Source organism: Anopheles moucheti, chromosome 2, assembly GCF_943734755.1.
Source record: "Anopheles moucheti chromosome 2, idAnoMoucSN_F20_07, whole genome shotgun sequence".
In the NCBI taxonomy this organism is placed as follows: domain Eukaryota; kingdom Metazoa; phylum Arthropoda; class Insecta; order Diptera; family Culicidae; genus Anopheles; species Anopheles moucheti.
The window spans coordinates 90,681,791-90,822,503 of record NC_069140.1 but is presented as its reverse complement, the minus strand read 5'-3'; the positions used below and the strand labels follow the sequence as shown (position 1 = coordinate 90,822,503).

Here is a 140,713-nt window from a genome sequence, read left to right as displayed (position 1 = left end):
CATCGGAAGAAAAAGGTACGGTAACACATACCTCCCGGGATAAGCAGTTTGATGCATTATTTATTTAATTTGTTCTTCTTCGCAGCAAATGATAATGGAGACAGCAGGGAGCGAAGAAAACAAGAATGATAAACAGTGAGTGAATGAATGTGTTGGATGACAACGCTATTCATATTTTCCTAAACAGAAGCTCGGCGGAAATGTTGATACTATCAACCCGACACTTTACAGCGGAGATTACAACGCGATGTGTTGACTATTGTTTGTAAAAACTGTCGTACGATTATGATTTGTTTAATTTCCGTGATGGTCTGTAAAGGTAGTTACCACTCAAAAGTAAATTAACATTCGTCGAGAGTTTAGCATGCCATTGTGTTTGTTGGTTTATTTGTTTTACCAAGACTTCTGCTTACGGTTGGTGTGCGTAACGTGTAACAGAGTGGATGATTTTTAATAGTAAATTACGTGTTACAAAACGTTATCAAACAGGGAACTGCAGGAATATTGATAAATGCAGTCAAAATTCATTTCGTAACAAGTAATTCGTACCCGAGATATTTATTTGATTAGTGTGATCAGCAACTTTATTAATGTTCCTCTTATCTTTTACAGAGAAATATGATGGTCCGATCCTTTGGTTCCATTAAAGCACTTGTATGTTCTTCTGGAGGCATCAGAATCGTTGAACGACGGAGATATTCATTATTGCAGAAAAAATATTCTACATCCTTCGAATATGTTGCTCTGGTACAGGTAGTACAGGTTCTTGTGCTACCTGAATGTCGGGGGGACTACCAGACTCTAAAATAAGCTGCTACGGGACTCTCCAGAGCTACTGGGGAGCTTGAGCGCAGAACCCCCTGCCTCAAGTATCTAGAAAGACTACGGAAAGCTACAGGACTATGAATCTGAACGGACTTTACTGGAATCGAACCACGCGACGCCCCCGGACTACGAGCCTCTGTACGGACTTTGTATCGAGCAGAAGCCTTGAAGCAACTGGATGACGCCCTGGTCACACTGGACATGGACCTCGTAACTCTGCAAGAAATCCGGTGGCTAGAGAGTGTTGTGCAGAACAGGCGTGGCTGCAACTGCTACGACATCTACCATAGCTGCCACGACCGTCACCACATTCTCGGATCGGGTTTCCTTTCGCCTTCCTTTCACACCCCCTCGATGGGCCTAACAGTTCTGCTATTCGGCCCATTTTTGGCCAATCTTTCGCAGTCTGATTGATTAAAGGTGATACTCTCTGCTAGATGTCGCTATCACAATACGGCTAACACTACTTTTCACGGATAGGTGGCGCTGTTATTGCTTAGAAGAATTAGATAAATTAAATTCGTTGATTGTTTCTCAATTTATCCCGATTTAAATTGTAATTATCCGTCAATAATTGTAATTCTTATCTGATAAAGTAAATTTTATACATTTTTTTTTTCAGCAGCATCGGCCATATGAATACGGAGCAGGAAACAAATGTGGAAACAATTAAAGGACGTTGAATTATCCATTCGTTTTCGGATATTTCAATGTTCAGATTTTTACACCGGCTCATCTCATATCGTAAAAGGTAAGTTAATAATTGTGATTCGTTTATTTTAATAATTCTATTTCCATAAACTATCAATAATATACCGCGTTTGAGGTTTGAATTCTTCCCACTGTGCAAACGTACAGAAATAATTTGTTATCGAGTGCAACCTTGATATCTTTTAATTTAAATTCAATTATCTTGTTTTGGCATTCAGTATGTATAAGTTGCTTTTATTCAGTTGAAATACAATCTAATTCATAAAAGTAACATTCTTTTAAACACAATTTTCCCACTTGAAAAGAAAACGCATGAACAAAGCACGCACAGGCGGTAAATTGAAATACGGAAACGTTGAACTTAGCACACGGAGCCAAAATGGACGGAATATCCATAGCAACGAAAATAACAGTATATAACCGAGCAACTCGCCCGTCTGCGTTATTACAATTTTTACTTTCGAACGGAGAAGTTGTAGGTGGAAGAAAATTTAAGAAAAAAAAAGTAACGAAATTTTGCAGTGTTGTAAAACAGAAGAATTTTGCTAGAAGATTTTCCAATCCGAATTGCAAGGGAAGCTCCAACTGTTTGAAATCTAGCTAACGCCGTGAGTTTGGTACGTATTCTGAAGAGGATAATGTCGTATCCTTGCTTGGTGCTCCTTCATTCCGTAGATTATCCTTGACCTAGTTTTGTGTGCGTGTTTTTTTTATGCGTCCGTACCTTCAACATGATTTATTTTCAGCAATTAGTGTAATTTTGTGTCACGGTTCCGATCCACTGATCCAGCATCTTTTCATCCTTTTACAGTGTTTTAACGAAGCGTTCGTCTACCCCACCCCGAACCGAAAATGTGCGATCCGTGCTGTGGTCCATGCGATCCCTGCTACTCCTCCTGCTATCCTTGCGTAAGACACCACTGCTCCTCCTGCCACAAATGTGACCGCTGTACCCTATCCTGTTGCACCAAGCACCGTTATCATTTCTGTTATCTCTGCCTGCGCCATCACTATTAAGGGCTAAGGGGCATGCTTTCGTCCTTCCCATTCCCACTGTCGCGCTTTCCTCTACGCTTTCACACTTTAATCTTGGCTTGATTTTTTTTTTTCGTGATGATCATAGTAGTCTTTGTGACATCCTTCCTGCATAACCTGGCCATTGTCGCAAAGAATAGTCGCGTGCAGTTACAGCAACTCTTTCTCTTTTCCCTATTTGTGTGTTTGCAAATCCGTGTCCTTCCTGTGAAGCCACCACACACATTCGATTCTACCGGAAAGGGAACGAGACGCGGTCGTAGACGTTACTGTCTACCATCCGTAGTACTCATCAAGCGAAACGGTTAGCTGCCATGGGGTTTTTTGCGGAGGTAACTAAGTTATTGGTATCCCGCTCCAAGATTAGGACATTCTAACCTAACCTTAACTGAAGCAGCAAACAGTGAGTTTTAACCATGAATGTTTGTGTGTATGTGTGTGTGTAGTACGTGTGTTACCAATCAATACTATTTTGCAGAGCACAAACTTGGCGCCCAGTGCCGCGTGCAGCAGTACAAGGCAAACAGCCGTGTTGAAATAGTATTTGAATTTGGATCAATGCCGCCGAAACCCTCCACACTACTATCGCACGACAGCGACGTATTCTGTCGGGAGTTTGTGTGTGTGTTTTTTTTCGCCATTCCTCGTTATTTCGATGATGAGCGAAAACAATGGCAACCGGGAAGGACATTCCCATTCCAGATGGTGTAGGGTAACGGTTACACCACTACACCAGAAGAGAGAAAGAGGAGTAAAAGTTAGTGTCTATAGCTTGTTAATACTGAGCGGGGTTAGAATAGGGCGCTACCAGGAGCGTTTGCAAGGAGGGGACGTCCTCGAAACGCAGAGAAACTTTCGCACCACAGCGTGTAGCGTAGTGTAGTAGGCCATGGATATATAACTGGGGGTTTTGGCTTTTTCAAGGAATGACGTTATAAGTTCAAGAATGATTTCGAATGGCAGAAAAGTTGGTAGGAGTTATCGGGTTCCGTTGGAGAAATTATAGGTCCCTGAGAGCACATTCACGATTGAAATCCATTGCAATAGTTTGTTGTAACTCATCCGGAAGTGAGGAATGTGTCTCAATGTACGATACACCACGCGACGAGCACCTGTAAAGTATAGATCAAACATTTTTCCCCTACCAGTAACGATCATTCATTCCGGTACAGTAAAGTTAGAAAAGGTCATATGTTACAGTACAACAAGAATAGATTTTAAACATTCAAATCCAAGATTTGTTTAAGCTCATAACTGTGATCCAAATTGTAGAATCTGATGTCTGTGAAGCATGTTTTCCACAGTGAAAATCGATGTATTCGTCAGTACAGATGTGTCAGATGCTAGAGTCAGGACGAGAAATGTATATTTCCCACATGTTTTTAGGTTGTCTTAGTTGTGTTAGATCTCCAACTCCACGTACTCATACTGAGCTTACTCAGAAATCGATATATAGGCCACCGGAGAAGCAATATGTCTACGGTGTGTCCTACCACACTACAGTAAGGCAATGCCTTCCTCCCTTTAGATTACAGTTGCGTGTTATACATTCGTATTTTTTCTTCTTCCTTCATGGAAACAATATCGGAATTCTATTCTACAGTCGACCCCCCGTTCCCCCTCCTATCTGTGTTGGTGGAAGCGTCCATTGATTGTGTTCGACAGTACCGATACGGTGCACTACACGTGGAATCTGCGCCGGAAGGAACCGAATATTCCGGATATTCGGTACGAAGAAATGTACGATCGTTGCCGGCGAAGAATATTTTAACCACCCGTGCGCCGCGGTGCATAGGAGGAGTGGGGAATTGGAGGGGTATGAACAGTTTTTGCTTTTCTTAGATCCTTCATTCACCAGTAGTGATGTTCTGTTTTTTTTTATTACATCTGCATCATTATTACGTTCTTTCTTGCACATTCCCATTGCCTGCTTGATTGCTTGCATTAAACACAGGGCCCTTGCGGACCGTGTGGACCTTGCGGACCCTGTGATCCGTGTGGACCTTGTGGACCTTGCGGACCATGTGGACCATGTGGACCCTGCGGTCCGTGTGATCCCTGCGGACCATGTGGACCTTGCGGACCATGCGGACCATGTGATCCTTGCGAGCCAACCTGTCGCACCGCACACGACCTAAACTGCATGCCGCAGTGTCCCACCATCTGTCCTCCCCAACGATGTGGACCACGGTTCATTACGGTGCAACAGCCGCCCCGGCTAGTCGCCCAAAAGAAGGTGATCAACTGTTCGCGCACCGTGATCGACCGGCACGTGGTACCGCAAACCCGTGCGATCGTGGAACCGAAGCTCATTTACCAGCCAAAGACGATCTGCGAACCGTGCATCATCTACAAGCGGCGTACCGTGCCGGAGCCCAAAATAATCTACTACAAGCGCATTGTGCCCGACCCAAAGGTGGTCTGTACGCCGCGCGTTATCGTCGAACCGAAGGAGATCTGCACGACGCTCGTCTGTCAGCCGAAGCCGCAGGTTGTGCAAGTGCCTCCGGCCCGGGAGTACTGCTGCGTGCCGTCCGGCACGACGTTCTACAAAAACGGCTGCTGTCCGCCGAGTGTGGGACCGATCTGTGCTCCGAAACGGTGCTAGGAGGCGAACAGGGGAAGGAACAGCTTCTGGCTCTTGCAAATCCGTTGATGGGTAAGTATACAAAGGTGTACGAATGGTGGTATGACCGCTTGCCGTTGTAAATGTTCCAGTTCCAGCACGGAAGGAACTGTTTGAGCTACGTAAAACGCCATTCCACCCTTGTGTCTTGCCTACTCATCGTCTCTGGTTGAGATATTGCGGAGATGTTGAAGTTTAATCATGCTCTTACCCTTTCTCCCATCTGCAGTCACCTAAACCATGCAAGAGTCGCGAACTGCGTGGTGGCATCCTGATCTCAAACTGCGAGTGTCTCAAGCGCAACGGCCTGCAGCACGATTGTCCGCGTACTGAATGTCAGGTAAGAGACGTTCTTCAGCATGGCCTGCTGCGTTAAGCTGAGTTCTTACGGAGTGGCTTCGTTATTATTCTAGGCAAAACCATGCTGTCTCACCAAACCGGAAGCATCCTGCTGTCCGTCGCAATGGGCCCGACGTTATCGGTTTGTGACGATGGGTAAGAAGAGTAATCCGGTACGTCCTTCGCCGAAATGCTGCCTTCCAACGGGTGGTGGCGGTTGCAATCCCTGCCCAATCGATCCTACCTGTTGTGTCCCATGCTCTGGACCATGCGGACCCTGTGATCCCTGCGGACCCTGCGGACCATGCGGACCTTGCGGACCATGCGGACCCTGTGATCCATGTGGACCTTGCGGACCTTGTGCTCCTTGCGGACCTTGTGCTCCTTGCGGACCCTGTGGACCCTGTGGACCCTGTGGACCCTGTGGACCCTGCGGACCCTGTGGACCCTGTGATCCATGCTGTCCTCCGGTTTGCGATCCTAGTTATCCACCAGTGTGTGATCCTTCCTGCAGCGTCCCGTACTGTAAGTAGTCGGTACTACTGACATAAATCTTCAACCCCTGCTACTACTACTACTACTACAACTAAGTGGTTTGTTCGATTGATTCAACCTACACCTTCACAATCAGATCCGTTGAAGCGTATCCGGTCGGCGGTACGACAACCAACACCCAGACCAAAGATGGCCAAAACCAATTGGTACTGCCCGCCATGGCGTAAGATCTGTAATGCACCGGCACCCTGCCGTTACTCGGCACCTTGCAAAGCTCACTGCTATAATGTGGAGCGTTACTGTTACCGATGTAGATGAATTCTGAACTTCTGCTTGTTAAATTGTTCCCTCCTTACTAAAAGGTGAGATCAATCGAACACCTGCTCATTCGTCAAAGATAATCAAATAGCAACATTAGAAACTAATAATCTATTTCTATTCCTTCGCGCAGGTGACCCTTGCAGTGACGCCTGCGTGCCCTGTGGACCGTGCTAGTGTGGCAGGGCTAGAACTTGCCGATTTTTTTAGCGTGTTTAACACAATTCCCGCATCTCTGCCAAGCCTTTCGTAGTGAGTGCCAACCGACCAGACCTAATCTTAGCATCATCGTTATCCAGGCACGTCCTGTCCGTCGCACGGACCGGCGTCCTGTACTCCGTTCGAGACAAATTCTTGTTCATCTACGTTTCCCGTTTGCATGTTACGTTGTGTTGTTAGAAATTTTATAACGCGTTATAGGAGGGTAACTCTAGCACATCATGAGCATGCTTCACATAGGAGTTAAGCAGCAGCATCGTTAGCAATTGTAGTTGCATTCAGATCCATCAACTTCAAACCAACTATGAAGAACAACGCTACCGGCACAGTTAGAAGATTCAATCAAATAAAAAGCGTATAATCAATTCGGAAATCGAACCATTTCTTCCCGTTTTTATTGGTTTTTACTTCCCTCTCTCGAATTACCAGTATTTAAACGGTTGCCTACAGTTTGTAAAACATCTTAAAAAGTATTCAATCGATTGAAGAAGAGTTTCGGATTGCTACACCATCGTATTCAGCCCAACGATCGGTTGGCTTTTGCTGCGTGCCCGATCGTCCCACTTCTTTGCCGCATTGGCCACAAACCCGGGCCGTATGGGCGGCGAGTCAAACTCATCCCGGCCCGGTTCTTCCATCCGTCGCGTGCTGGTACTGCGCTGCGAACACCTGCATTCGGCACTGTGTTGCGACTCGGTCGGTGAGCTGTGGTTCGATCCAAAGTGCGTCCGAATGACGTTTAAAGGCTTGGCCGGTGGCGGTGGTCTCGTGCGATGGTGGTTCGGTGCGCTGCTCATCTGCATCGCTTCCTGGTCAAACTTGTCGGCCGGTACGTAGGTGCTCCTGCGCGACGGTGCCTGAATATCTTCGACGAACGAATCATTGTCATGGTAGCTGCTGGATGGTACGCTCATGTGCTGCTGCCGTGTCTGATGGCCATTCGGTTGGTTCGTCGCGGGGCGATTTGTCGCATAGCTCGCAGGGCCAGCATCACGATAGTTGCGTCTATCGCGGTAATCTTGCCGCGGCAGGTATTTAATCTCTTTCCCCGCAATTCTACGGCTTTCCTCCGGTGCGCGTACGTGCGCAAACACTGGAACCTGCGCCGAAGGGTACACCTTCCGCTCTACGATCGATTCATCGCTCCGGTTGAGTGGTGAGTCCGGGTATTCATGGTGCGCGTGTTCCTGGTGTGGATGCAACGGCTGATGATGTAGGTGACCGTTTTGATGATCTGCCTTGGAAACGACAAATACCGTCGGCTCCGTATCGGTGGAGACATCTTTCTTCAAGTTTGCCCTATCGGGCGCATCGGTTGCGGTCAGGGTGGATGTTTCGGTTTGCGTCATGTGGGCGGTCATGCGCGCCAACGGATCGGCCAGATCGATCACGAACAGGATCGCCACGGCGAACGACAAGCATCCGAGTATGATGGCATTATCATGGAGATCGGGATGTACCTGATCTATTGACGCAAACACCAGACCACCTGTGTGTGGGTTGGCGTGTCAAGAAAAAGAAACAGAAACTCCATTGTTTTTTTCTTCATACCTTAAACTCACCAAGTCCATGTCACCATCCACTTACCTGCCGCAAAAAACAATAGTGTCCCCAGCGATAGTACAATCTTCTCAAACAAGGTCGGACGTGATTTGGCATCGACGCATCTGGAAAGATATTACGATCAAACATATCCACACGATTAGACCAAATTCCTCCGTAGACTCGAGACGACATTCAAATGCTCCCAAACAAAATGCGCACTCTTGAAACGTGCACCGTGCGGTATGTACATTCGTCGCAAACAACAGGTAAACCATTGTTCAGTTGTGCGGACATGTGAATTATGCTAACGTTACTCCAACCTCCTAGCACCGCCATCACCACCATCGGAGGAGTCTTGCGCAAGGCGTGTTGTACTTCAACGGCAAATCTTTGACGGAAGACAGTGGAGTGCTCAGTACTTGTGTCGGATCTCTGACCTAGACGTCGCAGTTTGATGGGGGGAGCGGGTAAAAACTGTCACCACAGTGTGGTGCTGCATGGTAATGAAAAGTCAACCAAGAATAACGAGGTACGAGCTTTAAACAAAAAAGACAAGAAGGGAAAACCCTAACACCACGCATGCGCAAAAGATGAAGGTCATCGCAAGTGCCTAGAACTAGCAACCTATCAAAGACAAAGCCTACTCGTTGTTCGCCAGCTCCAGTATGGCAAAAAAGCTAGCAACTCGTGCAGGTGTAGAGATGGTTTTCTCAACAAGACACTGCTTGAGCTATGAGAATTTTTAAGCTCGTACGAGCTCTGAGTCGAAACTTTGGCTATTACTACCACGAGATCTCTCCACAGCACCACGTTGTTCCACCATCAATGTGCGCGTAGCAGGAACTGCATTCCTCTCCCATCAGCCCATAATTTCCCACATGTTCTGCATGAGTGTGTTCCGTCTCTGCTGGTAATTGTTTTCCGCGATGTCGTTTGTCTCAGTGCCCAGCTCTAGCTCTACAAAAGCCCCAAGAGGGCAAACCTCCGGGGGAGGACAATAACAACACCGCGATGGATTCTGGTCACAAAAAAGAAACAACAAACCATGGCAACCAAATGGCAATAAGCCTTAAACACTTCCGAAGTTCCCCTAGGGTGCCCTCGGTACCGCGTCTAGCGTCTGGGGTATCTAACTCCTGGCTGACCTTGTAATTAGCATTAGTGCGATGACTATCGTGTATCCCCCGTAGACGATGTTTGTAAATGCATTTCCTCCGCTGCTCCAGGTTATGTTGTGTATCAAGCTCCATTCTCTGAAAGTGCACAGGAAAAATAGTGCAATAAGAATTAAAAATATTACCTTAAACCATCAACTATATATTAATGAAACAGATGTATATCATTGGAGGATATTGCGAGTACACCTCAGGAATTCAACATTAATGTCTCAAAGTATTGATTGGGCTTAGGTGTTCGCACATTCCCAATATTCTACAAGAATTCTCATCAATATAATCGGAAATGTCTCACAGATGCTGATATGCGTCACCAACTCACAGTACCACTCACAATGAAGTTGCTCTAAAGCGTCCTCCAGGTAATTAACCAGAGCCGCGCTCATGTGACTAATAGCCACCGGCTCAATTTTATCTACACTTTTCCCAACGTTTAAAATATGCAAATCGGCCACTTGTTGTCAGGCTCAGGCTGTGGAAATGGAACAAAAAACGGAGAAGACATGCCCGCAGCAAGGGGTGATAGACAACTTACCGCGATAGCTTCTGGTTTCGCACAAACACGCGCCGTGACTCATGGTCGGTGATAATCTTCGTAATCACACACGCCACACAACCTAACTGGTGGGGAGAGAATGTGAGAAAGGCGAAAAACGAAACCCATCAGAACGAAACGCTTCAAAACACGGAACACACTCCTCACTGGAACTTACTAATTCTAGAAACTTTATCACTATTCTTGCCGCCGGTTTCACCATATTCTTCACTATTTCAATTAAACTTTGTCACCGCGTAAAATGGATGCGTTATTTGCGCCTCCGCTCGTATGCTCGTTTTGTCACTTTACGAAATCTTTTTTTTGTTTTGTTTTGCTTGCTGCTTTATCCTTTTCCGTAACCCTAGTGTCTGTTCACCCGATCGGACATTGCATGCATCGTTAGCCTTGTTCAGCCCAATTCATCACACGACCAGCTACAACACTTTCCAACACACAACATTATGTTTCTCCGGAATGGGGCGGTTTTTCCCTCCTCGTCAATGCCCCCGTCGTCGCGATGGAATTCCACACACCCAGTTGCACTTTTCCACCGATAAGCTGTGAAGGGTTCTCCTCCTTTTATCACATTCCAATCGAAATTTCTTAACCCGTTGTTGCGCAGCTCGTCGTGAACATGTTCGCCGTCTCACGCATCGTTTAAATCACTCTCCAAACTGTCTGTCAGGTGCGACGCGGGGGGGGTGGGGCACGATTGTTGATGTTTTTGATAATGGATTAAAATTTTGTTCAACCGAACCCAGACCGAGCGGAAAAATTGAGCGATCGATGCGCGAGTTAGCTGCACTGCACCGAGACTTGCACCAGACCCGTTGCGTTCGATAGTCTACCGTGGAATGGCTTTTCCGATGCGAGTTGGTGATGGTTTTTTTTCCCACCCAACACACCGTCATCCCCCACCCGAGAATTACGATGCGTGTGTGTGCGTGTGTGTGTGTGTGTAGGAGTAGTTAGTTTATGCACCCCAAAACAATGCAATGTGTGCAAGAGTTCCCTAGTGGAAATAGTAGTAAATGTCGACCTAGTCGATCACTCACGGCTACTCACGTCGGAAGACACATACCAAGCTAAGCCAGTGCCGTCTTTCGAACTGGTGTGCGTTTTGTGCCTGTTGTACACACACGCGAAGACAATGCTCTAAGATACGGCGGACCGCGAACATGGGGCCATATAATATGTTTTGTGCCTGCTATTAAAATAGTTCCTAAACATGCATACACACACACACACGTTATCTTATGCCAAACCCCCCCCCCCCCCCCCCCCAAAATAACACAACGGCCGTCCACCACACCCGGGCCCAGGCCCATTAAAGAGGGCGTTGGTTTGCTGGATCCGCAATCGGGCGTAACGGGTGCAGCGAACAGTGCGCGCGCAAAACGATGAATGAACCTCTGGGCGGACAGAGGACAGTGCTGCGACACGGAAAACATTTTCCCAAAAAAAAACACATGCCCTAATGTTTTATTGCGTGCGTCAACATTTGCTTAATACCATTGGCTTTGAGGGAGATTTCCAGTTTTTGTTTGTACCAGCTGTTGGGTCCAAGAAATTCATCTTCGGTGACACGTTTTGGAGAGACACGGGTTTCCCTTTCTTTTGCGGCAAAGTACAATGATGGTGGTTCTTATCAGTCAACTTGGAGAGTTCGTTGTTGACTAGAAGACTCCCCCTCTTTGAGGTGCATTAGAAGTCAGTACGGTGGTGTGGTGTTCGTGTTCCAGATATGCTTCAAACAAACGATAGTGAAGTGTGAGAAAGTTGCCAATTTGCTTTTAGTAACTACAAAATAGATAAAATAAAAATTACATAAATAATATTTTAATTCAGGTTAAAAAGAAATGACCAAACTTCAAGCATGTCAAAAATAGTGAAGCCTTACCACAACCATAAGTTATCTTTTCCACGCTTTTTGTCTCACAGATCCATAAAATGTGACAATTGAGTCATGGCTCATTGTTGCACACGCGTATGAATCGAGCGTTTTGTTTCAATATAAGAAAGCAAAATGTCTAAAATTCCCTGCCCAACCGTTCCGTTGTTCAACGCAACTGCTCAGTTGCACTCGGCACTCGGTAAACACGGTGGCTAATTGCCCGCTAGTAACACCTCTTTAGCCGGTGGGGCACCCAGTTTTAGCACCACAAATGATATTTATTTTGGGCCGAAAAAATGGCATTTCCTTTCCAGCAAGTAAAGAGACATGCAAATTGGATCCATAGAGGGTGGAGGCCATAAGGTACCGGTGTTTGAACTACCTTCCACCCCGGGTGATCTTGTTCGAGCGTTAGGAGGACAAAGCCACTCGGTCTCTCAGCCGCTGTGGTCAACAGCCATTCCCACAGCCTTGCCGCGATGTGGTAAAAATGGTGTCACACGTCTAATTTCGATAGGAATAGACAATAGACCGCGGCAACAATTCCGTTTTGCTGACCGCTCGCAGTAAAGTCTTGCAGTTCCAAAGGTAATTAAACTTCTCCACCATTTATTCACCTTCCGTTTCCACCTGTGGACATAATAATTTGATTGATTAATGAACCACAAATTGAAACTTCATTTACACTTTACCTCTTGATTTTTTTTCTGCTGATTATTTAACTTTTTGAATTTCGTTCCACATTTTGCTCCATGTTTTGTTCCGATTTTGCCTCAATCTCACAGTGCGAGCAAGATGACGTCGCTGGAATTGCGGCATCGTACAGAATGTCTTCCTCCTGCTGCCACGGCAGACGGAACCGCTTGGTGCGTTTCGGCAGTGCGCTCGGTTGCACCCGATAGGCACACCCTACCGCGCGGCCAATATCGTAAAACGAATAGTTGTGGTAGGAGAAATATTCCGGATTCTTGTACGTATAGTTCTTCGCTTCGTTCCCCGTTACCGGTATTGGTCCGAGTTGCTGGAAGTCCGTGCAAAAGGTTAGTTTCGACTCGACTGTTACTTTTGTTTTCATTTCATAGTTTAACTTTTTGCCTATTCTCCTATTGTTCATACTCACATGATCGTACTCCGTCTCACGGAACACCTTCGGCGACATTCCGGGCATCATTTCGTAGTCGGCCGGTTTGCTTACTTTGGGTTTGTTGCGGATGGACGCATCCAGTGGGTAGGTATCCTAAAACGACTCAACGATATTGATTTTACTTGCTATAATGCGCATTTAATCATTTGTTACGAATTACCTCAATTTTACAGTGGAATTTACGACAAAAACGTATGGAGCGAACAATTTTCAACAGTGAAGCCATTTGTGCACCGTTTGATACGACTGCTTTGATAATTTTGACATCAGAATCTGCACAACATTGGTAACATCAAGAAATAGCAGCATCCAATCAAGACTGTTATAAACATATTTCCTATTTAGTAGCGCATTTTGTAAATTTTTACATACAATTTAAACACGCGAAACGAAATTCAAAATTATTTTGTAAGAACACAGTGGCGTCATCTGTTGGCAGCAAGGCTAACTATTATATAGTGTTTCCATTTTTAGCCGCAAGATGTCGCGCTTGTCTGAAAAGAGGTGCGTAGTTACAGGGTTAGGAAATGCAACGCATGAACAAGTGCATTAAAAAGGTAAAAAAGTGCATCTTTTTACGAATTTAAGTTGAAATTAGCTATCAAAACTAAATTTAAATTGTTTTGACAACTTTTATTTACTTTACTTTATTTTTTTTTACTTTTTATAATATATATTATATTTTTTTATTCAGAGCATAAATATTTTTTTTTGCAATTAAAAAGTATGAATAGCTATCAGATTTGATGATTAATTTTATCATTTTTTAACTCAATTTTATCATCTTGTATAGCTATCAGGCCTCTTTTATTTTGTGTAAAATATATAGCCAGGCCAATTCTTTTGGGGACTCTATCTTTACAAGACTCTGTCCATAAAGATACCTATTGATGCTCGTGGTTAGACAGTAGCTAATGAACAAACGTTCGCGTTATTTTAATTTGTTCAACAGCAACATAACGAAAGCAAAGAGAGCCGTGTGCCGTATGTTATAATTCTCTTTTCCCGTGTTCCAACGTGTTCTGCTTTTGATATTCCGTTAAACGTTTCGTTTAAATTCAGCAAACAACAGAGAAAGGCCACATTTTATTTGACATACATCCCTCGTCATGCACGTCATGCAAGTGATTTGCGGTGCATCAGCAAACTCTGTAAACAATACGCGGTCAAAGATCAACATTTTCGGGCGCCCTAATCCCTGCCACCCACATAATTTGTCACCCACGTGTGGAACGCAAGGGTCAAATGCGGCAAACAACGTGCGCATCGCTTCCGGCAACCGAATTCCGTACAAACACACACACGCACAACCCAGATCGGAGAAGCCAAATCTAATAAATTATGTTTTGCCCGGGTCTGATAGGGGCGAGAAATGGGAGAAAGGGCAAAAAAAACAACACAAAGTCTGGTAAAAGAATGCAGTGTGTGCGGCATAATGCGTACGACAGTTTGTTGACAATGACCCTTCACCAGATGCGGGGAGGAGGTTTGTGAACACGACAGGATGGCAGGATGGATAACGGAGGTAAAGAACCTTTTTTTTCGTTCGGTTTCAATTTCTGGAGGTAATGCCGTGCCATGGGCATTGGTGTAATGATTTAATAATCCGCTCCAGTTACGTGCGCAACCGATCATGCATTTAGGGGATGAATTATGACACCCCCAAACCGAACCCGCCACCCACAGTTGACCCTCTCAAAAGTACACACTCCTAACGTTAACAACTCCATCGCATTCAAGTTGCTAACCGTGCGATGGGAACTAGAAAGCTAGAACAAACCCCGAAGGGGAAAAGAAACAACAACACAAATGTGATTCACTTTCAACTTAATCCACCACAACAAATAAGCAGAATCTGTAGGGGTAGTTTGTCCGGCCATGAAGTTGATGAAGTTATTAGAATTTTATTAATTTCCAAATGGGCATTTGCCGCGCCGTGGATGCCATTTTGATCGCTGAGCAAGTGCAAAACACACTTGTCCAGTAATCTGGTAGCCGGTTTGTTTTGCCGCAGAACGCAGTAATGGGAGCAATCGGAACGGACTGTCTCGCCCCGTACGCCAAGGGTACAAGGTGTCGTAAAGAAAGGGATTTGTATCGTAACTTTTGCGATCATTCCGGCGACCAATTGTCACCGGAACACGATGTCACCACTGCTGCACGCAATGTCTCGACATGACGACACGCAATACAACCACACGCATGTGTGTGTGTGCTGCCAGTGCGGCAAAGAATGTGCAATAACTTATTTTTATCTAGCTCCCGTCCCGTACATCAACAGGGCGACAAAAGCGATCGGATCGGATGTGTGCCCGGGCTCGTCCGGACGGTAGGAAACGGAAAACAATCAGCTATTAGTTAATCGGTCGAGGTGTCTTTGGGTCGGCTGGAAAGGTACGCATCGATGCCGACTCCACACCGAAACGCATTAAATTATATTTAAATTTATGCCCCCACTATTTAGTTGCGCTGACTTGCGGTCCAACGCGGACAACGCATACGCCGGGAGTCCTAATACCAGCGCTAGCAAAACCGTTTTCGGACGTGGGTTAGCTAAATCGTTTAAATTATTAACACGCCCAACCTGAGCGCCACTCATTAAACGTGACGGAAATATTATGCTGCTGCCGACCCTAGCGACGGTGTGCTTTCGGGGGATCGGGAACCGCACACGTACTGCCCGGGACATTCAAAACGAAACCGCCCAATTTCCCATATCCCACGGCAGCACTCACTGATGAGCTGATTTGATTTGCACTCCTTTTCGTCCGCTGCTGCGATAAACAATCTTTTCCACGTCGTGGACACAGATTAAATCAGTCGTTAAACTACCTACCGATGTCGGTGTCCATTTCTTCCGCTTTATGGACGCGAGACATTGGTTAACTAAAATGGGAATCGAACATAAAACCAAATTTATACTCTTCCTTTTGATGTCCCCATCTGTCTTGGACGCATGAAAAAAAGTAGAAGCCTTCATGCCTCCCTCACGGAGGAAGTTGCAAATTATCGCAAAAGCCCCCCGCCCAATAAACCACCAATGCGGACTAATTCGTAATTCTAAAGGTGGGTAACATCGGAAAGCCTCACGATAAAATTAAACCGATCGATACCGACCGGGCGGCCGAGGCGTTTCTCCGGGAGATCCATATTTTTATGTTCTAGCCTTGCCTGTCATTTCCCTATTCTTCACCACCCCAGTAGAGCGGTTTGATGGAATGTGAGCTCTGGGCGGCTTAGCAGGAGCCAGAGCTTTAAATTAATCCCCACAAAGTAAGCTCAATATCATATGCTCCATTCGATGATCTGATTACAGAGCGATAGCCCAGGGTTTTGTGCCGAGTGGCCATCGATTTTAAATTTGAATAATGTGACATGATTATTCTCGTCGGGCACAAAGAAAAAACACCCCTACTTTCGTTCCAGAACCAGACACATTGGACTTGGAATGGAATAGTGCCGCAACACTGCACTGTATCTTATCGTGCGAGCTGTATAATAGGCGTGATGTCGTGTACCGCCCAATGCCGTTAATCACAACGTGCGAGATGGCTATCTGGTCGATATTTATCGTTAACGCTTACAAAAAGGAAAAACACACATACCCAAACCCCGCGATGATACACTTTAAACACATCTAAATCCCTCCGATGAGCATTATGAGCGGGAAACTGGTAAATAAGACGCACCACCGCCACCACGGTGGCTATCTTAATCGCTAACTTCCACTATCAATCTGCCCCATTATAGTGGCATGCAAATTTTCGCGCAAATTATCATTTAAATAAATAACTATCCATTAATCGTTGTGCATTTCACGGTACGGTACGGGGCCCGATAACAAAGCAGGCGAGTGTCGTTATACGCTCCTCCTACTATCGTTTCCTAGCAACGCTCTGGATCGTTTTTTTTTTTTGCCGAACGATGTTAATCCGCAAAATTATTAGGTTAGCTGTATGAGCCCCACACACATGACGTACATTCGTTTTCGTTCGTTGTGCAGCCAACAAAATAGGCTGTCACCTCCTCGTTTGCATACGTATGCGCATAAATTTGCATAAACACATACTAGAACATGGGAATAAATAAACACACACAATAAACGGAACAAACTGTTGGGATGTCTATTAGCGCCGTAAAAAGTAAACCATAAAGATTACATAGAAGAATAAAAAAGAATTTAGAAAGGCGTATCGAACGAAACATAGCATAGAACAAATAAAACAGAACCAAAAAAAACTCATATGAAAAAAGAAAAATAAAAGATAACAAACAAACATAATGCAAAGTAACGAAAGTTGCTTTAAGAACCTATTATTTCACAAACGTCTATGTTCTTGTCTTTATTATTTGTTTTTCTTTTTGTTTTTAGCTGTTAAATGTTTACTTTTTCACTTTGCTCAATTTTTTCCTAATATATTGAAGTATTTTGCAAATAAACGCAATAAAATTTGTTTATGGATCTTTTTCTTCAACAATTTCAATGTTCTTTTTTATATTTTCAGTTTTTTGGGTTTAATCTGAATTTTATTGTTTATTTCTTAATTTTATTTACTTCCCTCCTAAAATTATGAAGCATTATGTAAATAAACTCTTTAAAATTGATTTATTAATCTATTTATTTAACATCTTTGAAGTTCTTGTCTTTATTATCGGTTTGTTTTATCTTTTTTTTAATGTTTTTTTTTACTTTACTCGATTTCTTCCTAATAGTTTGAAGCATTATGTAAATAAATGTACAAAAATTTATTTATGAATGTATTTTATTATCAACTTCTATGTGCTATTCTTTATTATATGATTTTTTCTAATTTTCATCTAATTCTTATCGTTTACTTTTATATTTGGCTCATTTCCTTTCTAATACCATTAAGCATTGTGTGAATGATGCGCATTTTCGTACAATAGTTAATGGGTTTGTAATTTATGTTTAGCTTCTCAAACAGCAAAAGCTATAAACACCGAAAATTCAAATTAATCGCTTGCACATCTTAACTACTCGCTTCTCGCCAAAACCACCGACCAGTGTGACCTGCTTCTGGCCATCTGATTGAACTTTGTTTACCCCTGTTTGGAGCTTATCTTGGCCAAAATAAAATAATAGCCCACATAAACCGTACGATCACGCTGTATATTCATCATGCGGTTTGCAAATAAATTACGTTCCAGCCTGGTAAGATCGTACCACCGCGGGCCCCAGGAATCAAGACGCTTTCCACACTCGCAAAAGGGGGAATGCTAATTTATGGCAGGAAAATAAATTACCGCACGTATTCGGTTCGACTGTTTCATCAAATGTGGAAATGCATCACCCCAACCGCACCTCAAGCGAATGGTGTTAACACCATCCAAGGGCACCGGTTAAGACCGGTCCCTAACTCGCGATGTGGCACGTGCGGGTTGTTTTCATAATTTTCCAATTCCAAACACAGCGCTTTTCCGGGGTTTTGGTTCGAGGATCTTGCTCACATTTCGTAACCCGATCCAGGTGCGCACATTAAAGGCGGCCCTTTGACGCAACCTTCGTGGGATTGTTTGTGTTTCGCGTGCCAAAAGCGTGTGCGCAATGTAAGGAAGTTTTCGAACAATTTGAAGCTGATCCTTTGTGTATGTATGTTTATTGAATACTGTCAACAATTTGAAGCCAAAACCTTAAGAGCACCAGCAATTTCCAGATGCTGATGGTGGGAATAAAGACACAACAAAGACTAGAAAGCAAAACCATTGAAAGGTGCTTCATTCCGTATCACCGAAACCCATCGAGCCCGGCCCCTTTCTCTGGCAAGGAAATTGTTTCACAATTTTTCTCACGCCACTATAACTTTTACTTCACGCACAGTTACCTACTGTCCACAACAGATGAGCTGCGGCCATTTTGCAATCGATTAGCATACATTTAATGCGCTAGCATTGAACATTTTAATCCCCGGGCTGCCAATGCCATTTGTCAACTCAATCACCCGGAATGGATCGGCCAGAACAGTGCCCGGTGACAGAAAAGCCAGAACACCACCTCAAGGAGAATTGCGGTAAGTTTGCGTGTGCGTAAGTTCGCTCGGACACATTAAAATTCATTACCACAAACGCAACCCACCGTCGATTGGATCGTTATCAAATCGGACAGCAGGGTGAAAACGGATTGTCGCTTCTTGGGCCTTCTCACGTGTCGATCGTAAAAAAACGGCTTCTATTTTCAATACGCTACACAGCGTGCACCATCTTTACGGGATCCAAGGACGCACAAAATGCACAGAATTGGTCCCGGTACGCAGCTGCACCTCCCGGACCGATGGGTTCACTCTGCCCCTAGCGTACTGCAGTTTAATCCACAGCCCAAGCGGTCGAACGAAGAGGTAGTACAATATTTCCGCCAGACTCGTAAGGCTCATGCCGGACAGGAGCGCCAGAATGCCACCGAAGTTGGCCAACTCTCCATTGAAGTTCATATACTCCACCCGCTCAATGTACTGGAATTTGTTGTCCTTGAAGTAAACATACAGCAGCATCGGTTGCATCCTGCAATAAAGAAGAGATATTACTGCCCGAGAAGGGTGTAGCTCTTCTTCAATCTAGTAGCCATACCCTTCCATTTTACGTTCCCGCTTAAACATGGAATCCAGCATGGCGTCCATGTTTAGCCAATCGTTCGAAAGCTCCACATCGTACTTGATCGTGGTACAGGCGGGCAAACAATCACACGTATCCTGCCCGGTGTACACGGTCATCTCATCCAACTCCATCAGCCGCGTCACAGCCATTTTATAGCAACGCTTCTCGTGGATACCACACACCCGCGTAGTGTTTTCCCGCGGCATGGCGAACGTCACGCAACCGCACGTTGCCAGCGTGTAGTTGGTGAGACACTCGAACTCACAGTTCTGTTCGTTGTACACCCGGAAGAAGCGCAACTTCCGTTCGTCCGCGAAAAAGCATTGACGCCTGCAAAGAGGATCGAGTGATTAGTTTTGCTGTTCAACTGCTCCACTAGCCCTTCCTTACTTTGTGTAAGGATATCGATGAAGATTCGTTTGGGTGGTGAGCAGACGGGGCCTCACAATAACCGACACGGCGTGCATCGGTGGTACACGGATGTGATGTTCACTCAGCCTCGGGAATTCATCCGGTGGGTGGATTGTAATTTTGTAGCCCTGTAAAGCACCCTGGAAGAGTAGGGAATGTCCTGCACTTATTAAGCCAAAGCCTTCTCCAAACCGTAACGCGTAACGCGTAACGTATCACACGCACCGAACAGATGTACTCGCGATTTTTCTGATGAGTCTTCATCAATACAATTGCACCACCCTTAAAACCACCGCTAGCCGTTCGTCGCGGATAGGCCAGCAAGCTCTCACCCACCGTATAGCCATTTTCCATCGTCCAGCCCGTACTACGCATCTTCGCTGCGTGCAACGTTTGGAACCGTTTGTGTTGCTTCTCCTCCGGATACACTTCCCGCTCACGGAACGCTTGATCTTCGGTGTACAGTTCCGCACTCGACAGCATGTTGAAGCTATAGCAGACCCCATTCTCCGTCACCTTCCGTGACCACAGTGCCTCGCACGGGCGAAAGTTAAAGCTCCACATGCACGTCATAAACGTCTCGTCGAACGGTATGGACATATTTACCAACTGTTCTACCACCTGCTCATTGTCCGGCGCGGATGGATCACCGCTCGCTCTCGTTCCGCCCGTACCGTAGAAATCGTTCTTGGACCGCATCACCGAGGAACAGACGTGCGTCAGCACACGCAACTTGCGCCACTCGGTTGGCGTGAGTGTCTCATTGGCACGGGCCCTCAGGTACACCTCGGTGATGTTGAACTTCTCCACGGCGATTCTCGTCTGCGGACAGATGGTGATGGCCGGGAAGGGCAGCTTCCACACGGGGATCGGCTTTGTGGAGAAGCTTACGATCATTGGTTTTTCGACCCACTTCTGGTGCCCGATCACGATGGCTGCTATGCAGGAGCTCAGCGAGACCACAACCACAACTGCCCAGCATAAGCTATCCGTAGAAGTTGGAGGGAATTTTAAAACCAGAGTCATTAATCGCCTTTGTCTAGGAAGGCGTCTACAAAGAATCTATCTATCCTAAATCTATCTCAGGTTTCGGTTCCTCGAGTGAGCATAGAGGATTTCAGACGAAATGATAAACTTTGAGCAATTTCGGAACTCTTTTTAAGTTGAAGGAGTTCCTCCGAAGAGGACTGTCCTTGCTCAGTCAGACATGGTAACGATTGACCTCAATATCTCTAGTACCCAATAAAAAACAGTTGAAATGGAGCCTTTTCTGCATTTATTTTAAGTTGAGGTGGAATAATCTTTAATCTGACTACCATTCGAATCGCTAAATCAAATTTCATTGAATTTGGACTGTTTCCTTCGAATTCGCGACTGACTGTTTTCAATTCCTGATTATCAGAAATGCGTCTGGGAGTGGTAGACCTCAACATCTTGTCGGAGATGTTCATAACAGAAAGCTTTGGACGAAACGGTTGTATTCTAAACTCTTTTCAACTTGAATTGGTACAGATAGAGATAGACGTGGAATTTTTGTACCTTTGTCAACCATTTCGAAAGTGTTCTGACATGACATTGTACTCGAAACACACGCAACTTACCGCTCCGTGACGGACACTTTCGGGTGTACTGTGTAGGACATGCCATGACACGAGCTGGACGCTAAGTACTCTCGCGCTAGGTTCTTCACAATTGTCCACCGGGGAACTTTCATCGAAAGACACGCCGCGTAAATCGACTAACTTTAACTGGGCAACGGAACATCGACACTGACTGGTGGTCCTGTATGACCATGGCCTAAATATGCTCAGCGCAGTGGAACGATGTGTTTGTGCATGTGCAAATGAAAGTGATTTTATCAGAGATTTCAAATTAAATGTCCTTTTAACACGAGACAGACTAGAGGACTATTAAATCGGTCAAAATTGGTGTATATTTTATGTCTCGTTAAATGAAGCACACTTCAGATGAGTTCCACAAGCAAACACAAGGATTATTTGTGTTATCTCTTTTGCGTGACTTTTAGCAGAACAATTTCCCATCTTTTCAGCACCTAACTATTTCTTTATTATCCCATATGTATAAGCGACACACTGTAGTAGTACCCGGCGATCATTCAATCATTTATGCAATGAATAGTGAATGATTTCGTGCGCAAAATACCTTCACGTCATGCGATGAGGAAAAAAAATCCGCTACCGGTTGAAAATTTCCACGTTTAAAGCCTGCTTGACCGGGACCAAGGAGTTTAAAATTCATCCCCCGGGGGGAAGATGAAAAACTAACACGCAATGTCTAGTGACCATAAAAATGACACCCACCAAGCGCAATAAAACACACACCACCCTCCTAAAACACCCATTAAAACAAGGAACGACCGTAAGCTAGTGATGTGAAGTTCGTTCCGAACCTAATCCTTTTGTGGAACGTTCGAACCTAGGTGCATAACAATTAATCAAGTAGGCCTTATTGCACCTACATGTTTTATTCGTCTTGCGAAAATTATAACGTTAACGTTGACTTCTGTTACGCTTGCTCAAAGCTGTAGTGGAATCTAAGCAACACACATAGCAACAAGAATATGCTCACGTGTGATCAATGTTCTTCTGCAAAATTATGAACCCTTTTTTAACCAATAATGTTGTATTCTATTATCATGAGTTACAGTTGTCCATATGCCACGATATTGTTGTGCAGACCTAGAGGATTGGATTCTGTACGGAACGAAATTTATATAAAACTGAGTAGACATTGACTGAACGATGGAAAGAATTAAGAAACGTTAACAAATTTCGTTCTTTAACAAAGACATAACTACGGTACGTTAATGATTGTAGTTGCGATCGGTTAGAATATTACATTCTTTAATACACGTTTTATTGTTTAACATTTTTAAGAAGATCACTCGATCTTGACATAACATTCATTTCTTTACTTCTTCAGTTTGTTTGTTTAAATTTATTCCTCTGTTTAATGATGTTTTCTGAGTTATGATAAAAAAATCTTGATAGTTTGCGAAGGATTCATAGTAACAAATTTACATTCAACACTGTTTATAAACCAAAAACTGTAAATTAATGATACTAATATGTTTAATAATAGTAACGAATATGTAAAAATCATATCACACAGGATTATTTAAATTTATCTTGAAAGTATGATCCACGAACCTATTAGTTTCGTTCCGTTCCTCAAGTTCCGTTCCGAAAAAATGGAACTTTCCCATCACTACCGTAATCCGCTCGGTGGGTAGGGATCCATCTTCCGTGTGGCCGCTAGTACAAACGGTGACGCCGTTAACAATTACTACGATTTAGAGTGCAATTTACAGCACACGCCAAACAGTCGGGGCGGTGCCTGGTGGTGCACGCAATGGTCAAACAGAAGCCGACCGACAAAGCGGTCTAGGATGTATCGGAGTCATCGTCAGAAATATGGCAACAGTAGCAACAGAACAAAACAGCAAGTTATGAAGCTGTTTGATGTGTGGTCATCACCGCTCGATAATTCTGCCGGTAGCGAATCATTCCCGCAAAGCGAGGACAATGGATCGTAAAACCGTGGTGTGGGCATTTCTTTCGAGCTCGCCAGCCGCACTAAGCGCAATGAGACACAAATTGCAACCACGTGTCCCATCGAAGGGTGCGCTCTTGCTTTGATAAATTTGCGCGCGCCCGAGTGCAGCGACATGGTGGAGTATATGTTGATGATTAATGTTATCTTAATGATCGCACAGCACACGGTGTGCTGGGAAAAAAAGGAAAAGGTACAATAACGAACCACAAAATCACCAAAAGTGAGCATGAAAAATGGTATGTTTTGAAATTGTTGTCGAATTAACATATCGGAATATTCGGTGCAAAAGCAACGAGCTACATCCAAACCCACGGGGAGTAGTTAATTTCGGCATGTGCGAATTTTGCATATTTCAAACCGCGCAGGCAGGCCGGTAAGGGTAAATAAAACTGTCAATTTAAATCCACTCACACTCGTCCCTAATGTTCGCACAATCTTATTTTCACCTTCCAATCTACAATTTTCGCAGGCTACATGTGAAAAAGGCAAACATTTGAACGGGGAAGGAAATAAAAAAAAACCTCCCTCCAAATGATCGTTAAACCAAGTCAAAGAATGTTGGCAATATTTAATAATCGTATGACAAATGGTTCTACAACCGCGAGGACCATAAATTACGTTTTCTTGTTCACGGGGTGAGGAAAAACATCCCATCGCATCGCTAAGCGCAGCATAGAGGAGCGGTTTCGCGCGCGACAGATTCGGTGTCGCTGATAAAGATTTTGTCCAGCACACACACGGCCAGACCTGGGACCTTTAGCGGTCAGATACGATCCAAACATTTTTATTAGGTTTTTTGAAATTTTCGGGTCGAGTCCGCTTTTGACCGAAAGGGGAAGGAGAAGTGTAAAGCGGGTGTGTTTGCCATCTCACAGTGAGAATTGTTTGGATGTCATTATTTAAGCGTCACGTGTAGCCAGAAGATTTTTTTTCTCAGTAATTCAATTCGTTTGTTTTCTTCCTTATAGATTATAAATTCATCCTATTAGAGCCACCTACACGTTTGAAAAGAGCTGAAAAAAGCTGGAAGCACCGGCTAAGGCGATATGGCTTAATTTAAACTAACGATCGACAAACTACAAATCATCCAACACCTCCAAATAGCTAACCGCTAGGCCCGCGCCCTAAACTAGACTAGAATAGGAACGAGAAAAACGGCCAGGCCCTCAGCATGTTAAAACCCCAGAGCGAAGTCCCCGACTGTCCGTCCACCGGGGTTCGGTGCCAAAGTGAAGAAAACTAAACCAATTAGGAAGCGCGTAAATCTTATCTGCTCACATGCTAGGGACAATTTTCCCTTTCCATTCTTCCTTTAAACCTGTACGACCAACCCCACCCGGTACCACCCCCCTCTTCCCCTCCTCGGGGATCGCGATGGCGCCGTTTGTCACCCAAATTTACGAGACCAACTTTTATCGATGGTGTAAATTTTGGTCGAAACGAGACAGCTAAAACCGCCCAACCGTGTCCACCAACCCGGCCGCTTACCGTCTCGGTGAGGAACGTTTTGCTTGATCTTGTGAGAAAACAACGATGACATGTAAACAGCGTTAGTCCAACTGACAACTGTATTACTTACGCACTCCTGACCTAGACCGGATTGGTAGTGATACGAACGGAATCGTTTTGCTCGCCACACGCAAAATGTGAGCGCTGTGACATGCTATCGGCATGTCCATAATTCACGCCAACATGAAATTGACCGTACGTGACGGAACTGTGCAAACTTGCGGTCACAAGCCGTCATGTCGGACGAAGTCTAATTCCGATTCAATGTGGCACAAACTTTCGGGTTAATAGTTTCTTTATTATCTCACACGCAGAAAACGAGTCACTCAGCGACAACTCAAGAAACTGTCGCGTGGCGTTCGAGCATAAAAGATCCCATTAAACCACCACAGACTATAGACATCGTAGATACTTCGGGGTTGCCCCTGCCAACGAAGGAACACATCTATCGCTAGGTCTAACGCTATCTTTAACTATTCTCCAAGATGTTGCGTATACGCGACATGCGTCGCCATTAAATTGCCCGAAAATTCTTCAAAACTTCGCTTACTTACGTCCCATAGAGACCGTACACGATTATGCTATGAACTGTGATCGAGTTTATCTTCTTCATCTCACAACACTCCGGGCGAGTCGATCGTAGCAACCCGAGCGCACAGAGTTACAGAGATAGGAAGATTGTATATAAAACTTTTAACTGGATCGTTACAATAAATTACCCCCCCAAACCGGTGGATTCTTGGTGTTGTGACGCAACGCGATAGATCACTTCTCCGGTCGCAGCAAAGCGCCAAAAGATAAACAATGTAAATATTGATGTCATCACCGATCATGGTACGCGTTCTATCTGCGTGAGCTCCCATCAACAGCGCTAACGGCTAACATTTGTAATGCTTACAATTTTTGGCATACTGCGCTTAAGCGTAAGCCAATAATCTGCTTACAAACAACGCTGGTCCCTGCTGCTGCTGCTGGAGATAAATAAATTACTCTTTTTTGTTATGCGCCCAGTCGCTCCAACCAGCGTCGCTTTCAAAATTTAATAACTCAATAAAACACAAAATTATAATAAACATTTTTCGACCAATTTACGACCTACGAGACGAACCTACGTTTACACGGTCAATCTCTTCATCAAACTTGTTCATCACATACCAGAGACTGGTCGCTTCACGGGGGGAACTATAGCGGTATGAAGCTTACCGTGCGACGTGGGTGTATCTGTTCCATTTTATTCAACCGAAAAGAAACCGAAAAACCATCCATTCAAAACGCATGATCAACCATATTTGATTACCCACACTGTTCACCCTTGGATTGATCTGCATCCATTTTCGGGAACGATATTTATTTGTTTTTTATTTTCGCGATCATTTTGAATGTGATCTTGTTGTGCCCCCGTTGCGTTTGCATGCCGTACCGTATGCAAATTCGCTAATTGCAATGATTTGGTAGAAATTTTTAAGATTATTAACGTACATAAATTTTAATATCTTCAGCAAAAAAAAGTAAATTAAATGAATGTTTTCAATCTCGCACTCACTTGGATCAATCGGCGATTAATAATGTTGCTCGATCAGGGCCTATAGCGACAGCGCATTGATTTCATTTATTATTCATTGTTTCTCTCTACCGGTACCATCAATCATGCTTCATCGGGGCAGTTTGATCACAATAAATCACGAACGAAACACACTCGTTGATGTTACAGTTTTGCTTTCGGAACTGGCGACAACCGAAGCAAACTTTCATCACCTTAAAGAAATATATTTCGCGTAGGTGATTGCGTAGCATTGTATGCAACATCTTTTTCAAGCGATTTCGATCAATTCGGAATTCTCTTGCATTAAAGGATTACCAATTTAAAATCAGAAAATTGTTTGCATCATTAAACAAGCGCAAATGCACTAATAGATCACCAACAGCAGCAGCAGCAGGGTTCACCACTCCGATTTGTTGTTGTTTGGCACTACGCACTAATCCACCGCTTTAAAAAATACAAACAATCAATCTTGTGCCCCACGCGAACGGTTTTATAGTTTTATTGAACTCATCAACGACCACCCATTAAAACTTGAAGTGCTTTAGCATTGGCTAGGTCATGGATCGATGGGTAGTAGCACCGGTTAGAACAAAAGGGGAGACCCTCCTGGGGGGGAAAAACTTTCCTAACAACAGGACGATAAACATAAATCTTTTCGGTACGGTCATAAAATTACAATTTGTGTCGCCCTCTTAACGCACCAATCAGGGCGTTCTCTTCTCACTTGTTTTGTTTTGATAGTTAATGTAGAACATAGATACATTAAAGTTGTTTCTTATAGAGAAATAGAGCATTTTAAATTAATTTATGTACAGCAATTTGCCGAGTTACGCGAATTCGAGATACGCGAAGCGCAAAATTTGGACAGTTCGTTCGAATTTGTTCAAAAATAGGTTACAGTTTAGAAAAATAAACGTTAATTTTAATAAAAATTTGCTTTCATTGTCGAAATAAATGTAGAAATATCAATTATTAATGAGCTTCATAACGTGAAATTAATAAATCGATCCCTGAATATTAAATATAAACGATATTATAAAGAGAATTCGAGCTACGCGAATTTCTCTGGCACACATTAGTCGCGAAACTATATAACTTATAGCTGCAATCAAAAGCAAATGATTGAAACGAAAAATGTACAAAAATTACAAAAATGTTGTACAAAAATCTGTTTACACACGCCCTGGTGTTATGTCATGCGGAAGGACAAAATAGGCAAAAGTAAAAATAGACTTTTGGGCGGAAAATTATTGTCACCCCACTGACATTCCATTACGAGACATTTAAACATACGCGAAAGCACACGTTTTAGTGGCCGTTAAGGATTAAACCGAGCCGGATTGTCGTTCTTTTTTTTTGGCCGTGCTTCTCAAAATATACCTAACCGTTTAAGATTAGACCCGTAGTTTCGCTCTATTTTCGCTCTACCCCAACGAAGTGATGTGAGCTTAATAAGTCATTCGGTAAAACCGTCGATTGGTCAACATTTGCGCTTCTGTCACATGTGCAGTGTACAGTTTTTTGCTGTTGTTGCGATTTGTTACGTTGGACAGAATCCTTTGGATTCATAAAAAAAGTCTGTGCTATTTCCCGGTCCGGTGGATCATTAAGCTGACTCCTCCCTTTCGCATTTCTAATTCCTGTCCCCAAAATATGCGTGTTTATCGTGCTCTCAAACACTATAACCGTCCGTCCACTAACGACCGGTCCACCGTCGGACAGTTTGCCAGGTGATTGGCTTTTGAGATGCCGACGATGTAGTGATGATCGTCGGGTAGACCACAGAACGTCGCCCTTGGAACAATTTATGGGAATTATTAACAAACAAACCAAACACATGTACGGTACGGCGATCTCCGCATTCGATCCGTGATAGAGCGAACCATTTAAAACTGCTAACACCGCATGATGGGTTTACATTTATCAACGCACGGAACAGTTGCGAGTACTGTTTAGTGTTGGTTTTAGTCACTCGGCTGCTTTTCACTACTTAAACAATGCTAATAATAATGATCACAACTCGATCAGAGATGAGCCAATAAAGGGCTGAAAAAGGTTCTCATAAATAATTCCAAATACAAAGTGATCTTTACAACCCCCCCTTTCATACGCATTACAATTTACTGCCTTCTATTTTCAGATAAACCACAACGGTTCGACTTTAGAATTCGAGACATTTTAAGCAATTTTTAAACGGTTTTTTCACGTGCGCATACTGCTACAAACTTAGTGCAGCAGAAAAGTGTGTATTCTAGGGACTGTAAGTTGCGAAATGCATTTTATCATAAACCACCCTAACTAGGTCGTTTTGCACTGTCTCAAAACGGACGCTTATCATACGAACAATCAAAAGAGGGTAAAAATGTGCAAAATCTGTACATTCTGCAAACAACAATGGCGTAGTCGTTGAGTGGTGCTTGAACTTCAAGGGCATTTATCGCATTCTTCAAGTCCACGCACGGTTTTAATCTCTTTCTATGAGTGATTCATCGTAGTTCACGCTGGATTTTATTGTCCGGATTGCAGGGTTACCACTGTTAATGATAGAGAATGTTTGTTTGTATGTCTATGTATGTCTATCATACTTATGTGTCTAATTTATGAGAAAATATGTAAATTATGCTAAGAATATTATTAATATGACATTATTATATTAATATGACATTACGTTACACCTATATAAGGTGTGCGATTTAAATGTTAAACTCTACTCAAAAAATATATTATAAAATTTAGTTTTGTGACTCATGGATTGCCCTATTTAATCTGTTACTGTTTTTCACTTATTTGTTACAATAGCATAAGGATTTTGAGTTCAGTTGAGACATTTTAATAACAAAATATAATTGTGGATGAAAGGATTTAAAGTTGAAGGGAAAATATGTAGCGAGAGATATAACTTCAACTTCCATCTTAGTTTATCGGTTTTGCCTAAAGCTTTTTTTTAAATTGTCTGAGTTGAGAACATTTAATTCAGAATCAAATACACCTAACTAAAGAATTGATAAATATTCCATTTTTACCACTAGATATTCTAGTTCAACTTGAAAAATATAAAAAAAATGGTTAGAACATAACCACTTGAACGCAAAAATCACAAATGACAAAGTCTTGACAAATAAACTTTAAATAATAAGTTAGAGTTACATAGGCACAATTTGCATGATTTAACAATTAAAAATTTGTAAATGCAATATCTAAGAAAACTTCATATGAAAAAGTGTTTACCCAAGAAGTAACCACGCGACGAACCCTGCGTGTTCATCACTCTCGGAAGATGTGTGACCCGCTTGGCATTTCTCCACTTTTCTCCACACCACCGGAAGCGACCCCCGGTACGGACGTCCGGGTACCTTCACTTACTTTCATTCATGCTCGACGCAAAACGCAAAACCAAACCCTCACCCCATCCGCCATCACGCCAGCCAGCAACAACCCCAAACCGAGCAAAAGTGCACGCGAGTTCTCCGCTGAGTAGCATCTCATCGTGTGGCCCGCATATTTGTGCTCGCGAGCTTCACTCAGCTCGGCAGCTCGGCTCAGTTGTTGGCAGGCCGAGCAACGGTACGGTTGTGAGTTTTTTCCACGCGCTATCCCCGACTCGGTGATCCTTTCGCAGTACAGAGAAGCACGGCAAGTTTCTGGTCGGTTTGGTGAACACTTGCGCGGGCAAAGTGATCGAGAGTGGAAAACAGATTCTTTCGGTAGGAAGTGGCGGCAAATTACAGCTGATTTGGAGGTTGTGCGGAAAACAATTGTGGTGCGTGCGTTTGATCAGTGAGGAACCAGGGTTTTTTTTAAACGGCGTTTTGCGTGAAGATTAGCGGAAAGAAATTGCCCATAATTCGTGCGCGTTAATTGGTTGCGTGTAGCTCATTTACATTGCGCTTGACCCCCTGGGGGGGTGGGGGAAGGTGGGCGTACCACAACACGTGTGCAGAAGAAGTGAGCAGTGAGTTTAAACTGTGGTGATTAACGTTGTGGGGCTTCGAGAAAGACCGTACACCGCACTCCACAACATTTGCTGTACACCGCTGGGAAGAAGTTGCGAAATCTCTAACTCCTCCAATAAACGGTTCTCCAATAATCATAAATCAGGCACGGCTAAGTCAGGAACCCTGTCTAGCACGGACGAACTCTTCAGGTAGCACTCGCTGGTGGTTCGCTTTTCAACAGGATTTTGGTTTCGGGCTTTGATCCAACACACCTGCAGACGCGGGACAGACCACACTGCAGTTTGGAAATCTGAGAAGCTCATTCACGCAATAAATTATGCCATTCGAGTTCCCTGTGATTCCGCACGTAGTACGGACTTTGTCTTGAATTATCGTACGCTAACGACATACATTATATACACTAATGTTTTGGCCCCGGCATAAAATCAGGTTCGGGGTTCTACCCATTCGTGGGAGCAGCTTTGTGGCGTGTTTGTGGAACTTAATGTCTGCGTGTACAAGCGTCTTGTACCGATTAGCATCTCGCTGAAGTGTTTTTTTTTTGTTTATTGCACGTGACAAGTGGTTTCGATTGGGAAAAATTAAAGCAAAAAAGTGTATCTTTGTGTCCCCTGTTCAATGTTTGACCTATTTGACATTCTGGAACGCAACAATGCATGCAATTAAGTAAGGTGATCTCAAGTGCATCCCCTACTGTTGTTCCTTTCCCATTTTTTGTGTGCTAATTTAGCCATTAAGCAATAAATACTTTAATTTGTTTGCTAATAGCCCCCCGCTATAAACGTGCTGTTTGAGCTCAGCTTCACTTCTCAAACCACATTTTGTTTGCGAAGAGCTCCTGAAACAATATTCGCTTTGAACAGGATTTCCGTGTACGGATTCTTGTGCGCACAGCTGCTGTGTGAAGGCGTCAGAACTTTTAACCAAAAACCAACAAAACTTCAAGGTTATTAGACGAACTGCGGAGATATAACAACTTCGTCTACATAATTTAAACCCTCTGAACCCCCATTCGGCATTGAGCGCGGACTGATAAGCATAGTTTCGGATGTTAATTAAAAGCAAAATTATCTTCACCGCCATCATGGCCCATTACACCACGTTGGACCAAGTCCAACGACCGAAACAGACACAATACAATACGATGATACCATAAAGCCCATAAATTGTCCGATCAGTCTTTTCCGATACTGACGTTCGAAATCGAAATGTAAACAGCGGAATGATATGGGGTGATGCTACCCAACTCCTCCTGCACGAACTATCACATTTCGATCCAGAAAACCCAACGATCGACATGCAAATATCCAACAACGAGTAGAAGAAAAAATACGTTCGACACGACGAGTTGACGATGAGATCTGTCAAATCTGCCAATTCGATTCCATCTGCCCGCTTTTTCAAAAACAAGTTTAAACATTCAACCATTGCCCAGCGCCCAGCGCGTGGCCAAGGAGTATGATTGAATTCTATGGGCAACACAAAAAAAAACGACTCGTCGGCCACACACTAAAAGCTTTCGGTGTTTATTGTTTTATTTCAAACAACCTTTGCGACAATGTTTGGATGCGTGTGTGCGTGTGTGTTTGCGAGATGGAAACTTTCTACACTGGCGTTAATAGCACCCGAATTCTAACGCTACCAGTCCTGGCTGTCCATTTGCAACAGACAAAACATACATCGACTGATCGTGGTCGATCGCGCGCCGGTGACACAGGAAGGCAGCCAAATTAGCATATTGGTTTTGGCGCCTTTTTTTTTGTTTGTCGTTTGTATGTTTTTTCTGTTTGTTTTGTTTGTTTGTTTGTTTGACTCGACAGCTAATACAACCGCGGCTCGGTAGATTTGTCGTTAAAGTAAAGGATTTAATGCAACGAAACCAGTGCGCTCGGATGCAATTGCGCTTGAGAGGTGCAAAAATGTCAAACTGACCCCGTCAAGGTTGCACAACACCAACAAATTGGATCCGACTAGCGTGGTGGGTTGCATGGAAGTAATTTTACGCTCTTAAATATTCCCCAATTGAGCACGCTTCACCACCAGTAGGGGTTCATTAGCAGCGCCGTGCGGGAAGACCGGGGAATTGAGATAAAGAACACCTAACTTCTTTATGTCTGTTCTCCTCGCGACACATGACAGTCAATTATGTAGCCATCTTTATGTTCAATGCTGCGTGAGGTTAGTGCTCTGCCGGTGGTACATAAATTAGTCCTTTTTTTTTGCACAGCACTGGACAACATACATATCCTGGTGATTATGGAACCTGCTATATGGGCTAAGTAACGTGCAACATAAATTGCACTATTAATAGTGGATCTCCAGCAGCGAGGCTGGCAAAAGCTCTAGCCTTCATTTTGCTTTCAAGATTAAATGGCAGAACTAATGTAAAATCTACAGCGGTTATAATTGGATTGGTCACACGATCGAGACGCTACCTAATCCGATTAAAAGCATCTCTCGTGTCTTGTGGGGCGCACTGTGTCCCCAACTTTTGTGCTGAAATCGTAAACATTGGATTAAGCCGCACGAAAGCACTCAAGTTATAAGGACCCAATAAGAAGCGGTAAAGTAAGACTTTAAAAACGCGTTCAGCGCCATCTTGCGGTCACTTTCACGATTTCGTTACTGGAATGTTTTAAACGATCGATCGAATATTTGACCCAAACAAAACCAAAAAACCAAAAAATCCACCTTGATGTGGTCCATCATATTTCATTCGTGATGACGGTACTCCTTTAAAACTGTCGCTCCGAACATTCCATAGGCACCCGAGACCGAAAAAATGCATCCATTATTGCCGGTCGTCGAAAAAACAGGAACGAAGAATTCGTTATTATTCTCCCCGAACATGCATCTTCCCCCGGGGCGATCGATACCTTTCATCTTCTTTCGCTTAACACATCTGCATACCTTTTTCGGTTTATGTTGGAATTTGAAGCAAAATACCGGGGTTTGGGTTATATTTAAATTAATGATCTAATTTTTCACACATTATGTGTGTGTGTAGATTAAAATATTTCTACATGACCACATGGGTAGAACTTGTAGCACTTTTTTTTGCGAAAACAACAACTGGACATCGGTGAACTTTGCCTTTATTTGTGGGCAAGCGAACGAACGCTAGGAGGTTAGGAGTTAAAATGTGTCATAAAAAAAACCGGCAGCGAAGATGCTTCACCTTTTGGCCCTTACTCTTCCGGCTTGATGCTGCGCTAACGCACAGACCTACCTTGGTACAGACCTACCTTGGTTGTCCATTCGCAACCGAGAATATATATAGTTACGATAAGCAATTTAATTAAAGCTCCATAAAATTAAATCCAACTTCAAATCAGCGTAGCTTTATGATGCTTCGTCAAACTGCTCGAACACTGTAAAGCAGGGGTCGTCACACGTCTTTGAAGCTGCGGGCCAAACGAGTTTTGAGACATGTGAAGTAGGTCAAACCATTTAAAAAAGTTTCTATAATTTTTTTAAGCTGTTTTTATCAAAATTATGATTGCAAACTGATTGCAGTGTATTTTTAATTGTTTCATCCTTTTTTTTTGTCATTCTTTTTCGTTCCCATATTACTTGGATCAAATTACTTAGAATGCTTGCGGTATGTGAAAAAATATTGATTTTCAGTCGGATTTTGAAATAATACACAAAAATCTGCCGAAGCAACTTACAGATTTACTTACACTGAATTGAATTAATGAATTAATGCCCATGAATTAATTGGTTGGGAAAAGATGACCAATTAACCAATTTTGTTTAAAAATGTAGCACAAATATTACACAATAGATGTCAACGATCAATCACATATATAAATTGTTAGTTTAGTGATGAAGAGTTTTCGTTTGTAAGGTCCTCCAAAATTTTCCATCGGGTCGGAGAAAAACTATTCGCGGACCGTACTTTGCCGACCCCTGCACTAAAGCATTTAAGAGTGAAGGAAGGAACTAAACTTTTATAGCAAACCTACACAGATAGTAATCATTTCCTATGCTATGGTACAGGTTTCGAAGCAGTCGCAATGGCCACACTTTTCTATCTCGCGATGGAAAAGAGAAGTGAAGGAAAATTCCCAAAATCTGCCATCCGTAAAATCGGATTGTGATGGCATATTTTAACGCTCCGTTATTATTTGAGCGTGGCGCCAGCCGAGCGTTACCGTCGGTGACGCCGACGTCCGCTTTGCCAATTAAATAAAGCCCAAACGGCTCCGATGATGCGATTGATGTTGGGAATGATTAAACTACCGGCAAAGTGTTGCATATATTCAGCAGCAGAACAATTACAGTGAGCTTTTCTTCCTCCGATGCCTTCCAGCATTTCGTATGCAGCAGTGTGATTGATCGATTGTAACCATTTAACATTGGACGTTAGCATGAATGCAAAATAACTTTTTTTAATATTTCACCCTCGGGCCCCAAAAAAATGTTTGGCCCAAAACAGTGCTCTATGAATGTTGGCGATCAAATAATTTAATGGTGCAGCAGAACACTGGGGGAAAGGCTGCCCAATGCACGATACCTCCTCCTCCGGTGGACGTGATCGGACAGTAAATTTGCACTCTTTTTTCGCGCAGACATTTATTACTAATAGGCTGGTGTTAACTCCACACTAACGCTATGGCCATCGTTTGTTAAAATAAAAAAGATTTAAGAAGCGATTTTGCGGCATTGCTGAACAAATTTAATTAATGGACGCGAAGTTCGTCGCCAACCGTGCCAATTAAAATGATCGTTTTCACGAAATATCGCACGCTCAAAATGGTCATTTTTAGGGAAGTCTTTAGTTCTGCGGCTTACAGCATGATGTATATTTGTAAGCGAAACCGCCTCACCTTACCTTAAACGTATCCAATATGACAAATGTCCGGTACTTTCCGGCAATGGGGGACCTTCAGCACCACCACCAGCGGTGTTGTGTTGTGTGCGGATGATTAGATTATTTCGCTATTTGTCATGCGGGAAGATACTCGTGTCCACCGCGTGAACCAAAACCCTGGCTCTACTTTCGCGTTCTGTCCCCCTGTTGATACGGCTCATTTTTCCCACGCGACTACATGATCGGTACGGTTTGTCCGTCGCGGTACCGGGGTATTGTTTTGCTGGATTCCCTGTGTGGAATGTTATAATTAGGTAAAGGCACAACCCGCCAATGCTGTTGTGTCTGAGCGAGTGGAGTGAAGTGGTTAATCCGGTGGTGCTGCCGAAAAGCTAGCCCGCAGTCCCGCGGATCGATCGACATTTACATACGGTGGGTGAGTGTGGCTTGTAAACATAATTTATCACCAGTGTTTGCGTGCGTGCGTGCGTGCGTGATGATTTGCATACCCGCGATCGCGACCACGAATCTTCACGGTTTCGGTTCATCATTCGTCATTAACGGTACCCCGGCTGTTGTTTTGAGAACCGTTTTCCCCCAGGATTAAAATAATCCTGCCAAACATTCACCACTCGGGCGATACTTAATGGAGTGGCGTTGGCTTTATACGTTCGATCGCACTAATGGCCGGCGTGGTTGAAACATAAAATGACATACCGTGGCGGTACACGGGACCCAACAACCGCACGCATCACCAACGAAACACGATCGCGCAAAACCACGAAACTCAAGCCCGGACATAAATCATGTTTGCCCGGATGACAATTAACAAACCACCGAAACGCATATAAGGGCAGGACTAGTTTACGAAAGGCAACAAACTGCGAAAGAAAGTTCCCTTTCCTCCTCCAAATCGCGACCACACGGAAACAAAGACCCACCGTGTGGGGCCACGCCGACGATAGAATGCCCAGAACGGAACTAACCGAGCATTTCCACCCCCCCACATAACGCAAAACAGATTTATCTCTTATTTCCCCCAGAATACCTCAGTGTCCCCACGTTGGTAAAGTGCATACGATAAAGGAGTGCCACATTGAAGGAGATTGAAAACGTGTTAATCGGTGAGAAGTGAAAAAACTCGGAAATAGCTCGGTCTTCCGTGCAAGTGTCGCAATTTCGCCGCATCTAATTTGCTGGGTTGGCGGCAACGAACATGTCCCCGGTCGCCACCCCACGCGCATGGTGGGGTTGGTGGTGTGACGCTGACGGTCGGATCCCATACGCTCGCCGATACGCTCCACAGCCCCATTTGTCAACCGGGCGACAAATGGTCGGCCTCCGGACGCTGGCAGCACTGCTGCTCATTCTGGCAGGTAAGTCATAATAGCCGGTAAATAACAACCGGCTCACTCAACATGTCTCACACCGAAAGATAAACATTCTACCGCCGATCCTCAACCCCATCGGTGGCTAATGTCTTGAGGATCGCTCGTCTATGCCTCGGGCGGGTCTCGAACCGACATCATTTTCCGGTTCTTTGTTACAGCTCACATATTTCTAATTTATTTTATGTTAATTTATAAAACCGACCCACCATTCCGAGAGGGGGAGGGCGTTTAATGGAAGTAATCACTTCTTAAGATGGACATAAATTACAATAATACGATCGGGGGGATCCGCACGTGACGAAGCCTTACGATATACCTGATCTTGCGTGCGGTGTATCATTTAACCGTTTCTATATTGCACGGCAGTTACGGCAGCCACTGGTCCTCCAGAAGGTGCTGGAGAAATGGATGGCTTCATTTTTTTGTTTTGTTTTTGCTATCCTCTACTCGCTTTTCCCTTTGGAGGCTTGACAAATGACTGACCATTACTTACGGTGCATTTACTGGCTGACAGGACAGGACCCCGTGCACGTATTTCTCGCCCAGCCGGGTTTTCAGTCGGCCGCGAAAGTTAGAAAGAAATTGAAATTTAATTGCATTCTGCAGGCTAGCTACAGACACCGCCTAAGCACCGTGGGGGCTGTGTCTTTGGAGTCCCATATCGACCATTCGTGATGATGGACCGCAGGGGAGTAACGGAGCACGGGTAATATGTTCACCCTGATGAACATATTGTTTTGCCAGTGTTGCCAGCAAATCACTGTCACTGCTCGGGGTGGTTTAGGTACTGCATACTAACCTCAGACATTCTAAGCCAAACCACGGGTACTGTGGGTCAGCGAGAATATTTAGCACAAGTGCCAAATCGAATGTTCATGTCACGCTTTTGCCCAACCGCTAACGAGCGCATGATTGATAATGGAGAAATTCAGGAGAAAATCGGATTGTTCTTTTGTTCACCACCCCGGGGAGGACCCAATATAGGTTTCCGGCTGTGAAATAACACCCAATATAAGGTACAAAGCGGTACAAAGTAGTAAGTGTAAACACTTTTATAGCAAGTGCGAACACTCAGCATCGATTAACACTTGTCGTTAATGTGCCATTTATCACCTGATTTAATGGTTTGCTCTTCCCTCGAGTTGTAACGAGTTAGTTCAGTACACGGTAAGAGATTTTGTCAACAGACTATTAGCTTTAGCGCCTGCTTCATCAGCCGGACGAGTGCTTTCATGGTGCAAATTGCCACCGAGATGCTAATGCTCGCACACTCAGCCGGGGACACTTCAACTTCGAAGAACCGCTAAACCGGCTGTCGATTAGTTTGGCCAAATATTTATCCAACTTCATCTCAGCCATCAGTTGAAGTTTGGCTCTTCAAAACAATACCCCGCTCGCCAAAACATTACATTCTATCGCTCCGAATACGCAGGGAATGGAAAAAAGGCCGAAAACAATGGCCCCGCAATAATACAGCGATGTAAACTTCATTAGTCCCCCCGACACAAAAAAAAACCGAAACTCGCTTCACTCAGCCGAATCATTTATAATAATTACAGCCCCCAGCAGCCACGCGAATGTCCCGAAAGTAATTAAATTATCATTTCAATGGCCTTTGGTTAAATTAAATCGTTTTATTATGCAAACGCTAACTAACGCGTATCGTTTGACCCTAGCGATCGTCCACCAACACCAGACAGGCAGGCAGGCGGTGCGCGCGCGCGGTAACCTACATCACATAATTAAATTCGATTCCGATCAGTTGCTTTGGGATGTCCCGCGTAAAGTAAAAACGGCCATCGATCGAACGGGGACGATAAAGTTTTGAGTAACCGAACCCGATATCACCGAGCGGTCGCGGTCTCGCGATTGCGATCGCGATGATGATCCTCCAGTTTTTTATGTACCAGTCCGCTCGACGATCGACATCAGAGCCTGGGCCAACCCGACGGACGCTCGCATTTAAATGAGGTGTCAATGGTGTGCCCCATTACGTTTTTGGCCGGTAGGAAGATTTCTAAAATAAGCATAAACTTCATAAAACGTGTGGTTTTGTGGTCCCACACAAAAAACGGCACTCCGGTACACGTGCATCTCGCTGTCTATCTGCGCTGGGTGAACCTTTGCCCAAGCTCAAGGTCTTCCAGCTAAGTTTTTGGTAAGGCAATCGATTGGGGATCGGATGTTAAATTTGCTTTCGTCAAAAATCTTTCAACGCTTCACCCCGCAGAAAGTGACCGAGCCGTAGGGCCATCATTTACCTCACGCTCGCAGTCGATGAGATACAGCGCGCAGTCAAGTAACGCCGCGCTAACTACTGGGGAGCGGTTCCTTTGGCTCGTCCGTCCGCTGCCGCTGGCTAATTACTCATTCCCTACAGTGTGCGTTTATTTGCGGTTTTGAAGTGGTGGGAAAAGTTATTTTTAACAAATTCTTCCTTTTGAAATATTTGCAACCTTGCGCGTGAACAACGTGTAAGACAACTTTTCCAAACAACGCAAGCAAACATCACCGAACCATCGATCGAAAGATCGTTGATCTCGATGAGTGCCAATAAGTGCATGTATGGTTTCGTGTGGATGCTTGACAAATGTTTGGACATTGTTGGACGAAAAGATGCAAAAAGGATTGCAGTTCTGCAAGATCTACCTTGTCCAACAGTCAATCAATCAGTCAACTCTTTCGTTGCGAACTTCGCAAGAGAGTTTGTCCATTAAGGTGTCTCCAGCCCTGACAGCAGCGCACCGAAAACTGGTCAAATTAAGCTCATTGAACAGACTTGACACTTGACACGCACTATCGAACGTCCGAACCGCATCCTACGACCCTTGTGTGTGGGTGGACCCGTTTAGAAGCTGTCATCCTCAAAATCACACTCCATTAACCTCACTGACCTCGACGCTGGGCAGACATGACGGAGACCAGTCGTCTACGGTGGCGTCAAGCTCAGACATCCAACCAACGCACTGTTCCAAACAGTCCCGATTCAATAAATCTCCAATATCTCGGATGCTATCGCTTGTGTGTGCTTTAACTACAACTGGTAGGCAGATAGGTTTGTCCCTTCCGTGACAACGTGGACAACGTGTTCTGGGATGCAGCGCAAACTAATTTACTACTCATCGAAGACATCGTCTAAGTCATCTCGACTCGACAGTTATAGTAATGGGTCAACTCCATTCGGCTTCCTGCTGCGTCGCAGCAAGTACTACTACCACAACTACTACCTTCTCTTTACTCATTCCACGCTCGTAGTACAACATCACCGAGATGACATGTTCCGATATGACAGTCAATTAAAATTCAGCGATTGCAACGATTTTATTTACGCCTATGATTGAATCATAATTTCGCCCGTCATTACCCCAATTCCCTACACCCGTTTCACCCGCACAACTCGTTGCAGAACGGACACACGCAACACATGTGATGATGAAACGGGCTTGCTGCGCGGCATCCGCAACAACAAGTGGCGCTACGATACGGTCTGTAGAATTCGCACGCGACACACACAGGACAAAACGAAATAAAAGTGGCCGCTCGAAACGGTCCGACGCCACCTTGAGCAGTGATCTTGTGTCGCAAATTTTGCTGCCCGCCGACAGAATGGCTTGTTTATGTGCATTCGGCCATGGTTGGTTAGTTTCCGTGTGATCATCATGGGGTGGATTTTTATTGCATGCGAGCAGTATGCCTTGTTTTAGGTGTGGAAGCCCCGAAAAAAAAGCGAACAGGACATTAAACAACAACTTAGCTTAAAATATGGCGAATTAAAAAGCTATACCACTGGCGAAAGATGGAACGTATCAAATTACTCACACTATAAACATCGATTCCATTTGATAACTGCAGCATTCTTCGAAGCCGGAGCCTGTGCTCCGGACAACTCGGCATAATATGCATATATACATGCAGTAACTACTCAGTTCAACCCGCAACAAGGTTTCAATAGCAAATATCCATTACCATTCCATTTGAAGTAATCGCCACCATCGTTAGTGTGCAATGGTGTCTCGTCAATCATACTCTGGCCCCGGGGTCCCAAGTACACCCATTTAGCCGCTTGTCAACCCACTGCCCATAAAGACATTGTTCCACGGGCACGATCTAATCAACTATTAAGCATATCAAGATGTCATCATAGCATCGAACGATAGATCACGGTCAGCCAGGCAACCACATGCAACTGCCTCTCATGGGGCCCCTGCTAAAACAATTGCAAAACCGGACACAAAACGATTTTCCCACTGAAAACAAACAGGACCTAGTTTAATTAGTACGTGTCGTTTGCTACTGTCGCGGGTCGAGGAAATTAGATTCACTTAAGTGACCGCCATCAATCACCATCACTGGGAGGGGGGTTGATCGTAGCTGCCCGTTGCACTGCTTGGATTGTTCTAATGACAGCAGTTCGAGGCCACTGTTTCGCCTCCCCAGCGAAGTCTTCGAGGAAGCAGTACGAATTGACGCATCAATGTCTAGCCGGGTCAGAAAGGAAACACAATTGTCCCCGGGAAGGAAATTGAAAAGCACAGAGATGGATGACTTTTAAATGCAGCGTTATTAGAGCGAGCTGGGGAGTTAAACAAAAATCAACAGTACTGAAGAATGTTATCAACTTCTATTTTTTTTCGGGGAGAAATATTGACTAGACGAGAATTATTGGACAGCCGTAACTAGATCCGGTTGAACCTATTTCGGATTCATAAATCTGAAAGAATCTTCTGAATAAATGAGTACAGGCAGTCCCCGAGATACGCGGATTCGGAGATACGCGATTTTTGGAAATTTGACAGCTGAGCTAGTTTATAGCACAAAATTTAAGCAAAATGGTGAAAAATTGGTCGAAATTATCTTTTATGGCACAGAAAACATTTGTTTTTAGCTTATTTTAATGTAACCTTTCTAAAATTCGTTTGATCCGTTGCATAAATCAAATGCAGAGAAGGAAGTCGACTCTGTGACTTTGAGGTATAAACAAAATTACACCAGGATTCGACTTAGCGGTCCGCCTATAATAGCGTATCTCGGGGACTGCCTGTATATCTGAATTTCTATTCCAAATATTCATAAATACAGATTCATAAATCTCTAAGACTCACATGAAAAATTCTTCTTAAAAGATTCGAAGAAGGAAATGTTTCCAAACTAACGTGAATTGTAGCAAAGATTAAGATATCAATAGCTGATTTGGAGCAACTCATGAATAAGTAGAAAAAACACCAATCGACGTCTGGCCGAATATTTTAGTACACTTTTTAGTACACAATCCATAGTACCACTATTCCGCATTCCATATTCGTTGCGTCTTACGTCAATCGCAGGGCTAACGAAGCGTTAAAATGGATCGTTTAAGTACCAGCTGTGAAACCTACCAGTAGAGCAGTAAAAACCTAACTTTCGCTCATGCAAACCAAATAAACTATTCCGCCTTGTTCAATGCTGCCTGCCTCCGTCATTCCGTCTTCTTTGAGGGCCCGAGAACTGCCAATCAAATTGGAAAACTGTTCCTCTGTTGCGCCTCAGCTAGCTCATGTGTAACGAGGAGGGAGTCCCGCCAACTTTTTCGCTGGATAAGTATAAACAAACACGGCTTACCCCCACGCGCTAGTTGGGCGATGTTTGTTTAGCAAAAATTTCTTCCCCAGCAAATTCTTGCGCCGAATAGAGATGGTGGGTGTAGGGCGGGTGCTTTGGTAGAGAAAGGGGAACAACCACTTATCGCTGGTTGCTGTAATTATGAGTGATGTTTAAGCAAACGTAGACATGGTGGTGATAAGGGATGGAAATTTGATTAGTTTATCTATTAGCTCAACTTAGATAACGTTACAACTTGTATAATGCAAGCGCAAAAACTACACGTGTGAGACACACTTGCCTGCTGAGATGTCGGCAGCAAATGTTCGTATCGATCGTGCGCGCTAGATGCATTATGATCGCATCCGGTGACAGTATGGTGTCGAATTTATTGAGCAATTTGATCGATCCGGTCCATCGATCAACCAATTCGATCGACCCTCGTGTGTTCGACGTCGATGCGAACCGAACCGAATGTAACCATAGTAACCGCAACTTCAACGAGAGCAGACACATCTGCATCCCAGAGACTCTGCAGCCAATTTGCTTGCCGATTGGCGTTCTCCGCTTTGTCCGCGTATGCGGAACGCAGCAAACCATTCCAAGGTCGGGTGGCAAAGCGGTACACAAATATTTATCCCTTATGCTTGATTTGCAATAAAACAAAATGGCTATCATATGCTTAAATCAAAAACAGCACCTCATCATCATGCAATCCTTTGGGCAGCTATTAAATAAATAAATATTTAACTTCTTTGCTGTGGGAAGAGCATTTTCTTGATCCATTCGGAAAGGTTTTTTTTTCTTCTTTGCACACACACACACGGAACGTTTATTTATAGAGCAAAAAAGAAACAGGTATATACATATAAATACATTCATTAATGCCCTTCTGTCCAAATATTACCCACCAGAACAAAAAAGGCAACGGGGCGACACAATCTTGTGCTGTAAATTCCTTTTTATGACATGAGGCATTTGCACAACAAAACGTGCAAAAAACCCGGGCACCACATTAATCACACTTTTTTACGGTAAACTCGCGGCACCCAGTTCCTCGCCGGAAATCAACGTTTCACACAAATGATTGCAAATTAATCATTTTACGAAACCGACCAAAATTAAAAGCACTCACCCGGACGACCTCCCTTCTTCGGTGCAATTTTTCGGTTGATGCATGCAATAAACGCCACGATGATGGTGAATAATAAAGTTGTCCCGAGCAAAGGAAGGCAGACTGGGGGGGTGGGCAGTGATTTATACTGCTTACCATATCCAATTCCGCGTCCACGCTAAACACGACAAGATCGGGGCAGATTGCAATCCATTTCCATTATTTTTGTTTTGGCCGTTTTATCCCCCACCCCAATGGGGATGACATTTGACTAAAGCATCAACTAATAATTTCACCCTGTGCTGTGTGTTCACATTTTCGAAATCTCCAATCAACATCAGGCGTATCAATCACAAGCGAAATGGTTTGCGTGCGCAACAGCGTTTGCTGCTGATGCGTGGAAGTGTGAACATTTAGAACTTCCGCGTGTCGATAGAACCAGCTCTTCCTTTTAGTCATCGCTTCTTTTTTTTACTTACTTATTTCATCTCACGCGTTAAACCATCCAAAAAACTCGCGAAATGAATTCATCCATCGGTTGAATTAATGTCCTTTTCGTCAGGCGCAAACGTTGCGTGACGTTGATCCACCATCTTTGTGTGATTTGTCTGCTTTGCGTTCTCTGCTTCGAAACCACGGCGCTCATCAGGGTGATTTTATCTACTGTTCGCTTTTCGCAAAACTGCACATCGGGCGATGTGTGCGATTTCAAGATTAACACCAACCAAATCGTCAAAACATACCATCCATCACATTCGCTAACTGGTGGGGCCGCCCGGGCACTGCAAAGCAAGGTTTTTCGCCTGTGGGAAACATTTGTTTTTGGCCTAGTTTGTTTTGTTTTGTGTGCGGGTTTATTTTTTTTGTTTCGATACCATGTGGCCCCTCGGTTTTGGGGGTTGTTTTCGTCACCCAGTTGTCATATCATACGCGACACACCAATTAATTCGCTGCGCTTCTGCTAAAAATACTAATCGCTAATGGTTTTTTTTGCTGGTGAAAGTTTTATTTACTGCAGCGCCAGGTCAGAATTTGACCGATCGCTTAGCGTCAGGCGAAAAGCGATCACGATCACCCATCTCCAGTGCGTTACACACAAGCCGCATGCAGAATCAGAGCCGTGTGTACGACGTGCTGTACGAAAAACCACCTTCCAAATCAAATATTCCCATAAACAATCGTAAATTTCGCATAAAACGGAGGACACTCGCACGGAGAACTCGCGGCGTCCGCTGAACGAACCGCTTTATGGAATGCTTTTAGACCCAGGGAGCGAGAGAGAAACCGGCACAAAAACCTCATAAAACGGCACAAATTGAAGGTAAAACAAATTCGAACAGCATTTCACAATAAAATGCTCCATAAATCAACTACTTTCATGGTTCTTCAAAACTCATAAATAAATAGACATTGCGCGCCTCCATTGTGTGCGCCTGTGAGCAGATCAAACAAAATGCCACACAAAACAAAGAATGTTGGCCTGTTGGTGGTTTTTGTTCGCAATTTTTGCCGTGGAAAATGAAGAAAAATTAGTTTTTAATCTTAAAATACAACAGCCTCACCGACCGGCCGGCCGGACGGTGGACGTCCCGCCGGAATGTTTTGATTTGCAACTATTGGCTGCCTAATAGATTTATGGTTTTTCCAAGTCGTTAGAATATTCAAATTTCAGTGTGCGGATGCCCTTTTTTCTGTTTTCTTAAGCCTGCGAGAAGAGAGAAGAGAGAGAGAAGCGTTAAACTGTGGACTGCTTTAAAGTTACACTGCGCTAAAGGCTAAGCAGCGCGTCCCGAAAGGTAGAACAAAACTAATTCAACACACCCGCTGGGGCTGCAACTTCGGGGTGCAAAAGAAACACACCGATATATGGTGCTATTGGTAGCACAACCTATTAAAACCCAACACCGGAATGATCCCGAAACAAACCGATTTGTGCAGCAAAAAACTCACCCCGCTACGTGAAAAACGGCACATAAATCATAAGACGAAGGCCAAGGGTTTCCTCCTTGGTCGGCGCGGGAACCGTCCCCGACTGGCGGACCAGCTAAAATCAATATTGAACGACAGAGAGAGGTGAGAATGCGGGCAGTGGAGTAGCCACACAGAGCAATAAAACTGGTGCCGGCTCAGTTAACTTCCAACGAATGCCACCGCGACGACGACCACCGCATCGACTTAATGTCGTCGAGTGGTCATAATATCCTTGCGTCCTGTTTTAATGGGGTGTGAAAAGCGTACTTCAACTCGCTGTAAAACTGACAAACTGTATCACCTCTCGAGAGTAGGGGGACTTTCGATCAACTCACCATAGAAGAAGTTATCTTGACCTCCAATTGGCTCTAGAGCATGGCTTGCTGCGATGCCCTTTTGAAACGCTTTGGAAAGTGGAAAAGTGCACTTCAGACGGGCAATTGCGGGCTGTCAAACAGCAAACCTCCGTCCCTCTGGGGCATTGGAAATGCAATCAGCAGTGGGTCACAGACAGTTCAAGCCACCTTCTATTTGATTGAACCCTACTTGTCTGACCCCCGCTGCAGGCCCACACGCAGCGCGCAGTTTTCCATTCGCGGATACAATCTGTCGTGTCATTGGGCATATCCGTGCCCATCACATCCAGCGTCCGCCCTCAATTAGGGTGCGCAAATTGTACGCTGCACAAAGGATCCCAATTACCCCCCGAGCGTTTGACCTGTGTGTACCCTTTGATGACAGGGCGAAACGTCAGGGCCTACTTGCAGCATGTGCAACGCACTGCAAATCGTTTTTTTTTCTCTCTCGCTTCTATCCTTTGGAGGTCAAATAGTAAAAAAGCCAGGACGATACATTAAACCATATTGTGTTGCAGATGTGCTGGGGGACCGTTTTGTACCGTCTAATGAACGTCTTGACAGGTTGCCAAAAACAGTTTGACGCTCTAGTTGACGAGCAGACGGTAAGTTCCCGTAAGTCACTCACGCTTGCTGCCCCCGGGGCGTAATGTATTCAATTCGGCAAGACGTACGCACACTGTCTTTGTGCCCGCAAAATAGCAATTTACAAAACGCATCAGTTGGAGTCCGTTGCACAAAACTCTTTCGTCGAACCAAAACCCTACCACCAGACGTTGAACTTTTGGCAAATCGACGAACTCAGCGCCAATTAGTGCCGACTGCTACCAGATGATTACAGACTGTTCGACGAACTCGACACTTGCCATTTTATCACTGCTCCGTACTACCGTGACTCAGAGTCCGATCCAAATGGGACCGACGCCGTTTGGGAAAGAATTAATTAGTGACGACAGCTCGTGTACTTTTCGGTATTGCAGTTCGGCCGGCTGGGAAATTAGAAATTGCTTGCCAATAAAAGAAGACAGCTCCACAGTTGCTAAGGCACACATCATTATCCCGATGGTAACATCTCAGAATTACATCCATGGTTGTAGAGTGGCAGCTGTACAGTATCTCCCCCCCGCCGTCAGTAGAGCCGATAAGCACCGCAAATAAAACAATGCATCTTGAACACGCGTTAGTTACTGCATAGTTTAAATTCCAGTAAAGGGGGATTGAGTGAAGATAAACAACGCATTTGGAATGCACACGCCGCCAATCGGAATGTGCAACCGACGACGACGACCTTCCGCTTCAACTTCAAAACTTTTGATTGTTGACGTCAGGAAGCGGTGGCAGTGGGTTAGAATATCTGAACCGGAATTCGCATACGCTAAAAGTAGGGCGGTGGTGACCTAAAAATAGTGCAAACTCTGTTAGAGGTTCCATACTAACTCGTCACACAATCTGGATATTAAGGGATCTGGATCATATTATAATACAGAGAGAGATACTTGCGCATCTATTATTGTCTTCTTTCTTTTTGATTAATTACTCTTTCTCTCTCTCTTTGATCTGTGCTTCTTTCACACTGCTGAGAGAGAGTTTTGAATACTCACCACCATAACGCGGAGTTCTTATCAATAGTTATCAGTGCATTGAGAGAGTAGTAGTTCCCCACACTTGGTTCAGGTCAAGGTTAGAACCCAGGACCGAACAAGTCTGGTGGGTCACACGTTACCGAATCCACCACCTGACCAGCTCAAGCTGATCGTGATCGTTAGCAACAAAGTACGAACCAAGGCAACCGAATCATTTGTAATCTGTTGCTTAATAATTATAAACTACCTTCCTCGTTCCGAGTGCAAAAAACCGGTCCACGACGAATCGGTCAATGTGCTACATTTGCAAGCGCATTATTCACGATCTTCCTGTTTTTTTGCGGGACGTTTTTTGATCGCTCCTCTTTTCAAGATATTCTCCTGCTTCGTTGCGAGCACCATGAAATGGACTTTAAATATCCACTTCGTGTGTTGTTAAAACTCTTAAAAGCTCATCGAACATTACCATCATATACCCCTTATTCGCATCATTAGATGTCTCCAACCCCCCCGGGTAATGATTGTTGGCCGGAGATTCTGTGTTCTAACGACCCAACACAACAGTAGCGTAAACAAACGAGTAGGAATAAAAATAATAAAACACTAACGCCACCATCATCGATCGAGCTTTTATTAAACTGCGATCGGCTTAATTAACTAAAAGCGGCAAGGCGTGCAAGAACTGCATCCGCTGCATGATATGCACTTCTTTCTGCATCTCCTTCGGCTCGTTTTCGTTTCGATCGTGCCCGTCAGATCGGAAGCGTTTATCTTTCTCCCGCACGCGAAGAAAAACGGACGCACTCTCGGGCGCACAGTTCGGCAGGTTGTTTTAGGAGCGTTATGAAGAATTAAACACCTCATGCATATAAATGGACCGACTGTGATCCTCTAACGCAGATAATCATAGTTTGATTTATGGAGGTGTGACAACCGGCGCGAAAGCGATGGCGCGATCGGAGAGGTCGAAAGATTAATGTCAACGATAATTATTCACATTTGTTGACAGCTTCTTAGCCTGATTGCTACCTTATCTACAAGAAGCATCAACCCGGCAGAGTACAGGGCCCGGTGTCCAGGCCGGCTAGTAGTAGTAAGCTGTTTGTTGCTGTACAAGAGTGTCACCCTTTCAATTACCACACGATTACAACGAATCCATTTGAATAAATGTATTGCCCGGGTCTCTGTCGTATTATTTATGTCACCCATGTACATTGTAGCATCGTTGTCCGCTTTTTCGATGCGAGTGATTCGAGAGTAGGAATTTTTGTCTTTTCAACCGCTACAAATCGCCGCTCCATGCTTTGTGTTTGTCGCGTTATGGTTCGAGCTTCATGGACCATGTTTCGTTTAATTATAATTATGATTCAAACCGCGGATCACCTCAAACTCACCGACACGAACGCATTATGACAAGCCCGGGTTCATGTTTTTTCGCTAATGATCACATATGTAGCGATCGCTGGCGGGTCATTATTCAAGATTTTTGCCTCACACACCACTCCCACCCTTTGCAAAAAAAGGGAGGAACCAACTGATGCATTTTTTATTTTTCCGGGGACAGCTTTACGGCGATCACACGATCACGGTTGCTCTCTCCCGCGGAAGAAACGAACGAAATGACAAACGGCGAATTTACAAATCATAAATAATTAACCGTATAAGCTAATAGCTCACCCCATAACGCCATAAATAAGCATAAGAACGGTGTGGAAAAATTTGCCCTCGCCAAAATCAAAAGGGGGATTGAATTAATTGCGCTGCTACTGCCAATGTTTCTCTCGAACAGCTCAGACCAGGCTTTCGAGATTCGAGTTCCGAGTGAATGTGTGTTTCGGTGTTATAAATTTATTTTGATAGTATTTTGCCACTTTTTATACATATTTTCTTCCTCTTCCCTTGCTTTTCTCATTTCCATGCTATAGTTTTGCCGACCGCTAAGTGCCACCCGAGAAGTTACGGTGTACCCGGCAACGAACAAACCGCATCGATTGCAGCCAATGGAACAGCTAACAGGTTTGCTCTTCGAGTGTTGCATTGCATCTTTTGCACACCGTGTGTATGTGTTTGTCGTTAGTCGATCTGTTTTTTTCTGCTGCTGCTGCAACTGTGTCCGTGTGCATGCATGTGCCTCTTATCAAACGCTTTTAATCACGCCTGCCGACCTTCGAAGGTTTGGCATGAAGTTAGAACTACGGAACCGGGGGAAACCAACCTATAGCGAAGTTAATGCAGCAGGATCACTGATGCAGGTGTCTCTGGACAGCTCCCTCTCTGTCTCTCACACCGAAGAAAAGTCCACCGGAGGCATAAAAACCGCATAACTAGTATATTTTCTTCTGATTTATAGCAGGCAAGTGGCCGCAGAGCTGCAACAACATTTCCAGGGGGAACGCATTCGGGGTTTTGGTCGACGTCTCCAATGTTTGCCCACCTCAAAAAATTTGAGGAAAAAAAAACGTTGCGAAAACCTTCGGGAGATTTTTAATGAGGTGTCCCATATTGAACAACACCGTCATGGATGATGGTGAGCACTAATGGGCAGACACTCAACAGGCTCAACAGCCACACAGCATGGCGCGATACCGCAAAACATGAGCATTTGGTGTCCCCACAGGAGGTCCATCATCTCCGCTCCCTCCAAAGAGTCCCTCTCCCTGTTTATTGAGATGGATAGAGCAACTGAGATGAGTTTCAGAAAATGGAACAGAGATCGTTTAGAATATTTATACCACACACGTACCTAAACGTTCTCCCGATCGCGTTTATTTTATTGCCCCATGTTTTCCCTGAAGATCTCTACTGGATTTAGACCATCGACTGGCTTGCTGTCACTAGCTTTAACAAATACTTTGAATGATCGCGCGATCTGGACCACTGTTTCTCGCCCTGTTATGAGCGACATATTCGAAAGATTTCTTAATTAATAAAAGACAGCGAGATGAAAAGTCACCCCATGGGGCTCAACAAAAAAAAAAACCCGCAGAAAAAACAGTGAAGTCTTTCTGCAAGCTGGCTTTTGGGGGGCTCGCCGTCTGCCAATGAATGCCTTGGTGATAATAACCTGCTGAGCGGAACCTGGCGGATCCTGCGATGGTGCACAGCGTCAAACAGATTGCTGCCACGCCAATTTGCATCTTGCTAATAGGATTAAAGACTCACTCTCGCGCAGGTAGCGTGAAACGGACGGTCACGGCGTACAAAAGCCACAAAAAGCACACCCTTTTTATCCGACCTATGCGCTATTTGATCAGCGGGGGCCTTAATGAGCCTGCTTAATGCAATTTAGCTATGCTCGTTTAGGCTGCGAATGAGCTGCAAAGCTGAAGACTCCCTCCCAGTGCATGCCGCTACAAAGTTACTGGAGCAACGAACGGACGGTGCTTCTAGCCGCTCTTGCCTAACCCAAACACTGGTGATGGAGTGAAAGCATTTAAAATAACATTTTTCATAGTCCTCCCGGGGACCGTTTGGGATGCAAAAGGGGATGCGAAAAATTTGCCAAAAGCTCCATGAATGCTTAACGAGCTCGTGTATAGCGAATCTAGTTCGAAAACCTCACAAACCATAATTTTGCGGTACCAAAAACGAACGTAATAAAAACCCAACGAGGAGGAATAATTTATTGGTCCCCATTTTTATCGCCATACCGATCGGGTGCATATTTTAACTGCGCAGATATAGGACTGTCGGTTTGATTTAGTGCGGGAAAAATACATTCCTTACGAGCGCCATTATTAAATAATAATTTTTTAAATTATTTAATTATTCCAACGAAAAGAAAAAAAAACAGTGCCAATTTCACAACCCTTTTGATGGACCTGAGGGTAGTCGTCTTTCCCCCACAGCGGGAAGCAGAGATAGTTCTGTGCGTTAATGAAGCTATTTAGTCGTTAACATATTTCTCGTCTATCTCCACACGCAACGCAGGTAGTATTAGCGTTGCAATTAAATAGAATGTTTTACTACCGCAACAAATCCACATTAGGTCGGCAGCGATCGACTCCCGTCGTGCAACATTCACCTTCCGATAACCCAATAAAACCGGAGCAATAAAAACAACAAACCAACCCAATGCAAACATCCTGCCATCGGAGCGAAGACTCCCGGCACCAGCAATCTTCCCACCGAGCGCGCAGATCAATCTCAATACCTTCAAGGTGCCGGGGATCTCAATATGATTGGCTGGGGCTCCATCACCATCACCAAGCAGTTTGCAACTGCGCAAAGTGCGCAACTGTACCGAGTATGTAAATTCTTATTAATTCACTTACCCGCGAGACCCTGGGAGGGAGGGAGAGCGGTGTCCAGTTCAGCAGAGCCTAGAGCGCCACCGCTTCGCCGGTGTTGTGTGTGCGTCGACGTCTCGACGCGTGTTCGCGGTGTGCGCGACAAGTATGACTACGCGGCAAGCAAGCTGTGGTGGTGGAGAACACAGGAGAAGAAAAATTAATTAATTGACATTGCTATTGACCATTGGATTTATCTAGCATTTATACAGTTTCATTTGTAACTGCCGCGCAGGGTTGCCCTGATCGTTTTGGTGCGCGCTTAGGTCTTAGGTTCCTAAGTCTGCTGCCGAGTTAAGCCTTCCGGATTGTACCACTGAGCAAGCTGGAAGGCTGCTGAACAAATGGCGTACCGTGGGCAACAGCACAGTGGTGTGAATTACTGCCTCAATCAGAGCTACTAATTCGGTACGGTATTGCATGCCTGCACCATACATCAGGTGATTGTAATGTGTTGTAACGATATGGCCCCACGAACAAACGAGTATCAAGTGTTGCCAAGAATAGCTGGAATACCCTAAACCGGTAGCTAAATAATCGTTACGCTGCCCAACATAATAGCTAGTAAAACATCTTTATCTGCCAACCTATCATGGATTAGTTTTCCCAACCCTTAAAAAAGCCTGAACCCACGAGACAGCTTTAATGGAACCCAGTAGCAAAAGGGGAAATCAAAAAGGCCTACTTTTCCCCTTTCCGATGCACGCACATGGTAATGTGTCGCGCAGGCTTTTTGCAAACATTCTTGCGATAAAACCTATAGAGTAGCATGCGATTTACGGCAAGATAAATGGGCCGCTTTCAATTTACGCAAAAACCCAACCGGGGGCGCCAGGCCATAGACGAGAGTACAAAACCAGCGGGAACTCGATTAGATTAGAAGATGATGTGTCAATTAGCGTCACTAGTTTACATGTCGAGTCAACGAAAATCATTTTACCTCCTCCACCGGTACCGTAAAACTTTCCACAACGAATCGATCAAACGATCGAGCGCTTTCTGTGCCATTTTTATTTTGGAGCGGATGCTTTAAGGCGCACACTTAAGCGCGTGGTACGCGATAGAGCGTGTAAAGACGCAAACATACTTTTGCCATTTCCCGATCGCGAATACAACCGCCGTAATTGGATGTCACGCGATAGCGCTTCGGAAAAAAACCATTGACAACGAAACCATCGACTTAATATACGGTACAATCCGGTAGACGGACTATGCAAAAAAAACAATCTACATCTCCACACAAATCTATCTAAGCTAAGCCTCGTCTCAGGCCACGCACACTTGAACCGCAACATTCACATTTGCATAGTCATCAATCCTAGGATTGATCTCTAAATAAACCAATTTATCTGGCACGATGACAAATAATCCACCCACATCCTTCAGCTGATGCGTTTCGTGTTGCACCGGGGGTGCTTCAAGCAGATCACCTTCCATATGTCTCCATACTGCGTGCTAATTCCCCACAGTAAACAAACATTTAGTCTTCGCCAACGTCAATCCGTCCGTCAGCTTGTGCACGGTGGAATGATTGATGAAGAATTCACGCCATCCCGTGCACACACGATGCACACGCTTCACGCAGCAACCACAAACTGGTGGAAAAGATGGAAAAAAACAGAAAGAGATCCACTGTAATGATCGCGTACGTCGGGGCTATGGTTTATTCCCATTACGGAACGGATCCCGGCACGGTAGAACCTGACCCAATATCTTACCGAGTGTTTGGACCTCCAACGAAGATTTTCCTCGTCTCGTCTCTGATAAGCGACTGGAAAAAATAAACAAACAAACCAGATTATGGACTCTCCTCCCCCCCCAAATTGCCCAGAAGCTGCGTAAGGTGCCTGGGTGCCCGGGTTTGGTTTGGCCGATTATTAACCGATCAACTTCCCCGACGATGATGAGTCTCAATTATCCGCGTTTCTGCTTTTTTGTTTTCCCCAACCACATTAGCTTGTACAAGCGCCATTCCGATTCGTCATAAAGAGCACCTGCCTCCCCACCTGATTCACCAAACAAATTGAAATTCATGTCTGGATGGGGTATAATTACTATCATTTGAAATAAATTATTTGTTCAACCCAACGGTCTGGCCAACAATGTACGATTGCCGGAGCGGATGTTGGTGGCGAGGGGTTTGGCACGTACCGGGTATAAAGCATTGCTAATATCATAATTGAAACCAATGAAGAATGATATTTAACGTCTGATCATCGTAAAACCGGGGGTGGAGGGTGGAAAACCGATAATGATCGGGGGTCAGATGGTGCGGGCGTTTGCAATCACCTCTCTCACTCTTGATTTCGTTGCCAATCCCGTGTGGTTCCCCCGGCCACTTGAACTGTATTTTTCATACACAATTAAAACTCTTGAGCAATGGGCCTGAGATGGTTTGTTTTAAATGGACCACACGGTGTTAACAATAATCGGTGCGCCGATATCAGAAGTTACCCGTTTGTAAATGTGCTCAAAACCCTCCGTTATATTCCGCAACGGTGAAGAATCTGCATCCTCAATCGAAGCGTTTAGTCGTACGCTTAGATCGGTTGAGTTATGAGTTGCATGAGGCGCGTACACGATCGCCGGATACATAAATACTCGCCCAGGCATGGGGAGATTAGATAAGTGAATGTGAACACGGTAACACGATGCTCATTAATCCGCCCGGGGGAAGGTTTCGGGGTGGGAAGCCGTACAGGAGTACCGTGAGTACAAAATGCGGAAAAAAAGGTAACGCGGACACTGCAACATGATCACACACCGAAGGGTCTGCGTATGTGCTCCGCAATCGGTATATAAAGTTTTGCATAAGCAAACATTGCAAGCGGGGTTAGCTGTGTACTTCCAGATGAAGAGTCCTTTAAACGTTCCACTCTTCCAACTGATCGACAACACAACAAAAACACACCACATTTCGACAACCCCGTACACCGTACATTCACACACAGACACACGAGTGCCGTACAAGTATCTTGCTCGATTTTCACTTCCAACAGAACCGCCAACACGTACAAACGCATTGCTCCGCAAACAAACGGTGCGCTACCGTGGAAGGGACCGTCGCCGCTAGCAACGTCAGCAACGACAGGTAGGGGGGTGACATCGCCGGCGGGTCGGCGAATTCTGCGGCCGCAACGCGTACACCATCACCGTGCCGGAGACGTCCGCGTCGGGCGCAACACGGGCGCAGGTGGTACCGTCAACGATCAGATAGGCGCTAGCACTCTTAAACACCATAGCAAATCGATCGATCGGTAAGCAAGTTATCTCTCTAGCGTGTCTAAACGAACGTCTTCACCCAATTCCCCAACCCCAAAACACATTCGGGCTCGCTCGCGCACTTGCGTGCAATAAATTACGAAAATTTACCACTAAAACAACTCCCACCCCGCTTCGGTGGTGTCTGGACACGCGACAGTATGTCATTTTACTTACAAAACCCCTCAGTCCTACCCCCAAGAGAATCGCCGATCGTTATCGATTTATCGATTTGCATCTGCGACAAACAAACGAATGCTTATCACGCAATCATTATCCGCCAGTGCGCAGTCAGCTGTGCGTCGAGTAGTGTCCAATCGATGCATGAGTTCCTGCTGTAATGTACGTTGTCTGCGTGCCTTCAATGTTGTTGATCGATGTGTTCTTTACCGGCGCAGGTTGTTCTGTTCACTGGCCGCTAATCCCCGCACAATATCTCCACTTCCACAGAGTTCCATCGGGCAAGCAGCAGCGTACGTACAAGAATGTCCAGCAAGGCTCCGTTACGCTCGAGATGGGAAGTCAGGCATTTCTGGAACCGGAACAGAACCTAACGTTAGCGTTTGCCACCAAACAAGATTCTACTGTACGTAGACAGAGGGCTTGCTACGACCTTCACAAGGACGACTGCTGGTAAATTATTGATTTATATACCCCTTTTGTTGATTCTATCTCGTAGATACACCGACAACGCAATCCCCCGGCAAAGAGGAAAAACGGACGACAGCAGCACGGCGCCCATCATCACGCTAAAGGGCCGGGCAGTGCGGTGGCCGGTGGTGGACCGAGACGTAATGGATCACCGCCACAGCTGAAGTTCACCAACATTGGTGATCTTTGCATCCGATGCCCACCGGAGCGGACTGCGATCGCACGGAAGGGGCTGGACGGCGTTATGATTGAACCACCCTGTCTGTCCACCTGCAATGGGCGACCAATATCCAAGGAACTGTACGAGCTGGAAACGCTGTTCGGACCGAAGGCAAACTTTGTGCTGCCCCATTCGAACGGGCCACCGTACAGCTTCCTGGCGAAGGTGATCAGCAAACAGACGGGCAACACGGTGCTTACGTGCGATCTGCGCTACCGGGTGATCGTGAAGCAGTGCAAGCGGTACAAGCCGAAGAATCGCGATCTGAAAGTGAGCTGCAGTCTGGGCAATATCTGGGGTTCGCGCTGTACGTTCCATTGCCGGAGCGGTGGCTATCTGACCCGACCGAACTCCTACGTTGAGTGTGGCGAGGATGAGCTGTGGGAAGGAGAAGAACCATACTGCGTGTTTAATGGTAGGTGATGGGAGTTCTTGAGGGTCTTATCATATTGTTTTATTAACAATTCGTACTCACCACCGTTTTAGATGTATCCGACGACTACGCGGCCGATAGCGATGCGGCGAACGTTGTAGGCGATTGCCAGCTAGATATTCCGCCCGAGAATGGCCGGTTTGCCTGTGATCTGAAAGACAACGAAAGTGCATCCAACGAACTGGCCGTCCCGAATGGTACCGCGTGCCAGGTGAAGTGTAACGAAGGCTTCCATATCCCTGGACATCTTCAACCTGCCATTTACTTCCAATGCAGCGACGGCCAATGGAACAACACTATGCGCCCCTTCTGCTATAAACCGACACCAATCACTGGTGGAAATAGCCAGCGGCGTCGAGTTTACGGCTAAGGATGTACTACTAACAGACTTTCACGACAAACGACTAGTGATCGATTAGTATCCGTTTTGTCCGCAATGAGTAGTTAGCAAATTACTCAGTTGCATGTGAGATATGCAGGAGCTCATTTCGAAGGACAGCTAATAGTAATATACAGTAACAGCAGCTGGGCGCGGGATTTTGTGGAGCGGAAAAAAGGAACTCTTTAAGTTATAACAATATCAAAACTCAATGTACTGTTGCCATAATGATCGCAGCGCGCGAAGGGACATCAACATAGACTAATCATCCCATTTCCCAGCGTATGATTTGCAATTGCTCTGCCAGGTTTTAGTGTCGCTGCAGCTAACTGTCCAGGGACATCCAAAGGATTTCTGTCCACGCTAAGCCTTCGTATGTTTTTTTTTATTTAATTGGCATCGCTAAACCGAACTGCACACTAACAAAAAAAAGGGGAAGTTGGGCAGAACATTGACTCGAACATGGCAAAGCAACAAAGTTGCATTATAGCTAAGAAACCGTAAACTTGTTCCTTACTGATGAGCGTGAAATGTATTACGAATGTGCGTGTGTTTTTTAATTGCTTGGTATCTCTAATAGTTAGTTAAGGGAAATGCGCGGAAAAACGATCGAAGGATGTGCTTATGTATTAATGGAAGGAAGATGTAATTTACGCTTGGTCGTAAAATGGTAGGGAAACATAATTTACAACAAGAAAAAAACACTACAAAATGAACTGTTGTAACGAATCGCCTTACTCTTAGATTTGGTTTGTAGCTATGAAATGTGTATATCTCTGAATCTTACCATTACTTTCATTAATTTTTGTTCAAAAGCTCTCACTCACCAATGATTCGATAGTAGTAGTAGTATTGCTTTAGTTACTCAACTGATGGTCACGAACAAAATTATTCTTCTATTGATACCCTGAAGATGTAAACAGTTTTTTAACAGTTCAAAAATATAAAGAAGTATAACTTGACCACTGTCGGGATTGGTACATTTAACAACATATGAAAGAAATGGCTATATCATTTGGTTACACGTAAGTACAGGTGGATATGTAAAACAACTTAATCTAAACTGTCTAATGCTATTTCTTTCTGCTTATATGGCACAAGCACATTGTAAACCCCATCACATTCATGATCTAATATAGTACACTTTATTGTGAATTGGTGTGTTAACATATTTCAATTATTCTCTTCCTAAAACAACGGAGTAAACTTTATAAATCTGCCAATTTGCGGTACAGAGGTGCAGTGCACCTAACCGATCAGTGGCTACTTCCTAGTACAGTACTATTAGTTTTATAAACATGCGGTTCTGTTCTAACATTAGTTTTCTTTCATGGTGTATTATTCTAGAACTAATTCTGATGTTGTTTTCTTTTGGCAATTACATTTAACGAACAATTTTGTTCCACAAGCCAATCTCACTAAACACGTTGCCGTTTGCCGATATAGTGTACGGATAAGTTGGAAAATAATTCACTCTTGCTATTGTGGTTGTTGCTAAAGTTTGCTTATAGAAAAAGGTTTTGCTGCAGTATATATATAAAAAAAGAATCTACACATAAAAAGCATTGCGCATTGCGTTGATACAAACGGCCCAGCACCAACCAGGTTGCCGTGGGGTTGTTTTGATTTTACTTGTGGCAGGTAGCGAGCAGATCGAAGGGGGGTTGAAAACGCGCGCCATTATTCTTAAACTAACACTTACGTTTACCTATGCGCAGTGGCTCTGCACGCAGCAAAAAAAAAGCACAACTGCACAACAAGCTGGAATTTGCACAACAATGCAACAATGCGGCTGTGGGTGGATGGGTATTTAGAAAGGAATCATTCTATACGTAATTACACCTCTACGCTGGCTAGTGCCTCGATCCCTCTCTATCCTGTCCGAATACAGGTGGAAAGATCGACAAGGAAACGGCATCTTTTGCGCGGTGCATTAATAACGGTGATGATGATGAACAGTTGAAAATACCAAACAAAATTGATGCAGGAATTGGTTCTCATCCCCCTCTCAAAAGTGAAAAAGGGCGTCACAACTCGGTAGCCGAAACTGCCGAATTAAACTTCAAGCGATTTGTAATTGCTAACCAGTGACGTGACAAGGAATACATCTAAACGAAACGTCGTGTGTAGGGGGAAAAGAGAATAATTGATCCATTTCATTAGTGAACGTTCGTTTTTAACGAAGCTTTCAATCAACAAGAACAAGAAATCCAAACATATTAGCCGCAGGGTGTATTATGCAGGCTGTCGGGAGAGCCTGATACTGGTGGTTAATTAGGTAGCTCGGTAGGGCATAGCAAAAACACAAAGACAACACCATTCATCATGCAAAAAGGGGGACATTACCGAAGGTTGAAGGTAGAACAAATGGACAAGATTGCGTGTTAGCACCACAGAAAAAAATATCATTCACACAGTCGACAGTACTGCTTTGAAAGTATTGTTTTCAACCTTATTCCTAACCAATATACCTAATGAATTAACCCTCATCTTAAACCATGGAATGTCTTACGTACACGCTAAATAATTTGACTGTGTAAAGGAAGAATCGAAAAACGGTATTGGATATGATTCATTTTGATTGCTTTTGAATGTTTCTTTGTTTGACGCAGAAAGTTTCACAACATTATCCGTCTGGGATTTAAATCTGTTCTGTTCTGTATGCAAAGCAACTCTTTGACACTGGAATGTTTAGAAATTTCTCTTATCTTATTGGTAAGCTTTTGAATTCACTTTTAACCTTGGCAATACAATTAGCATATCGAAATTACTATAAACAAATCGATCGATCCTGGATCCTTTACTCATTGCACTACATGTTTAGCCGAGACACACAATACAGGGTGGTTCAAACACTTGCTCTACACTGCAAAGAATTGCCAGTATTACGTTGATTGTATAAAAATGATGCTCCACGAGTACGGAGACCGTGCAAAAGAGGTAAAATAAAAATAAACGACTTAAGGTCTTAACAAACACAATATAAATGTATCGAAAACTTTGCACCCTTCTGCAAATACTCGAATATTCGGTTAATGGTAATTAGGTGGTATCGACTTTCCTTTTTTTTTTTGGTGTGTGTGGGTGTATAAAGTTGCACAGTGGAGTGTGTTGTAAAAATGCCAATTCTGGTTCGAACTGTCACAATAAAGAGATACAATTACGAGTAATGGAACATTTGCATGTTGCCTTAGTAGAGTTTGTAAATGATAATCGTTTCATAGCACCGGTAAATACCGTGGGTCATGTCTTGTGTTGTGGCAATTCACCTTACACTAAAGTTAGCTAAATTTGTACACTTTCTTCCAAGAAAGTTTTGCAATTAGAGAACGGGATGGTTTACGCGTTAGGCTGCGATAGTCAACAAGAATTTGTGGATGGGAAATTGGAGGTCACGTTTTGTCAGATCAGGTAGGGGGGGGCACACAAACAGGGAGCAAAAACATTTCACTCATCAAACACACGGTTCAGGCTAACATTGATACCTTGGCCTTGTTGCGTTTCTAGCTCCCGTACGATAAAGTTGCGCAGATCCTCATACGCCTGCTTGAGATTGTTGTTCTGCACAACCACATCGAAATTTCCCAGTTCCGTGCCTACAAAGAAAAGAAACAATGTCACGTTGCGCCGATAGAAAATGTCAACCCAAAAGGGGGACGCGTTACCATATTCTATTTCTTTCCGTGCCGTGTTTAAACGCTTCTGTAAGCTTTCCTCCGTTTCTGTTTTACGTCCACGCAATCTGCGTTCCAGTTCCTCGATCGATGGTGGATTTACAAACACCAGCAGTGGGTTTAATCGGTCCGAGTTACGAATCTGTTTCACACCCTCAATTTCAATGTCCAACACACACACCTTCCCTTGATGCTGAACGTTTTCCACCGCCTTTTTGCTGTTTAAATTAGAATGTCGGTTAGTAGGTTTTGTATTGCTGAATAACAGCTTATCATATTCCTACCTGGTACCATACATATTCCCGCTAAATACAGCCGTTTCAATGAATTCGCCCTTCTCAATGGCGGACTGCATCTCTTCGACCGAGACGAAATGATAATGGACACCATTTTCCTCTCCTGGACGTGGTTTGCGAGTGGTATGAGACACACTGTAGGATGGAACATGATTTTTGCATAAATTTATCATTAAATTGACTTAATAAATGTATTGCTCATACCTGAATCCAAACGTATCCGGAAATTCCTTGAACAGCTTCTTCAGCAGTGTACTTTTGCCCGAACCCGATGGGCCACAGATCACGAGCGGACGTGGTCCTTGTTTCACCATTTTTCCGTTAAGGCTTGAAAATGCTGCTCAAGTCGTAATAAAAAAAATAGTTCCAATCAGTTAAACGGAACAGTTTACTATATATGCACGACTTTCACAAGCAAAGCAGCTACTGTTTACGAGAACGCTTCCGAACGCTTACTAGAACCATGTCTGAGGATGGGTACTACTTTAAATAGCTTCTACAATGTACATCCAACCGGTCAGCAATGCCACCCTTCCAATAAGCTATTAATTGTTAAAGCAAGCAATCATGCACAAACTAGCAACTAATGAAAAATAATGTCCTACCTATCGATCACCCTCTTTCCAACGAAAACGCAGGAATAATTCTGCCCAACACGCAATATTTACTACTGCCAAATGCGACCTATTTACTACTTATGATCCGATCCGACCGCGGTCCTTGTACCTACAGACTACACAGTATGACTCACACAATTTTTCCTGATCGTCTTTCGCTCGAGCGCAAAACAAATAGTTTTGAAAAACTTATTTTCCTTCCAACACACAACCACATACGGCGCAATCACTTAGGGGCAAACAGAACGAGAATAAAAAAAAAAACATTCCCGGCAAAGGTAATTCTTTTCACCCGCGAACGTACAATCTTGACAAGGTCGTGTCCGACCGCATGTACAGTGTTGCTAATGGCGCAGTTAGTACGGTCTCCGGTCCTCCCGGGATCTTGATCCAGCAACGTTTGGATATGCACTGGGTTCGGTACGGTTCGTGTACCCAGATAATATTGTTCTCCCTCACCGGGTCTCGGGTTCGGGTGCTTCATTTCGCAAATGGATTCTGCCATGCGCAAAGCAGCCATTTCAAATCATCGGTACGGCATCGAAAGGGCGCAAGCGCTACATAAGCGAGGAAGATCACGATCACTATTTCGCAAAATGAAAAAATCCCTTTTTCTCTCTTCCACTCTCTCTCTCTCTCTCTCTCGTTACTAAGGGCTTTTCCTTGTCTCTTTACAAGCTGTAAAATGGTTTCTAGCAAAGTTTAGTCCAAGCCTATCGCCATCCATTCCGCGAAGAACTAAAAGGAATATATTAATCATCACGTGGTTGGGAGACTGGCGGAAAACTAGATAGCAACCGAATCCGAATCGACATCATCGTGTATATTGCCAAAAGAGGATTGTAAGCTGTATTCTTAATACACCGGAGTGGCTTAACATTGCGTTAAATGTTAATTTTATCGCCATTATAGGCCATCACCCAGTTATGACGACACCGGGACGAACTTGTGGGCGTCATAGTTTAGGTCACAACTAACGTAAATTTGAATCACTCACTAATTACAGCATCAAAATAGTTGGCTGTTTAATGTCGCTCTCTTTGCTGTGCGCCAAACTGGGTGCATTAGTAGTGCAATTGGCGACCCACAAGTATTTTAAGCCATAAATCTGTCCCAGTGCGTTTTTTTTTTGTCTAGGACAAATTTTCATTTCGATTCGCACTGATGACGATCTATCATGTTTCACCATGGAATGTCTCTCTGTTCCATTTTATTACCTTCGTTACCCGCCGGCGAAACACAATCTCTGGGCTGCCTCCTAACCCAGCATCAGATCAGTGCCAAATGGAGGATGTTCTGTGCCTGGCAACGTGGTATACGCAGCTATTAATAGTACGCACATTGGCGGTTATTAAAACGGAACGCACTCATTTTTTCAGTGTGTCTCGTAAGCGTGGGTATGGCGATCTTCACGACAAACAGTAGACGATGTGCATATCGTTTACCCGCGAATATCGTGATATCAAGGCCGACGTTCGGAACACTCTTTCCGTCAGAAACCGGACTGCCATTGTTCATTGTTTCGATGGCGGCGGCTTTGTTTTTGTGCGTTTTCTTTACGCTACAACCGAACCAAAAGATTGATTTTCCGAACGAATTGTACGGTCGCATGTTCGTATCAGTGCTCTGAGAAGATAGTGCACATCTGGCATATTCTACCGCGTTCACTACCATCAACGATGTTGGTGATGGATATTGTTGGTCTGAAAGAAGCAAATCATAACATGAATCCAGGCTACCATGCATAATGCTACAAACTACAGACATACTACGATGCTATCTCTGTACGATGTTCCATTACGGGCAGACATTTGCAAGGAACTACTCACCCCTTGCAATTAACACGGTTAGTGTAAGCATGATGAGTCGATTATACGCGAATGCTGGGGACACAATTTGTTAATCACACAGGAAGCTTGTTTCTGATTGTTAAAGAATTTGGTGCTTATTTTATAGCCTTTTTCCTGTCGTTAAGTTTAGTAGAAACCACACACAGCCGAAGTATGATGATGATTTAATTATGATTGCCTTTCTTTGGTTGGCCACAGCAAAACCGGAAGTAGGTGGAAAATGTCCTTTTGGTGCTTTAACGGTACTCTTCACTGGAAGAGATGGAACCGCTCAAAGGCCTTTACTGCGAGGTAGAATGGTTGCTAGATTTTTTTGCATACAGTTTAGTATTTTGGCACAAGGTTCCACCTTCGTCTCGTTCGCGTTACAACAAAGCAAGCTTGCCGTGTGATGTCACACCACCATCCGGGACCGCATGGGGGGACGTTCGTTCACTTCCGGAACGGTGTTTGCTGGTGTCGTCCCTTCAACAACCTATTTACCTTTGGCTAAATACTGTAGATTGTTCTGGTACTGTAGGTGCTGGTTTAGTAGCCGACTAGTGCAAGTACTTTGGCCGAATGAATGCTTCCCGATCGTGGAAATCCGTAATGCAGCAGTAGCAGTCCGGCACAGGACGTTGTTGAGTAACATCAGTGGAATTTTCCACCGGAGCTGTAGAACTGCGCTCTCTGCCGGCTTACCGGTATCGAGGATGTTTTTGCACTGACCGAATTTTCACCTAATTTTCACACTCGGCGAAACGGGCACGAAACCACGAGCTGCGTTTTCCTTTGTATGCAGGTGCCGAAAGCAGCAAATTACGCAGAAGCGCACACGCACACAGCTGCCGCGCGGGTTTTGTGTACATTTTGACGGCAGAACTGTCAAACACGGCAGCTGTGGTACAACGGGATGTCTATTGGACCTTTATTTTGGAATGTAAACAGTCAAAAATCAGCTTTTTATGCTCCAAATTACATTCCGAAACGAAAAATACATTATATTAGGTCCCAAAAATATTACTTAATAAAGTACATAATACCAAAAGATCCATAAAAAAACTATATTTTTTAGACAAACATGACCGCAGATGTAACCGACATGACACTATGCAATTATTTTTTAACTCGCACAGAATGATCATCGAATTGTAGCCTCATCATGAAAAAATGAATGACCGATTTCGAACGATTCTCTTGGGATTTAGCCAACCAAAGAAGAAGAGAAATCGCTATATAAAAAAGAGATTAATTTTCTTAAAGGATTTTTTGATTCCGAAACGCAAACGTTCAAATCTTTCTCGCCGTTTTCACGTGCCACGTTGTTTAGTTTGATCAAACTGTTCGCGGATAAAACAACTCACAAAATAATCCATCGTAGCATGCGTTTAACAGCGTCGAACTGAGTTCAACTTGCAAGGATGTCCAAATTTTTATCTCTGCGTCGTCCGACGACGATCTCTAAATTAGCTCCCCTAGTTCCACAACATCCGGACGCGCTTCCCCGCGAAATCGTACCACAATGGACCGATTTACTACCATCATCGAAACTTCCCAACTGTTGCTGTCCAGTGCATGCGGGACAGTATTCAAGAGGACCTTTAGCCCAACCTTGCTGGGAGTATCCGGACAGCCATGGATTTGATCTAGAGGATTCATGCATACGAATCGCCCAAAAGGAGTATCATGTGTTGCATGATAAGCATCTGCAGCAGTTTTGGAGTGGAGCGCTTACAAAGGTACAATTGCTGGGAATCACTCCTGTTTAAAACCCTTTTAATTCAGATCTTTAAAACATCTTGTATTACAGAATTTAAAGCTTCATGGCCTAATCAATGAAGACGGAAGAGTCCTGTGCACACTACAAGAGCACAATCAGTTCCGAAACTTCCACTTCCAGCATTATCGTTTTCAGCTGCTAAACCTTCTCCATCAAATGGTATGTTTTACAGGAAAGGAAAAACACCCCGTTAAGCTTTGCATTTCATTTTCAGAAGAGTGAAAAAGCAAATATATCTCACTGCATGAAAATACAAACTCATCTGAAAAATGCTACAGACTTTTGCGAAAAATTAGCAATCAGACGCAGTCGAGCTGGTACTGTTTATAGCAAGAAAATGAATCGGTGAGTAGGCACAACAATCTGACCGATAACAAGCTTTTATAATGTTATCATTTGCATAAAAACAGATGGAAAATAGCGATAGAAAACTATGAACAAAAAATCTTTAACATAATGAAAAGCGTAGAGACGAAAAAGCAACAGAAAATAGCCGAAGGACATCAGCACGATTTGAAATACAAACATCGCTACGATGAACTGTTAGCTCTTCGTAAAAGGTAAGCCACATGAACGATTGATACGATCGATACGAAAGATACTAATGTGATGTTGTAGAAAAAATCTAATACTTAAGAGAAAACTGCGAGAACGGGACGATGAACTGCAACAGCGGTTAATTAGCAACAGGAACAGAAGACAAGAGATAAAAACCAGAATGGTATGTAATCAGAAATCAGAGCTCGTATCTCGGAAATTCTATCGGAAAATTAATCTCTCAATTCTGTTAAAGCAAATCGAACGTTTTCGGATGCATTACCTCGCGTACCTAAAGGAACGGAGTGAAAATCGGCAGTACTTAGAATCATTTCTCACGCAAATGCAACATAAGGTCCAGGACAGAAAGGACATGTACGAGCGAAAGCACAAACAAATGGAAGAAGAGCTGGTGCGGAGGAAAACGAGAAATCTGGCACTGAAGTATAACCGCCGAAGCAAAGCAATACTGGTAAAAGTCCTCCTAAAGGAATGTAAGAAAAAACTCTTGGCTAAGTCATCGGCCAGGGTCACTTCAATGGTGCATGAAAGGATGGAGCGTGCGATCGATGCGGCTTATGTTATTCATACTACCATCAGTCCTACGACTAGCAGTACGCAGATAATCGAGACAGCCAGCCAGTTCATATTGGATCTCCGTGATGCACCCATCGAACCCTTGCCGCAGGATTCGCTCATCAGAGGCTATGTGGTCGATCGGCTGCGTGATATGATGCATCAGATTGTCCAAAAAGCTGTTCAAGAAGCTTGTGTGCTTATCGAGCAGGTGGCCGTTAGAAAGTTCGAATCGCTCAACATGGAAGAGCGACCAGTAAGATTGTCACTCTCCAACCAAGGAAGCATTTCCAAGCTGGCTTCTTTTCAAGCCCGGTCTGAGCGCAATCAGTCCAGGGTGTCCATAGGACCGGCTTCCATCATAGAAAAGTACGAAACCGAAAACTACTCATTGAAAAAATGCAAAAACCGGCCTCCTACGCCGGTTACCTCGGTAACGTCCCTGGTAGAACACACGCTGCACCAATCGAAAGAGGAACGAATTAGCACCAGTGCGCTAGAAGTAAGTACCGAAACGGCCTTGGACATTTTGCGGCGTATACAATCCGATTCCTACCCACTCATACATGTCATGCACAGTCAGCGGCGCTATTTGGAAACCAATCTGTTGAAATATCGCTTGATCCTTCAACCGTACGTAGATCAGCGCGTGTTGGCCGCTATCGATCTCGACCGATCAGCTATCAAGCGCGGCGTCGAAGTTGTTGATAGCGAGTCAACCGAGAAAGAGGCAATCTTACAGTTAACAGCAAACGCTCTGTTGCAGTTTCCCGACAGCAATCATCAATACGCTATCGCTCTCTTTGATTCAGTGAATTTCCTATCGCTACAAGCGATTAGAAAAATCGAGCAAATACTGAACGCACCATAATCTTGGAAGCGGAATTCTATTTACAATTCTTATCTAACAAATAATTGTTTCTTTTTTATTGTAATTGTGCACAAGGGGACATTTTTTTTCAAGAGAGACTAAATAAATTGTGTTTACACTTTGTAGATAGAAGGGATTTTAGGCTAACATTTTTTGTAACCGACCATCGTCGTACATCTTCTTGATGTCTGTACCACCGCCGACAAAGTTACCATCGATAAACACTCGCGGAACCTATGGGGGAGAAGCACCATAATTAGATGAAGTATTGTTGATTGAAGGGTTTGAAGCCTCCACAATCAATAGGCGTGATATCAGCACCCACTTACCGTCCTTCCACCGGTCAGCTCGCCCAGCACAGATTGCATCTCATCGCCATCGTTCCGTTTGTCGAGCTCGTAACAAGCGTATTCTTGGTTCAGCTTTTTGAATGGCTGCAACGCAAAGATGTATGATTAATGTGTGTTGCCTGATGTTTAGCGGATGAGGTGAGCAAATATTTCCCCTGATTCACACTTCGAAGCCACGTCATTTTCTTCAATAATTTTTGCACGATTCTACCGAACTCACTTACCTCCTTTGCCATGGTACAGTACGGGCAGTAGGTCTTGGAAAAGATTACCACCTTATCCTTCGCGATAGCACTCTTCACAAATTCTGCTACGGGACCGCTCATGTTTGCTGGAACGCTTCGACTAACCAATGAACCCATAAAATGTCGCGACTGCGTCTCCGTATGTAAACTTCTGTCTTTCACCTTTTGCCGTAATCGCGGCAAGTTGACTCTCCCTTTTGGACGGAATGCGAATGACAAGTACAGTGCTGTGAGACCAATCTCGCACGTTGGTTGAAAATTTTGTTGGGTCTTTATTGCAACTCATTCCATTTCACAGCCAGCTTTTGTCCAAAACTCCCTTGCAAAATCAATTATTTACTCCGGAAGCCATTAATTATCAAATGCTAGCAAATTGATCTAAGATAAATAACAACCATTTCAAAAATTGCTGCAATGTTTTTCCACAAATTCACCACTGTCGCTGATCATTGACAGCTGTTGTCAAATCACAAACATTGATGGTGAAAATTTACTCCGAGAAAAAGCCGAAAGCGGAGGCCACAGATTTGTTGGCACTTTTCTCGTGTATTTCATACTCGTGTGCTTAGAAAAACGTACAATTTCCTGATATAAAGGTAAGTACTTTGAAGTGAACATGTGTTACGATGAAAAAATGTAGAAAGTTTGGGTGAAAATCCATGTTGAACGTAACCTTTTCCACCGCATCCGTCGAGATGCCCAAAATCGGCCATGTTTGATCGTGGCCTTCTTTAGCTACGTTGATAAATGCTATTTTTGCTGTAAGGTGTTCTCGGGAAACCAACAAAGTGGAAAACAGGCTTTTATTTCACACCGAGCCACCAACTAACAGAGGCTAGAATTGTTCTAATGTAAAATATCAGATATGCCCATCGTTCCTGCAACAACTTGCGGTAGGGAGAAATGAGAGCGGTTCGCGTATTATCGTTAGCCGTACTGTAGCTAATTAAAAACTCGTCTTAATCGATCACATTTTGCTTCGTTTTGTTATTATTATTGCTATTCTTGAAGAATTCCAACCGTTTTCCGTCAACCGTCGCCGGGTATTCGTAGCCGTCGAAGCTATCGTGAAGATCCAACGGAAGAAGTCGCCACTGCTTCTGCCCTCCCGCGTGTTCCGGTACCGAGTCAAACACCGGAACAGACGTAGTAAAGACGATCGTTCATCGCGCGAGTACGTTCCCCTTCCATACGACCCCGTAGGCCAGCACTAGCACTCCGTTTTGTTCCTTGGAGCGCACAAGGACCGATCCCTTATCCGATTAGCGCGCGTCTAGGTGGCCCCCAGCTGGCTGCTCCCCATTTAATCCGTTCGTGGCTTCCCCGGGTATGAGCAAAGCCGTCAAAATAGATCCATCAAGCGAAAGCAGCCGGGAACTGCCGCCCGGTACGTTCAAGCTCTTCATCGGCAATGTCGACGAGAAGACGCAGCCGTCCGAACTGCGGCCACTGTTCGAAAAATACGGTACGGTCGTCGAATGCGATGTGGTGAAGAATTTCGGCTTCGTCCACATGGAAAACGAAGATCAGGGCCGCGAGGCGATTCAGCATCTGAACGGGTACGTGATCGGCGGTCAACCGATAAAGGTGGAGGCTGCCAGAAGCCGCCGGGCACCGAATGCCAACACGACGAAAATTTTCGTCGGTAACCTCACGGACAAAACGCGCGCACCGCAGGTACGCGAACTGTTTCAAAAGTTCGGTGCCGTCGTCGAGTGCGATATCGTGCGGAACTATGGCTTCGTGCATCTCGATCCAACCGGGGACGTGAACGATGCGATCCGGGAACTGAACGGCATGATGGTGGACGGCCAACCGATGAAGGTGCAGGTGTCCACCAGCCGTGTCCGGCCGAAGCCGGGTATGGGCGATCCGGAACAGTGCTACCGGTGCGGTCGTGCCGGCCACTGGTCGAAGGAGTGTCCGCGTCTAATCTGGGCCGAACGTGGCTTCCGCGAACGCAGCATGTACGCCCGGGATCCGTATCCGCCGCCGCCACCGCCGCCATTCCTTCGCGATCGTATTATGGACGGATTTAGGGTAAAATCGAACCAGCAAACAACTTTTGCATGCATATTACTACCTTCTTTAGTTACTCCTTCACTACTTCTTTTTCTGGTTTATGTGCTATTTTTGTTTCAAAAATGCTTTTCTGTTTATCGAAACTATTTCGAATCCATTGTGGTGGAAAATCGGTAAGCAGACACTGTCGCGATTTATTTTCCAACCTTCAAACCCGTAGCAACTCGCGGAACTTTTAAACTATATGAATTGTAGACTGATTATCCGCAAACATTCACATTCAGGATTTTACCATTAATTTAGCTCAGGAACGCCCAATAAGCTGCCTAATTGTTTCTAGTAAACTTTCGAAAACCAAAAAATTGATACCACGTACACCGAAGAGATTACCTAACTGGAAGCTTCTATTTTTTCGGATTAACTTTTGAATTTTTGACAGTACTAAAAAAGGTTTATGCTAATACTCTTCAATTGTGGCTATTCTGAAGTTTTATGTGATGGGTTCTTATTTTCTTTTTGCTAAGTCGTGCTGTTTCTCGCTATCTATGCGCTTCCAAAAAAACCACCCTTCGATTGTGTACGCGAACCCAACTCGTTTGCTAACCATTTGCTTCTGATGCATTTTACAGGACACGTTTGATTATTATGACCGCTACGAAGATCCGCGCGACCTGTTCGAACGGCGGTACGGTATCCGGGGCCGTGATTTTCCCCCCATAAGACGCGAACCAATGCCACCGATACCGCCACTGATGAGGCGTAGCGTAACGGAGAGTAGTCGTAGCAGCAGCAGCTACGAGGCTATCTTTAGCCGGCGTACGCCTCCGCCGACCAGTCGGAATGGAAGCAGCAGCATAAGCCGCTTCGGTGTGTACGAAGACTTTAGTCGGGATTCGTTCGATGATAGGCGCGGTCTGCGTGGACCGTCGCCCACCCATCGGTACGCACCGTACTGAGACGGAATGAACTAGACCCACCACCATCTCCGTACGCGGTTGGGTTCTACGATATATTGGTGGCGCGAATATGATCGCACCGTCCTCCCACCCACGCTCAGATATTAAGTGGAATGTAGATGTTAATCTAAGAAACAATTACACACCGCAACGCCAGAACGGATTTGGATTTGGACAAAGGAATGGGGGAGGTTTGGGAGAATCATATCGCAAGGCTCTAGTACTTCCCCATGCCGGCTCCAGTTAGCTGCAAGGTTGTACTTACAGCTCCTTAAAACCATAAAAAGAAAATCATGAGCATGAGAGCGAGAGGAGAGAGAGTAGAGGGAAAAGTTTTCCCCCGTGACTGTGTAGGAAAGTGCAGGAGTTTCAAATGCAATTGCTAATAGACTTCGCTAATGTGAAGGTACGTCTCTTAGGGCTATATAACAAATTCTTATAATCGACACATGCATTTTTCATTCACGTCTTCATTTATTAGTTGCTTGTTTAGTGTGTATTGCCAATAATTCTCTGCGTAAGTCATGTTTTACTTTGAACCATTTTTATTACGCTCATTTTTAAAAATCACTTATATTTTCTTATTGCGCGTCATCATTATTGCGTTCTAATATATCTTTAATCATGGTAAACAACGTTAATGGAATATCGGAATGATATTTCTGGGGTCGGTTCAACGAAACGAAGACGACGTGCATGGTTCAGCGAATGATAGAATGGTAAAACAAACCCTAGAACTAGCAGGAATCGGTCTACGGCGAGAGTAATAATGTGTAAACGTTATCATAAGCTACTGAAGATAATAAACAAACGTTTTAAACACCTGAACGGAATGAGTTTTTGATTCTACTGCTACGAGGATGTTGATGGGTTGGTAGTCTTTTTATTTCACACGGATGGTAACCACTACGAAGTGCCGGTACAACTTCGCTATTCTAATCACAGTTTCGTACAGACCTAAACGATACATGTATGTTTTGCTGAGATGAATGTACACTCAGATCATTGCTGTCGCACCGTCTACAGCTCCTTCCAGCCGTATTTATTCTTTTCCTTCCCTTTGTCCCGTTCCTTCCCATAGTCCTTTGTCCCCTTCGGTTCGTTATATTTCCCTTCACTTGGTTTAGGTCCTTCTGCCTTTTCCGGTGGACAATAGCAGCATCGTTGCTGTGAATCCAGGTATGATTTGCAGCCCAAGGTAAGCGTACCGGTGAAGAGCATCTTTGCGGCCGCCTTACAACCTATTTCCGATACAACGCAAGCGGAGATAAAAGTTAAATCTTGTACCGCCGGTTGTTTTCTCCTCCACACTTACCTTTGACAACAATATCGCCTACAACATTCTTCTCGTAGTCATCGCAGTACCGGTATAGGCAGCGCTTAAAGTCTAAATCGCACAGCTCCTTGTCGCTGTTGCACGTATCGTAACAGATATCATGCGCATTGCAGCACTGTTCCATCTCTACCGCTGGCAGATACTCGGTACTGATTTTCATCCCCAAAGATCCGCATCCATCCGATTGCGGTATGTAGAACTTATTGCGTGCGGGTGTTATATCTGAAAGGAACGCCATACACAAACGGAATTAAAAAGATGCTGTGCAAAACTGCTCCCGGGTTCAACAAGTTCACTTACCGCCAGGACATTTATACACACAGTTCTCCTCTACCGCCGCATCAAACACTTCGTGGACGACTTTAAACTTCTTTGCCACATGCAACACGTTTTTCATCACATCGCCAAAGACGGCTTCTGCCGCTATAATGGCATCGCGCAGATTCGCTATCATATTCGAACCGTAGCCGGTATACGCGTACGTCAGGAAGGTAAGCGAATAGATCGCCACTTTCATGTACGGAATTTGCATTTTGTCGAGGTTTTCTGTTCCTTTGATTCGTTTTGCTTCAGCACTTCGCAGCTTTTGGTTTAACTTGTCGTCGTCGAAAATCCCGCGCCACCTGCGATTGTCGGTGGCCAGGTGTTGTAGACTATCTCCCAGATGATGACGAGCACTGACGTGGTCAATTACGGTGCGTATATTTTGTCGTTGGTAAAGCGGCAATTTTCACCAGAAGTACCAAGCATTTTTAGCAAGATTGAGTGTTTATTTTTAGATCTTTTTTTAGTTCTGACTAATTTAGAAACAAACTGCTTGGTAGGATCAGGAATTAAGCAGACGATTGAAAGGGTGAGGGGGGAGAATTGTTTGTTTTGAATCGCTCAGCGTTTATAGCCCCAGTTTCGATACCCATGCAGTATCGACCTTGAAATTTTGGTTCAAATATTGTGCTTTTTTATTCAAAATTTGTTGTTGCACTTCAAACACAAATGATGCGTACGCACATATGATATTTAATATACTTAAATTAAACACTCCACTGTATCAAATTCCCCGTTAAAATGCGCTTCAGTTGACGGCGATAACCGTTGCGTTGGGTTGACAGTTGCCCTTCAAAAATTGTTTACTTGTGTGCGAGCTTCGGTGACGGAAAACAGTGCGTTCTTTTTCCCATCGCATTTTGGCTTGTAGCGAAAAAAGCGAAGTAAAATATCGACAACTTTCCTGTTTGATTCCCCAGCAGCTTCTCCGCGAACCGCTCAGTAAGATGCGATTGTGTGAACTACTATGTTTGCACCGGGTGTAAAAAGTACGTCCGGAAACGTTCGGAACCCGCGACAGCTAAAGCTTGGCTCAGCAGCATCCGCAGCTGCAGCACCATCATCCAGCTCGTCCTGCCCATTGAGCGGAGAGACGCACGAGCACCGTAGAACCCAGCGAAGGTGTACTGGTGCCTTGCCGCCAAACGTAGATGGCCGGTCCCGCGGTACACTAGCGATTGGGTTTGGCAACTTCCTGGAATCTCCCCGTGTGACTGCGGGTGGCTCCCCTGCTAGCGTTGGAATCCGCTGGAATAGCACGAAGGTATACGCTGCGGTTGAACTGCAGTTGGTGTGGTGGGGACAGAAGGCTTCCACCCCGGTGGCAACGCTTCACTGGGCAGAGGGAGGAAAGAACAGTGGCAGCGTCGATTACGAAGTTTGTACCAGTGCAGAGCTATTCCGACGGTATCTGAAAAGCTGCGAGCCGGTGCGCCTGAGACTGTATTCCAAACGCACCGCAACTCTCATCGGAACGGCCAAGGTACCGATCCCGAATAAAATAATTAATTTCTGCGAAGCTGCTGACCCATTGACGGCCGCCACACAAAGCTGCGGAGAGATTCTCAGCGTACGAGGCTTCCGACTCGGTGAACTTTGCTTGGACTTCTCCCTCAAATTCGATCCCAAGGAGCTTCCGGCAAATCCATCCAAACCCGCCAGCTCTCAGTCCCAGAAGGGAAAAGAAAATCGAAAAATGTTATGCGTCGAACAGCCCACTACTGCTGTTGCTCCTCTGAACCCCTTTCCATCCGCTTCGAACTCAGCGCTGATTGTGGAAGGAAAAATAGCTCCACTCCATGAAAGTTCCCAGCGTCCTTTGGCCGATGGGAACCGCCTTCAAGCGGCGAAGAAAAAGTTCAACACGCTGGATAACGAGCGAAGGCGCAAAGTGTTGGATTATCTAACCGGGAAACCGTACGATGATGAACGGGCCCGCTGCTCGTCGGAACTTTCGGCACTGAGTGAGATCTGTTCGATATCGCCGGCGGAAAGCATGATGGAAGCACTCGCCCGATACGATGCTGCTCCCGAGCGCAACAAGCAACCCTATCTGCAGGCGGTCGATTGCATTCGTGTGCTGGTGGAAGGATTGCGACTTACAAGGGCCGGTATGAAGGAAATGCAACATCGCACAAAGCATCAGTGGTTAGCACCGGCAATGTCCGGTTTCATCGTGAAGATGAAGCTTTCCCGCAATCCCAACACAACGCTGCTCAAGTTCAACTCCACATCGATGGCCTTCGATAACGCGGAGGTACTGTTCGAGAGTCAGCCGAAAACCACCAAAATTGCCCTACCCACGGGTGGCGATGAAGGATTGTCGTTTGAGTTCGGTATTCACCTGAACGTTGGCAGTAGCTTCGGAAAGGCTCGACTGTTCATGCTTGGAACGGCCTCCGTTACGCTGCGTGAGCTGCTAGATGGACGTTTAAGTTGCCACAAACGCTGCCCGGTCCGGTTGGCATCTGATGATATTCTACTCGGTACACTGACGCTACGCATGTATCTAGGTCGGCGAGGACTTCACTTCGGATCGGAATTGATCGATGCCGTAATGGTGGACGATGGTAACGTTACGCTTGATACTTCAAGTGATAGTGACACGTGGGATGGTCCTGCAGGTCCCTTGCCAGAACCTTCCAATCAGCACTATTCTCATAGACCACATTCTTGTGGCTATCATCCATTGGGCGGACCGATGCGCCAACGCGGTTTATTCCCACACGCAAGCTGGACGTGCACGAGACACACCGGCTGTCCCGCAGATAATCAAAGTCCTTCCCATGCTAAGGACACGAACACGTCGAAGAATCAGCAGTCGAATCCACCGGGAAGCGAGAACTCGGACGGAATAGCAAGGAATAATCAAAATGAACCACCCGGACAATCACAGCCCGAACCGAAACCAATGGAAACGGAAACAAGTGCTCCGGCAGAACGGGTAAAGCTGCTTCACGGAATACTGCATCTTGGTCAGCTTCGGTCTCTTCCGGTCGATGATTACTTTCTCGTGTGTAATACTTTCTGGACCGACGAACCGAGCTCGCTCACATCGGAACTTTGTCCAGAGGGAGGCGATTTCAACTACCTCCATACGTTCCCGGTGCTTGCGAACGCGACATTCATCGATCGCGTACGCAATCAACACATGAAGGTAGAGCTTTGGCAGAAATCGAAAGGTGAACCGGAAAAGCTGATCGGTCTGACTCGCTTGCCCCTGCATCAGTTCTACATCGCGTTCCGCGATGCCCAGCTAAGCGAACATCTGTCCCACGCCAAGCTGCCTGTCATCTCGATCGATGGTTGGAGCGGCATCGGATCACCACTAGCCGCGGAACCATGCGGTGACATCAAGGCCATACTGGCCATCGGTACCGAGAGCCAGATCGAGCATTTTAAAACCATGCGCAATCTCCAGCACGTATCGAGCGATGTGCCACGTTCGCTAGCCGCTCGTGCCAGCGTGCCCTCCTCAACGGCAGGCTCTCCCACACGCCGAATCTATCCGCGGCCCGAGCACAAATCAATACAATCGATGAACACCGGCACCAAGCAGCCACAAACGTCCGAGGTGGCGAACATGCTGTCGGCGTTTATCGAAAATCTCGCCCAACGCTTGCCAATCTCGTCGGAACGCAGTACGGCACCGAGCTACGATCATAACAATGCTTCCACCGACCAACCGATGGATGTACCGCATGGTGGATCATCACCGCACTCGAATGCAAACAGACCACAGCTACGCAAAACGGCTGATCTGCTGGACAATCTCCAGAAAGCCCTGTCCCAACGGCCTTCCGCTTCTGCGCTGGATGGATTCGGTGGTTTGGGAGGGTTGGGTATGGCTACGCTGCTCGGTGCTGCCACAACACCCGCCGATCAAACACCACCGGCAGCGGGCGCTGGCATCGGTGGTAGTGGACAACCGCTTGACGTTACGGCACCAAACGACGATGGTGGTTTCACTGGAGCGACCGAAAGTGGTATGGATTCTCAACCAACAACAGAGTGCTCAACCAGCACAAGCAGTAAAGCTACACCACCGAGCGCTGAACTCACCTCAGTCCCGATGGACGAATGCAAGGTGTTCCGGGTGGCGATCGAGATCGAACAGGCGGTTAATTTACCGAAGCTCACGATAAGCAAAAAGTATGCCAAGCGGCACAAGACCCGTAATGTGCCCGATACGCTAGAATTAGAGCCGAGTGCGTATGCCACGTTCGAAGGGTACAATTTGAAACCCGGTATGCCGAATACGGTTAAATCGCACGAAGGAATCGTGTACACGACGCACGTACTGGAACGCAACTGTGCTCCCGGTTGGCAGAAGCGCTTCGAGGTGCAACTACCGGTCGATTTAATGATGAACGTAAGCATGATAGTTCGCAATGTAAGTTTCTGGACCGGATTTAATGAATGATTCTCTTTTTAGGATGAAAAACGTTTCATCTTGAAGGTATGGCGTAAGGCGGCATTGAGCGATGCGCCCAAGTGTCGGTTGCTGCCTGCCCCGATGGAGGACGCCGTGATCGGGTTCTGTGCGATTGATTTGAGTGTGTTGCTGTCGGGTATGCCGTACATTCTCGGTTGGTACAACATTATGGACTTTTCCGGACGCTGCAACGGTCAAATTAAGGTACGTCTGATAGTGGGGATCGCGAGCAGAAGGGTGTGCTGACTATCTATCGCTTTTTCTTTCCCTAGGTTAATGTACAACCACTGGAAAATGTGCAAGTGTACAAGGCGCTCGACGAGCAGATGAACTTCCAGATACCACTCTCGATCGATGTGGACTGTACCGCGATCGGACTGGACGCAGCCAACAACACCTCGCTCAGCCGTGCGTTGAAGCGTAAGTTTACCGAGTTGGAAGAAATTACGGAACGATTGAAGGCGCGCCTGTTCGATGTGACCGGCGATGAAGGTGATGACGATCAGTTTGAGCACGACCTGAACACGGAAGCGGAAGAAGAGGAAGATGAATCCTGGGCAGATCAGTTCGGTGACATGTCGAACCAGAAGCGCAACAGCCAGTACCCGAACGGTGCGCTAACGCTCACCACCAACACATCGTCCTACTCGATGTGTGCCACTGATCGGCGCGTAAACGATCCACCTGAACGGACCCTTACCGGGTGCTCGAACCAGAACCAAACGGCACGACAGCAACCGGCACAGTTGCAGCTGGAAGATCTGATCCAAACGCACGACATCGATACGCTGATTGATCCGGCCATCATAAAGAATCTCCTCAATCCATCCAACTCGGATGAAACGCCACCGCTCGGTGATGGTGGTGGGCTGGAAGCAGCAACCGATGCGGATATGAGTGATACGAATTCTTCGTCACGATCATCGCTGCTGCCGGTCGATGCGAACGGCATTCCATCAGCGGGTGGTGATAAAGTAAGGCAGATTGCTTCCGCCCTGCAGCGGACTACCATATCCGATGCGAGCTGCGATGCGACCAGTCCCATGCCTACGACCAGTAAATGTCGTGAAGCCCCGGAAGGCGAAACGATGAAGGATGTTAATAATTGAGATTGTAACCTTGAAGTGGCGGGAACGCGGTACAAGAAGCAATTGCATTTTCCGTTTTTAAGTTCTTATATTATCACCGCTTTGGCAAGTTCTCTTTAGCGGTTTAATGTAGTTTGTAGTATTTATCCATTGTGCACACTATTACGTCGGTAATCTTGCGCTTTGTTCGTACCCGAACGAGGTGAACACATTTTACGTAGTATTATTAAAGGCCCGGCAGACTTTTGACAACGACTTGTATTAGCTTTGGAATTCAATACTAAGCTCTTCGATTATGTGTAAACTGTGTCTTGTTAACATTAGCGTGTACTTTACTACTGAAAGAACTCTTATCACTTGCCTTGTCATCATAATCTATCACAAACCGTACAATAATTGCCCGAGCTTAGTGGGAGGTTCTATTCAAACATTGATAGATAATTTTCCAAGCAAAACTTTCGCTTCAACTGCTTGTTACTAATGAACTGTATCGCGGCGCTGGTCTTATCATGCCGATGGTAATATGCACAGTGTCGCACACGCTATAAAGAAAGAAAAATTGGGCCAAAATGTACACACCAGTCACATGTGATCTGTGAACCCGTCTGAATATAGCCTACCTTATATTCCTTCAACGTTTCCATCCGTTTCGTCTGTTCGGAATTGCTCTTCGAGTGGCACCGTGCTTCGTCGAGTTCCTTTACCATACAACGCCGACACAGACAACGCTCCGTTCGCAGATTCTTCCAGTAGTCTACCTCCGGACGTTCGTCACACCGTTGGCAACGGTCGAAATTGTCCGTCTTGCAGATCGTACGTGCGGCCGGCATAATTTTGATAGCGCCACCAAACGAATGATTCCGAATGTCCTTTCGAGTTTTGAAGAGATATGTTCCAACACTGCAAACACACATCAAGAAAGTTCTGTATAACTAATTGACTGATAACGGCGCTCCACCGTGTGTCGAGACCTCTTGAGATTGTTGTACCGATATAGAAGATTTAATGTTGGGTAAATCTGAGAAAGATTCATGAATCTGAATGAATTTTTAAACTAAACGAATGAATCTGAATCTCTTAAAAGATTCATGAATCTTCTAGGCTTTATGAATCATCCAAGATTTAAACCTTCAGATTGTCCATAGCCCCCAAACTCCCCTCTTATGCCTAAATAGCCAAAAATGGTTCCAAGTGCTCTAAGGATTCATGAATCTTTTACGATTCAATTCCCGAATTGAGTAACTCCTCATTAAAGATTCGCATGAGTGATTTGCTCACTCGTAACGAGACCTCAAAGTGAAGAAGTAAGTATCATTAATTAATATGTCTGTTCTTCGTGAAGATCCAAAAGAGTAGCACAGAAGCACTTGCTCTAAATTAAGTTCTAAAATAAGTCACAGCCCTCGACAAGTAAACAGTTGTGGCAATACGCTGAGTCTTATATTGCAGGCACTTTAACCTAAGTGTGATGTCGTGAGAGGATCTTCGGATGTGTCCAGAAGTCCTCTCACTGACGTCTTTATCATAGTCTATAGATTAGGATCCAAGATCCAAGAGCTCCAAGGGCTACATAGGCTTTAGATTACGATTATACCGATAGTTAACTAAAGAATGTCGGAACACGAGTTTATGAACTTACCCAGGATACGCATTCGAATGATCCTTCGCACGTTCGTCCGTTCCACTCCCAAATGGTTTGGCCGCTTGTTTCGGTTTCGATTGCTTCCGTGCCATCAGCTCGTAATCTCCCACACCCGGGCTGTTGCTCACCTCTTCGAAGTTAAACCGCACACTGGTGGCAGCCAGCGGTCCGTAGCCTTTACGGCTGATCCGTTTGCGTAGCGCAGGATGTGCGTCCGGTGTCCCAGAATCGTAGGCGATGTTGTGGCAACCCGGCGCAAGATTCTCACCCAGCAGTTCCGGTTGCTGTCGGCGCATCAATGCATCCATGGCTGGTCCTCGCAGGGGTACCGCTTCCCGCTCGATGCTGGAACCGAAGCAGATCCTTGCCTGGGGTGGACGCTGAATGACGTACTCGAAACCTGAGGAGGATACTGCACACATTTAACACGCCAGTCTGCTCGAACTATTCTTCTCCGCTGCCACTAGAAGTGATGCGACCAACCAAGATCACATCACTCAAGAATGTCCCACCGAAATCATTGCAGCGCCCGAGAATAAGCTGATATTCCTTGCGAGCTTCCCGAAGAAGCAAACGGGAGAACTCGTTCATTTCGATCATCTTCCAACACGAACCACAGTACGTTACACTCCGTACCGTTGAGATGTTTCCACACCGAGTGCCCTAATCAAACTGTGGAACTCCGAAGGCAAACGGTTGTGTCCGTGTCCACACAAAACTCTATCCGAGAAAGCGCATTACTTTAGTGCTGCGGAAAAGCCACGAAGCACGTGCCGGTCCGGGAAAGCCGTTGGAGAAAAGCGCGTGTCTCCATCGTTGTTTTGTGGTAGTTTGGAGGCGGAGTGCCCTAAAGTAAACATGCCCGCGGTCGAGTTTGCATAGTTTGTAAGTTACCCGAACAGGGACGAGGGAACAGGAAGTCGGCTTGAATCTCTGGTGGGTGGAGTATTTTATTGGTGTGATTTATTTACCCCAAAAGCTTAACTCAATCAAACCCAATCCCATTCCTGGGCTTTACAATGATGTCGCCCTTGCGGAGGAGTGGGAAAAGGAATGGGAAATCTGAAATCGAAATTTGAATCCTACCGTCAATCGGATGGAACTATCGAACCGCGGGAGACAAATGATTGGCTCATAAATTGTGCATGTTTGAAGGCGAACTCAAATGAGAACGGAACGTCCAAAAAGGAAAGGGTTTCATTTGGTTATCTAACTCCCACCACTATCGACTATCGGCGTGGGACAATCAATTTGATTGATTAATGAGATGCTTCAGTATGTCTTTATGCCTATTCGGAAGTACCCACGATCTGCACCCAAGAATGTGAACATTGCAAAAGATTATACACTGTCCTTTAAAATGGATTGATTTATTTAGCTGAGAGATGGGTTTTTGGGAGAGGTCTTCCAACAACATAATTCCCTTGGAGACCAGCATTGGATAGCTTTGGAGGGAATTCTAGTATCCCTTCCGTGGTGGGGGTAGGTACCTCCGGAAACATGTGTATTTCCACCACATGAATTCGGAGGGACATTTTCGATTCCCAAAACCATTCATGTCTAAAGATTTATAGCTTCATACCCGTGCCGTGTGGCTCAATAAGCGGAAGCTACGGTTCTCACCAAATCCAGCGTTCCGTCGCGTGACAATCGGTAACTACTTGCTGGTGCAAACTTGTTGGGTGGGAATCATCGACCGTTCGCGAAAAGGGAAAACCTCGGGAACGTGCCCGAGAATATGGAAAGCCTCTCCTTCCCTGTTGGTTTCTTCACACTTTCGCACGCTTTGTAGTAGTTAGCTGAAGAAATGGATCTGTGGAATGTTTGCTTTGTTATTCCAACTTCGAAGTTATGGAGGAAGATTCCATCGACCATTAGTTTTTTTTTTGGGTTCTTTCACCACCACGGAACCCCGGGTTATCATATTCAATTTGGGGGCTTTGACTTCCAAATCATTCTCACCGTTGTTGGAAGCTCATTTAGACAAAGCCTACTTCCACTACCACTACTACTACTATTGCCGATTCACCAAAGGACACACCATCACTTCGATCGAAGTAGTCTTTGGAATGAAAGTCTCTAAGCACGACAGATTATGGTAATTAGACCTGCACCAATAAGCTTTTCCTAGGCGAGTAAAGTTGTAAAGCTTTGTTGAGGCATGAGCCAGCGGCATTAGAACTTTATGACCGTGATGATAACATCTACATCAGTTGTTAATTTGCAACCGAAAATGACAAACTGTGTTCCTTTGTAGTCGGGTTCGCTTCCTCGGGGGAGGAATGTTAATTTTCCCAGTGAATTTTACTACTTTTACCTTCCATTACTGCGTCCCACGAGGGGGTTCCTGGAAGCGATTTTGAACCACCAATAGACAGCGTTTCAACCGGATAGCTTCGTTGATCGTATCACTTTCACCAACAACTGTCTCAACAAACCAGAAAGTACAATTAACTCATCGCTTCGCACGTGTTTTGCAAAATGAAACAAAAAACCCCGAGCGTCGCAGGATGTTCCGTCCGGTCAAGCAAAACCCACAATCAATTCTGATTCGCGCAACCGTGTGGCTTTTTTCGGTTGAGAACGTGCAACAGTTTTTTGCTTTGTTGCTTCGATGCTGGTTGACAAAGGGCGACACAGCATGGAAATGGTGAAAAAAGGCTCGCAAAGCTCGTAAAATTCGTTGGTAGAATCAGGACCGCGGGTGCGCACGGGTAGTGTGTGAAAAGTAAACATTGTTGCAACCGCCCGTAAGGACCCATATTGTCGCGGTCGATGTTTGTACGCGTGCAAAGAATGGCTACGCCGAAAGAATATGTCCTTTGGTGTCCTTCGCCTACTTTTTTACCGCGTGGTTTCCATTTTGCAGGACTCTGCCTCCAGTTCGCGGCACCAGCGCTAGCGCTATGAGGATCACGAATGTTGGTTTTGTCGCTTGGTTGAGGTCGGAACGTTTGGAACAGGTGATTTCGATTTACGGGGGCAATCGATACGCAAATACGATCGGTCACATCCTGCAGAAGAGATTCGTATTTTAGTTTTTCCGTTGTTTGCCAACTAAAAAAATCTAAATAAACAACATCAAAGCTGTCTCAGCTTTTAAGCAGCACTTAAGCAGCGAAGAGGCTGCATCATCATGATGATTCGAGAACATTTTTATATTGTTGTGCCTGAAGAATCTTTAGGGCAGAGTGATTCATACGAATGTTAAGCGAAGAGTCATTCGAATTACGAGTTGACTCTCAAGATATCCATGAACTATGACAGATTTCAAACAGAATATTCAATGTTGTTGATTCATAAAGCGTTGAGGATTCTTGGCTGTGGATTTATTCATCATTAAGGATTCGTGAGTCATTGTGGATCCACGAAACTATGAGGGTTCATGAGTCTTTGACGAATCATGAGTTATTGAGCAATCCGTGTGGAGTAATGAATTTGTAGGAATACAGATTCTGGGTCATTCTTCCAGCTCAAAGATTTATCCAGATTCATATATCTGAATCAGATTCGCACAACACTTCTTAGAATAAATTGGTATTATATTTTTATCACTAGAATTGAATTATATTAAGTGAGTTTGCTTCAACACATTATAATTGCTACATAAATAGATTTCTAGAATGCAAAGTTAATGTTCACAAAAATTGTATCTAGTATCAAAATGTTAACAGATATGATCCCAGATAATATGTTGCAGTGGCAAATAAATAAACCAACGTTTAGTTGCTACTTTTGATTTTAATTAAATTTTTTCCTTTGCGTCGTATAACATATCGTTATTTGACGGTTATTTCCACCGAGCGCAGGGGAGATTCGTTGTTCATCGGCCAACTGTCACATTGGTGCGTGGGGAATCGCACCGCAAACCGAAAGCTGTCATTAATGCGCACCGGGCAGCCAAGATGCATGGGGGAACCAGTCTAAATTTACCATGAAAAATATTTCCTGAATACTAGCGACAGCGGTGTGCGATGTGATTATGTGGTGTTGCGGCAATGAAATGAAACTGTTCCTGTCGAACGAAATTGCACATGGCGGCGGTAGAACATCATGGAATAGGCGCTCCGTAGAAACGCGTCGGAAAACAGGTAAAAACCGGGTGCTTTCGGGCTGGTTTTTGCGTTAAAATGCGTTGGAATGGTCTGTGAATGGGTGAGCGATGGAGTTTGTGCAAATTTCAGGTCCTTTCGGGGTTAAAAATTAGCGGATTTTCCAGAACCGTCCAATGAACCCTTCCGTACCACAGCCGTCAGACGAATGGCTCTGTGATGTGCTGTACCAGTAAGTACGGGCCCTTCAAAGGGCGGACTGGTCGGCTTCTGTTAAGCGAAACAGAGTGATACAAGTGATATGATTTTATCATGAAATTTTGTACGTAAATGGAAATATTTAAATGTAAATTTAATCATGTGTCGTCAAAACCACTTTTATACCTTTAAATTCGGCAGCATAAAATGCAGTGAAAGTAAAGGGAACGAATAAAAAAGGAAAACTGTTCTACAAAAAAAAAACGCGTAATTTTAAAAAGTGTTGCTCGATGCTTCAGCATGTGATCCCCTAATGTAGGAGAGTGTATCGTAATGGTGTCGATTATCAAAAGTGGCATCTCTCGGCTAACTATGTTGCTATGTTGTAAATGGATGATGGTGTATGGCGTTGCAAAAAGATGAAGGCATGACTTTACGTGGTGGTGCGAGCATCCCCGTTCGCGAACGTTGGAAACATATATGAAGAAAAGAAAAGTAGGCCTCGAGGGAAAGTGTACCGATTGCTTTGATTGCGTTCTATTATAAAATATGCTCTTATTTGATGTAATGGTTATTAAATTCAAACAATTATAGCGAATGATATAACATTTTTTATTCGAAAAAACTTAAACAGAAGCAAGTTTAGCACAGCGATGCTAATAAAGAACGCTGTAAAATGCATTTGTTCTTCAATTTTATAATCATGATTCATACATCCGCTACCAAGATCCCAGTGGCATGCGTGTGTTTGTGTGAGTGTGTGCGCGCGCGTTCATACATACCAGAGGGGTTAATTTCAGTCTGGCGTACCGTGTGTAATAGGGGTAGTATTTTCCGACTGTCTCTTCTTGCCACTTTTGCTGCCGTCGTTCGCTCACCATAGTTCGCTATATCAGCGCAAATACGATTCAAATTGTCGTAATTTATGCAGTTTTGTCAAAAACGCACACAACGCTGAAGAAGCCGATTAGGAAAAATATCATGAATGAAATATTACTTCCTAAAGAAATATTGCAATCGCTTGTCGAATCGGAGGAATTCCCTATCTGTCCCTTTTTCCAAGGAAACAAAGTAGGCGCTGACAGTATAGCAGTGATATAGCATAATGCTGAAGATAAGATTTGCTGCTGGCAAATGCTAGCTAGTTGTCGGGTTTTTTTAGTTCTTTGAATCACGAATCTTTGAGGTAAAGAAATCCGGAATTTACGTTGTTAAAACATATTTTTAGCTTCTGTACTGTTGAAATAACCTAAGTACTGGTAGTAAAGAATTCTCGTTCTAGTATCATTTGTTAGCATAGCATTTGTTTTACTAGAGACTATTCAGAAGGTAAAACCTTCTGTTAATTTCTCCCAATACTTGACTACTATTGAACAAAATTATTAATGATTGATTCATTTTATTTTAGGTTGTTCATTCCAATTCCATCCTCCCTAGGAGAGATTTACAATTTTACTGTGGTCAATAGAAAAGTGCCCTACTACTGCTGCCTTGTCGAGAAGCAACATTTCCAGAATTAAATAGCACACTGCGGCTTAAGAAGTCGAATCAACTGGAGGTCTGCTTTTTTAAACGTGCAAACAATCAGAAACTCACAAAGATGACTACCACACGGGAGGACGTACTGCTTCAGATGGGAGAAGTGCGGTTCAAGAAGGGTGACGGGACGCTTTACGTGATGAACGAACGCATCGCCTGGATTGCGGAGCATCGTGACACGGTTGCTGTATCACACCGTTTTCAGGATATAAAAAGTACGCAATCTCCTCCAAACAACCGCCCGTTCACGTTAATAAACTTCATGTGTTTCTTGTTTTAGTGCAAAAAATTTCACCGGAAGGAAAGCCGAAGGTACAGCTGCAGGTCGTACTGCACGATGGCAACAGTTCGACGTTTCACTTCGTCAACCGGCTCGGTCCGCAGGCACAGATGGCCGACCGGGATAAGGTGAAGGAGCTGCTGCAACAGTTGCTGCCAAACTTTCGGCGTAAAATCGACAAGGAGCTGGAGGAAAAGAACCGTATACTGACGGAAAACCCATCGCTCTTGCAGCTGTACAAAGATCTGGTCATAACGCAGGTGTTGACGAGCGAAGAGTTCTGGGCACGGCACGCCAAGGATTACATGAACAAAGAGCAAACGGTAAAGCAAGATATTGGCGTGTCCGGTGCGTTCCTGGCGGACATTAAGCCCCAAACGGATGGGTGTAATGGGTTGCGCTACAATCTAACGGCGGACATTATCGAATGCATCTTTAAAACGTATCCGGCCGTGAAGCGGAAACACACCGAGCACGTGCCGGGAAAGATGACGGAGGCGGAATTTTGGACAAAATTTTTCCAGTCGCACTACTTCCACCGGGACCGTATCGTGGCGGGCGGCACCAAAGACATTTTCACCGAGTGCGGTAAGATCGATGATCAGCAGCTGCGCCAGTCGGTGCAGGAGAATCTCGGCGATCCGTTGCTGGATATACGGGCGTTTGAAGACAATACGCTGGAGGATGGATTTTGCAGTTCCGCCACTGCCAAGCAGCAGACAGTGAACAGCGGCAACATCGTACATCAGAGCATGATCAAGCGCTTCAATCAGCATTCGTTTTCCGTGCTGAAAACGTGCACGGATGTGAAAACGTTAAACTGTGGCATCGGTTCCATACTGTCGGCAACGCCGGTTGCTACGGATTCAGCCACCAACGGTATGGCAGTTACTACGAATGGGAAGGACAAAACGAACAGCAACAGTCAGTCGTCAGATGGCAGCAACAACAACAACAATACGGTGAACGGATACAGCAAGAAAGAGAAAAGGATGCACGATCAGCACCACCTTGCCAATGGGACCACAGCGGAGCACAAGAGTAATGGGACCAGCACGGGAGCGAACGGGGCGTTTGTGGAGCCGACGATTAAGAAGGCTCGGATACAGGCGAAAATTACGTACGATGATCTGGAAGGTGAAGAGGATGAGCGGACCCGTGTGAAGCAGCTGAATTTGACCAAAATAGAACGTTACCTGCATGGGCCTGTGCCAGCCGCAGGTGGCAGTGGTAGTGGTCACGATTCATCACTGCTCTCGCATCAGCGTGGTGAAGGTTCGCGAAGTTTGCATGATTTCGAAACGACACATGCAATGATCCTAGACGCCGCCAATGGAACGTGGAGCAATCGGACACCTCATAAGCTGCTGGTCAGTCCGGCCGCCGCGGTCAGTGCACTGGGTGATCTCAGTCCGGGTGGTGCGCTCATGAGAGGATTCCAGGAACAAAGCCTTGCCCGTAAGTATTGCGCTTTGTCTAAATCAACTTACGGAACTTCTTACCTGATGATCTGAACTGTGTTCTATTCTATTACCATTTCCAACGCAGAACTAGTGCCTCCGGATATTGAGAAGGAAGTGCGTAACCTTTACCTATCGTTGCTGGAATTGCTAAAGGAGTTTTGGAAATGTTTCCCACCAACTACGCCTCAGCTAGAATCGGAAGCAACTCGCATGCACGATATACTGCAACGTTTCGCGATGGTCAAATTGAAGCCTTTTGAGGTATGTACGCCGGCCATCCTCCGGCGGCATACAATCCTGTTTTTGGTGATGTTGTAATTTAATTCTGTCTTTTTCATTTGGTAGGATCGTGCCATGAGAGAACTGTTGCCATTGGGATCCTCGCTAACGCAGCATTTGAATCAACTACTCCAGTCGGCCAACCGGAAGTACGCGATTTGGCAGGATCGGCATCGTCGTACGCACAGGTAGCACTGCTCTCCGATGCTCCACTAGCGGGGCCAAAAGGCATCGGTGCGCCTGTCCACTATCATCACATTGTCCCGACGCCATCGCTGCGTTTGTTACCTTCCTCTAAAGAATTGGTGGCAAATAGCTATCTCCTGTTCGTTTCCATTGTCACCATTACCAAAATCGTCGTCTTCATCGTCCTCGTCTTCGTATTCGTTCTGCTCTTAATATTTTTTCTCTTCGATAATGATGTGTGTAATGCATAAAGGGAGCATTAGAGTTTGCGACCATGCCAAAAGGGGGATTCTTTTTCCATTCGTTCAATGTTTTGATACCCATAAAATGGTTCTGGAATGAATTCGCAAATGGAAGAGAAGTGATAATGAATGTTCCACATCAGGCATCAGCCTGATTCGGCTGTACAGGCACTACTAAATAAAAAAATGTCCGTTCCGATGAAGATTTGTGAATGTTGAATGTTTAACAACTTGATTTATGATCTTGCTCCAGACCGAGCAGATGGGGTAAATGGTTTAACCACAAAAAAGGAGATAGTATTAATGAGGCGATGTGAAAATGACGATGGACAGAAGGAATGGAAATGTAGGAACGAGTTTGGATACGCTGTCTTGTCAACAATCAATTACTTCAAAGATCATGAAATATATTCATATCATCTACGAACATCGATAATTAGTAGTATCCTTGGTTTGTAATGTCTTGGAAAGTTTACCGAATTGCTTTCGTGCCAATTACTATGTGCGGCTACGTCGACATGTAAGTGCAAAGGCAGTAGAACACATTCTGTATAAACAAATGCATACAGCAGCAAATGCATGGTCTTAATTGAACACACTGTTTCGTTTATCCTTAATTTTAAAGCCAACAAATAAAAATCAAAATTCTTGCATCAAAATGATGTGATGGCCTCTTAATATAAGCCGCGTAGAGTTTGCAGTTACGAATTTTGCTTAAAAGGAAAGTTAAAAGGAAACAAACATGGAACAACAACAAACAAAGGAAACAACAAACAAAGGAAGAATCCCACCTGGCAAAATCCCACCCATACATATACAAAACCTTCTCAATAATTTCTCAATACCTTCGCGAAAGGCGTCGTTATTGAGCAGGTTTTGAACATGTGTGCGTGTTCGTGTCCCTCCGGCGTTCGTGTCCTCTTCGGGTATCGAGACACTTCTTTCCATGTGTTAGTGTTAGTTTTCCCTTCCATTTCTTTCGTTCTGTTCGGCGACGAAGGAAACACAGTCGATACACAACACTTGCAACACGAAATAATTAATTTTATTTTTAATATAAAAATATTTGTTACATCACTTTTACACTATTTTCACTGCACTTTGAACAACCAAAACCAAGAAATAAACGAACAAAAATTTTCACTATTACGGCTGTACGAAAGCAGCCTTCCTTCGCTGTGCACATGACTGTGCGGATGACGCTTCCAATGACGCCGTCGGTCGCTCCTGGAATCGTCGTCTGAAACACAAGGAACTAGAAAAAATGATATTAGAAAAGGTCCCAAACATTATCTTACACTTTATCTTACCTTATGCAACATGATGCACTAATATTTCACTGCTCCACGGCCGACTTACAAGCGTGCATCTTGCAAGCTGACTGTGTGCATGAGTGTGTTCTTCTTTCACTCTCGATCTTTTCCGATCGCGGTTGGAATTGCCACTACACATTGACAAAACGAGTAAAAAAACACATCCGCATTGCTCGATACGGTAAATTCGACACCAACACCAGAGCAAACGCGCTAAATTTCGTGTCCGTACAGCAAAAACCGAAGGCAAACTTCGGGAAATGTCATATGGGATGTGAATTTTGTGCCCGAAGGAGCAAAATGAGAGAAGGAATAAAAGTAATACAAAAATCGTATCTTCTGTTTTGCAGTTGCCAGATGTATGCAGTATATCAAACAAAACAATAACAAGGAAAACATAAAATAAACAATAAAACAATAAATAATAAATAAATATAAATAAAAAGAAAGCAACAACATAAACATGTATTCAAGGTAAACGATTAGTGTGATGGATTGTAATAAAAGTAATGAACAACATAATATTCTTTGCTCGTATGCAAAAATGTGTTTCATTTTAATCACACAGAAAATCAATTATGATTACATATTTAAATAATATGCAAAAAGTTAAGTATTATTAGTTGATGTGTGGATTTCATGATGGTGAATATTAAAAAAAAATGTTAATTTGTGTTTAGTTTTTATCCAGACTTTCAGGTGCAATACTAACGATCAGTTTAAAAAAGCAACATTAACTGTCAAAGTGATGTCAAAACTGAGTTACCATTTTATTGGTGTATCTATTTCCCAAGTAGCAAACAATTCACGCATCATTTAACAACTTCAAATCGGTTTGAATAATTTTGGACGGTGATACAGTGTGAACGGTTTCTTAAACGACAAAACTAGTATAAAATCCTATTCGAGCTGTACCCCCGTACGCAGCACTCACTTCATCTTTTTCTATCGGCACAACAACCTTGAGAGGTCTGGGCCTGCCATTTCTGGCTTTCTGTGTCTTTATTTACCCGTAGCTGTATAGTCAGTCCTAAGTACGGGGGATTGGTCCAGGATGGAGATTTTGGTCCCGGTTCGTTCCTGTGAAGACCGGCGTCGCTACCATCAAGCCACCGGGCCGCTCCAACGCTTCCAAGTGCCAAGTAAGCGCAGGACTCAGTATCCTGACTAATACAAGTCACGGTAGACCAGAAATGGTCTTTGAATCCACGAAGATTGCAGCATAGAAAATAATACCATGTTTTACAGCAACTTATAAAGATATTAAAGAAGCTGTTTTTCTGCATGATTCGCTGCAATTTTTCATGTTGTTTAGTAACAGAAATGCGAGGATGTTTCGGGAGCAGTTGCTGTTGTTGTTGTGCTATGTTGTTTACTTCTCTGTTTAAATAGAAAATAATTCATCAAACCAGGTAACCAGGATTCTGGAAACGTAGAATTTTACGGAGTCAAGTCCCAATCTTTAAAACGTCATCAACTGCAAATAGAAAACTTCTTTTGAATGAAAATCTCGTTAAAATAATAGGCAACAATCGTCAGTTCAAATCACAGTAACCAAGGGAACTGGCTTCCATCATCATCTTGATCATTGTACTTCTCCGGATATTTCAGGTTTGCGATTGCAGAATTGCAGCCGTCCATGTTTGGAGTTTTTACGAGACGAGAAGATTTTTAGCAGCAAATATTTTTTTATGCAGATCATTTGTGCTTCAATAATCCATTACACAAGCACAACATCAAGAGATATTGGCCTGTTATTTCTGAGCTTTTTTAACTTTATTTTCCTGTAACCTGGATAGTTGTTCCTGCGAATGAGGGATTGGTCCGGATGTAATTTTGTACCGGCCCTGTCGCTCCTAAATGGCGTCGCTACTAAATACACTACCAGGCACATCTGATAAAATGGCACCGTATGAAATCAAAACTGTATGTGCCTGTTACTGGATAGGTATGACTCAAATATACTGTATGCGAGGAAAAAGTCAGAAAGAACTTGGGTAATCTGTGGTACCTGAATGTGGATGGCTACTTAACCTTAGATATATCCAATCAATTGCAGTATTCCTATTGTGAGAGACGTCGACTTTCGACGAAATTATGTGCAGTGCGTAGGAAAAGCAGGATAAGGGATAGGGGTATAATGTGACGCAAGATTCTTAAGAACTGCTTAAGGGTAATTTGGAGTACTCATATCAAAATGATATGTCGCATATGAGCATCACAGTCCAGGTGGCAGCGGAACGCAAACAGGACGTGTCGTATATTTTTTCGATATTACGAATTATTTACGAATTAACAACGTCAACTTATTGGGAGAGACCCTCTTTTTAAACATCATTGAGTATGCATACAAGTCGGGGTTCTGTTGTATAGCCCTGTAACCGGGCCGATTAGCTAGTAGTAACAAATAGAGGTAGTGTACGAATATCATAAATGAACTATGGCAATAAAGAAATTTAGTTTTAAAATGTTAAAAATTAATTAACAATACTGGTGTGCAAACACATCATCAGCAACACCATGAAAATGGTAGTGTTTTTGATTAAAATAATTCTTGAGCTTCGTGACGGGAATGTAGTAATGTTTCTTCTACGTAGGAATGTTTTTTCATACCCCTCGGTAATAAATCACGAAAGATTTTGCCTATTATGGTCTGTCTATAGTATAATTGATGGACTGTATTTGCATGAACTATTGCATCGAAAGGACTATATAATGAGAGATTAGTAAATTAAGGATGTTTTCAATTTAACATTGGATTAAACAGTTGCAAACTGGAAACCAAATGTGTTCGATGTTCTGTTCTCCGAAATCATCCGAAATCAGTACCAATAAATCCAAACAATAAATTTCTGTTGACAATTCAACCGATAACCGCTGAAAACGGTAAAAGAAAAAAACGCTTCAAAATGAGATACCTGCTGAGTGACCTTACGCTCCCTGTTCGAAACGCTGTTTGGGAACGGTGAAACGCTTCACGTTCTCTCAGCACGATAGAATATCAATCTTTCGGAGCGTACGGAGCGTCATTCGGTTGGTGCGTGTTTATTGTTAAATTTAGACTATAAATTGTACAAAATACAATCATTTACCGGTTGTGCAGGCTAGCATGTTACCAAACCAATAGGATACAATAGTGCAAAGTGTAATTCGATGCATTTAACCGACGAAAGGGTTTGCCTTTCATGTTGCCCGTATCGGTGTGAATACGGTGCGGGTGCGGTGAAAAAGCGGAAACAATAGAAAAGCATAGAAAAAACCTTTTTGGCACTGTGCTGGGCGAGGAATAGTGCGTGTGCGGTGCAATGAGAGGATGGGTTTGCAGATAGAAAATCAACGGACATTATTGGTCTAGTTTTTGTGCGAGGCAAGCATAAAAATCTGTTTACATCTGGGTGCACTGAACTAAAAAGCGTCGAATATTTGCTTTAACCGGGAAGGTTAGAATCGTTATCTGTCCGCTCGTTAGACCGATGCTCGTAGCCGATTCAAAGTAGCCGTATGCTTGGCTGAGCTGTGCTGTTTTCTAGGAAGTGAAGCAAAGAATGCCCTCCTTTACCGTTGATGTTTGATGCGAAGAAAGCAAGCTTGTCCGGGTGCGCTGCGCTCTGCCTGGCCATCATATATCTCCCTTTTCTGCATGCTCCCAGCAGCATAAAGCGGCGATTTTTGGTCGGTTGTGCGAGCGTAACGAGCGTTTTCGAGCATGGGGCCACATTTTCCTTTTCCCATTCCATCCCCCGGGTATGGGGTGAGAATTCTCTCGCTGTGATTTTGTGTGTGTGTGTGTGTGTTTGTGTTTGTGTGTGATTCAGTTTAGATCTGGTTGGCTTTTCGGTGTTCCGTGTCTCGCAGCTGTGGTCTCGCTGAACGGTTCGGTGTCCCTTGGCGTTTGTGTCCTGCAACCCGGAGGCGGAGGTCTCCGGGGGTTTTTGTTTGAACAATTCTTCCACACACATACACAGGCACAGGTCACCGGGGGTAGTTGTTTCTGGTGTGCGTTTTTGCCCAGTTCCCTTCCCATCCCCGAAGTGCGAGTGTGAAAAAATGACCATATGAAAACGGGCAAAATCTGATGGACGACGGTCGCCATACGCGCACACGGGAAATGCTCCCCCCGAAAAGGGGATGAACTCCCACCCTGGGCGTTGGGAATGGAAGAATGAAAAAAGAAGGGAAAACAAAAAAAAAAATTGGAAGGTGCGAGCGAAAGAGCATACGCGCGTGATGCGGTGCGAGCAGGAGAGCGAGAGCTTTGGTCAGGAAAAGCGAGAGTGAAAAATTGTGCGGACCCGTGTATTCATTTCATTGTGCGCTGTGTGGTGTGTGGCGTTGGTCGTGTTGTTCACTGTTCCGCTAGAAAACGGCATGGCCCCAGTGCCTGACACGCACTGACGATTTGTTGAGGAGAATTGTCAGGAATAATCGAGGAAGAATGTTGGTAATTCTTGCAATTCTTGGTACATTGAATAAGGAAGCTGACCGACAAAGGTGCGACACGGTGAAGATTGAAGTGCCTGAGAACAGTGAAGTTGCTTTTCGTTGTCACCGTCTTCTTAGAGTGTGCGTCGAAATGCTTCCGTTGCTAAGGTTTCAACGAAAAAAGGCAAAAGGGACGAAGAATGTGTCATATTGGTTTGGATAAGATTCAATCAATTTTAGTTTCCTTCGAGAAGCATCAATTTTCCTGCAGTAAATTCCATTATCATTTTCCATCCTTTCGCAGTGTTGGAGGAAGTTTTTCCATTTTTTTTTCGGGGGAAAAATCTTCCATCTACAACCGCGTATTACACTGGGTTTTGGCATCACACACACACGCACTCTCTCTCTCTCTCTCTCTCTCTTGCTCTCGTTCCGGCATTAATTAAACACTCAATCATTTTCCCATCTCTCACAATGATCTCAGCCAGCCGTGGAAACGGGCAGCGTATGGTGCGTTTTCATTGATGGAAAACCAAGGCCCACTGCCTTGGTGTCTTCGCTGTGCGGTTGAGAGGTTAGGCTGGAATTGTTGGAATCGGAACTGCGAACGAAACCCGGGGGGACTTTCATTACCAAACGAAGGAATCTCTTTTTCGTCGTGACGCGCCAAGAACGTAAAGTGTTGTGGTGGAAAATTTTATCGTGTCATTTGCTTTTTTTACAGATATAGAACGGCTGCTCCCCAGTTTCTTCCTGGATGAAGCAAAACCGAAGCAAATTGCGCTAGATACTCCCGGCGATAGTGCGAGAATCCGGGAAATCAACCTCCCCTAAACCGAACGCGACCGCTGTGTCAAGTCTCCGCGCCCTGGTCAGTTGGTCCATACAAAAAAGGCCAATACAGCACCAACAACGAATGCACACACCGCGTTTTTGTTCATCATCATCCCAACCTTGTCTCGCGTAGTCGGAGCACAACAAAGAGTGTGTGTGTGTGAGAGAGAGAGAGTGAGCAAAGTGGTAAAGAGAAGTGCATGCGTGTGTGTGTGTGTGTGCGTGGTGAAAAATGGTACGGAAAGTGTTGTTACTCGCGATGGTTTTATGCTTTCCGCTAACGCAACGCGCGCCCGTGTACAGCTGTGTGGGGGAAAGTGCAGAAAAAGAAATGTAAACCCGCTGCGTGCGTTTGTAGTGGTGAGGAAAAGGCGTCGCTCACGCATCGCGACCGGTTGACGTTTCAGTCGCGTTCGAAGTGCCGCACTGTGAAGGCAGGCAAAGCGGGGAAAGAGAGCGTGTGGTTCTGTGAGTGGGCATCCGCACGCATGAGAGCGGGCCGTGATATGCTGTATGTGTGCGTGCGCTGTGTTTTGTTGGGATAGTGATCCAAGTAGCCGCAGCAAGAAATCAATCAATCTAAACTTTGAAGAATCTACCGCTAACGATAAGGCTCGTCTTGTGAATTTGTGCCGTGTGTAGGGAAGTGCAAACATTGCCCAACGAAATATATGCAAAACGAATCGAAAGAATCGAAGGTGGTTTAAGAAGCGGACGAAATAAACATAGCGAAATGTCCAGCTGGGCCCAGCGGATGCACCGCCGGGCGGCGACCTTCGGCAGCGTGGTAACGTCCTGCGGCCATCCCGGCACACCGTACCCGAACCGGCTGGAGAAGGTGAAGTTCGGGGTGCCGCTGGAGGATGTGTGCAAGAACGATATCCCCGGACCGTTGCTGGTGTTGATACTGAAGCTCAACAAGGAGGCACCGTGCCGGAAGGATGTGTTCCGGGCGCCGGGCAACCAGGGCGCGATGAAGAAGCTGATCCACTTCCTGCAGCAGGGCCGGCTGGTGAACGTGGACAACTATTCGGTGTACACGATCGCGAGCGTGCTGAAGAAGTTCCTGCGCAAGATACCGGGCGGTGTGTTTGGCCGGGACGGTGAGGCCGAGCTGTTCCAGATAGTGGACCTTGACGATGAGGTGCAGCAGCAGGAGAAGATTCACAGGTAAGCATCTTGTGGGTTTGCTAATGAAGGTGAAAATTGGGCCGTGTTCTATGGGCGATTGAATATGAGATGCGACAAGACCGCTCATGGGAAGATTCACATATCAGATATGGAGGTGCTCCAATTACAGAGAGTGTCAGATAAACACGACATCGAACAATACAATTTGATTATGTCCGGTTCTTCTGAGTCCCTCCATGAAACCGTGTATGCCTTGGCAAGGAGAAGGAGTCGTGGTTTGATTTGATTCTTGCTCCTGACAACTACCAATATTTACTGGAGCACCCTTCGAAAGATAGTAGATTGGTCTAGGATGTCCAACACTTCATAGGGCAATGCCCTATAAACCCCTTTAAGATCTTACACATTTAATTTTATGATTAGTAGAAGAAATCTCTCTTGTAGGAAGGAGCTCACTTCAACCCTCCATCCTCTGTTTCATCATAAATTCTACAAAGTGCTGGGCTTTCCATCATTTCATTGTGATTACTTAACTTCTGTAAACCATGTCCACTGCCATCTTCCGTAATATACCTACCTAAAGAGGTCTAGGCCTTCCAGTTCTGACTTTCTTTTTCTTTATTTTTATACGGGAAATCAGATGATCAGCTTATACATACGATAAACAAGCAAAACGCAAACCAAAGGGACTCAGACATAACATAAATGGTTCCTGTCTAAATTGATAGGAATTCTCCTGATACTTGTTGTGACAAGTCTGTTCAATGGTCAATCACTATCATTTTAAATTTACAAATATGATCATATATAGTACTACATCCAATACCTGGAGATGTCCTGAAGATATACCGTGTTAGCAGAGCGTGGAGATACCTAGAATTTATAGGCTATATAATTTAAATTTAGCTACTCATGTCGTTGCTTAAAATCCCAATATTAGTCAAGCGTAATCCTAACCCAAGAGTTTAAATTTTTAAACAGTCCTTTCTGTTATACTCTCATAAGATATTTTCAAATAAAATTTTAACCGTGTTCGAAATGTCGGATCGAACATCCAGCGGGAGTCAATGGGGAGTCAGGAGCGACGGGAGACCACACATGCCGGTCTCGCGCCTGTCGTCTTCCACGATACATATGGCGTGTATTAGGAAGTGATAAACAGGATGTCACGGTGTGTGATAAACAAGCTAGTTATGTGTCATGTTCGACTCGAGACAGCAGCTCTGCTGGAAGCGGCACATCGTGTATTTCGTCCAATCGGCCAATCTATACTCCCACGGTTAGACAGTCGGTCAACCGATTGGTGGTATCTTGTGCCATGAATCATCTTTGATTGTGCGATTTTTCGCCGTCGACATTCGGACTTGAATCATGATTCATGAAGCTAACGATAGATCTGTATGAAACATGTGGCTTTAATTTAAAATCTTAAATATCTGGACATATCTGGGTTTGTGTAATTAGCAAATGGAGATTTTTTTTTAAAAGAAGAAATATTTTCTCAGCCCTGTGCTCCCCGGCTCAAACCACCAATAAACCGTGCGATGTAGTAATGGCAGTCACGAAAGGCAACGATTATTTTTCCTATCATGCTGCTGCATCGCAACCTTTACCGCTAGACCTATCTGTGTGCCATTGGGCAAGCATATTATTGTCGTCAAAAATGGTTGCAGTGGCCATCGCCGCAGCCAAAGCGCAACGACGTTTTATTTATCGTCGGGGTCTGCTTCTCACCATCACCACTGGGTGGGTTTTTATTTTCTGGTTGTTTTTCACTACAGCCCAGCAATCAAACTTTATCGTTTAGCTTTCGGTTTTGTGGCCTACCAAGCCCCCCCAGAGGAGGGATATTCTTCATGCCGCGGGGTGGGTACGCCTTATACGTGATCGCTACCGAATCCGCCAGTTGGTGGAGATAAAAATGCACAAGGTCTTGGAGCTGCTTATGCATCGACGTAAGTGGCAGGCTTGCGCATTTGCAATGTTGCAGCCTCGTCCATCATTCACCCGTCCGCTAGCCCTGAAGGACGGTGTTGTTCCGAAAGCTTGAAAAAAAAAAACCGTTCAACGAAAAAGATCATACGTTAGACACTAGACGACACTGTGTGTGATTATCGAGCTGTAGTGGGACCAAAGTTGAACGAACGCAACCGTGCGGGTTCAGAACTAGCGAAACGGAACCGTGTCGAATGTATCGTAATCGGACGGAGGGGTTTACTTCCGGTGTAATTTGTAGTGGAATTGGTTATGACACAATTTTGGTGCAAAAACCCCGATGGAAACGTTCGTGTGGCATATCATTGTTTCGGCTAATTTGTTGGGATGTTTCAATGTTGTGAATGGGGATTATGTTTTTTTGTTTTGTTTTATAAAGTTGTTAAACACTCATTAACAGAAGCATAGGTTTGAGGTTTTATTTTTTAACTCTAAATTGTTTAGTCGATAACTTTGTTACTTTTGGCAGTAAATATTTTTCGTTACACTGTTGGTTCATAAGACGCGGTAAAGTGTCGCCAGGTACAGTTTATTATTCACAGCTTAAAGTTTAAATATTTTCAAGGAATTTCCTGTTTATGTGCGGCCTTTTCCTGGATAGCTCGCCTTATTGTGTGCCTGAGAATGATGTGTTTATTATGCACTTAACTTCTTCTATAAAGTGATATTAATATTTGCTATAAAATAAAGACATCCAATTAATTAGTAAGCTTTCTAATATACAATGTCGGCTAAAACAGTAAGACCATTGATTCATGTTGTGTATAGAGTGAAATATTAGCGCTATTATTCTTCTCGAAAGACGGCTAGAAATGGTAGGTCTTAGGCCTCTTGAGGTTGTTGTGCCGATAAAGAAGTGCAATGAAGTGTCCTTTTGAGAATAGCAGGATACATTGAAGTCATTTTACTGATCACTCGACTTTTGGAGCATTAATTAGCATCTAAAGATTCAATAGGAGGTTTTTTTTAAATAACCTCCATGAACCTTTAAGAATTCACAATCTCCCAAAGATTCATGGTTCTCCAGAAGAACGAAGAAGTGGTTTAAAAATTGGAGTGCCCAGACCTAGGATATCAGTACTATTTCCTCTCAACAAATTTATTGAAAAATGTATGAATGCGTAACATCTTTGAAGATTTTCAATTCTTCATCTTAGAGATTCAGAGTCATTCAATTATTTAAAGAATTCAATCCGATTCGTAAATCTTATGAAAATGCTTTAGCCCTAATCGTTATCATTCTTCTGGCCATGGACTCGACAGTATTTTGATATCTTGCCTGTGACAACAGTAGTCAACAAAGAGTTAACTAACTTTTTATTATTAGTCTACAAATGCTCTTGAAGCCATCGTTGTTGTGGGCACCTGTTGCATTTCGTCAACTAATGGATTCGACGACACGAGTCGAATAGTACGCTTAACTCCCTTTGGGTATTAAAGTATAAAAAAACACATCCATTCACTTTGTTAGCTGCTCTCTCAGCTATACTTCACAGTTTGATGCGGTGGTTCACAGACACATGAGATGACGAAAAGGCGGACAACCACCAGCAAGCAAGAGTAGCAGCACTACTTAGCATAAGCCCACTCGACCCGGTGGAACAGGCTTACCCACCGTGTCCACGCTGTGGAGAATAAAATGCAAACCATATCCAATCAAGACTTGCTGGAGGAAGAATCTCAATTCAACCCAAACATCTAATAATATCAATCAACTGCTAGTGTTTACGGTGTGCTGCCATAATGACGCCCTCTTTTGTGTCCTCTGCCTTTGCCGGAACGCAAACAAATGGCGAAATGGCGACAGCAGTAAAGGGGTTGTTGGTTGCATTCCATTGCGCCTCTGGACGGGGCGGCGCGGGTCGGCTAAAAGGTCTCCAGAACTGTGTCGCTGTGGTAGTCCACGCCATCTACGCCCTTCCCACCACATGGGACGGTGCTTAAAGTAGGTTTAATTTAATTTCGCATCGCAACATAGCGCGCACGCCTTATCACTTACTCTCTAATGTCATTGTTCCCAACATCAAATAGACCACATTACAAATGCATCGGAGTACTGAGTAGAGAATGAGTGGCACGAGCGAGATACGGAACGGCATTTATGCTGGTGGTCGGTGGGGGTCGTCTGAGGAAGTTCTGCTGCAGTTGAACTGGCTGATAAAAATAGAATCTTTGTCCGTCTTTTTCAAAAAAAAGCTTAAGCCGGCGGATGAAACATTGGGGTTTCTGGCCGCCCTATTTCCATATCCGCCGGGGGACACCGGACGGGAAAAACCCGCACCGCGCTGCCACTGTTTTTTGGTTTTGGTGCGCCATTCTTAAAGGTGGTGGCAACCTCCCCATTCTTACAATGAGCACCATGCAATTAACGGCGATATGCGGCTTTCTTGTGGGGGGCGGAGGTCGGGAAGCATCATTAGATGAGGTTTTTTATGTGCAAGAATTCGCTTCGCCCAAGCAACACTATAATATGATCGTCTGTTCGTAGCGGAAAAACGGGAGTGAACGATCGCTGTAATGTGTGAAGAGTTCCGGCCCTAGCTGCAGTTAAGCGATAACAGATGCAAGTCTGGTGTGTATTTGGGGAATTTGGTAGATGTATAGACGTCTTACGCTTAGGTTTTTTGTTGTTGTTCAATTTGGAGCTTGCTTACACAACAATATCGACAGTCGCGGCGGTGCCTGTAGCTGTTAAAGCGGTGGATACTGACCTAGTTGGTTTGCCTTCAGCGTGGCGTGAACAGTCGGAGCATATGCGCAACCCCTGCATGCAGTTCACTCGCGGTGGGATGCAAGACATATTTCTATGTGCGCGCCTCTGTGTGTGTGTGGGAAGCATCATATGCAGTCGTTGTTGGGTAAGAATAGAAAAACGCAGCAGCACCCCCTTTTGCACATATGTTGTTGTTGCAGCCATCCTAACCCCTTCTCTGGTGTGGACGCGAGCAGAAAGTGTGCACTATTTTATGGCCCTCTTATGGCGAGGAGGAGAAGGCGAAGAAGTAGGTTGAAGTGATGTACTGCCACTGCTCAACATTGATTCCTCCGTCAAGTGAGGGCACAAAATCATAAATGGGCGTTACAGGCCGTTGAATGCCGTCTGTCCATTGCGCTTTGTCTATTCGCCTGCCTTATGACACGATTAGTCATGGCAGTGAGCGATGGACAGGACTTTTGGAGAATGCTCCGCAAGATGACAGAGTTCTTCTTTGGGCCTTCACACACCTCACACACATGCGGTCAGTTCAGTGCATTTTTATGATCCGGAATGTGAATTCCAATGGGATGGATGGATGGTATTGTGCCGTTTTGGGGTGGCATCCCTTTATTATCGCCGCTCGTTGCAATTTTGCCTCCTGAGTCACTGAGAAGTCGAATTTTAGAAAGATGTCGAAAGCTATCGTAAAACCGATTCGAGTGCGCCACACACAAAGAATGCCAACCGAGAGTAGCGCAGTACGGTTCTGCTGCTGCTTTTTTTTCCTTCATTTTATTCGGCTATGTGTAGATTGCCTTATTAGGGCCAACTGTTGGTGGGGTCATCCCAATTTATGACGGAGGCCGCTGGTGCGTGTGTGTGCTTAAGGCTAGTTTCCCAAGACCAAAGACATGGAACATGGTTGCAACACAACCGCACCGAACTCCAACTAGTTGCTCCCGCTTTGGATAGTTTCGTCCGAGAGGGGCCTCACACCAAAGATGGGGAGCAATGGCTTTGTTATTTGATTTTAATTTGATAACTGCTTCTCGGGACCCCCGATCGGGGCCCGATTTGGGGATGTAGCAGAAGAACGGTGACCTTCGGGGCACGGTGTTAAAGTGATATTATCGGTCAGTTCGAGATGTTGTGGTGCGTTTTCTCACCGGTATTATGAAGGGAAACGGCACGGCCGATGTCTGTTGTGGAAACTATTGGGTAAGAATGCGTACAATGCGTTCGTCAGCTGTGTGCGGTAACTGGTTTTCAATTTTTTCACACTTTTCTGTATCTGTTTACCAATTGCACACCACGGGGGGGAGGTGTATAAGTTGGGAATTTGGGGCGGCGAGGTAAATGGTGCGTGGGTTAGACACGTCGGCGGGTTAGGTGATGTTTGGTATCGGAGATACGCGAAACCGCTAATCGATGTAGGTAGCGTGTGGTCGTGAAGGCAATTGCGCTGAGAAGTTTTTGAGCTATCCAGCAGAAGGAAGGTTCCCTTCTAACAGGAGATTCTAACAACATCGTCCTAGAATGATTACTTATTATTACAGTGTGGGTCGTTGAAATAAAACTATTCTTTTGACACATTTGATTTGGTTTCTGTTTAATTTGTCAATATATTTGGGCTAAGTGCGTGTGTACTGTGAGTATGAACGCTAAAGAAAAATCGTTTTTAAAATCTCTTTTAAAACGTATTGTTTCAATACTCAAATATTCCCCGCTATATATATATTTTTTTTATAACGGACGACGATAGAATGGAAATGCCTGTATGTTCGAGATGAAAACTAAAGCGTTGACTTCATTAAAATGATGAATTCATTTAGTATTGTGGGCGACTTTATAAAAACAGTACAATTTTTATATTATATATTTTTTTTTAATTTGCTTGAATCTTGTGCTATGAACTCGACGCCAAATATTTGAAATCCACGTGCTGTATATCTCGAGGTCTATTTGGACATACGTTACCATTACAATACTATATATAAGTCTATATATAAGTGTCGTCTAATTAAATTGTGTCAATCTGTAGTCTTATTTCAACGACCACCACTGTATTTTGTTTAAAGTTTAAAAATTAAATTTGTTCTATGTCAATCAAATTCGCCATACAACTGCACCACCGTTTGAAGGGAAACGTTCTCAACTGAGTCAACAAAACTTATCAATGCGAAACGGTAGCGTGAGTTTCTCAAAAGTCCAGGCACATCATCATCAGGAACGCGCCTCCCCGTAGCCGCGTAGCGCGTGAAGGTGGTGGAAGTCTATGTTTGGTTAAGCGATTGTGCGCCAATGCAGTGCCCAATGGCAGTGGGACAAATAACAAAGCACAATGGGTTACGATTGTCCAAATGTATAAATGTTTTTACTAATTCTTGAACATTCACGTACCAAGCCAGAGTTACCATCTTGCTGACGCCGCGTGCATGTGTGTCGGGACACGTGTCCCGACAAAATTCGGGCGCCAGATTTATGACTGATGGGGAGGACGGCATGACGGCATGCTTTAAAAATAGCGACCGCGATTTACGATTCCCCCCATGCCTGCTTTCCTCCCCAAAAAAGAGGGCTCATCGTTGATAAGGATCGTGATTGAGTATCGTACGCGGAAACGCGTTAGACAAATCGTGTGTTGTAGACCTTTCGGCTTAGAATTACATCTAGCAAAAATGAAGAACTATCGCAAGCGCGCGCCCGCCTCACGAACATCTTCGGCTTTGATGAATGCGAACGAAAAACAACCTCCGCGCCAAGGCGAATTTTATTTGTACTATCCTTGTGCACTATCCCCCAGCGGTAGAGGCAGATCATTAAGAGGCAGATTAAGGGGATTATGGGTGCCGCTACCTGCTGGCGTCATAATTTGTTTTGCATCTCTGACGTGCACAAGTGTGTCACACGAAGGATGTGGATCGGTCCCCTGTTCGCTGTCGATCGCTGACATGTGCGGATCGTTCGTAACACAAGGTGCCTGCCGGACTCCACTGCAAGCACTTGGTGTGTGGCGGGAACGCACGGGAAGAGGTCACGGTTGGTCCGCATGCCTGCTTAGCAGCTTCACGGCAGTCGTCGTGTGTTTTGAGAGTGCGGTGCTGCGGTTGTAAATTGTTGAAATAGTTTCCCTTTGCCGACTTCTTGCTGCTGCTGCCTGCCTGCTCGTTCGTCCAGGGGTCGCGGCAAGAAGTTGTCGTATATATGTCCTCTGCACCTTCGTACCCTGCGCGCGAATGCACCTGGTTGCACAGCTCTGGTTCTTCGATACGCCCGTTTAGTTTCTAATTCGACGAACCTCTGCAGCCACACACTTGCCCCGGGGGGAACGGAACGGATAGGACGAGTTAGACGAGTACTCTGGCATGGCTGTGGATCTCGTTTTCGTGGAGACAACGACAACGACCTCGTGCGGTGTAATGCCAAGCGAGACACTCTCAGTGCCTCGCGAAATGCACGCCGCCGACCGTGTACTACATTGCACGGTGACGATGATATTTTGGTGTGGCGTACTTTGCTGCACCCTCTTGCACCTAATGCGCGCACTGAATGCCTGTTCTCTTCTTTACCCATTTAGCGATGGTAGTGTCCCCTGTCCCCAAAAGAGGTGTGTGCGAGTCCGGCACGACCAATACAAAATGTGCACGGTGATTGTGATGATGATGATGATGGGGGATGCTCGATCTGTGTCCATTAGTGGACATTGCATCCATTTGTCACGACAAGTGTGATAAGTGGTGTGCCAACATGTGTGCTTGTCGGTCCATATTTCCATAGTCGTCAGGTTCGCGCAGCTCCGGTTACGCACGCGAGACATATACATGGGACTACCGGCGCCAAAAGTGCGCGCATGCTACATGTTACCAAATGCTCAAGAGTGAAGGCGCATTTCGCAGCGTGTTTAATGGAGTTCTTGACGGTGGCCATCTTTGGTGGTGGTTCTCGTTTCTTAGCGCGATTGCGCGTTGAATTTGATAAGGTCGAGAATGCTAATTGTTTCAGTCCAGATTTGGGAGCTCACCAGCACGCACCGGAGCGTCAGTTGCCACGTTAGTCTGCACGAAGATCTGCAGATGCAATCGTATGTCGCCTTCATCACCATTGTGAACGAGCGACATACTCAATTAGGTTTGTTATGTCGAATGTACTCTGCATTAAAGAAATCTGTTAAACTCCGAGCTCCGAGCTAAAGTTCCGAGTATTGCTGATGATCTCATATGATATCATATGATACTGATCTAGAATTGCAGAGTTCCTGTTGGGGGATGTCTACCAACTCTTCTAAGTTTTCCACTCAAAATGAGTGTTATGACTTTCCAAACTGTTGAATTCTTGAAATACTTACCTACATAGACGTGAGCTCTTGAGCTCTTTCCAACTCTGGCAATATCCTCTTTGCCGTATTCGAATGGCAAATGCTTAGAAGGATTTTTACGAAGGAATTGTACGATGGGCTCAATGTTGTGCAGCGAAGTACAATCACAAGGTTTCTATAGTAGGCCGGTCATGTCATTAAAATGACACCGGACGACCAGTAAGTACACCATTTTCAGGTCGTCGATGGAGAAGAGCAGAGGTGTGTTAGGCCTTAAGTGGCAGTGATAGCGTTGATGTGGTCCACCAAAGTAGGCTGGAAGTCGCGGTTAACTGACGACTACGCTTCACACTCAGCAAAGCTACGTCTTTACAGTGATAACTAATTCTATCAGATCATTTCCTGTTTACTTGAAGTTATTAAAGTCCGCAAAGTCCCCGAAGTAAAGCTCGCGCTGAATGATTTTTGTTACAATAGTTGCAGATTTCGAACTCCAATTATTTGTCCAATATTTCTGACGATATCGCAGTACACCGTAACGTACAGTTACTCTAATTCCATTAATGTACTTTTACTACCCTCCAGCAGACAGGAAAACAATTACCGGGGTAAAGTGTGCGTTCGTAACCGTATTCGATTAGTCAACCGCACAACACACCGTGGCAACACGTTGTCTGCTCTAACGTGGCCAAATTGAGTGATGCTGTTGAGGCAAGTTGAGGTGATATAAATGTGTATGTGTGGAAATTGAGGTGTGTCTCCCGGACGCATCATCGTTCGAAGCATATGGGAAAGAAAAGTGCAAACATAGTAAAGGCCGAGCACATGTTGCACGGGTCGGGGGCGGACTGTTAAAAACCACCCGCTCTGGTGTGCGGCCCCGGCGTACCTACACAGACGCGCCACACTCGTGTGATGTGTGATTTGGCCGGCGTCGACAAACACACATATAGGTAGTAAAATTGAACTTAATTAAGAGGTTAATTTTTTCCGCCGTTTATAATGCTGGTGTGCAGTTTGTTACCTTTTTCCTTCCTTCGTGTGGATGTGCTGTTTGGTCGTGCATGATTTTTGAGGCAAAAATCTCTTCGGTTAACTTTAAAAGGAAAGGATATTTATTTGTATGTAAGTAGCACATATTTTGTATTTGTATTAAACATTATGAGTTTAATATAAATACAATATAATTTAGATAATTCCGCATTGAATTTAAAAATTTCATAACTCTAATATTAATTGTTGTTATTTCCTTCATTTTAGCTCCGTGTTTCGCCCAAATACTGGCAAAAAGCAGTGAGAGCACATTGCTGTTGGAAGATTTCAATGTGGAGCATGCAGACACCGGCTGGTGCGTTCTGTTGCCGGGGTTTTCTGTGCGTTCATGATTGGCTCGCATCCGTTCGGTGTTCGGGCCGGCCCCAAAGACACACCGGCGGCGGTGACGACGTCGTCGTCGACAAACGACAGCTATCGATTTCCCCCGGGGGTCACGTCTCGGCGCTGGTGTGCTGCCATGAGATGTGATGGGGGTGGGGTTGGAAAAGATGCTACGGTCTTGTTACATTTTCCATCCGCACCGGAGGAAAAAACCTTCACCCGCTCCCGTGTCGTTTTGCTACGAATGCTGCGAGCAGGTTTAAAATTTTCGATACCCCGGTATCGGCAACCGTGCGCGCGCGAAGCGTTGCGGCCACAGACCCGGCCGTCGCGACGATGACGAAGATGGACGGATGTTGACGTTTTCGCGTCGTCATGTTAAGATCAACTGGTGGCAACCTGTCTGTCGGCAGATCTATCCGCAGCCGGGTTGTCATCTTTGGGATGATACACCGTGTGTGGTTTCTTTTGTCGAGTCGTATGTCGATTACCAGCCAATCAAAAAATGTATGGAAAAGCTTCTGCTTGGAGAGCAAGACGCAATACTTCTCCAAAAAGGAGGCCGGGTTTTTGCTGCGTTCTTGAACATCCCGACGAAGCGTGCGCTCAGAAGTCGCCAGACAGTCTGTGCTGCACTACGGTAATTATTATTCCGTCATCCGTCGGATGTGTGCGGTTTGCACGTTTGCTGCTGCATCGTCAGTGGAATTGCCCTTAAGTGATTGATCATTAAGTCTAATTATATCGCGTTAATTTAACCTTCACTTGTAGCGGGTAATACATTATTCCTAGCAGCATCTTGAAATTCTTAGAACCAGGATGTTCGCATTCACTTGAAAGTGAAAGTGAATAGATAATTATATTCTACCGGCGGCGTGTGTTGGCTTGCGGTAGCACGAACCGTTCGCATGGGATATAGAGAGCTCCGATATACTGGCAATACTTAAGCATTCTGCATCGGATACATACATTTTTTCCAAAGTGTGAAGAGAAAGTAAATTCCATTCCATAATTTGTCACACACAAAAAACTGAAAATGGATGCCACCAAACTTCCCCATGGTCTTCGCGGGCCGTTAATTTCAAGCCATCCGAATAAAGTGCGGCACCCGCAGCTTGAGTGACTGGTGTGTCTTGCCGCAGTGTACATCCGATCGTGAAGCGCATGCAATGAGAGTCGGAGAGATGTGAATGTATCATCAGATATGCGCAAGACATATAATCTGCCGGTTTAATGACAGAGTGCGGTGGTGGCACCAAATGATGTGCGTTTCATTTCCTGAAGTCTTTGGGAATTGCTTTTTTATGCTAGTAATCTTTCGCTTTTGTGGAGCGCTTCAATGAATTTTACACTATAGGCGGGTTTACAGAGATATACGTAATGTAACAAACTTATCTTAAGGTAACATATTAAGGGGTGTACACACAAAACTTTCGCTGGATTACAACTGCAAGCACGTTGAAAGTTAGCTACAGAATCTTTTATTTAGTAAAATCATATTTAAAAAAAGAAGTTATTTCGGAAGAAATTTTGATTGTTTTATTTGGAAAGAATCTTGCATTGGTAAGAAATTAATATGTTTACTCTGCACAACCCCAACTTACAGCAAAGGGTGTACAAGAGTGTACGAGACGGTGAACAGAAATACGACACTACATGCGAGACACGACAGCTTGAATGGTTTCCTATCTAATCTTATCTTGCGAAAACTGATTGATAGTAAATTGCACCAAGGGCCCTCTTGTGTGAGGGAACGGCTCAAAAGGTACCTCTTCCCTTGTGTTTCGTTTGTGCTATTGTCCGCCAAATGTTGTTGCATCGTGAACGGAGCGGCCTTCAAGGACAGTAGACGAGGTTGTAGAAACCGGTAATGTGTCGTGTACTGTCGGTCTGTGTTCCGTACAGTGTCGGTGTGTCGGTTTTTTTTATTTTGTTTTGCCGCCGCTTTGCCTTTTCGAGGCGTGTTCGGTCGTGTGCCGCCTCTGTCTGCAAGATTGCGAACTGAACACCCTGGCGTGGCATGTCGGACACGGAGTGTATTTAAGGGATGTTAGCGCTTAAATACTAATATGCTTATCGGATGTGGATGGATTGCTGTAGCGCACGTGAACGACTACGGTCCCGTCCGTTTGGAGCGATACTTTTCTGCAAATTAATTGATAATACGATAGTTTTGGATGTTTTATATTGTATTTCTTATTATTCTTGCTCGAAGCTTCATAAAACTTGGTTAAGTTTGTTTAAATAATTGCTTTACGATAATCACTTCTACAGGGATACAGGAATGACGAACTTAACAAACATTTCGTTTGATTTGTGTAAGTTCTGGTACCGGTTTTGCTCTTCTTTACAAAACCCGTGCTATGCTAATATTGATTTAAAGTGTGACTTTCCCAGAAGAGCAAACTTCAGTCCAACTCCGCAATCAAATTTAATGACGTAAACGATCTAATAACGTCAACTGATTTTGTATGACATCTGTCAGGAAATTGAGGAAATAGTGTAATGTTCAGAATTCGTTTGAAGTTTGCGTATCTTCTTCCCACCTCCTACCCGAAGTAGTTTTGAGAAGGACAGAGTGACTTTTGTGGTATTTTTAAAGTACAATACTTAAGCTCGAAAAGCGAAGTTATCGTTGAGAAAAGTCAAGAACTCTCACATCCCAGTTGTCCTATTTATTAGTTCACTCTATCAAATACTTGTTCCTGTCCAGTATAGATAGTACTCCAGGTATCTCTATTAGATACTGGTCCACTATTTCCCAGAACTCCCACTGCTCAAGATAGCTGGCCAGTTTCGCTGAGTTTTAACAGCTGAATCAGCTGAGCGTACTGAGCTCCAGAACGGGAGAACCTAAAGTATCTGTCAAAGATCATTTACTAACAACTACTTACTATTTACTTGTTTGATTAATATAAGTTCTTTTTTATTGGAAATTCTTAGTTTGATCTCGATTCTATTCTACATCTTTTTTTCTTTTTCGTATGATTTCACGTAAATTATACAACTTACGTGTTTTTCGCACATTGAAACTGTATAACAGTACAGAGAGATAGTCGATCGAAAAGACACCCACACAAATCGGAAGAATTAAAAATGTAAACGATCGCACACACCGTCTTCGCAGATATTGACGACCGGTTGTGTGTCTGTGGCCGTGTACTCCTAACCGCTGAATCGTGTCGGCAGATGGGGCAGATTAAATTGTCGAGATAAACCGGAAACCGTTTCGACCTTTATCGCGGTGAGGCACTGTTTCGCTAGACAGCATGACGTTGTTTACAGTTGGCAATGCTTCTTTTTAAGTCAATGATGGGCGTTGGTTGACCAGACAAAACGCACGATCATCCTTGCGGGGAGAAGTACAATCATTATCTTATATTGACAAATTATTAGTTTTGTGAAAGAATGTAGGTAGAAATTGAAGTATAATAAAAAGATCTTGTTTTAATCGGTACTCTTTCTTTCTCGTTCACCACAGACTACTAATGTCACTGCCAGGCCACACGCAGCGTTTGCTGGTGTTGCTGTTTGGAACATTCCGCGTGATCGCCAGCAACTCCGAACGGGCCGAAACGGGTATGACGAGCGAAGCGCTGGGAGTCTCGGTGGCGCCCAGCTTCTTCCAGTCGTGCGTTAGCGACGGCAAGACGGCACGCATGAAGGATGTGCTACGATTTAAGGTGAGTATCGTGAGGCAGGAAAAACAAACGGGGTGTACATTGTGTAAAGCGCGGGTTTTGTGGCAGTGGCTTTAGTGTTTCGCGCACCGTTATGTGTTTCGTTTTGTTTTTTTTTTATTATTGTCCATCCTATGCGCCTGGTCAGTGTCAAACGGGGCACAAATAATCAAACTTTTGAACGCGGGAACACTTTGCAGCTAGATGGTTTCATTCAAAGCTTTTTGGTGTAGAAAAAAATTGTACGAAAATAATTATGGGCCATGGTCACGTTTCGCGATTGCATAAAAACGCAAATTTTAAAACGAAGTCCCCAAAACATTTTGAGCTTTTGTTTCAACTGAACGATATATAAAAAGGCAAACAGCAGGTTGTTTTTTAAAGCGTGTTAGATATATTATTATTATGTAGCATATTTTTATTTACACAGAAATACGCGTGTAATAGTGGTAGTTTATTAACTCGAGTTCCATGCCCGATTAACGTTTAGCTCTTAGCATAATGGTGATTAATATCTTGAAGGTATTTGTGCCGAATTTTCCCCACCAATTGAATGGTGTCCAATAATGTTGAGCGTTTGAGCAATTTGTTTTCTTTTCGTAGCCTTTCTTCACACACCGCCAGAGGGGCTTGTACGTGCTAATGTGTGGCTGCCCATTTTAGCTGATTGTTTCGGTTCGGTGTTATCTAACACATCGCAGCACAGAGCGCCCAATGAAGGCAACCGGAGCGAACTATGATTTTTCATAAGACAAAAAGAAATGGGTGCGATGCACCCCTGCAACATAACATCTCTCGATCAACGATCGGGGGTGTGCTGATCTTTCGCCTGCCATCGTCAATTGTGTGCCGTCAACAACATTTTAAACCCGCTTTTTCTGGTCATCATCATCACGATCAAGTCATCGTCGTTGCCATCACAGGATGGCTATAGCTACCGACTGTAAAAGATGCGGCTGAAATGGGTGCGATCGCATACAACAACAAAAAAAGGGGAGAAGTATACCAAAACACACACACTCTCCCCGTTCAGGAGGAAGTCTCATGCAATTCGGTTGCTGGAGGCAAGAGCTGTTGGTAAAGATGATGCGATAATCGTTCGGCCCCGGTTTGGTTTTGTCGATTTGCCTGAGACGAACGCCGCGAACCGGCTCACCCACTCAGCCCGGAAAATGATCCACCATATGCAGCAGACGTATATTATCGAATCACGAGCGAATTAGCTGCCCGTTTCGTCGTCGTGTGGACGCATCGAGACTTTCACCCTGCCGGCACCGGGCGAACGGAAACTGGCTCGAACCGTCGCCGTGTGTTAATGCTCGATGCTCGGAAGGCATACACTTTCGGTCGTGTAATATGCCCGATCTCGTGCCGTTGCGCTGCGGTTGGAACCGATTTTTAATCGTTTTGGGGCAACTTAAGCCGTTGCTGCCGTTGTTTTGCCGGGGCTCTCGTTTCGGAGCGAGGGTAGCCGAAGATGAATGAGGTTTTATTTCGTTTTCCTTCCCCTTCATCTACAGTCCGTTGGTGGACCAAACCCGATTATTAGATCGAATCGCAGATCGTGTGCATTTCGATGGTGTTTTATATGCTTACGTTTGCAATTGGTTGTTTTGTTTAGGACATTTTTTTCCCCCGCCACGCCACACTGTTACGTTACCGGGACCGGGGAAAATTGCTACATTTGTGTGGGCAGGCGACGTAACTGGTAATTGCGATGCATAAATTCCATTCGGTTTTTGGGTGATTGGAACGGATGGATTCATGGATTCGGATAAACGACGGGCACTGTAAGATTTTCCCATGTCGAGGTGTGTTTGGAAAATACGTAATACCTTAACATGCATTTAGAGAAGAAATTTAATAGCGTAGAAATTGTGCTCATTCACCCGAAGGAGTATTAAAAGCGCAATTACAATTTTACGTGCATTGTTGCTAAATGCATATTTGATTCATGTGAGGAGGCTGTGTTGATGTTTCGTTTCACTTTCTTTTGGAAATTGTTACTGGCCAAGAGTAGTCCTCTTTTATGGTTGATTTTAAGGTTTGGTGGCATATGTGTTGGAATTCTACACAACAGGACCGGTATCGAACCTTGTCCGATCGTACGCAGTAATTGCTTTTTCTAGCTTGAGGATTAATTAAATCAATGAATAATCAAATTTAAATCACACAATTGAGGTGAATAGGGTTGTATCGTGCTGAAGGATTTATTTGTTATGGATTCTTTTTATGAAACAAAAAACTACCATGCAATACATGCCATGTTGGCTTCAAGGATGCATGGAATTATGAAATATTAAAACTTCTCGAAGATCTCATATAATATATATTAAGAAGTCTCGTAGAGCAACTGGTCGCATCTATGTTCGTCTACAATTATGACGAATAAAACCAATCCGAACCAGTCCGAAACAAAGGAAAACCAACACTCAATAGAAACCAGGTCTCTTGGCGTGTTGCTACACTTCTGCACCTCCTCCACCATTAAATTATCTCTGTTGTAGGTGAGTGGTTGTGGTATATGATTTATACCCACCCGTTGGGTGCGCTTTTTTCGCTTTCTTTGTCATATTTCTTCCCCCGCAACATGTCAGGAATTAGTGTCCGAGGATAAAATGTGAAGGAACTAGAGCGAGAAATAGTGGGACCACGATTCCCGGGTTCCAACTCCCCGTCCGTGTAGATCCTCTGGAATCAATATTGGAAATGGCCCAGTTGTGTGCGCTGCTCCTATATTAGTCGTTGTGTATTTTTGTTTTTTTTTTATTGCCGATACATTTTTATTGTCGATTGCCTTTAGGTCAATCATCATTTTCCACTTTTCCGGAGTTGGTGCAATTCTTTTCTCAATTTTATCAGTGTCAGAGAAGAAGAGCAGTGGTAGTTCGCAACCGCCATCGCACTTTTCCGTCGATCGATGCGCGTTGGCGCGAGGTGAGATCTATGCCCATCATTAATGTGGGCTAAAACAATCCCATTGCGTTCTGTTGCCATCTGTTTGTTTTCACCATTTCGCTGCCTTCATTTTGAATCACTTTACATCCTCGTTGTGTCGTAAACGTATATACTTTTTTGTATGATTCTTTCTGCCTGCTCTAGCAAGGGGTCCAATACGCGACCACTCGATGATTTTTTCTATCGCTGTAACAATATAACAAACAACAGCAGGTCAAGTGTTTTGCGGGCATGTGCGTTGATGAGGAAGTTTGATGTTTTTCGCGCGTTGTATTTCCCGTAATGTTGATGTGTGTAGTAGCAGTTGGACAGGTCAGCATAGGACGACTATTAATATTGATCAGAAAATTTTGGGTAGCAACTTTTTAAATAAAACGCAGCGAGTTTTGTTGATAACCTTTTACACACCACGACACGGTCCGTTGGGGGTAAAGAAATTGATATTTTATTACAAATGCATTACACAACAATTGTTACGCTGCGCGGTGGTTGTGCTTCACTGGTTAGGCGCTGGTTTTTTATTATCTTTGTAAACAAACCCTTCAAAGTGGCATTGGTTAGCTCGCACATCTCCTCCAGAAAGTGTGCGGATATCGCTGATTTATGGCGTTAAATTTTTCTTGCGCCAAATGCAATGAAACAAAAATCCCGCGCACTGGCTCCGGTAGTGTAACGAACCAAAACACTGAGATGAAAATGGGAAGTTCGTTGCGAAGGGTTGATAATCGTCCATTGGACTTGTGTTGTTTAACTCTTTTAGATGCAGCTTACCTTGCTCTTCTGCGTGTTGGTGGTGCCTGGTGCATGTACTTAGCAATAGTTCACCCACGAGGAAAGTGTCGCCGGGAAGTGACGGAGCTCACTGAAGCGAACACCTCGATTGACGGACGGCAGCAGCAGCTCGCGAGCTCACGCGGTGATGATATGCAGCTCGAAGTGACAAGGTTGTTTGTTTGAATGTCGGACAGTATATGTATGTGTGTGAGCACACGCGGACAAGTTTCCCAATCCCGCGAGATGCAGGCACACACGGTGAGAAATAGTGCACCGTGTCAATGTGCAAACACATGCAGCACCGCACGGTGCATTACACGCGATGCTGAGCGTCTTCGTGTGCAATTTCGTGTGAGGCAGCGTGTCAGCCACACCAAAACGGGCCACCTCTTTCCCCTGTCGCCAGGGATATATACGTTCGAGCGGTATGTGCACCTTCGAAGGCAGGGAATTTCGGTTCGGTGACGGGTTCGCGTTGACGTCAAACTCTTGTGCGCGTAATCTCGTGCTGGCGCCGCAATTTGTTCGATCGTTTGTTTGTTTGTTTGCCGTAACCGCTGTGCCGGTCCCGTACAAGCAATGTCGGAATGACTGTTTGACTGCTTGATGTGTGTCGTGTGGAGGTTGTGTGTGTGTTGGTTTGGGGGATATCCCTTACCTGCTGTAGAGCTTGTAAGGGCGATCGTATATTCTACCTAGGTGGAACCAATTTTTGAGTTTTGTTGGAGGTCAAGCTCTTGATTTTAATACACTAGTTTACAGGGACCCTCTTAGTGTCATTACACGTGAGATTTGACTTCAAGGTTTGGAAGAATCTTTCATATGAATCTTAAATTGTTTTCTTCGAAGATAAAGGATATCCAGCGTTTGAAAGACATAATGATTCTTGAAGATACTTTGAAGAGATACTTGATACTTGAAGATACTTCTTTAAAGAGCTCACCAAACCAGGGTCGCAAGAAGACTTTTGGAGATATTGCATAAAGAAAGTTCCAGAGATCCTATTAATTCTACCAACAGAACCAAGCATCAGAAGTTCTGATTCTCATGAAAGATGTCCCAATCCTTGGATGTTATCAAATTTTTGGAGAATTGCATAGTTTTTGGAGTACTTTGCAGATCTAACTCCTCTTATCTCTCTCTACTATTTGATCTTCGATCTCTCTTATCAAAGATTCAAGATAAGGCGTCATCTTTGGAGCTTCATGATGTGTTTGAGGTTTTTGTATCATTGGAGATCGTAGAATCTATGGAGCATTAGTCATCCTCTTCGATTAGACATGAATTTGCTGTTTCAGCAGATACGTTACAAGAAACACTATAAATGTTCCAATGTATTTTCGTATATTTTAAAATTCTTCTCCCTCATTACGCTCTATCCGGGTTTGATGGACGCAACGAATCGGAAGTGAAAGTAGTCGATGGGTTTTACGACACCCGGAACGAACAGGGTGTGGATCCCTTAACCCTAACGTACCGCGCTAACTGCTCAACCTTTTTACACGCGCAGCAGTTTTGCACATAGGCGCAGTGCATTGGCGCTCACCAGTGCGTAGCATATTTCACTTTCATTTAAGCAAGCAGCTTAATAGCGCTAGGTTCCAAAATGACGATACACAACCCCCCCGGGGATGGTGGGGGGGATGATTATTGCATCGTGCCTTAAAACAATCACAAAACCTTGCGCGCGGCCACTGTTCCAGCGAAGCGCTAAATCAAGGTGAGCATAATGAATGAATAATGTTGCACGGGTGGAGATTGTCGGGTGGAATGGGGAGGTAAATGGCAGTTAGCCGGCCACTGTAATCATATCGCGTTCCTCCCTCTTTCTCTATTTATGGGTCATGAAATCCGTGACCCGGCCTGGTGGAGTAGTGGTTTTTGGTCGCAATTGCATTGCCATGGACATCCGCCTCACAGCCCGTCATACCGCACAGCTTAAACGGTTTCGACCAGCCCGTAAACATATTTGTTTGTCGTCGTTGCAAAACTTTCCCTTCACTGTGGGGTTGATGGGTTCTGCACTTTCTAGACGGTCGCAGTTTTAAGCTAACTCCCAGGCTATGGGACACATGGTTGGACAGGGCGCTAAGCTGGTTTCAACCAACTACCGGAACGGCCCAAAATATCAAAGCTGTTTTGTGAGCCCAAAATGTTTTCCCCTCCCGGGTCTGCGTCCGGTTGCTTCTTCTGAGTCGCGCAAATCTATTGTTTTGCGGCTGCGCATGGGTACGCGCCCGCGCACAATGCCAACGGCTTGATGCATTCTTTTTCCTATCTACCTCGGTGCGCGGTGCAACTTTAAGTAGCAGAAACACCAATTCTGCCACACAGGAGACAGAAGTGGGTTAGATGGGAAAGGCAAGAATTGGGCACCCCTAATCTAATGCCCGGCCCGGTGTCGATTATTATTGCCACGGTTCGTTGAATCAGGTCGTCGCGTGCAATGCACACGCGCGCTACCTTGGCGGAATGGGTGGTTGGAGTTTAAAGCCCGTGCAATATTCCTCAATGGTGTTACAATATGCGAGCCGAGCTTCCAAAGTTTCATTTTCGTTGGATCGATTTGGATCGCGAAAGAAGCCGATGGAACACGCTTGTGCATCATTGCCTTGCCAAAATGGAGTATGCGGCCCAGCGATGATGCTAAGGGACATAATTGTTTCGTTTAAAGGTTGTAATGCTCTGCGCGCTTCGGCTATCATGCCGCGTCACCGTGTGGTAGATGTATCTATTTAATAATTGCATAGTATTTTTGTGGTGTTTTTATGTTTCTCCTTCGTTTTATTTTTTTCTGCTGATAGTTCGCGATAGTGTTTCTCTGTGGTCACTGTGCCGAGCATACAATAGTTTTACTGTGGGCGCACGAGTGGTGCAAGAATTTGTAGCTGTCCATCTTGTTTTGTTTTGTTTTGTTTTCGTGTTGCTTTTTTACGTCCGCCGGTGTGTGATGGCATCGTCACGGAAGGTTAAATTTGGGTTACGCAGTGAAAGTGAATAGAGGAGATATATTGCAAAATATTTGTTTTTATACGAAGAAACTATTTCGAAGAGGTGTACATAAGATTGCATTATGATTAGCTTTATGTTTTCTCTTCTATTGACGTTCTTTTTATTTGATTTTTTTTGACTTCTTTTTTCTTCGCCATAAGTTATAATTTAAAAATTTGAAAACTCATTGCATAGGCTGTTATATTTTTCGAATTTTGTTTTTTTGCTGTTAACTGGTACAAGTATGAAATCAAATGCTGCAGTTCTGTGTAATGGCACCTCTCTCTAAAGCAATTCTATTTGTTCTATTTACTTTCTTCTCTCGCATAAAAATTCTGCATCATATACACACAAACACACGATGCAACTTGTCCCTACTTAACACGCGCTCAACTCTATCAACCGCCAACTATCTCACGTCTTGCCCTCGGTGTGTGTGTGTGTGTGTATTTGCTAACAAAATGTCGCCATCGATCGGTTTGCTATTTGAACGATTATTATGCCATAAACGATGGGAATACATGGTTCACTACAAAACTTCTCTGCAACATTGGAACAAAACAACAAAACAATCTGCCTGCTTTACACACGCTCGAACTCAAAACAAAAACCCATCACGCTGCGGATCTATTGATCGCACAACAAAACATAAAACTGACGGAACTGACACTGTTTGGCGTGGGGTTGGAACATGGTGTAAAATTAAAATTAAAAAAAAACCCCACATAATATCATTAAAAAATTGGGCTGACAAATTTGTGCACATCGCCACCGGCATCGCCATCGGCATCGCCATTTTGTGTAAATGGTCGAATTAAAAATTGATCCATTGCGCGCCGTACCACAACCATCACACCATCACCACATCACATTAAAACAGGCGGAAGTTCACGTAAGTTTGGTGAAGCAAAATGAGTATTTTTGCAAATAAATTGTTAACGCGATACGTACGGCACCTGTTTCGGTTTGATTTGTTGTTTTATCGTTTCCTAAAATGGCTAGTGATTTTTAGTTTTGTCGCCCTTTCAATTGGCAAGTTTTTCTTCCATTCCCCTTTAATTTTCACTGTTTCTGATTGGAATGCAGTTCGTTCGAACGTTTTGCGTTGTTGCGTTAGATTATGAGTTTAGTTACACAATTTAAACGTTCTTTAAGTTTCTAGACATTGTTCACAACTAAAAACGGAACTAGATAATTATCGGCCTTGCACCTTTCATCGCACACGTTCAAGTACATTTTATTGGTGATCGTACAGCAAAACACGGACATCTCTATATTTGTAATCCCCATCCGTTCGGCTATTCTAAGTTTGCAAACAAAATCTAAATCTGTGTCTAAATACAACAAATTGTTGGCACACGCTCTCTTATATCCCTTTGCGATCTTATATTATGCATGCAGGTTAGCCATTTAGCCAGTAATTGGATAGTGGCGTTAATACGTATTCCCGAAGAATTACCTTTGTTTCGTTACCTCTGCTATGTCATCAAACATAATTTCCTTAGATCCTTGTTGTCTATTGTATCTCTTTATTAGCCTCTTATTTGTTACATGTCTACAAAGAAAATCGAATTTTATGCTGTATGTTACTTTATTTCTAGTAGATATTGTACGATGTTACCTCCTTCTGTCTATTCTGGTGATCTGATTTAGTCATAAATGAGTGAAGTTTTTTGAATTACTTCGGAGAAGTTTTGATAATCCCCTTACGATTTAGATCACTCACAGTGATCTAAATCACTCTTGGTCTAAAAATCTCACCTGCGAGTTGAAGAAGAGTGATTGAATTAGATTGGATTTTGATTCTTTGCGACGACTTATAATGCACTCACAAAAGAGCTACCTCACCTCATTAAAGAGTGAGTTTAAGAGTCAACTCATTTTTACGACTCACTCAATCTGATTCAATCCACTTTGCTGAGCTGTCTTTAGTGTTCTTTGTTCATGAGTTTTGTGTTGTTATTCTCAGGTAACTAGAGCGAGTTGGTGATGTGTCTACATATATTTTCGGCAACATCAGTTGTTTTTATATTATTGTTTCACTATCTGATATGCTATTCTGTCGAAGATGTTTGGAATGCATTGCCTCGCAACTGTCTGTCTTTTTGCAACGTGTTGTTCACTCTTTGTGAAGTTTATCATACATAAAATGTAGAATTTGATCTTTGTGTGTTGTTACTTTTGTCGTTGTCTATAGTGATTGTCTCAGTACGTACCGGTCTATATAGCTTTCCAGAACTGTCTTCTCACTCTGTAGCTTGGTAGTAGCTATCTGCTTTCTGTATTTTGAAGTCTTAATTGATGGGCATCTTTATCACTTTGCCACAGTTCTGTCCTCTATACTGCTTTATCCTCATGTCTTTCCTCTATTGACTCTCCTGATTTCTTCACACTATCCAACCGAATTTCTATCGTTATTTAGGTGATGTTTTGTATTAAACTTTTCTGTACATGCGATAATGGAATTCGTTAATTTTATGGTAGTTAGTAGGAAAACCGAAAAAAACCTACTCTCGTGTATATCGTTTTTGATTCCCATAGTAGTGTAACCTGCCGTTATGGTTGATGTTGCGTTTTGTTATCGACCCCCCCCCCCCTTCCGATTGCACCGATTTGCCCGAACCCTTTATTCATCCGCATTCCGTTTGTATGTACCCGTTTTGCAGGTGGCGACCAAAATAATGAAGCAGATGATTGAACAATTCACTGCCTGTGATCTGTTCGGGCGCGTCAACTATGAGTATTATGCACGGGTAACCGGGCGTGTCCTGCGAGTGCAAGACGAATGGATATGCTCGTTTCGTTATCCACCACCGCCACGGGGCAAAACAGCACAACAGCATTATGCGCGTAAGTAGTGTGTGAGACACTTTAAGGTTTACTTTTTTCGTCCGAAAGGGCAGCCGCTCAATTGCATTCGTTTAACCGAAGTAAATTGATCTTTGGCTAGTATGATTCAACGGAATTGCGTGCGAGTGTTTCGTTTTTTATTTTTGCATGTTAACATGTAGCTGTAGGACGTTGTGTTCGATTTCTCTTTTGCGTAGTCTAATTTTTGTGTTTTATATTATTTACTTTTTCCTTCGATATGTGCATATGTTTGTTTCGGTTTCATAGTGTATTTTAGCGAACGACAGTCAAAAACACTCGCCGCACATTTCCGTACACGATATATGCAATGCTAATCTTACTAATTGTTTGTTATTTTAACGCTCTCTTTCTTCTTGTTTCTTTCCATTGTTTTATCTCATTTCATGCTCACCATTCGATTCATTCATGTTTCTTTAATTTCTTCCGTATTGCTTCTGATGTGAAAACATTCTTTTTTGTGCTATACAAATGCTGCCTCCTCACGTAATGGAACAACGTTCTTATTGATACGAACTATTCCGTGCTGCAACTTATCTTTCGTGTGTGTTGTTTGTATGTGTGATTTGTTTGTGCCCGCCTTGGAAACGCCTGGAATATTGGGAATCATCGCTGATGTACTACAAATCGAACGTTCGGACCTCTGCGACACATGGGAATCTTCGTTCTGGACGGATGACACACCCTTCCGATCGATGAAAAACATCGTGTTGATCCGGATGCACTGCGTCGATCACGTAATATGATGCAGTAAAACTAGCTTTAGAGACCGAAAAAACCTGGCTACAGTGTGAATGTGAACGATGGGGTCTAAGTATGTTTCTTTTTTTTTGCATTTGTTTTTCGTTGGCTAATATTACATTTATTGAAAAAAGTATTTACGAATGTCTCCTTGACTCGAAAAACAACAACATTGTTTGTGTTTGTTCTTTGTAGTGCTTTTTTCTGTAAAAATATTTGCTTGTACTGTGCCAATTTACACTGCTACACATTCGTTAACGATTGTTTCTGTTTTTCTTCTATACTTTTCCGAAACGCACAATTGCATTCGTGGTGTGAAACATCTGCCCCCGTGTCCGCATCCTGGGATGGATATGCTGCGATCGGAATGGCTATGCGGTGCGGGTGTGATACAAAACAGTCGCGCAGGAGGAATCGCATTCAACGCCGGCCCTATTGACCACGGGCGGTCCGAACGTAGGTAACTCGGCTGTATCTCTCGGCATCATTCCAGAGCACTCATTGCTTGAATCATGCGCTCGGCTTTCTGTGTCGCTTGAAGGCCCAGGGATATTCAATGTGCAAAAGTCCAGCTGCTCCTCGTCGTCCCATTCGTCATCGTCCAATACACGGTCCGGTTCGCAGCATCACATGACCATGGACGAACTGCGGGCCGTTAATCGGTACGCGGAAAGTACCAAGAGCCTTTCCTACCTGCCGCAGGTGAGGGACAATCTTGTTATCATGTAGTGTGCGTGCGCTCGGTTTGAAACCGCAGGAACATGGATATGTTTAGCTCTTCGTGTAGCCTGCGCCAATCGCCTTTCCTTTTCGTTTGATTATTAATTTTGTGTATTTTGTGCTGCCATGAAAGGATGCGGCAGTCACTGTACGCTGTAATTCATAACACACAATATCTTAGATATAGACAACTTTACAACTGCATACTACTACTTGATATTCACACATTCCTCTGCTGCTTTACACTACACTGCTTTGGTTTGACTTATTATTATTATTATAGGAGATATTATACGAAACTACCAAATTATGTTTTTTTTTCTCAAAGCATAACATAGCTATGATCTGTTCTTGTCTCTGATTGCTTTTATTCTGCGAACATGTTTGCGTTAAAAAATCATTTCATTTCGAAAGGATCATATTTTTGTCTTAACGTTCTTTTCATGTAAATAGCAACATTATAATATAATATAGCGGTGAAAGCTAAATTAATATTAAGTGCGAGATGCTTTCAGTTAAAGCAAATATCAGTAACAAAGGTTCATACATATGTGAGTAACAAATGTACTATGCACAAATTGACCAACGCTTTACGGAAAGAGGGAAAGGTTGCGATCGTCATGAAGAGAACAGAACATGAACCCGAACATTTGCGTATAATGTAATTTTTTTTTTGCGGTAGAAGGGTAACAAGTGCGCTGATGATCATCGTTGGTCATCAGTATTTGGATTATATCGGTATACTTTCTAAATTATATCTCACAAGTATGCGATACAGTATCGGTAAACTGTAGCTAGTAGAACGAAAAGCGTACGGTAGTTGATTCGAACATTTTTTATTCTCTTTTTGACTTACATACACATCATCCATGTCACATAAATGTCGGATTTGGTTCGGTTCGAATCTTTCGCTAAATGTTTGCGGCGGAAATGAAACATAGATGTAGATATTGATAAGAAGGAATTAAAATATGCTAGCGTAGTGGTGGAAAAGGTTCGCGGTAAACTCACATAAATGTAACGTAATATTGTAACACCAAACTGGAAGTACTAACAAACGCAACACAGAACAAATGCTGCACAGACGATTTCGGTTCGAGTCGGGGTGCGATGTAAACCAAATTATTATCGGCTGCTTATTAAGAAAGTAGCGGAAAGTTAAGCAAAACAGTACATGGCAAATGCGTGCGGCATATAGTTCAATATGATATAGGAAGTTACTTATTGTTCGCGGTTCCTGGAAAATAATCCGTCTCAAATAATAAAACAAACATATTTGACATCGACAGGAAGCAATCGATTGATATTTGCTAACACTGCATACATTAATTGTTGATGAAAACGTTGAATTAATATACATAATCGACTCTGGGAATATTCTTTTCGTTTCATTCTGTTGGACGAAGCTGGATGAAACATACTGGTACTTTGGAACGTTGTTTTTGATTTGATTTTGATGTTGTCCATTTGATTGATTTTTAATGAAATGATAATAATTTCTTCGTGATTTTTGTTTTTTTTAAAGAATGAGTTTATTTTTATGTATCTTGATTTTACAATTATCTGTAACTTTTTTTTCTATTGCTCTTCCATACTATTTCTATGGAATGTAACACATATTTTAAACATAGAATCAACCGTTAGCAATAAGCTGGGGGAAAGGAAGTGGGTAAATGTTGGAATTATGGTTAACTATAATCTTGAAACCTTCAAATTGTATGTTTTTTTTTATCGTTACAACAATATTGTAGACCTTTTGTTCGCCGAACATCGATCATTTGTTTCATCGCAGTCTGAACACGCTTTCTTCTCGATGCAGCCAACACGTGACACGTTATGTTCATCCTCTGTATTTCCATCTGTTCGTGATAACAATGATAACATTTGCTCTGTCGCTGATTTGTTTTTGTTTTTTGGTTTTTGTTTTACTTTTTCTTATCCTGTATAGTATCACTAATCCACCCCCCCTCCAACCATACTGACAGACACAGACACTGTTAGCAAAACAATAATCACACCTTATAGTGCTCCGCAGTAGAGTAGAGCTCGGCATGTGGCTGGTTAATTGTTTTTAAGTACATCACTCTCTACCGAACACGTAAGCGTATTTGTTGAGTTATGATAGTACTCTCGGTGTAGTTTGACTGGCTGCTCCCAAGCAGTGTGCGGGGAAGGTAGTGTGAAATTAATATAAACTTTGTGTCCTTTTTTTCTTTCTCTCTTTCTCCTATCGTCTGACCTTCGATCTGATCTCTCCTTCGACATACTTCCGATTCTGCGCTGTGTGATGATGTTGGACGATGGTACATTCTTCCAAACTGATCTTCTTCTTCGCGTGTCAACAACCCTCCTTCCCTGTTGTGCGATTCGCGTGTGTCGCCTCCTTTAAATGAACGATGTTGTATGGGAACGAACTACAACGCGACATATACGGTGGTGTGTCCATGCTGTCCAAACATGGCATAATGGATTTGTTGCAGGTGCACGAACGGCAAGCGGCAAGGATGCGCACCCGATCCGAGTGGTTCCTGGGGGCACGGGGCAGCTCGCTCGAACTGTGCCACGACGGTACCGGCTCGTTGATGCATCCACAGATTGTCACCTCGACACCGATCCCGGGAGCGATCGGTCACGGCCACCATCATCCGCACGGAATAATCGGTACCTATGCTAGTATAGATAATTTGAACGATGTCGATGTTAACCAAGACCATGAGAACCACCATCAACATCACTGCCACTACAAGCAATACCATTACAATCATTACAACACACACGATCATCATCCACACACACCACCGGAAGTGCAAATGTCCAGTGATCCTCATTCGCCTCGCTGCACCGCTATTAATAAAGAACACTTCGCTGCACCGAGCGCTAGTAACAGCAGTCGAGTGTGCTTATCAAACGATCGTCCTTCCCATGCATCTAATGCCCCTTCAGCTTGTGGTGACTCTTTGTGCTTCCCTGGGACAGAGCATCAAACGCATCGCAATAGTGCGTCATTAGAAAAGCGCTACACGGATAACGAAAAGCTCGGACATCTTTCCGACGAGGATAACAACTTTCCCACACCGCCCAGCATGAGTACCGACGATGACGACGAGGATCTGATGATGGTGCACGACGACGAGATCGATGGGGATGAAAATGATTTTGCAATCTCCCAGAGCCATCATTTCGATATGCGTGCCGAGAATCGGCGTCGTCGTCGGCGACGTGCCTTGCTGCGGCGCAACTCGTACGATCGGATCGTAGAGTCGGGATCGTTCCTTCCGGGGGACGACGGACCGTGCGCGAAACCGGCCGCTTCTACCGCTGCCCACGCTCGTCCTAGTGACGACGTACCGAGCGGATCCGGTCTCGCCAGGCGCCCAGTATCTGCTCCAACCACGGGAGCGACAAAGAGTAAACCCAGACCCCTGCTGCCACCATCCGGTCGCTCGCGGGAAGAAGAAGGAATGCATGCCATGACTAATCCTAACACTGTTGTTACCGCTTCTACCTCACTCAGTAATGTCACCACCACCACCACTCCTAATCCATCCTCCCGGCGTCCCTTGGTTGCATCGCCAAATGATAGCACGCTCGCTGGCCGCAAAAGTCATAAACGGCGCAACAGCAACGTCAGTCAATCGTTTTCGGTCGGAAACGGAAATTCTACAACGCTTTCGCGTCAAAGCAATCTTTCGATGATTGTGTTTTCCGTGTTAGATTTTCTGTTCTAAACACACAAACACCCTTGATGGTGTTTTACTGTGTTTGAGGAAGTTTTAGAGAGCGAAATGCAGCAAGTTTTGCAGGAATGAGAATGAATGTGGTGGCGAGCTGTGTGTGTGCGTGTTTTTTTTATCAATTATTTCTATTGTATATTAATCGCACGCTACAGATTAATTGTATGTGTAATGAATGTGCGTAATTTTGTTTTAATTTTATTGGAGTTTTATTTGTTTTAACATAGCCAATGGAACAGGCGAAAGGGGACAGGAATGGAAAGGAGAGATTTTTCTTTTAGGATAGTAATGATTCTACTCGTGATTTCACAATAATTATACAAAATGATAAGAGGAGATATATTATTTATTCGTCTACTCGTTGAAAAGATGTATTTTGACTTCCATCAACTAAGAGAAAGGGAAAACAATGAGCACAACATGACAGAGAGAGATAGAAGAACTTAGATAGTAGCTACGTTTAAGTTGATTTGTTTTTCTATTGAAGAATTGTTTTTCCTGCAAAACACCCTTCCTGTAGCGCAACATAATCATACACATTACAAAATGTATTTTCCGGGGAGTTACCACTGTCTGTGAGCAGACCGATCTTGGAAAACACCCTGTTGTTAGCTTAATTTGCTCCGTTCATGAGTTCTCTGCACATTCCAAACGCACTAAGGCACACCTATTAGTGCCCACTGCTAGCTTTATTATGCTTCACCTTAATGTGCGTCTGTGTTTATATGCTGGCATCGTCTAAAAATTAGAAACTGTAGATCAACTTTTTTTTGGTTATATCAATAATGATCTTCAAGCACATCTATTTTATACATTTTTTTTAAACGAGTAAGTTAAATACAGCTCCACTTTCAGTTAAATCACGCTAGGAAAAGTGTGACAGTGTCGCGTCATGAGGATCGGCAAATTTGTTTGCGTTGTAATTACAGTATATACAAAAACAGCGGCAGCGCAACGAAATTAATAATACGCGAGGATAATAAATGAAAGGAAGTTCCTACTTTTTTTGTTTTTAAAAATATAATTTTATTGTATGTGTTCTTATTTCTTCGTGTTATAGGTGTTGCGTTACGGGCCGTTACTATTTCACCCCTACGATCGGCTCACTCTTGCAAACACACAAACGAGTGTAGTTTTACTTCTGTTCATACTTTTTATATGCTTTACACAAACACACGTCCTTGGAGTATGAATTAATAGCATAATCCTTCAAAATAACAGCAGCCAACATTTAATATCACGTGACTGTTTTCCGTCCGACAGCTTTAATGCTCAATTAAACCCCTTTTTATTTCGTGTACATATCTAAACCAACCCGCGAAGGATAACATTTTAATCATGTTTGTTTGTGCGTTACAACTAATGCCTTAGCCCCAAAAATCCCCGGCATCTTGCTGTGAGTTTGTTTTGCAACTAAAATTTAATAACCAAGATACTTTACACATTGTACATCGTTTGAAACTGATACAGAACGAAAAGACACTTATACTATTGTGTGTGTGTGTTACACGGACTGTTTTTTTGGACGAATTTATTTCCCCTTGGAGTGGAACCTCCTAGGTGTATGGCTATTAACGGGCGTGTGTTTTCTTTTTCTCTTTTTTTCTTTTCTTCTTTCTTTACTATTTCTCTCTCTATATATAATCTCTTACCTTCGATTGATCGGAAAACGCTTTATCTTCTACTGATGTTGACTGTTTTGTTACTTTCTATGAATGGAACACGACCCTAACTCATCCCGTTTCTCGTCGATTCTCGTACGTGATATGTTGGTTTTTGTCTTACAGTGTTTATGCTGTTACTTATATTAGTTGTGCTGCACATCGTGGCACCGTACTGTCTCGTGCGAATAATAATACAAGTACTAAGCTAATATAGAATGCCATTACGCTTTGATTGATTGTGTGAGTGTGTGTGCCCGCGTGCTGTCGGAATCTTAACCGGAATGGCAGGGTTTGAAGTTGTGATTAGCGCTGTTGTTGTGTTCGTTCGTTGGGGTGGAATTTTTAACTTCGGTGGTTTTCTGATTTACCGATTTGCACAACTTCCTGTGTGTTTAATTCTTCCTCGATATAATAGGAACTATAGGTGCTCTGTGTTTTGTTTTGTTTTTGTGCTTGTTTGAACTTTCTGATGAAAAGTTTTTGTGTTGTTTTTATCCTAACTTTTTGCACAATATTTGTTATTGTTTTAAACAATGGAGGTAATTTTTGTTCTTCTAACGTTGATATTGATTTTTTGTTTGCTAGTTTTTTGTTTTTGTAGATGTTTTACTTTTGTTACACAGCTAGTTGTTTGTTGTGTTGTTGTTCACCTTATCTTTTCATAAAATATTACGAATATGAGGATCTGGTACTGTTGCAGTAGTGTATACGTGTGTATCATACATTCATGGCATTATCAAAAAAAAATCATCCACAAACTGTTATTCTGTTCATCTCAAAAGTTAAAAAAACATCCCATTACAAACATCATGTGTTTGTGATTGTGTAACAATTGACAAAAAGCGATCTGATAGCGTGCAGTGCAGTGATTAAGCTCCAGTGGAGGAGTCACTTGAATTAGATGTGCTTTTTGTTTGTTTTTCGTTTAGGAACACCATTCTAAAGCAAAACTTTTCTCTTTTTTCTATCTTCCTTGCCGTTCTTCTGCTTTCCACCCTGTGCGTTGTGCTCTGTAAAACAAAACAAAACAATTGCAATCCAACGCAAATGATGGTTCGTTGCCGTGTTTTCGTATCCTGTGTGTGTGTTTTTTTTGTTTCCCTTCATTTGTTTGCTGTTTTAATGTACCTTTTTTGGGTGGAATATTTGTTTCACTTGCCTTTTTTTATCCTGTCCATTGTTTTTTCGTTCGATCATAAATCCCTTCCACAAAAAAAAAACGATCGCGTGATCCATCCCATACCAGTGGGAAACGTCGGTTTGAGTGCATCCGCGGAATCGGTCCATCAATCGTCGGCTAAGCGTCCCAGTCGGCGCGGTGGATCCCGGCACGGCCATCTGCATCGATCCTCATCCCGGCGCAACAAGGAAAATGGTTCGTCGCGCTCGAACAGCTTTCGCAACAAGGCGAACGGTAGCAAGGGAGGCGCAAATTCGAACACCACTGCTTCCAACAACAACAACCACGGCACTAACGATACCATCATCAACAACAGCCTGGTGGTGGTGCAGACGGTCATCAACAATAGTGCGGCCGGCGGATCGGTGCCAATGGTGCCGAGCGGCACGATTGTTGTCGCCGGATCGGGACGGGTGCGCAAACAGCGGGCCGTTTCGTTCGAGCAAACTTCCACCACCACGGCCGGCACGATGACCACGTCCAGCTCCGTCTCCGGTGGGGCGGCATCCGGCATGACCTGCCCCGTTACGGGCTGCAGCCTGAATCACCAAACGGGCGGTGTCGCTCCGCGGAGCGGTGTCGTTTGGCACGAGTATGCATCGAAATCGCTGGACGAGAAGAAGCTGCTGACCAAGCAGCATAATGTCGGTGACGGTACGGTCGGGGATGGTGCCGGGGATGGGTCCGTTGGTGGTCGTCGGAGTATCGTGTCGGTCTGCGTGAACGATCGGCAGCTACTGGACAGCGATGACGACTGGCCAATGGTGGACCAAAGTCAGGCTCAACCACTGCATCATCATCAACATCCCCACTCTCATCATCACCATCATTCGCCGGCCAGCGTGGGTGGTAACGCTGGTACACCGGCGACGGGAACGACAACCAGCGGCTCAGCGATGAGCACGTTACTGCACCATTTTAAACCGCCACGAATATGATTCTAAAAGATGCAAATTTCCCCAAAAGAAAGGACTTTCTTTCGTTAAGAGAAAGCAGCACCGTGAATCAAAGTAAAAGGAACACATGGACACATGACAAGAAATAGTAACATAGCTTCTCTTTCGTGCTACGCAACGATGAAACTTTCGAAAGCAATCGAACGAGCCTACAAACAAAAAGGGAGAGAGAGAGAAGAGAGAGAGAGGATCATCCAGAATTTTCTTGACTATCATGTTAGGTAGTGTAGGTAGAGTTTTAGTAATAATGTTCTGTGCGCATTAATGCTTTAAAGCATGGCTACCCCCCCTCCCCACCTGGGATGAATGCAGTATCGATTTATGTTTAGTTCAAGCAATTCTTAGCGAGAGAGAGAGAGTGCGTTACAGATGTGAAAACCTCCATCATTTTTATATCTGTGCCACGATTGTTTACAGCGGCTAGCGAACGAATCGGAAATAGGGCCTATAGTTTGCTTTGTTTTTGCTTACTTAGTTACTTTCATTATAAAATGACCGCTTTTGCGGTATTATCGCAACAAAAAAAAAAAAAGAAAAACAAAACAAACCAAACAAGTGAAACATTTTGAGATCCCCCTTTTATACAAAAGAAAACTCTTATGATAGAAATATTATGTTTACGTCGATCGATCGATTATTATCTTCTGCGCCGAGTCTTCGGAAGGTGAAACATGCCAAAACATAGACTACGATGTAATTCGTGTGACAAAAGAGCGATTTAAAATTCAGACTGTGCAATAGTGCGACTGTGAGCGACACAAACACAAACGGTAGCAAATGAGGAAACACGCAGCAGTATCACGATCGCTAGTGTTGAAGACGGCAACCTGAATGGGCATGTGTAGCGTGATAAAAGTATTATTATGAAGAAGCTCATCGAAATCGATGCTCGTTGCGATGGCTTTAGTGTTGTAAAATTATACCGTACGTGCAGAAACGATGGCAATAGGCAAAGTATTTGCCAGCGAGTGAATGAATAACTGAGAATCTAATACAAGCGCGATGCGGTGTCTTGCATCACTATCGCTTCGAGACCCAGTGGTACAAGCAAAAAAACATAAGAAAGCGTCACACCGTTTCACAGCTGACGCAACCTAGAGATTAATGCTATCGTATAAGCCGACGAATCTGTTCGTTTTAATTAAGATAGTATCGAATTTGCGTAAAATAATCTATTTATTTGTTAAAATCTACATGGTACATTCCTAACGATGAGCAGCTTAACAAGGCGAATCGAAGAAAGCACGACGAAGGATGGACGGGCGCGGCGCGACGTTCCCGCAACGGTGTATTATATTGAAAAATTCTTAACGACGATCTGTGGTTCATGTAATAATCATTAAACATAGGGACGCGGAAGACTCTATTGCTCAAACCGTCGTGGTTAAACAATTTCTTACAATTTGTAACGCGCAAGAAGTTACAAACACTTTAGTAGTGCGAGCGTAACTGGGTGACACACGGGGAGTGGTGTGAAAGCGTAACTATTTTTTTGCATTGCTTCACAGTCAAGTAACAATCAGCGAGAGGGCAAACACACACATTTACCGCGTGTACGTCTGTATTTTCTATGGCTATCCACTTTACGATGCGCGCGTTTAGGGTTTTTAAAAAAAGGAAGAATTAAATATATTTGTTCAATCTGCTGCGGTCGTGCAATGAATTTTCTTCGAATTTGTATGTTATTCTTTATTTTCCTACGTCGATAATAGAAGTAAGGTGAGCTAAAAACATGGATCGCACTAAAGTAAAGGAATAAAAACGGAAAAAACTGGCAAGTGAATGATCAATCAATGATTAATGGAATAATGATTAATAGTTTTGTGTCGATATTTTGTCATGCTAAGCGTTTTTACAAGATGTATCGAAAAAAACTGCACACAAATAGTTAAATTATCAAGTTTATAATTCTGTTATTACAATAACTCATGGTGTACGCAAGCTGAACACATAAAACCGTGATTGCTTTGATGAGTCTCCGACGGTTTGAAGCTTTTTCCACACGCGGGTTTGAATCACGAAGGGTTTGACAGCTCTGCAATCGAAGTAACAGCTAGCGCCATCTATTAGCGCGGAAGCAAACTACAAAACGCTTCAATCAACGCTTGGTTTGTGAGTGTGGAAAAATCGTTTGGTAACAGAAACAGCTCGTCAGTTCCTGTTTTCCTTTTTAATAAGTAGACAGATAAAAGACACATGTTCAGGAAATTTTCTACTTGTATGCATCTTTGTATGTACCCACAAACAGCCTGTGCCGCAGAACAATTTTCAGCGTAAAACGCAACAAAAAATTCGTTGGAAGAAGTCGTTTCACAATGGAAATTGTTAGCTTCCCAAGCAACCTAAAGCAACATGCAGCGCTACTTAGCGATAAAAAGAGCGCTTCAATACGATGTACGAGAGCGAAGCGAAACAGTCGAAATGCAGCGCTGCCTCGTTGCCGAAATGTAGCGCTCATGCAGCCAATCCGTGAAACAGCTGCAGCTATCGTAAAGCTTTACAGATTAGCTGCATGAGCGCTACATTTCGGCAATATGCAGCGCATGTATTGAAGCGCTCTATTTATCGCTAAATAGCTAAACATGTTTGTATGTCCATGTCCTTAAAATTTGAATGTTTCGTTGACATGCTGCTTTCCTCTTCATCACTTCCTGATTCGTTTGCTGTTATTACATTAGGAACGTGACAATTTGCTTCACTATTTGGATATGGTTCTGTTTCCGGGCTCCTCGATGCTTCCAGTTGGAATTTGTGGTGCCTCTTCGTTTGAGGTCTTTTTTTCATGTACATATCTCTTTTTCGGTATAACACACCAGACTTCCGCAACCTTTTTGCATTCATTTCACTATGTTTGCTTTATCACAACTAAATTCTCCAAGAACAAACCTCACGTACCAAAATGTAGATTGCAAATGACATACACACACCTATATTTGAACTTATACTGTGTGTATTAAGGCGATTTGCCGCAAAATCGCTGCAAAACCGCTGCAGGAGAGGTTGCTTGCAGCGAAACTTTTTCAGTCAACGTGAATCGCTGCAAAACCGCTGCAGGAGAGGTTGCTTGCAGCGAAACTTTTTCAGTCAACGTGAAGCGCTGCAAAACCGCTGCAGGAGAGGTTGTTTGCAGCGAAACTGTTTGACTTCACGACATTGGCTTACAATTGGCTATAAGAGCGCTGCATGAGAGGTTTCTTGCAGCATAACTTTTACAGCAGCGAAAATCGCTACAATATCGCTAAAATAGCGCTCTGCGAAACTTTAGCGTTAAAAGTAGCATGTGAAGCAAATATAGCTATAATGCAGCGCCTCATGCTGCTTTAGGCTGCTTGGGTTGTTCAAGGATTTTGTGTATTCCACCGAGAGCACGTACGCAAATGTACGTTTACAATCATGTTTTGATATTGTTTCTTAAACACTTTCTTATGACATATAATGCAAGCTATAACGATACCAATGAAAACGTTAGTATGTATTGTGGAATTTTTTTCGATACAAATTCAGAAAAAAAACCACACACGACTCGCGAAACAATCGATCAATCATAAATGTGTACAATTTGCAAACTCAATGTTGAAGCAGCGCAGCCGGAGAATAGAAACAAAGCATAAATTAAAACATTTATACAAAGGGGGAGAAACGTATTTTTGCCGTCTTGTAGGATAGCCTAGCGTAGAGAGTGAAATGAATGGAAAGGTCGAAAAAAACTGAAGAAATCTTTCTTTCACATGTTGCAGCACAACTGGAAGGCATTATCGTCAAATAATGTTAAGTAGGGAGGGTTGTTTTTTATTGTGATTGAATTTATCAGCCAAATTCTTTTGATTTCTTGTGTGATGAGATTGTTTTTCTCCCTTTAAAGATGTTTAAAGGTATGGCAAAGATAGAGCTCGGGACGAAAGGAGTTTGATCTGAATCCAGGGAAGAAAAAGTCCTTCTAAAATTACAATTTTGTTTTCAATATCCAGAGATCCTATTTCCTAGGAAAATCCTAAGCAATGACGGAACAATCCCACTCAAGAAAAGGTAGTAAACATTAAAAAAACAGCAACAGCAACATTAAAAAAACTCGATTAATGCAAGCGATTTTTCGTTTCGAGTAAAATGCGTTACCTTATTTAATTCAACTTCCGCATTCGATGACCGTTTATAAACCAACAACAATCAGTAAAATGGAGCAACGATGTGTTTCCAAGAGTGTCATGAAAAGGGAATGGGAAAACGCACAAATCATTGCAACTTCGATCGTTTTTTTGTTCGGTCGTGTCATTATGTGTTCAGGTGAATTTATGTTAGCATTTCCTTTTCCGATCGTGGTTAAGCAGAAACCATGTGTTCATTGTATTACGCGTAGCACAAACCGTGTGGGTGGATTCAAATAATTGATGAAGTTTTTTTCTTTTAGGGTAATGGATTATTACTTTAAATTCTAAACTAAATCGTTCACAAAGTTCACTGAGAAAAAAAAACTTTAGTGTGGGACCCAACAATCCCCAGTTGTGGTAGGAATCAACATCAACACCGCATTTGATGATACTACTGATAATTACGGGAGAGAAGGAAAAAAACACCCAGCAGATACACAAAGAAAAGCATACATTTTAAACCTTTTACGATCGTCAAATAATAATAATAATAAAGTAGCGTATATCGAAACCAGTTTATTAATCTAAGACTGAAATAAGAAACGTAAGCGCATTCTCTGTTCTTTGTTTGACTGATGACGGTTTGCTTATATTGTGGTGGGATGTTCTAATCACCGTCGTCGTGTATAAAAGCCACTGCTGTTCGTACTGAAACCGAACCAGTTTCATGTCACGTACGTACAACTTCACGAACAGCTCACCAATTCGTTCAATCATCGCAGAACCTCAAATTGAATCGAGCCTTAACGAGATGGGACAAAACAATGTCAGCACGGCTCCCGTGTGTCGGCATCATCCGCAGTGCGTTAGATTTCATTGTGACAACTGACAACAATGGGAAAAGAAAAAAAGAAAACGGTTAAATAAAAACGTACCAAATGCAATGTGAAGCGTGTGAAATGTATCTTCTAATCCGGTCCCCCCCCCAAAGGGGAGGGGAGGGGTCGGCCAGAGATTGGGCTGCAGATCCACCGGACGACGAGCCTTTTATTGTATGTCGCGGCAGGCGGAACAATGGCACAAAACAATCATTGGCTGCATGTTTTCATGCCTTCACATTTCGGGCCCGGTCGCGAAGGGTTTTTCCCGGCACGGTTCGGCCATATTCCCCCGTGATTCGCTGGGAAGCAAATGGTCGTCCACCTAAAAGTGCTGCGTTGTTGCGTTTGGTACGTCGTTATTTTTCCTTTTTTCGGTCCACGAGCACCCGGCCTCATGATGGAGGTAGATAAAAAGGATCCGAACCAGATGACAGGCCGCAGTATTTAACTCGCAAAGACTCGGATACTGTCGTTAGGGAGCAGCGACTATAAAAGACTGAAATGAAGTTACCACTTTTGGGAGCGGGGAAAAAAATCCGATGACCCAACGGACGTGTGGGGTCGATGGCGGCGGACGTGTGGGGTCGTGGAACCCCGTGAGGGGCCCTTGCACCAGGTAAGCATATCACAACACTCTCTTCAAAGCATGTGTGTGGGCGCATGGGGATGAAAAGTTGTTGGTGGTTAGAATTAAGTAGCTGTGCTTCCTGTGGAGTAGATAAAATACCACTTGACCTTCGGATGACAACAAAAAAAAATCCCGACCCTGAAAAACGGATGAAGCTTAAATCTTCAGCGAAATGGGGTGGAAAGGCATTTTCACTTAGGTGTAGGTGGTTTTATCGGCTTACCGAAAACATCACACATTACAAATGCTTTGAGTTTGCGGTTTTCATTGGTCGAATGTGTTAAGTTGTTGTAAAGTAGTGTTTAGTGTGGTGATTTTTTAAGGTAGCTTTAATGTTGCATTTATACAGTTTTTATATAATCATTTAAGGTATAGTTTGATGTAATAAACTGTACAGGCTGGAAAGGTTGGAACTGTGACTGATAGTGCCATTGATCGTCTTTATTACCGATATCATCTCTAGTAACAGGATTAGAGAACTGAGCTGGGATAGGAATTGGGGTTTGCATTGTCTGTCTAACCCCAATGTTTGCTATCAATGACCTTTTTCGAACACTTTTCGGTCGTTTATGGGACAATAAATCTGGATTTTCCCTGTTCGAATCTTCCAATCTAGTTTTATCATCTTACCGGAAGTTTTGCAACTGTGTTGCATACTTTCAGGGGCGAGCATCCCTGCTCTAACCCATCGGAGACTCCCCAAGAGAATTGATACTTTCGGGTTTTAGTTAAGGATGGAATTGTGTTTCGGAGAATGTTTTAATGAAGCATCCATATGATAAGTAAGGAAATTATCACAAAGAAGATGGAAATTTAATTTTGTAAGAAGTTCTTTTCTGTGAGTGACACTACAACTTTACGAAATCTAGGACTGTCATTTCAGACAGTCTAGTGTAGGGGGGTCCGTTACCGAAAACCGGGTTAAACACCCCAAGGCATTCGAAGAATAATGTGTGAAATTTCTACAGATTATGCAACGGACAACAGACTTTAAAATAAATATGGAAGACAGTTCATAATTCGTTTGGAAGTTCGCCCATCTTACGAATTATTAACAATTAATAACACCAAATAAACCGTCAAGGTCTGCGAATTAAAGAGACATTAAATAATTTTATAATAAAACAACAATAAGTATCTAATACCGATAGGATCTCTTGCAGATGGGTTAGATAATTAAGCGCCTAAAGGTATGCATTGCCTACTTTCAGGCGTAAGCATCCGAGCCGTCTAATCCATCGAGAAAGCTAATGCATTTCGTAATGGGTGGAATGGTGTAACAACAACAGCAATGTAATTTTTGTATGTAAAAGTAATCGATGCTTGCCAATTTAAGCTTATCATGTCCAAATCGCTGTGAATATTATTATCCAGTGAGATGGAAGAACGCACATCAGTAGCGTTACGTTTAGCGGATTTCATTCACAAACCCCCAGGCTCAATGTGCAAATAATTAACAAGAAAACAATTCTTCGTGATTCACTAATCGGCAATAAAGCTGCCAAAGTTAAATGTGTAAGACGCTACATAATTCCTACGCCGCAACGTTACCGGCATGGACTTTGGATGTCGAAACAAACGATTGCAACAAATTTGCCAAAGCCGAAAGCTCATGCCACCATCATAGGAACCCTTGGGTTAGCAATAAGCCTTATTTCCTTCACATCAAGCCAAACTGACGGCTGTCAGTCAGTGATCAATTTCAGCCGCGCTGCAATCGTTTGTCAAAGAGCAGTTAGCATTCGGGCGCATCCTCGCACCCCGGGGAACGGTTTGTCCATTCCCCGTGCCAACGCTTTGTGTACAATGTACAAATTTATGAACATTCCCTACAGGGACAATTTTTGTTCGCAACATCGGTGTTTGTGTGCGAATATTGGGAGTGCGCCTGTCCGGAAGAAGAATTTATTCCAGGACACCACGTCTTAAGAGATCACGTTGGGACCACCGATGGGTGACGTGTGACCCACTCGGAAAACGGGAATTTATTTTATTGATTAAATTTTCTAGCTACATCCATTTGATTGTTTTCGTCGTTGTTGACTTGTTTACTGCCGGCGAAACATTCTAAAGCCTTACTCAAGCGGGAAAATGGGCAACGGAATGCCGACGAACCAAACGGACAGCGATGTTCGGCGAAGCGATCGTAAACTTTCCCTGCGTTCGCTTCGGTTTGCAATGTGTCCGTCTAGCTGGCTGCCAACCGCAGTTTATAGACAGTCTCGGGAGCATCATAAAAGAAAACATGCGACCGACCGAAAGGTGGAAAAACTATTATGTTACACACGTCGCCGCATAAGGTTATGGGGCAAAATTCAATGAAGGTTACAGGTAAGTGGTTTACCTAATCTAAAGTTTCCTTCGGCTCAGTTTCGGGGTTTTCCTTACGCGGTCCGTCCGTCCGGGCGTTGCTTTGTCACCGGATTTTGGTAGGCCCTTTTGCACTATTATCGGAATGTTGTTTGTTGCTGTTGGCGCACACCTAGTACTGTCGTACCGTCGAACCGTTTTTGAAGTTCGTTCCATAACAACCCCAAAAAAGGAACGCTGTTTGTGAATCGCTCGCGCAAAACGCATTGAAAGCTTAAGCTTTTTATTTAATTTGAAACACGTATGGAAGGGCAACAAGCTGTGCTTTAAGAAAGTATACTTTTTTGTGTGTGTGTGGAAATAATTCCATCCTAATAAAGTAAACTTGCCCGCGGCAGTGGAACGAAGCTAAGTGCACGAGGGCCAATTTATCAACCCAGTAATTCGAGCCCATTCATTGCCGTTGGAACTTGGTGCACACTAAATCACCCGTGCGCATTGTGCGTAATCTTTGCTAAGCACCGAGAAGGTGGCCATCTGGCCTGAATCTTGAGGAAATTGTTTTCAAACTAAATTTTTATATCATTCGATACGCGGTGCTACAGTGCGGGACATAATTGTACGACCAGCAGCAGCGCAAGAAGATTCATTTCAATTCAATTTTAGTGCGACTCATAAAAAACACATTAGAGGTTTGAAGAGAAATTATAACTTTAAAAATGCTAATGAGGAACGGTAAAACTATCGAAGAAAAACTAAAATCAATGTACAGTAATATTTTTATCGAGGTTCAGGTAAATGCTTGACACAAATTATCAGGTATTAAACAAAATGTCCAAAACTATATTTACAATGTTCTAACATTTGTTGATGGTTTAGAACTTTTAATTATATATTTTAATACTTTTTTAAATATTTTTTTAAACTGTTTTTATTTTGACATGACGCATACGCATAAAAAAAAAAGAAAACACATTGTCGCAAGTGTTGATCATCCGTCATGAATTTGAATTTGTCGTAAAAATATGTCATAATGTACTTCAAAATGTTTAAATATCTTGAAAAATTGTATGTTTTATCTCAAACCTACCTCATACAATCTAATTTTTTTTATTTTATTCTTCCATTTTATTAATATCAATCCATTCTTAATAAACTTTAAATATAAAAATGCTAGTGACCGTACAGTTATGGTACGCACTGTACAGTAAGGTTAGTTCCAATCCAATTATTTGTTTAGCCAGGCAGGAAGTTTATTTTGGTAGAAGTTGCAAAACAATCCATTGCTTAGTAATAGAATTTACATAAAATTCTTGATAAATTTTCATTAATTGGTTGCTAACTGAGCGTGATGAATTTTATTTATTTAAATGGCTTCCCTTTTTATTTATATTTTTGCACATGATTGCAATACTAAAATTGATGAGTCTTGAAAAATGGTTAGCCAAAAAAAAGCAACTGAAGAAAAACTCGTATATTTCGCTTTTCCTGTAGACATGAAAAATAATGTATCTTCACAGTCAAATTTAATAACAATTCACCGGCATAACAATTCAATAATAACAAAAGTCAAATTTAATAACAATTCACCGGCTACTCTCTACGGATTTGCACTTTTTTGTGATTTCCCCGTGTGGTTCAATGAGTAATTCCAAGCCTAGCACTAGTGCTGTGTTTGCTGCTTGTTGCTTAAACAAACGCGTGCATTCAGCTTTTATTCTACTCACTCCTGTTAGGTTTTGGATTCATGTTTCTCGCTGGTGTATTAATCATGTAGTCTAATTAAAAAACTTTTATAGTTTTTTTTTCGCTTTCTCCTACGTTCCGGCAAAGGTTTTATGGCGTTGTGGTAGGCTCCGCAGCGTTTTAACAACTTTCCTTCTCGGTGCTAAGGGAAGTTTTGCTAAGCTGGTGGTCAGCTGAATAAAGGCCCAAATGGTGGATGGGAATGGAAAATAAGACACATTGTATTGGTTTATGCTTGCTGGAAGAAAGGAATTAACGGAAAGGTCAAGCAAGTTAAGTTATTCTTCGAAAAGAATACCGAAAGATTCCATTTTTAGTATTCAGAATCATCGAGAAGAGTTGCAATTATAGAAAACTATTAAGAAGTTATCGGTTGTGAACCTTACCGCTATACCCAATGGCAATTTAACCGTCACTAGCGAGTCTCGTTATTGATCACGAAGCATCGCACCCGAGCTCATCAATTACGGCTCACCATTAACGGAATGCAATCGCTCCATTAAGAGCATTCTGGTGGAGAGCATGTGATATATTTACTTAAATCACCGATTAACGGGTGAAGGAATTTATCGAACTCGAGCCCTGAACTGGCGATCCACAGTGTGGCGATCCCCGTTGGATACGGCGAATGAATAGGCGGTACAAATTAATTCCATCGAATCCGTACGGCTGGAATGGTCCTTTATTTACCGATCGGTTGGGCATTGGGCCCTTGATTTCTGACGAATGAAAGAAGCCAAACCTTGGCAAACCCCATCCACGTTTGGGTGCGTTTAATGGCTGTGTTTGACTTGCCTTTGCCGACTTACAAACCCCATTCCAGCGCACAACCCGGCCAAGGGTGGTACGTTTTTGTCGTTGCAAACGGAAGCACTGCTGGATGGTCCATAATTTATGCATCCAGGACTCGTCTCCCTGCCGCTGGGTTGGGTATTGTCGGGAAACGGGAACGAGCTCCAGTACGTGCGTGTCTGCGTGCAATTCCAAACGGAACTCACCATAGACGTAATAAAATATGTGCATCTAGCCCTTTCTTGGAAGGTGGATGAATCATGTTGTCTTCTAGTGGACAGAAATGAAATGTGAAGTAAGTGTACAGCATATATAGGTAGTTCTGAACTAATGCAAACATTGGGATAATATAATTTACTTAATTAAAGATATTGATAATGCAAAGCGCTGTTCCAAGCGTAGCTTCATGTGCCAACCCTGAAAACAATGCTGCACTGAGAGATCAAACAGGTAAGAGTATTATCGGAAATCCTTTATTCTTGTGCTGCTTAATCATTTCACTGGAACTGACAGGCGACTGCTACTTTGCCGAGGGAAATGCAGCGCCCCTCTGCAAGAAGCAGCAACTCAGCGAAGCTGATACATAATTAAGCAGAAAATCATTCCGATTCCGGCACGTACTTCCCATTGACTGGGCTTACTGGGCTGTGTGCTCCGTTAGCGATAGGGGTCATCGATTTTTATGAATAAACCAAACGGTAGCCACCGGAAGCGCCGAGATGCTTTACCGGCTTTGCGGCTGTTACGGTGCCAAATTTTGGCACCATTGCTGTGAAACTTTATACGGACGCTTGATGATGAGCCTGGCCCGGGTGCGGACAGTACCCGAGAAGGGACAAACGATGCGCAAAGAGATAATCTTATCGCCAGTGGTCGTAGAAATTGTTAAAACATCAAACAAAAGGGCGATGGGGATTTTTCGATTGGCATAACCGAGCGAAATGGACCTGATGAGTTGACTTTTTGATTCAGCAAAGTGAAAGGAGATTATCGAAACATTCATTTATGTTTAAATGTTTAAATGGGAAAAAAGAATAGTTCACAGAAAAATTAAAACAAAAGAATGCTTATAAAACATTAAACTTGAAAGAATAGACAGGTACAGTGCGTAACTTCATTATATCACCACTAGTGATATAAGTTTTTATTATAGTGTTATATTTTTCAATTAAATGTGATCATTTTAGAAATAGTTCGAAAATGGAAGATGTTTTAGAATACCCATCACAATTTTTTTTATTATAAAACAATAATTTTTCATGTCTGAATTAGTTTTTGTTGCGTCTTTGAAAATAACACTCGGGAAAGATGTAACAAAAAAGGTTTAATTTTGAATATGGTTTCCCCCATCTTTAATTTATTGTCTTGAAAAAGTTTTATATAAAATTTTTCTATTGTCTTTTTGCATAAATTACTGCTAAAGTTGTTTTTTTTTCACCCAACAGAGTAAGCCATGACATAAAAAAAGCGAAGAGAAAGATATTGTAAGCTTTCATCATCACTCCAGTGCTGCTTTTGCACTTCAAATTTTTACCCATTGCGCTATTTTAAGATGCGAGAAAAAATGGCCACCGCGAGGCCACTGTACTGTTATGGTGCAATCAAAGCTGCAGCCGGTCGGCCATTGTTTCTACGTTAAACAAACATGAACCCGGCCATAGGGTGGCAGGGCGAGGATAAGGTTAACACCTTCAGCATCCTTGGCTGACACTCAGCAACGCGTCCTCCCTTTAAAGATGTCGGAAAAGTTCGAATTGAATCATGTGCTTCCGTGTGCTTCATTTTGCCCGTGGGGTGTTGCTTTGTTTAAACACGTTTACAGTGAATTTGCCATTGTTTGTCGTTTTTTTTTCGTAAGGAGAGCTTATAGATGTAGCTTTTTCTCTGTATGCATTTCCTGGAAAGCTTTTCTCTAAACACTGGGAGCAGGGAGAAGTTTTTTTCATCCTTAGCAACCCTCTTTTCTTGGTGCGAAGATGGAACTTTCCGGGAAGGTTACTCCGTTCTTTTTTTCCTGCTAGGTGTGTTCATCCTTTCGTGATGCCTATTGTTTGGGTTTGAGCTTTTCTTCCTTGGGTCCCGTGTATCAAACGTTTATTTTCCACCCGTTGCTTAAATGAGTAGATTGATATACTTTTCGCGAGCAGAATGAAATCTCCTCGTGAACAACCGTACCATCAACATGTGTTTTCTCTAGCAGGACTGTTTTGTTTAGTACGAACGATCGTTGCATCGTGTGATGTGACCGAATTGGGTCAAAGTTTAAAAGAAACATTGCTTTATTCTCGTCAGAACAAAACCGTACCGTGGGAAGGGCCACCATTTGCTGCAAGCTCTAATCAACTCAATATCAATCAAATCATCATCTATTTTCGTTATTGTTGCCTCATGAAGGTGTGACTGGGAGCAAATTAGATAATAAAGTGAATGTAAACAATGCCCCGAACGGGCAGGTAGGATGGTTGGTTGGTTGCTGCATGTTAAAGTCGTTTAAATCTGCACACAGCACACCGTGGGAGAGGCCTTTGGCTGGGTGCTTTGTCATGGTGTTAAATTGGCTGTGTAATGGGAACCGGTTAAATGTGGTAATG

The 140,713-nt window shown here is 43.8% G+C and overlaps 14 protein-coding genes across 20 annotated transcripts; 7 read left to right on the top strand and 7 right to left on the bottom strand.

Annotated features, from left to right (window-relative positions):
- Positions 1-2,010: 2,010 nt before the first annotated feature.
- On the top strand, positions 2,011-6,940 carry LOC128298782 (keratin-associated protein 5-9-like). 3 transcript variants are annotated; one of them, XM_053034567.1, is made up of 6 exons: positions 2,011-2,153; positions 2,348-2,445; positions 5,427-5,537; positions 5,611-6,061; positions 6,168-6,393; positions 6,483-6,940. In XM_053034567.1, the coding sequence occupies exons 2-5, from the start codon at positions 2,389-2,391 to the stop codon at positions 6,347-6,349; spliced, it is 801 nt and encodes a 266-aa protein (XP_052890527.1). In that variant the 5' UTR covers positions 2,011-2,153; positions 2,348-2,388; the 3' UTR covers positions 6,350-6,393; positions 6,483-6,940. The 3 variants fall into 3 exon arrangements, 2 of the variants coding, with proteins under 2 accessions (XP_052890527.1, XP_052890528.1); XR_008287277.1 differs by lacking the exons at positions 6,168-6,393; positions 6,483-6,940 and adding an exon at positions 4,526-5,230 and having other exon boundaries at positions 5,611-5,641; XM_053034568.1 differs by lacking the exon at positions 6,168-6,393.
- A 42-nt stretch (positions 6,941-6,982) lies between these two features.
- Positions 6,983-10,353, bottom strand: LOC128298780 (uncharacterized). The gene is made up of 5 exons (XM_053034561.1): positions 10,002-10,353; positions 9,824-9,909; positions 9,259-9,366; positions 8,156-8,235; positions 6,983-8,057 (listed from the first exon to the last, which is right to left on the bottom strand). The coding sequence occupies exons 1-5, from the start codon at positions 10,044-10,046 to the stop codon at positions 7,072-7,074; spliced, it is 1,305 nt and encodes a 434-aa protein (XP_052890521.1). The 5' UTR covers positions 10,047-10,353; the 3' UTR covers positions 6,983-7,071.
- Positions 10,354-12,438: 2,085 nt separating this feature from the next.
- LOC128300108 (uncharacterized) lies at positions 12,439-13,090 on the bottom strand. Its single transcript, XM_053036113.1, has 3 exons — positions 13,025-13,090; positions 12,841-12,957; positions 12,439-12,741 (listed from the first exon to the last, which is right to left on the bottom strand). The coding sequence occupies exons 1-3, from the start codon at positions 13,088-13,090 to the stop codon at positions 12,439-12,441; spliced, it is 486 nt and encodes a 161-aa protein (XP_052892073.1).
- Positions 13,091-19,085: 5,995 nt separating this feature from the next.
- Positions 19,086-21,598, bottom strand: LOC128298778 (pickpocket protein 28-like). The gene is made up of 5 exons (XM_053034559.1): positions 21,486-21,598; positions 20,110-20,869; positions 19,864-20,024; positions 19,447-19,803; positions 19,086-19,380 (listed from the first exon to the last, which is right to left on the bottom strand). The coding sequence occupies exons 1-5, from the start codon at positions 21,596-21,598 to the stop codon at positions 19,086-19,088; spliced, it is 1,686 nt and encodes a 561-aa protein (XP_052890519.1).
- An 8,486-nt stretch (positions 21,599-30,084) lies between these two features.
- Positions 30,085-57,469, top strand: LOC128298779 (uncharacterized). The gene is made up of 7 exons (XM_053034560.1): positions 30,085-30,156; positions 36,328-36,660; positions 49,202-49,292; positions 54,565-54,822; positions 55,277-55,412; positions 55,506-56,112; positions 56,184-57,469. The coding sequence occupies exons 2-7, from the start codon at positions 36,501-36,503 to the stop codon at positions 56,498-56,500; spliced, it is 1,569 nt and encodes a 522-aa protein (XP_052890520.1). The 5' UTR covers positions 30,085-30,156; positions 36,328-36,500; the 3' UTR covers positions 56,501-57,469.
- Positions 57,470-57,641: 172 nt separating this feature from the next.
- Positions 57,642-63,738, bottom strand: LOC128298781 (uncharacterized). 4 transcript variants are annotated; one of them, XM_053034563.1, is made up of 6 exons: positions 63,430-63,738; positions 60,684-60,816; positions 60,468-60,614; positions 60,175-60,401; positions 59,995-60,105; positions 57,642-58,617 (listed from the first exon to the last, which is right to left on the bottom strand). In XM_053034563.1, the coding sequence occupies exons 1-6, from the start codon at positions 63,578-63,580 to the stop codon at positions 58,565-58,567; spliced, it is 822 nt and encodes a 273-aa protein (XP_052890523.1). In that variant the 5' UTR covers positions 63,581-63,738; the 3' UTR covers positions 57,642-58,564. The 4 variants fall into 4 exon arrangements, with proteins under 4 accessions (XP_052890523.1, XP_052890526.1, XP_052890525.1 ...); XM_053034566.1 differs by lacking the exon at positions 63,430-63,738 and adding an exon at positions 63,091-63,366; XM_053034565.1 differs by lacking the exon at positions 63,430-63,738 and adding an exon at positions 63,125-63,366.
- Positions 63,739-64,349: 611 nt separating this feature from the next.
- LOC128297042 (uncharacterized) lies at positions 64,350-66,692 on the top strand. Its single transcript, XM_053032594.1, has 6 exons — positions 64,350-64,667; positions 64,739-64,867; positions 64,923-65,053; positions 65,119-65,268; positions 65,327-65,429; positions 65,502-66,692. The coding sequence occupies exons 1-6, from the start codon at positions 64,350-64,352 to the stop codon at positions 66,690-66,692; spliced, it is 2,022 nt and encodes a 673-aa protein (XP_052888554.1).
- Positions 66,693-67,477, bottom strand: LOC128297040 (uncharacterized). Its single transcript, XM_053032593.1, has 3 exons — positions 67,267-67,477; positions 67,022-67,126; positions 66,693-66,926 (listed from the first exon to the last, which is right to left on the bottom strand). The coding sequence occupies exons 1-3, from the start codon at positions 67,402-67,404 to the stop codon at positions 66,831-66,833; spliced, it is 339 nt and encodes a 112-aa protein (XP_052888553.1). The 5' UTR covers positions 67,405-67,477; the 3' UTR covers positions 66,693-66,830.
- Positions 67,478-67,770: 293 nt separating this feature from the next.
- LOC128299792 (RNA-binding protein lark) lies at positions 67,771-70,913 on the top strand. The gene is made up of 3 exons (XM_053035874.1): positions 67,771-67,883; positions 68,299-69,327; positions 69,939-70,913. The coding sequence occupies exons 2-3, from the start codon at positions 68,617-68,619 to the stop codon at positions 70,263-70,265; spliced, it is 1,038 nt and encodes a 345-aa protein (XP_052891834.1). The 5' UTR covers positions 67,771-67,883; positions 68,299-68,616; the 3' UTR covers positions 70,266-70,913.
- A 172-nt stretch (positions 70,914-71,085) lies between these two features.
- On the bottom strand, positions 71,086-72,417 carry LOC128299793 (group XIIA secretory phospholipase A2). Its single transcript, XM_053035875.1, has 3 exons — positions 71,902-72,417; positions 71,581-71,823; positions 71,086-71,506 (listed from the first exon to the last, which is right to left on the bottom strand). Exons 1-3 carry the CDS (start codon positions 72,131-72,133, stop codon positions 71,286-71,288), a joined length of 696 nt encoding a protein of 231 aa, XP_052891835.1. The 5' UTR covers positions 72,134-72,417; the 3' UTR covers positions 71,086-71,285.
- A 475-nt stretch (positions 72,418-72,892) lies between these two features.
- LOC128309476 (uncharacterized) lies at positions 72,893-77,747 on the top strand. Its single transcript, XM_053045877.1, has 3 exons — positions 72,893-76,297; positions 76,361-76,564; positions 76,633-77,747. The coding sequence occupies exons 1-3, from the start codon at positions 72,893-72,895 to the stop codon at positions 77,467-77,469; spliced, it is 4,446 nt and encodes a 1,481-aa protein (XP_052901837.1). The 3' UTR covers positions 77,470-77,747.
- A 120-nt stretch (positions 77,748-77,867) lies between these two features.
- On the bottom strand, positions 77,868-79,690 carry LOC128300091 (uncharacterized). The gene is made up of 4 exons (XM_053036112.1): positions 79,603-79,690; positions 79,088-79,490; positions 78,069-78,348; positions 77,868-77,990 (listed from the first exon to the last, which is right to left on the bottom strand). Exons 1-4 carry the CDS (start codon positions 79,688-79,690, stop codon positions 77,868-77,870), a joined length of 894 nt encoding a protein of 297 aa, XP_052892072.1.
- A 3,362-nt stretch (positions 79,691-83,052) lies between these two features.
- LOC128304843 (general transcription factor IIH subunit 1) lies at positions 83,053-87,532 on the top strand. The gene is made up of 5 exons (XM_053042088.1): positions 83,053-83,181; positions 84,749-85,094; positions 85,160-86,617; positions 86,708-86,883; positions 86,968-87,532. The coding sequence occupies exons 2-5, from the start codon at positions 84,941-84,943 to the stop codon at positions 87,091-87,093; spliced, it is 1,914 nt and encodes a 637-aa protein (XP_052898048.1). The 5' UTR covers positions 83,053-83,181; positions 84,749-84,940; the 3' UTR covers positions 87,094-87,532.
- A 6,339-nt stretch (positions 87,533-93,871) lies between these two features.
- On the top strand, positions 93,872-128,659 carry LOC128297363 (uncharacterized). Of its 2 annotated transcripts, XM_053032990.1 has the most exons (6): positions 93,872-95,068; positions 108,896-109,097; positions 118,484-118,667; positions 119,437-119,499; positions 119,827-120,128; positions 122,627-124,303. In XM_053032990.1, exons 1-6 carry the CDS (start codon positions 94,632-94,634, stop codon positions 123,872-123,874), a joined length of 2,436 nt encoding a protein of 811 aa, XP_052888950.1. In that variant the 5' UTR covers positions 93,872-94,631; the 3' UTR covers positions 123,875-124,303. The 2 variants fall into 2 exon arrangements, with proteins under 2 accessions (XP_052888950.1, XP_052888951.1); XM_053032991.1 differs by lacking the exons at positions 119,827-120,128; positions 122,627-124,303 and adding an exon at positions 126,791-128,659.
- The last annotated feature ends 12,054 nt before the right edge of the window (positions 128,660-140,713 follow it).

Coding starts and splice junctions, on each gene's coding strand:
- LOC128300108 (XM_053036113.1), bottom strand. CDS start 13,090: ATGGCTTCACTGTTGAAAATTGTTCGCTCCATACGTTTTTGTCGTAAA. Junction 12,958..13,024: donor AATTCCACTGTAAAATTGAG/GTAATTCGTAAC, acceptor GAGTCGTTTTAG/GATACCTACCCACTGGATGC. Junction 12,742..12,840: donor GTGAGACGGAGTACGATCAT/GTGAGTATGAAC, acceptor ACGGACTTCCAG/CAACTCGGACCAATACCGGT.
- LOC128298778 (XM_053034559.1), bottom strand. CDS start 21,598: ATGAAAGTTCCCCGGTGGACAATTGTGAAGAACCTAGCGCGAGAGTAC. Junction 20,870..21,485: donor AAAGTGTCCGTCACGGAGCG/GTAAGTTGCGTG, acceptor TTCTACGGATAG/CTTATGCTGGGCAGTTGTGG. Junction 20,025..20,109: donor ATCGCGAGTACATCTGTTCG/GTGCGTGTGATA, acceptor CTACTCTTCCAG/GGTGCTTTACAGGGCTACAA.
- LOC128304843 (XM_053042088.1), top strand. CDS start 84,941: ATGACTACCACACGGGAGGACGTACTGCTTCAGATGGGAGAAGTGCGG. Junction 85,095..85,159: donor CCGTTTTCAGGATATAAAAA/GTACGCAATCTC, acceptor TTCTTGTTTTAG/TGCAAAAAATTTCACCGGAA. Junction 86,884..86,967: donor TCAAATTGAAGCCTTTTGAG/GTATGTACGCCG, acceptor TTCATTTGGTAG/GATCGTGCCATGAGAGAACT.
- LOC128299792 (XM_053035874.1), top strand. CDS start 68,617: ATGAGCAAAGCCGTCAAAATAGATCCATCAAGCGAAAGCAGCCGGGAA. Junction 69,328..69,938: donor GTATTATGGACGGATTTAGG/GTAAAATCGAAC, acceptor TGCATTTTACAG/GACACGTTTGATTATTATGA.
- LOC128309476 (XM_053045877.1), top strand. CDS start 72,893: ATGTTTGCACCGGGTGTAAAAAGTACGTCCGGAAACGTTCGGAACCCG. Junction 76,298..76,360: donor CGGTCGATTTAATGATGAAC/GTAAGCATGATA, acceptor TTCTCTTTTTAG/GATGAAAAACGTTTCATCTT. Junction 76,565..76,632: donor GCTGCAACGGTCAAATTAAG/GTACGTCTGATA, acceptor TTCTTTCCCTAG/GTTAATGTACAACCACTGGA.
- LOC128297042 (XM_053032594.1), top strand. CDS start 64,350: ATGTCCAAATTTTTATCTCTGCGTCGTCCGACGACGATCTCTAAATTA. Junction 64,668..64,738: donor GGAGTGGAGCGCTTACAAAG/GTACAATTGCTG, acceptor CTTGTATTACAG/AATTTAAAGCTTCATGGCCT. Junction 65,430..65,501: donor AAGAGATAAAAACCAGAATG/GTATGTAATCAG, acceptor ATTCTGTTAAAG/CAAATCGAACGTTTTCGGAT.
- LOC128298781 (XM_053034563.1), bottom strand. CDS start 63,580: ATGTTACTCAACAACGTCCTGTGCCGGACTGCTACTGCTGCATTACGG. Junction 60,402..60,467: donor GGGAATATGTATGGTACCAG/GTAGGAATATGA, acceptor TAATTTAAACAG/CAAAAAGGCGGTGGAAAACG. Junction 58,618..59,994: donor AGAAACGCAACAAGGCCAAG/GTATCAATGTTA, acceptor CGTTTCGTTTAG/ATGTATTCCTTGTCACGTCA.
- LOC128298780 (XM_053034561.1), bottom strand. CDS start 10,046: ATGGTGAAACCGGCGGCAAGAATAGTGATAAAGTTTCTAGAATTA. Junction 8,236..9,258: donor GCACTAATGCTAATTACAAG/GTCAGCCAGGAG, acceptor ATATCTTTCCAG/ATGCGTCGATGCCAAATCAC. Junction 8,058..8,155: donor ACTATTGTTTTTTGCGGCAG/GTAAGTGGATGG, acceptor ACCCACACACAG/GTGGTCTGGTGTTTGCGTCA.
- LOC128297040 (XM_053032593.1), bottom strand. CDS start 67,404: ATGGGTTCATTGGTTAGTCGAAGCGTTCCAGCAAACATGAGCGGTCCC. Junction 67,127..67,266: donor ACTGTACCATGGCAAAGGAG/GTAAGTGAGTTC, acceptor TTTGCGTTGCAG/CCATTCAAAAAGCTGAACCA. Junction 66,927..67,021: donor AGCTGACCGGTGGAAGGACG/GTAAGTGGGTGC, acceptor TCTCCCCCATAG/GTTCCGCGAGTGTTTATCGA.
- LOC128298779 (XM_053034560.1), top strand. CDS start 36,501: ATGTCCCCGGTCGCCACCCCACGCGCATGGTGGGGTTGGTGGTGTGAC. Junction 49,293..54,564: donor GCCAATGGAACAGCTAACAG/GTTTGCTCTTCG, acceptor CACTTCCAACAG/AACCGCCAACACGTACAAAC. Junction 56,113..56,183: donor ACCATACTGCGTGTTTAATG/GTAGGTGATGGG, acceptor CCACCGTTTTAG/ATGTATCCGACGACTACGCG.
- LOC128299793 (XM_053035875.1), bottom strand. CDS start 72,133: ATGCAAATTCCGTACATGAAAGTGGCGATCTATTCGCTTACCTTCCTG. Junction 71,824..71,901: donor TGTGTATAAATGTCCTGGCG/GTAAGTGAACTT, acceptor CGTTCCTTTCAG/ATATAACACCCGCACGCAAT. Junction 71,507..71,580: donor AGGCGATATTGTTGTCAAAG/GTAAGTGTGGAG, acceptor TATCGGAAATAG/GTTGTAAGGCGGCCGCAAAG.
- LOC128298782 (XM_053034567.1), top strand. CDS start 2,389: ATGTGCGATCCGTGCTGTGGTCCATGCGATCCCTGCTACTCCTCCTGC. Junction 2,446..5,426: donor ACTCCTCCTGCTATCCTTGC/GTAAGACACCAC, acceptor TCCCATCTGCAG/TCACCTAAACCATGCAAGAG. Junction 6,062..6,167: donor TTCCTGCAGCGTCCCGTACT/GTAAGTAGTCGG, acceptor CTTCACAATCAG/ATCCGTTGAAGCGTATCCGG.
- LOC128300091 (XM_053036112.1), bottom strand. CDS start 79,690: ATGATCGAAATGAACGAGTTCTCCCGTTTGCTTCTTCGGGAAGCTCGC. Junction 79,491..79,602: donor CGGGCGCTGCAATGATTTCG/GTGGGACATTCT, acceptor TATCCTCCTCAG/GTTTCGAGTACGTCATTCAG. Junction 78,349..79,087: donor CATTCGAATGCGTATCCTGG/GTAAGTTCATAA, acceptor GTGTGTTTGCAG/TGTTGGAACATATCTCTTCA.
- LOC128297363 (XM_053032990.1), top strand. CDS start 94,632: ATGTCCAGCTGGGCCCAGCGGATGCACCGCCGGGCGGCGACCTTCGGC. Junction 109,098..118,483: donor AGGATGTGCTACGATTTAAG/GTGAGTATCGTG, acceptor CCCGTTTTGCAG/GTGGCGACCAAAATAATGAA. Junction 118,668..119,436: donor AGCACAACAGCATTATGCGC/GTAAGTAGTGTG, acceptor AATATGATGCAG/TAAAACTAGCTTTAGAGACC.